Source organism: Pseudonaja textilis, chromosome 13 (genome assembly GCF_049901715.1).
Source record: "Pseudonaja textilis isolate UNSWEBS1 chromosome 13, rPseTex1.2, whole genome shotgun sequence".
NCBI classification, from domain to species: Eukaryota; Metazoa; Chordata; class Lepidosauria; order Squamata; family Elapidae; genus Pseudonaja; species Pseudonaja textilis.
The window spans coordinates 15,743,832-15,858,085 of NC_142002.1; the positions used below are offsets into that span (position 1 = coordinate 15,743,832).

At 45.4% G+C, this 114,254-nt stretch overlaps 5 protein-coding genes and 2 non-coding genes across 11 annotated transcripts; 5 read left to right on the forward strand and 2 right to left on the reverse strand.

The window, feature by feature from the left end:
- Positions 1-2,885: 2,885 nt before the first annotated feature.
- Positions 2,886-24,834, forward strand: CPEB1 (cytoplasmic polyadenylation element binding protein 1). Of its 4 annotated transcripts, none has more exons than XM_026709699.2 (11): positions 2,886-3,027; positions 3,293-3,484; positions 14,443-14,660; positions 15,501-15,747; positions 15,857-15,970; positions 16,950-17,054; positions 18,485-18,621; positions 20,065-20,263; positions 21,732-21,826; positions 22,811-22,891; positions 23,334-24,834. In XM_026709699.2, exons 1-11 carry the CDS (start codon positions 2,946-2,948, stop codon positions 23,442-23,444), a joined length of 1,581 nt encoding a protein of 526 aa, XP_026565484.2. In that variant the 5' UTR covers positions 2,886-2,945; the 3' UTR covers positions 23,445-24,834. The 4 variants fall into 4 exon arrangements, with proteins under 4 accessions (XP_026565484.2, XP_087797587.1, XP_087797586.1 ...); XM_087941461.1 differs by having other exon boundaries at positions 15,827-15,970; positions 16,950-17,039; positions 23,334-24,237; XM_087941460.1 differs by having other exon boundaries at positions 15,827-15,970; positions 23,334-24,236.
- Positions 24,835-29,400: 4,566 nt separating this feature from the next.
- Positions 29,401-35,934, forward strand: RPS17 (ribosomal protein S17). The gene is made up of 5 exons (XM_026709784.2): positions 29,401-29,494; positions 31,746-31,897; positions 32,329-32,434; positions 35,092-35,157; positions 35,807-35,934. The coding sequence occupies exons 1-5, from the start codon at positions 29,492-29,494 to the stop codon at positions 35,885-35,887; spliced, it is 408 nt and encodes a 135-aa protein (XP_026565569.1). The 5' UTR covers positions 29,401-29,491; the 3' UTR covers positions 35,888-35,934.
- LOC113442416 (small nucleolar RNA SNORA71) lies at positions 31,978-32,108 on the forward strand. Its single transcript, XR_003374971.1, has one exon. It is a non-coding gene; the product is annotated as a small nucleolar RNA SNORA71 (small nucleolar RNA).
- On the forward strand, positions 33,555-33,689 carry LOC113442417 (small nucleolar RNA SNORA71). Its single transcript, XR_003374972.2, has one exon. It is a non-coding gene; the product is annotated as a small nucleolar RNA SNORA71 (small nucleolar RNA).
- A 1,702-nt stretch (positions 35,935-37,636) lies between the features above and the next one.
- Positions 37,637-41,834, reverse strand: LOC113442245 (uncharacterized). The gene is made up of 3 exons (XM_087941462.1): positions 41,749-41,834; positions 39,912-40,028; positions 37,637-39,035 (listed from the first exon to the last, which is right to left on the reverse strand). The coding sequence occupies exons 2-3, from the start codon at positions 39,943-39,945 to the stop codon at positions 37,930-37,932; spliced, it is 1,140 nt and encodes a 379-aa protein (XP_087797588.1). The 5' UTR covers positions 39,946-40,028; positions 41,749-41,834; the 3' UTR covers positions 37,637-37,929.
- A 92-nt stretch (positions 41,835-41,926) lies between these two features.
- LOC113442303 (protein FAM200C-like) lies at positions 41,927-51,315 on the forward strand. Of its 2 annotated transcripts, none has more exons than XM_087941464.1 (7): positions 41,927-42,136; positions 44,352-44,924; positions 45,739-45,853; positions 46,286-46,368; positions 48,008-48,134; positions 48,249-48,449; positions 49,219-51,315. In XM_087941464.1, the coding sequence occupies exons 2-7, from the start codon at positions 44,544-44,546 to the stop codon at positions 51,060-51,062; spliced, it is 2,751 nt and encodes a 916-aa protein (XP_087797590.1). In that variant the 5' UTR covers positions 41,927-42,136; positions 44,352-44,543; the 3' UTR covers positions 51,063-51,315. The 2 variants fall into 2 exon arrangements, with proteins under 2 accessions (XP_087797590.1, XP_087797589.1); XM_087941463.1 differs by lacking the exon at positions 41,927-42,136 and adding an exon at positions 42,247-42,464.
- Positions 51,316-59,617: 8,302 nt separating this feature from the next.
- Positions 59,618-91,312, reverse strand: RBPMS2 (RNA binding protein, mRNA processing factor 2). Its single transcript, XM_087941465.1, has 8 exons — positions 90,680-91,312; positions 73,995-74,072; positions 72,695-72,733; positions 71,615-71,677; positions 70,215-70,365; positions 68,627-68,775; positions 61,184-61,251; positions 59,618-60,979 (listed from the first exon to the last, which is right to left on the reverse strand). Exons 1-7 carry the CDS (start codon positions 90,731-90,733, stop codon positions 61,189-61,191), a joined length of 597 nt encoding a protein of 198 aa, XP_087797591.1. The 5' UTR covers positions 90,734-91,312; the 3' UTR covers positions 59,618-60,979; positions 61,184-61,188.
- Between the last annotated feature and the right edge of the window lie 22,942 nt (positions 91,313-114,254).

Here is a 114,254-nt window from a genome sequence, read left to right on the forward strand (position 1 = left end):
TCCTCAACTTACAACAATTCATTGAGGGTCTGTCCGAAGTTACAGCAGCACTGATAACAGGGACTTACAGCCGTTTTTCACACTTAACAATCCTGGCGGGATCCCCCAGGGTCCATGGTGGGCCTAAGTTGAGGACTTACCTATCTCCCACGAGATACCCTGCAATTTCTTCCCTAGAGATAACAGTGTTCGAGCCCCACCAGAGTCTCCCTCTTAATTTCCGCAGAGGCTACCCACACAAACATATCTTAGCAACCGTGAGGTTCCTTAATGAGAAAGCTGATATTAGGAAGCTTGCTCCGTGCTCTCAGTTTTCTTGTGATTAAAAACTTGCATGGATTTTGCTTTTGTGTGGAATGGAAGCAGGAAAGAGGCCACGAATGACAGGGAGCCCTGGAGTTAAAACAATAGTTCATTTAGTGACCGTTCAAAGTTTAACAATGGCACTGGAAGGAAAAAAAAAAGGAAATTGGGAGCGTTTTTCAAACTTGGCAAGCATTGCAAGCCATCCCCAGGGTCACCGTGATCAAAATCCAGGCATTTGGCAAATGACTCGTATTTATGACGGTGGCAGCATCCTCAGATCACGTGATCGATCCCCCTTTGTGACTACCTGACAAACAGAGTCAATGGGGGAATATTCCATATTCACTTAACAACCAGATGACTAATTTAATCGCAGTGATTCACTTAACCATGTCAAGGAATCATAAAATGGGGCAAAATTCCCTTAGCAAATGCCTCGCTTAGCAACATACATTTTTGGCTCAATTGCGGTCGTAAGTCGAGACTTCCCCCTTGAAGTACTGGCCCATCCAGTATTCTTCTCAGTATTCATCCTATTATTAGGACGAGATTTGCTCCTGTCCAGTAAAAAGGAAACATTGCTTGGCCACTTTATGATTGAACCCCTGATACATCTTTTAAAAATCTAAAATGGAAATCTGGTTCAAATGTCATCGCTGGGAATAATTCCTGCCAAGTTATGCTGGAGGGAATTGCATGACTAAACATTTTGCTATATTTTCCCTAATCTAATACACCCTTTCTGTTCCTGTTAAGCATCAGCTGTTTTCACTTAGAAGAAGCTCCCACAAACCATCAGCCACAATGGGAGAATGGCTGGAAAAGATGATAGAACTGGCCGAGATGGCAAAAGTGATTTCTGTAATCCGAGAAATGATTATGTTGCTGATAGGAAGCCCCCATTAATAAGTCTTCCTTACTCCAGCTAGCAAAATAATGTTATCTTCACATCTAGCTAGTCTTTTATCCTCCCACTTTAATTCTTTCTGGCTCAGACAGAATGGGCTAGATTTATACAACATCATACCAGCAAAGCACATGGTGACTTTGTATAATGCAGAGGTCCCCAAATTAGCCAACTTTAAGACTTGTGGACTTCAACTCCCAGAATTCTGGCTGAGGAATTCTGGGAGTTGAAGTCCACAAGTCTTAAAAGTTGCCAAGTTTGGAGACCTCTGGTATAATGCATGAAGCCAGCTTATATTTTAGTCATCGATTTCAAAGTGATAAACAGCCTAAATTAACATTTTAATTGCAACTTTAAAAAAAAGAGAGTCGAAACTTAAGCTTTGCAACTTTAGCTAAGGGATGAGAATATCATTGGGATAATAGCAGAAGTTTTCTTTTATTTTCTATTTGCATAATCAGAAGTGCTAATAGAAAAATTTGCAGAAAAAAAATATTTAGCAAAGTTTGCATAAAGCAAGCCACCTTTGCAAGGATAACAAACTATGTTAGTTTAAAGATTTAAGGCCAAAACTTCGCTCGCTTTCTAAAGGCAAGAAGATCTATTTGGCATTAATGGTTGTGACAGCTAAGAACTAAGCCCTGAGTCAACCCGTCTTCTCCACTGAGGCATCCTAGGTTTTAAGCAGTATTTACTTACCTAAAATCCGAAAGTTAGATAACTGATAATCACGGACTTGCCCTTATTTGCAATACGCTGACTTTCACATCCTGCTAGTTTTGCATTGGCTGTTCCTTTGCATCCTAAAAATGTAAACTAATCCTGGAAGGAGATTTTCTTGAGACCAGGCCCAGACCTGGGAAAACAAGTCCGTTTACTTAGCAGGCCCAGAGGATGGCACAAGAACTTGGTCTAGGTGCGATAAGGATGCTGTAGAAAGAAGGAAAATGGAGTTTGCAGTGGAGATAACCTCCCCGTGGCCCAGTTCCCACCCCATCTCTGCATTATGCTGGAATTGGGAAAATATAACGCTGCCTTTTTCCCCCCCTTATAAACATGTTTTGGTTGAAGTCACAAGCAGAGAGCGATGAAGCCTCCGTAAGAAACCTGTGACTACGGCTGTTGGAGGAAGAAAAGATGTTTTAGGGTGCCGGATGCCTCCTTTTTATGACCCTCTATATTGGGCATTGCGCTCTTTTCAAGTCCGTAGGCAAATTTCTAGCTGAGTCTCCCCCGCCCGCCCCCCTTTTTAAAGGCTACCCATAGTCATAAACGATGCAGAGAGACAGCGAACCCGATTGCCAAGTTTAAAGCAAAGAGATGATGCTAGCAGAATTGTGAAGCTTTGCATTTTTCCCTGCCTTGGAGGGCTGGTGCCAGCAGCTGGAAGCTTTCCGGGGGTGGGAGATTTGGGGGGGGGGTAGGATGGGCGGGGCCAGAAGGAAGCACCAAGCGGACAGTGTGATCTCTCTTGCGCTCTCTTGCGCTCTCTCTCTTGCTCTCTCTCTCTGCCTCCCTCCCTCTCCTCTCTCTCTGTGGCTGCCACTCAGCTACAGTGGTTGCTGGAGGGTTGGCTGACTGTAGCCACCTCCCTGCATTGCTGCTAGCTAAACCCCGGCTCGTCTCGTGTCTGTCTCTCTCTTGCTCGCTCTCTGTCTCTCTCTGCTGTAAGAGAGACGTTCCTGGGGCTGGCTGGTGGCGGCTGCACCTCCTGCATGCTGCCTAGACTCCCATGGGCAGGTTTGCTCTCCACCTCTCTCCTCTAAGCGAAGATGTGCCTGTGTTGCATGGCCGAGTGACGTCTATGGCACACGGTAAGCATCAGCAGTTTGATCACATGCTGGGCCAGTCAGTAGTGCAGGCGGGATAGGAAGGTGGAAGGTAGAGGCAGCTCTGTTTACAGGCCATATGGTACTTTCAGTCCGGCTGGATGCGAGAAGTCGCTGCCTACGGAAGCATCCCCTAAACGCTGCGAGATCGGACCGGGTGGGGAACTCACCAACACCTGTGCGGGTCCGGTGTGGCTTTTCATTGTGTGTGTGTGTGTGTGTGTGTGTCCCCTCTTTCCTGTTTGAGCAGAGTTTCCAGACTCCGAGGGAGCAGGGGCCGCAAGCAGGATGCTCTTCCCCGCTTCTGTCCAGGAGTCTCCGCGTGGTTTGCCCGACACCAGCGACCTGTGCCTTGGATTGCAGTCTCTCAGCCTGCCAGGGTGGGATAGGCCGTGGAGCACCCAGGACACAGATGCTGCAGCCCAGTCAAGCACGCAGTCTGGTAAGGGAATCTGCTGACGCACAGCAACAGTTGCTGGATTGCCTTTTGCAGCCCTGTCACTGGTCTTGGTGAAAGATCAGATCCCTGGTCCTTCCTTCCTTCCTTCCTTCCCTCCCTCCCTCCCTCCCTCCCTCCCTTCCTTCCTAACCCACCCATATGCAGTCACAACTTTCCAAGTTTGAAGCACTACAGAGAATATGTGGGTTAATATTTGGAAGCAAGTTTTTTTTTCCAACCACATTTTTGGGGATGGTGCTGCTGCAGGCACATGGGTGGTATGCAGACTGTTGTGACGGAGTCGATGGAAATGGGTTGGCGTTTATTTACCCAGTCCTGAACTCCCCAGTGATTCCAGGCTGATTTTAGACTGGTTACTCCTGTAGTAAGAGTAGTGTTGTGTGTGTTCAGACGGTGGGGATATTTTCAGTTGCTTACTGGATGCTCCAGAGCCAAACATTAAAGGGATGAGTGACAATGCTTCTTTAGATCTGGGGTTAGGACTCTTCCTTTTGTGTGCTGTTTTGTTTATTATTTTTTTTATGTACTCGTACTTTTAATCTTTGAGAAGATTGTGCTCAATTTTTCCTTAAACCTAAGCTGCCCCTAAAATATGGAACGCTTATACCTGTTCCATACAGGATTAACTTCCCACATTTGCTAATGTGATGTTTCAAGAAGAGGCAACCTTCTTGGTCAAAAGGACTAGGTACCTATTGTAGTGAAGGAGTGTGTTGTGCATTAATACCAGATTTTCCAGGATCCATGATAAAGGTTTGGAACCTATAGTCTCATGGAGGACCTCTCCACATATACATTGGTAGGCTTTTTAATGGCTAGGTCATTACAAGCCCTTATGGCATCCACCTACGAATCCAACTAGGTTTTGAGTGGCTTTGGAGGGGCTAATTAAAACAAACCCCTCTTAGATTGCTGAAGCTTCTTGGTATCCATCTGTTGTGACTGGAGTTAAGTTTGTCCATCCATTGTAACTGGACTTAAGATCCAACTCTTTAATGCTGCCATAGTCTTCCTGCAGCTTTGCAAGGCCATCAAGGATTACATATACGGACAGCTCAAAAGCCAGCAGGGAATAACCACACCTCATTGTACTTCCTTGTTGCCATTGCTGGCATTAGCCGTCTGGCATTGGCAAATTAAACTGGAGCCTTTCATCAGATGGCCTCAGGTTGTGGCTGGTGAGGCTCTGAATGACAGTGGCCGGTCTGTGGAAGGCTTTATATAATAGGGCTGTTCTTGGCATCTCCCGGTTGTTTCAGAAGTCTTAGCCTCCCAGTTGTAATCTTTAACTCCTTGTCTTGCTGTAGGGTACGCTCTTCCTTCAGACATTTTGAGGTGGGGCAAAACTGGAACTTGCCAACCGTGGGAAGGTATAAAACAATAGAGAGGTGGTTTTTTGAGAGGCCCTGCAGAAAAAAAGTTAGCGGTCAGCAGGATCAAAATGGGATCCTTAACACCATGTCCCATGTAGGTCGAAGAGTTCTTACAGTAGGAAATGGGGGAAAAAACAACTCCTTAATAGCATGTAGACAGCACTGAAGGGTTTTTCCAAGAAGAGGAAAAATTCCCAACCCTGTCTGGAGGAAATTCAAAATAATTTTCTCAGGTTTCCTGTAAGCTTCAGTGCTGGGTGAGCAGGACTTGCGATTTATCCAATTGTCATTTTTGTCTTTGAAGGGAACTTGCTCTGACATCAAATGGACAAATTCCACAGTTCCGGCTGATGGAAAAATAAATTTTATTTACTGGTTTAAAGGCGTTCATTGTCTGAGGAGACTGTGCTCCAGAGGCATGCTTGCGCTGCAAAAATAGTTGAATGTTCTCTTTCTGTTCCTTTGGCATTTGAATTCTATTATTCCAGCACCATGGCGTGATCTGTATAGTGACCCTGATACTAAATATACTTCCGTGTGAAGAATTATTGGGCACAGGGAATTAATTAACCCTTCGCTGCCCCCATTTTTTAGCTCAACCCAACGCTTAACATCCTACCCGCTTTAAGAGAAACTGGGCAGACAATTGGGTTAGGAGTAGCACCAGATTTTCTGTTCTATGCTCTTTAAAAAGTCTGGTAGCAAACTCAGAAGCTGAGTTTATATTTGTTTGTTCAACTTTATGCTGCATTGTAAGACTGCAGCTTTTGTAGAAACCTCACCCTGATAAGAAAAAAGTAGGGCTCAGGCATCAAAAAGTCCCTGGACAGGATCTGGGAACGAGAGATGTCCAATTCCAAATCTAAATTTTACACTTGGGAATTAGTAGCGAGCTTGTATGGAGTGTGCCAGGTTCTAATTCTGTGTCGATCTGTTTATTTTCCTTCTCCAGCCCCACCCCCATGCAATGACTTTGCAACGGGGTGGGGATGCAGATGCAATATTTAAGGGGGCGGGCGTGGAAACTATCATCCACGGGGAAGAGAGGTTCCTGTGTATTATTGGGCAGAGGGAGAATTCTCTCGGAGAAGGTCGCTCTTCTGTCCAGAAGTCTAGGATGCTGTGTCTGGAGCTAGATTTGAGCAGGCAGCTTCCTTGCTGGGTTTTGATGCAGCAGCTGGCAGAGTGTCTGGCACGAGAACTGCAGCATTGCCTGGGTTTGCCGAGATCCCAGCCCATGGGGGGTAGGGACGACCGCCCTTGCCAAGGAGGGAAAGCAGCATCTTCCGACTCTGGGCAGTTCGGAAGCTTCGACAATGACTCAGCTGTACCCAGGCTGGAGGGATCTGGCTGGCGAGTGCAAAAAGTTTTGCAGCCGGGTTAAAAATACGATTGCTGATTTGCACTCTTGGAGCTCTTGGGCTTTTGACTTGGGATGTGCTTGGAATCCAGACAGGCTGTTGTGACTCTTCTAAATCCGAATGCCTCTCTTGGGTGGGGCTAGCAGGGATTTAAAGATGGAGTTTGAAAGGGGGTTTAAATCTGGGCCTATGTAGACTTGCTGTTTCTCTTGAAAGCCAGTGTTGTGAAAGGGCGCTGGCAGATATCCTGTGGCAGACTGGCAAAGGAGCCCCCTCCCCTGTAAGGCTCTGCAGGAAAGGTGCTCAGAGCGGGCAGCCTGGCACCCACCTGCCAGGGGAGGCTGGCAACCTCCGGAGCCATTTGCATATGCCTCCGACCCTGTCTGGGGGAAATTCAAAATAATTTTGCCATTGGCTGCAGAAGGTCAAAGGCGGAGACTGATGGAGCAGATTAAAAGCCCCTCCCCTTTGGACTAGTAATGAAGGCACCTGGCTATTGGCAGGGTGATGGTGAGTTCTAGTTCTGCTTTAGGCATGAAATCCAGCTGGGTGCCTTTGGGCCAGTCCCCCTCTCTCTCTGTCAAACCCACCTCGCAGGGTTGTTGTGGGGAAAATAGGAGGGAAGGAGCATTCGATACGTTATCCCTCTTTTGAGTTACTTATAAAAATAATAAATAAATGCAGGATGTAAATAAACAAACATCGTCTCCTGGTTTTACTGCGTTGGAAATGATTGCAGGTTGGGCTGTCCACTTCCCACTTCAACGGCTTCTTAAGGATACGGCAAACAATTTGTTCCCAATTTTGTGTTTTCAGTCGGTCTCCTCTGCCCCGTAGCAATCTCGTCTCCAGCCAGAAATGTTTAGACAGAAATAATTTCAGATAGAACCACTCTCCTGAGTCAACATATCATAGACGTTTGAAAGCAGACACTCCTATTTTTGGGGGGAGTATATGTTGTTATATTTTTATACAGATACTCCTTGACTCCTGATTTCACTTTGGATTGGAATTGGGGTCTCTTAAGTGATGAATTTGTTAAACAAGTCATCATATCACTGGACCTGGCTGTACAGTCATTAGGTGACTCTTGATTCTGCCATTGACCTTAACTTGTTAAAAGCTGGCTGGGCTGGCCTCAAATGGTGATCCAGTAATCCCAGGACACTGCAGCCATTATAAATACAGGCCGGTTGCCAAGTGCTCAAATTTTGATCCCGTGGCCCTGGGGATAACTGCAACTGTCGAAAGGATAAGGACCTCAGGTGAAAAAAGCCATACTTTTCAGTGCCATTTTCAAATGGTTGCTAGATTGTAAGTCAAGAACTAACCTGTAGTTGGTATGTGTATGTGTATATCTATCTATCTATCTATCTATCTATCTATCTATCTATCTATCTATCTATCTATCTATCTATCTATAATAGATAGATAGATAGATAGATAGATAGATAGATAGATAGATAGATATAGCCACTTTCTCCTCCTCTTTTCTATTTTATACGTACAAAAATATTAGATGCAGAATTTATCACTAAATAAAATAAGGAGTCCTTTATTTGTAATATACTGTTTGAGCAAGTTGGAAATCCAATCCAGGCTCGTAAATATGCATCGGTGCCAGTCCAAAATTGTGAACCATGCTAATGTGGCATTATTCGCAGAGTTACATTCTTTTCCCAAACTGTCAATTTAGTGGAGGGTTGCATCCCTTTTGAACCTAGGGATGGGATAGATATAGGACAGGCTTTTTTTAAAACAACAACAACAACTTCTACCTCCTCACTGAGAGACTGAGAGAGACAGCAATTCTCATCTCTGTCAGAACGATTGTTTTTAATTTACTACTTGATTCTGGCATTTCTATGCTGCCTTTTCAAAGCCACATCTCTCCCAAAGTGACCTCTGGTGAAGACAAAAAACATTTTGAGTGCTCCTCCGCTTAAAATAATCATTTGCTTCCTAGTAAGGGGAAACCCCCTTTTTCCCCCTCTTTTTTCTTTTTTTGCAATCTGTAGTTCAAAGTACAATGCTCTTGCAAAGGGTGAGGTCCGGGGAGATTAATTCTTATCAGCGGGGATCCCTTCAAGTTTGCTACTTGGGTTAAGAGACTTGGAAAAACCAATGCAGTTTGTGAATTTCTGCAGTTGGTTACCCTACAGGGAGTTACGTTTTCCATTTTCTCCTCCTTTCGACTGCCAGATTTACTCCACGGAGGAGATTTCAGGAGAAGAGCTGAGTCACGAGTGTTAATATATGGGCCATTGGCCTTGGGAGTGGCAGACAGACAAAGCAACAGGAATAAATCAGACGATAAAAAGACCTGCTTAATTTTATTCCTGGGAGAGGCTGTTCCAGGGTGAACATACTGAAGTGATAACTCTTGAGACCTCTTCCTGTAATACCGTCTTTGGAAAATCTCCGTTTAAGAGGATTGCTTTGTGTTCCCTTGCAGGTTCATTCTGAAGGATGCCCTGAGTGTTTTCTTAAAAAGATTGATTTAAGGGGTCTTCCAAAAACTCCGGCCGTTTAAGGGCTTAACTCCTGGTTGATCTTTGCTTTGTGTGTGGCTGGTCTTCCAGGATATGAAACTGTTTGCTTTCTGCACCGAGAAATAATTGTTGTTGAATTAATTGCAAGCCGCACTTTGCCCTTGGAGACAAAGAAAACTTTCTTAGGATGCCTTTAGAGTGGAGATGGAAGGAATGAAAGGAAGTTAATTTCAAAGCTGTCAGAGAGTTTGCTATGTTGACACAGGGATAGACGCCACCTTGCAAGACTTCCCTATCGCTCAGTCCAGTAGAAAGTTCTTTTTTTAACCTGTCTGGGTTTGTTTAGCTCTTCTGTGGCTGGTCATTTGTGCTATAGATGCTTGATAGGGGCTTCATCACTGGAGGTTTTTAAGACTATTGAGCAAGGGGATTGGACTAGAAAACCTCCAAGGGCCCTTCCAGTTTTATTCTGATGGAGGTTGCTGATTTCTTCGAGAACCTTTGATTTCAGACTGACTGTAGAGAGTTGTGAATGCAATAAGAAGAATCGGGAAAGACTGTTTCCCTAGGATCAGCATCAAGTACTTCCCTTCTGGAATAAATCAACTGCTTATATTAGAGATGCTGTGTTGGGCACTGGCATTCGAGTGATCCTTTCCTGAAGTCTACACAACTCAACTCGGAAAGTCCTGATGCAAAATGTAGTTGGATGCTGCAGAATTCAAAGAATTGGGGTTGTGGAATTCTGGGAAAACAAATTTGTATTCTTGGTATCTTTTTTGCAGTAGGATCACACACACACACACCCCAACACACACCAACCATGGTAACAGGAAAAAATAGCCACATTTATATTGGAAAAGATGAGAGTAATTTTAATCTGGAGTGTAAGGTACAGGGTTTGCAAAGAAGGGCAGTTAGAGTGCTATTTCATTTCACCCCCTGCAACGGTTTAGATGCACATTTTAAATTTTCTGATTTAAAAAGCATTAGATTGCTTTTTTATTACCTTGTGGTTTTAAGAGTATAGTTCTTTTTTACAGACTTATCCTTTTTATTATTTTGTTATTGCCAAGTGTCCTGGGAATGTAGAAGGGCACTGTAAAATATTACTGTGCAACCAACATGATGGTGAATTTCTGTTCCTAAAACCTAATTTGCCTTTTTAAAAAACCTTTTTTGATACTTTGGGTGTGTTTTGCTGTTTTTCTTTTGCAACCAGCAAGTACAGTTTTACAATTAATTCAACAAAAAAAATAAATAAATCTACGTTTGTTAAGATAACAACACACAAGGGGCGAGGGATCACTGGAAGGATCATATTTCTTTGCAGTCCTCTGGTCATTAGCACTCTCCCTGAGACCTTGAGGTCACTTGGAGGTTTATTTGTGCCTTCAAGGTCCCTTGAATCGCAACAAATGGGCGTGGATCCTTCTTGGAACTGCTGACTCTGTTGTAGACTGGAAATTGGGTGGTATCTTATCCCTTGCTTCTGTGGATCCCTCTTTCATACCCGCTGTCCTCCCTGGCTGCATCCATTCAATGCTATAAGGCAGGGGTCTCCAAACTTGGCAACTGTGGACTAAAAAAAGGGGGGCAGATTTAGCTTCTGGATTTATTTTGAAAACATGATTATAAAAGCTACAGGGCCTCTCTTAGTGAAGGCGTTGCACATTTCCATTGTCACAGCAAATCAGAGAGGGATGTCTATAGAAATTCTCCATCATCCAGGTCATGGTTGTCCCAAAGGGGCTTTTTCAAAAGGCAACTGGGCTTTTCTTTGTTTTGTTTTTTTCATTGAAGACGTTTTGCTTCTCATCCAAGAAGCTTCTTCAGTTCAGTGTCAGAATTCTGGGAATTGAAGTCCACAGGTCTTAAAGTCACCAAGACTGGACATCTCTGATCTAAATTATGACACACAAGTTATGTTGCCCAAGAAAATGTTTCAATCGTGGTCAAAAATCTATCCCGGGCAGTTAAAACAAGGGTCTTCCAACTTGCAACTTTAAGACACGTGGACTTCAATTCCCAGAGTTCTCCAGCCTGCATGGAATTCTGGGAGTTGAAGTCCACAAGTCTTAAAGGTTGCCAAGTTTGGAGACCTCTGATACAAGGTCTCCTTATATAAGGACTATAAAAGCACCAAGGACTCCTGTTGTGAGCAGGGGGTTGGACTAGAAGACCTCCAAGGTCCCTCCCAGGTCAAGGATTCTACCTTTCCCTGGATGTAGCCTGCAGTTTCTTTAGCTTTCGATCTTAAAGCGCAGCATGTTTCATTAACATCTAAAAATAAACAAACTGCTAATATAGCAGTTGCACAGTAACTTGTCTCCGAAGAATTATTTATCCAAGCCCCTCAGGCGCACAGTGTTCCAGCAATCTTTGCACATCTCCTGGGATTCCTGGTGTTTACAGTTGGCTTTCTCTGACCTCAAATACCTGAAAGGGAAATATATATATTGAAAGTTATTCCCTGGGGTCAATTCAGATTTGTTTGCCACCGTGATCTTAGGCGGCTTCAGAAGTCGGGCAGTTACGAAATAACAGGTCGTCTTCGACCATAATTGAGCACCAGATCTTCGTTGCTAAGCGAAATATTTGTTCAGTGAATTTTGCCTCGTTTCACGACCTTTGGTGCCACCGTTGTAAAGTGAATCGTGGCAGTTGTTAAGCTGGTTAACCCAGTTGTTCAGTGAATCTGGCTTCCCAGTTGGCTTGGCTTGTTTGGAAGTCACAAAAGGGGATCGCATGACACCCGGGAACATTGCAACCGTCATAAATACCAGTCGGTGGCCAATTGTCTGAATGTGGACCCTGGGAATCCTGCAGAGATCATCATTGTGAAAAGCGGTCATAAATCACTTTTTTCCCCCAGTGCCGTTGTAACTTCGAACGCTCACGAAATGAACCGCTGTAAGTTGAAGACTTAACCTGAGCCTGAAATCAATTCTCATAGCGATGGCTTAAGAAGAACTCAACCGCTGACATCCTTAATCCGTGCTTTGATTCCACAATAAATAAGAAAATATGGCCTTGTTTTTACTGCATGTTGTGTCAAACAGCTTCTGGTCAGCTTGGATGTTTGTCATCTGTTCTCAGCCAAGATCCAAGTTCTTCAGCTGGGTGTTTATGAAGAGGGTCTCAAATACGAGAAACGCCCGTCGGAAATCTTGAGGGCTAGAAACTTGTCTTTTTTTAAAAAAAACAAAAAGGTCAGATTTAAACCCTGTGACTCTGTAGAACAGGGTGGCGTCTCCTCTCTTCTTTAAGCCCAGCAGGGTGCAAATAATTTTGTGTATTATTTGTGCCCTGGAGTCTTTTGTGTGTGTTGTGTCAATGCAACACGGCTGTGTCAACCTTTTTGTTAGAGAAACGGGGATGGGAAATGCCAGCCTCTGTGTGTGTGTGTTCTCTCAAGCAAAGCTGCACAAGCGGGCTGTGATACACAGCCTTTGGTGTATGTCTGGTGATTGGTCCATGTGATTGTAGAAAAGGCAGTGGTGTGTAGGAGGGAATGTGTGAGGTTGTTGTTTTTTTCTCCAAGAGTGGGAGGGCCGGCTGTAAAAGAGATTTTATCCATCCGCTTCCAAGGATTTTTTAAGCTGAAGTCGAATAATTCAGGATGGCGGCTTGCGTGTTACAGTGTTACGGGTGACTTTGCTGAAACCAGTGGTTTGCAATAACTAGGTTTAGACTAACAAGTGAGGAAATGTAAGATACCAGTGACAGGCCAGACAGGGTGGTGGATGGATATCCTGGGGTTATTAAGACACGTACAGATATTCCTCAACTAGAACGCCACTTATCTGAAATAGTATAGATTCTCCAGTTTGGGCAGGAGGCTGGACTAGAAGACCTCTAAAGTCCCTTCCAGCTCCTATTCCTATTCTTATTCCTTATTCTCTACTCTATTCTTATTCCCTATTCTATTCTACTCTACTCTTATTCCTTATTCTATTCTATTCTGTTCTATTCTGTTCTATATTCTCTATTCTATTCTATTTCTATTTATTTCTACTTCTATTCTATTTTAATTAATTCTATTCTATCCCATCCCCTATTCTGTTCTGTTCTGTTCTATTCTATTCTATTCTATTCTATTCTATTCTGTTCTATTCTATTCTGCTCTTATTCCTTATTCTTTTTACTGTATTCTTCCCTATTCTATTCTACTCTACTCTTATTCCTTATTCTATTCTGTTCTGTTCTATATTCTCTTCTCTACTCTATTCTATTCTATTTCTATTTATTTCTACTTCTATTCTATTTTAATTAATTCTATTCTATCCCATCCCCTGTTCTATTCTATTCTATTCTATTCTATTCTATTCTATTCTATTCTATTCTATTCTATTCTGCTCTTATTCCTTATTCTCTACTCTATTCTTCCCTATTCTATTCTACTCCGCTCTTATTCCTTGTTCTATTCTTATTCCTTATTCTCTGTTCTATTCTATATTTCTATATTTTCTATTTCTATTCTATCGACTACCACAGTTGAGCCAAATATTTCCATTGCGGAGCAAGGCAGTTGTAAAATCAGTTCTGCCCCATTTTATGACATTTTTTTTGCCACTGTTGCTAAGCAAATCACCGCAGTTTTGCTAAGCGAATCATCAGTCGCTAAGCGATCCTGGCTTCCCCCATTGATGGAAGTCAGCCAGGAAGGATGCAAATAGCGATCACGTGATCGCGGAACAGGGCATCCGTCATAAATACCTGTCAGGTGCCTGGGTTTTGATCATGTGACCTTGGAGATGCAGCAACAGTCACAAGAATGAAAAACGGCCTTACGTCGCTTTTTCAGTGTCATAACTGAACGGCCGTTAAACAAAGACTTATAAAGTGAAGGATTTCTTGCATACCCGCATTTGCATTTTTAGCATTTTGAGAACCGGCTTAGAGGGCCGATGAAATTCAACTAGCCAAAATGGAGGCAAATTGAAGGAGATGAAAAATGAAGAGTTTTTTTTTTTTTTTAACTTCTCCAAGAATGGCGATGGGCCTGTGAATTTGTTTAGAGGGAAGACACCTGCCCTGCTGACTGGGGAATTCTGGGAGTTGAAGTCCAGATGTCTGAAAGCTGCCAAGGTTTGAAAATTAAATATTGGCAGTCCCAAAGGTGTTTGTTTGTTTGTTTGTTTGTTTGTTTTTTCAAGAGGCAACTGGACTTTCTGGTTTTTCTTTGAAGGCATTTCGCTTCTCATCCAAGAAGCTTCTTCAACTCTGGCTGGATGGTGGGGAATGGAAGATTTCCTCAGATTGACACAGGCAAAAAAAAAACCTCCGAGTGGCCTCAACTGCTCTCTAAAAGAAGGCAAATAACCAGCTGTCTGCAAGGAATATAAATCCTTCCATTCCCCACCATCCAGTCAGAACCGAAGAAGCTTCTTGGATGAGAAGCGAAACGTCTTCGAAGAAAAAGAAGAAAATCCAACTACCTATTAGGAAAAAAACCACCTTTGTGACAGCCATGACCTGGAGGACTGAGAATCTCCCTAGATAAAATATTGGGAGCACTTCTGCTTCCTAGCACTGGTGGATGCAGCCCCCATAATGGATTTATTCCTTTGGATTCTTCTTTCTTCCCCCCCCCTCCCAAAACAACAACAACAACATACACACACAAAAGACAACAGAGTTTGAAGGAAGGCTGACATTAGGTGCCGCTCTAGGAACTCTTCGTTCACCGCCTTTTCTGTCCTCCTTTGCAGTTCTCAACATGCTCAGCCATCCTTTCGGGAAGCCGTCGCTGGGCTTCCTGCCGCTCAATCCCATCGGCTCAGAGCTGAGCGAGAACCTTGCGACTCCCACCTTGAGGGCCTCTCGCTTGGACAGCAGCCGTTCCCTTCTCTATTCTCGTTCCAGCAGCCCCTCCGACTCCGACACCAGTGGATTCAGCTCTGGGTCTGACCACCTTTCAGATCTGATCGTAAGAAAATCGTGGATGTTCTCTTTTTTTTTTCTTTTTCCCCGCGTGGTTTTGGAGATGGGAAGGAAGTTAGAACTTCCCAAGTAGCGCTTAACTGCTTTAATTAATTAAGTGAATGTAAAAAAACTGCATAGGGGCCGCCCAACTCACTCATAGGGACACTTGGGCGGCTTGCAGAAGTAAAAACCCCAAAGGTAAAACCTGACAAACCCCCATCCCTCTGGTGACCACAATCCTACATACCACTCGATGGGCTCCCTATCAAAACCAGGTCTTCAGGCCTTTCCAAAGAGTGGCAAGGTCTTATCTCTGTAGGGATGATGTTCCACAGGTGAGACCATGGAGAAGGTCTGACTTCTTTCTCCCACTAGACGGACCTCCATTCTGGTGGGTTGGATAGATGTAACCCAGAAGGATAGTCCTTTAAATCCAACCTCCAATCCTCTCCAACCTTGGCCACTTTTAAGACTTGTGGACTTCTGGCTGGCTGAGGAACTCTGGGAGTTGAAGTCCACAAGTCTTAAAAGTTGCCAAGGTTGGAGACCCCTTGCTTTAAATAACCTTGACCCCAAGCTGTGTTTTAAAGGTGACAACCAGCATTTCGCATTGGACCTGGAAGTAAGTCAACAATCCGTGTAGTGCCCAAAGGAGAGGTGTCACACATACACATCCAGGCTGCACAAAAACCATGTGAGCCACATGTCACATCTTGGACCCATTGAAGACTGAATGTAGCGGGAATTTAATTATTGCAATGGTGTGAGGCTGGGCGTGTGGTTACCTTTCCAGTATCTTCCCAAATGTGAATTATTAATTTTTTCGCGGTACGTCTTTTGGCAGTCAAGTCTCCGTATCTCACCTCTGCCGTTCCTGCCTGTCGGTGGCATCACCAGGGATTCCTTGAATGGAGCAGGATCTCACCTGGATCAGGAGCAGGCTGCCTTGGCTGCTCTTACCTCCTCCAGCCCAGCCACCTTGTCCAAGCAGTGGCCTAGGGCCCCATCCTGGCCATCCTGGAACATCACTGATTCTCCAGACGATCCCTTCAGCATAGAAAGAGAAGCCAGGCTCCACAAGCAAGCCGCAGGTGAGCCCAACCTGGGCTGTGTGAGGGTAACCAGAGAGGCCAGGTAAGAATTCCACCACTGTCCCATCCCACCTCATAGGTGAAACTTCTTTCTGGCTTTTGTCTTCAGCTATGAACGAAGCAACCTGCACTTGGAGTGGGCAGCTCCCACCTCGAAACTACAAAAACCCCGTTTACTCCTGCAAGGTGTTTTTAGGAGGTGTCCCCTGGGACATCACAGAAGGTGAGTTCCTGATGACTCTTGCACGCCTTTCTTTAAAACAAAAAACCTATTCGGGTGTGGTATCAAAGACATGCAACGATAGTTCTTGACTTTTGGCTTTTCCAAGATGAGGCAGGTACCCAAATGCTTCTCAATGGCCAAGAAGTAGCATTCTCAACATTGAGGTCTCCTGCTGCAGTATTGCAAACCTGGCCATTTTTAAAAAGTGGAGATGCTTTTGTGGGTTTGCATTTAGCAATAGCACTTGGACTTACATACCGCTTCCCAGGGCTTTTACAGCCTTCTCTAAGCGGCTTACAGAGTCAGCCTGTTGCCCGCAACAGTCTGGGTCTTCATTTTACCCACCATGGAAGGCTGAGTCAACCTTGAGCCGGTGAGAATTGAACTCATGGCAGTGGGCAGAGTGAGCCTGCAATATTGCATTCTAACTACTGGGAGAGGGAGGGTGAAAGGAAGGGAAGGAAGGAAGATAGCAATAGCCTTTAGATTACTATACTGCTTCACAGTGTTTTTACAGCCCTCTCTAACCAGTTTACAGAGTCAACCTCTTGCCCCCAACAGTCTGGGTCCTCCTTTTACCCGCCTCTGTAAAGGATAGAAGGCGGAGTCAACCTTGAGCCTGGTGGGATTGGAACTGCCGAATTGCAGGCAGCTGGCAGTCAGCAGAAGTAGCCTGCAGTACTGCACTTTAACCACTGCACCACCGTGGCTCTTTTTAATTAAAAGACCAGTAAGGGTCACCGAACCCTCAGGAGTTAAGATCTTAAAGCAGGGGCCTCCCGACTTTAGGGCTGGAAACGACTAGCACGCCTGGGCGAGCGGAAGCTTTACCTTTGCTTTCCTGTATTAGCTACCCGCCGTCGCTGGGGCAAGGGGGTAGAAGCGGCCTTCCCCTAGCCTACCTCGCGGGCTAGAAGGGGGCAGACGGAGTTCTGTTGGCGTCCCTCCTCTCTTAACCAAGCCCGCCTCTTCTTTGCAGCGGGTCTGATCAGCAGTTTCCGTGTGTTTGGCTCGCTGAGAGTGGAGTGGCCTGGTAAGGATAGCAAGCATCCCCGCTGCCCTCCGAAAGGTAATATGCCTAAAGGTAATATAGACATGGTAGGAATTCTTTTTATCCATGCTTGGTGTAGACCACTGAGGGCTCCTGGGCATGAATGCATGCTGGTGACGGACAAGGACAGCACCCGTGAGTGGGTGGCTGCCTCGTGGTGCACAGGTGCTTCCTTTTCACCCTCTTCTCCACCTTTGCCAGGGGAAAAATGCACACCTGAAGCTATTCAGGGCTGAGGACAGCAGGACTTGGGGGCTGGGAGAGAGGAGCCCCAGGTGCCCTCAACCGTTGTCCCCTTTACATGCATCAGGACCACATTATCCTAGAATCTGGAAGGCTGGAAGGCACCTTGGAGGCTTCCTGGTCCGGCTCCCAAGGACTATACAAGACTGAGCTTGGAGAAGGAAGGAGAGGGTAGTAGGGCTTGTAGAAAAAAGAACCAGGCAGCCCCGAGAAAGAAGTGTGAGGAGGAAACTCAAGTTCCCATGTCTTAATTCCGTTCAGTATAGCAATAACAAGAGTAATAGCATTTATACCGCTTCGCAGCGCTTCACAGGCCTCGCTTAAGCGGTTTACAGAGCACCTTGGAAGGATGGAAGGCTGAGTCAACCTTTGAGCCAGTCAGGATTGAACTCCTGGCAGCGAGCCGAGTTGGCCTGCCTTCTTAACCACTGCGCCACCACAATTCATGGTATAAAATGGGACGGAGAGAAAGAAACTTGGAGAGGCTTTCAGGATTCCATTTTTCTAGTCAAGAATATCCCTGGAATCCTGTTGCTTGACCTTGCTTGCTTTTGGAAGGGTTCTTCACATCCACTTTGAAAGCCTGTTCAAGTTTCCCTCTGTCCTGTCTTGAGCCCTGAACAAAAAAACCCAGGTGCGGTGGTCAATTGCTTTCCCACACTTCTTTCCATCACAGGATCTTTTCAGCAACTCCCTTCTTTACCTGTTCATACCTTCCTTCTACGTTGCTTTGCAAACCCTCCTGTCCAGAGCAGGAATCCCGAGACTATTCCAGACAGATAACCCAATCTTGACTTGAAAACCTCCAGTGATGCATTCTGGGACGGTTCCATTAGGAAATGCTTCTCTTGCTCAAAGAGAACAAATTGCCCTCTGTTTCCTGGGACATAGTATGGTGTATAGATCAGTATTTCTCAACCAACTTTGGCAGGACTAAAACTCACGGTCTTCTGGTTTTTCTACCCTGGTGCCTTAACCACTCGACTAAGTAGAATATGCTTGTTAATATTGTGCTTCCTCCAATTATTGGAAGTGGGAGTTGTTACTGAATATTCCTCAAAGAGTTGAAGTGGTTGGCTCTCTCCGATACAACAAAGCACTTCTTAATATTAATTAATCTTACGATGTTTTGGAAGAGAACACGTGTGTTCTGCCGTCTTTAAGGTCTTAATTCATTCTCTCTCTCTCTCTCTCTCTCTCTCTCTCTCTCTCAACCATAGGTTATGCCTACCTGGTGTTTGAATCTGAGAAGTCTGTACGTGCCTTGCTCCAAAATTGTTCCCGAGATATGCTGAGCCCCAGTGGTCTAAGCGAATACTACTTCAAGATGTCCAGCCGTAGAATGAGGTGCAAGGAGGTGAGTGGAACCGCCTGGCCTCTACTCCAAGGTGCACATGAACTTAGCAGGTTAAAAGTCCATTGCAAAGGTTGCACATGAACACGTCCGCAACAACGCACTATGGCTCGTTCTCATTTAGTGGCTGCCTCATTTAACAACCTTTCACAGTTACAAAAGTGATGAAAAGGTGACTTTACTACCAATCTTCGTACTGGCAGTCCTTGACTTACAACGCTTCATTTTGTTCAAAGTTACAATGGGACTTATGACCTTGGTTTTTTTTTGCACTTAATGACCGCTTGTAGCATCCCTGTGGTCACCTGATTAAAATTCAGGCAATTGGCAACTGGACTGTCCTTACGACAGTTGCACTGTCCCAAGGTCATATAATCCCCGTGTGCAACCTTTTTGAATTCGAATTCTTTATTGTCATTGTACGTATATACACAGTATACATACAACGAAATTCACATAGCACCCAGAGACCAGACTCAACATGCACGCACACATGATAATCCCCAAACACACACACACACACACACACGCCAAAATTCCCTGCCTCCTAAAAACACACCAGCATCCACACAACAGACTAAGTAATGCTGTCCCACAGCTCACTGATGGTGGCCCTTAAATTCATTGTCAAGTGCAATTATAGCTCTGGGATAAAAACTGTTCAGGAAACGTGTGGTACAAATCTTAATTGTTCTGCATCTTCTGCCACAAGGCAGCAGTTCACAAAGATTGTGAGCAGGATGGGAAGAGTCTCTGAGAATGTGGTGCAACTTCCTCAAACAGCGAGGTGTGAAGATGTCGTCCAGGGCTGGTAGCTGGAGCCTGATGATATTCCAGGCAGATTTAAATGATTTTGACAGGCAAAGTCAACGGGGAAACCAGATTTCATTGAACAACTGTGCTACTAACTTAACGACTATTGCAATTTGCTTAACAGCTGCAGGAAGACAAGTCGTAAAATGGGGCAAAACTCATTTAACAGAAATTTTGGGCTCATTTCTGATCGTAAGTTGAGGACTACCTGCAATTATGACATTTGCATGTCTGCAAAGCAGAGGGGGAAGTTGAAGTGAAATTATGAAATCCTGAGCTTCACTTTGTTGCATGCATTAAACATGGAACTCTGCCTCTTGCAAGTATTCTTTGGTGCTTAAAACCTGGGCAGATACAAGTACTGGTGCCAAGCAGTGTCTGCAGACAAAGAGGCATTGTTTGTGCCCACAGGACTGGTCAAGCCTCAGATGGCATTTATCGGGGTCAAGTCTAGCAGACAACAGGATATTCGGGATTAGTTTTTGCAGCTCAGATGAGGACGGAGTTACAGGGGAAAGATGCTGGCTGGGGAATTCTGGGAATTGAAGTCGAGAGCTACCTCGACGCTTGGCTTAAAGGACAGGGTGGGATTTGTGCAGATGTCTTGAACGGCACTAACCATTGGGCCTGCAGGTGCAAGTGATCCCCTGGGTCTTGGCCGATAGCAACTTCGTGCGCAGCCCAACTCAGAGGCTGGACCCTGGGAAGACGGTCTTCGTGGGAGCCCTTCACGGGATGATGAATGCAGAGGCCCTGGCGGGAATCCTCAACGACCTGTTTGGCGGGGTTGTCTATGCAGGTATTGACACAGACAAGCACAAGTATCCCATTGGTAAGTAAAAGCCGGTCCTCGGGGCCTTCGGTGGGGGTGGCATCTGGGGCTTTGTGGAACACCAGTGGCGTTCCCCACATAGAAAGTCGAGGGAAGAAGAAGTAGAGACTTTGATGGCCTTGATTTCACTGTTGGGCTGTGGTGAGCCACGGGTGGGAGTGAAGGGGCTGTTTAGAGGTCACTTGAACTGAAGCTGGATGAGTTTGCTAAGAACTGTGGTTGCACACTGGTCAGAATGTGGTGTCGCAGGTTAATTCTGCTGATTGCCAGCAGTTCAATCCAGAGTATCTATCTATCTATCTATCTATCTATCTATCTATCTATCTATCTATCTATCTATCTTTTTATTTCTGTCTATTCTCCCTCTGTCTCTATTATCTATAGCAGCTGTGGTTGCACAGTGGTTAGAATATAGTTATTGCAGGCTAATGCTGCTGATTGCCAGCAGTTCAATCCAGAGTTTCTTTCTTTCTTTCTTTCTTTCTTTCTTTCTTTCTTTCTTTCTTTCTTTCTTTCTTTCTTTCTTTCTTTCTTTCTTTCTTTCTTTCTTTCCTTCTTTCCTTCCTTCCTTCCTTCCTTCCTTCCTTCCTTCCTTCCTTCCTTCCTTCCTATCTGTCTGTCTATCTATCTATCTATCTATCTATCTATCTATCTATCTATCTATCTATCTATTTCTGTCTATTCTCTCTCTGTCTCTGTCTCTATTATCTATATCAGCTGTGGTCGCGCAGTGGTTAGAATATAGTATTGCAGGCTAATTTTGTTGATTACCAGTAGTTCGATCCTGACCGGCTCAAGGTTGGCTCAGCCTTCCATCCTTCCGAGGTCGATAAAATGAGGACCCAGATTGTTGGGGGTGATAGGCTGACTCTGTAAACCGAGTGCTGTAAAGCATTATGTAGCAGTATGTAAGTCTGTGCTATCGCTATTTTCTAGTTGATCTTTGCCAATTCTTGGCAACTGGGAAGAATTAAAAACTGGTTTTCCTCCCCTGCCTCCAGTACATGTTGCACTGGACATTTTGAATGTTATTAAAAATGGAAAAAAATCTGTTTTCAGTTCAGGTTGACTTGGCAATATTTTTACCTATATATCTGTTGTCTTCCTGAATTAATCCTTGGTTATTAAGATCAAAATGTATTTCAACAGGACCAAAAAGAGCCAGCTGAGAAGTGTGAAATTTTATTAATGTTCAAGTTCCAATCTAAATCTTAATCTCAGAGGTGCAATAAGGACATTTCGTACAGAAATAAGCAACGGTTCAGGTTCCTGAAACAAACATTTTTTTTGTACTGCCATTCTGTCCAATCTGGGTTGAGACCGATACTGCTCAGAATAATCCCACTCTTCCTTCTCTCGCCCCAGTAGGGTAGACCGTGTAGTAAGTCACGTGCATGCTTGACTCATAAAGCTTTGTTATTGATCTGGTGCTCAGTCTTATTGTACTGATCAACTGACTTATTTGCAGGGTCTGGACGTGTCACCTTTAACAACCAGCGTAGCTATCTGAAAGCAGTCAGTGCTGCATTTGTGGAGATCAAAACAACGAAGTTTACAAAAAAGGTATTGAGCCTCCAAGTCATACGCTTCGTAGTGCAGGGACACCCACATTTGCATCTTGGCAGGTCCCTCTGTAAAGCCAAGAGTAGAGATTCTGGTTGGAATAAAAGATGTATTGGTTTAGTTTCTATAAGCCGCCCTCCTCAAACAAGAGACACTCCTGGTGTTGAAACCAAACAATTACAAACAGTTACAAAATTAATGCAAGATACACGGAGACTGGGGGTACTAAAACTTGTCAGACTTTGCATTCCCCAAGTACCAAGAGAAACACTCAGCAACAAGAATGCACGATCTACTCTGAATGTTTCATAGGGAGTTCTGGGCGAAGGGACCATTTGTAGTTTTCCCCTTGGGGCAATTTTGCAGATAATTTCCCAAAGCAGCAGTGAAGCATCCTTTATTTTGTTGAATTAACCAACCGGGAGGAGCACACGGGCCGGTCCTGGAGGCTGAGGAAGGCTCAGACGAGGACTCTGAGCTGGCAGTTGTCAGCTGCCTCCGGAGTTAGACAGCAGTGAGGTGGGGTAGCAGCTGGAGGTGGATCCCAGCCTGCGCATCGCTGCCAAAAGAAAAGAACAATTACGAACTAAGGGTCGTCATGGAAGTAAAGCCACAGGTGGACGGTGAATGGCCCCTCCCATAGGGATTAAAAGAGGAGGGGGCTTTTGCAGGAAACAATTTGTTCACTGCATCAGTGTCTTGTCTGTGCCTCTCAGAGACTCTGCTGAGTCCTTCCTTGTCAGCACTGTGTTTGGAAATACTTCCTTGGCAGCTCCCCAAGCTAGAATAAGGTCTGTGGTCCTTATTACACCCTAGAAAGACTGTTTGCCAGGCCTTTGGTTGAAAGCGAATGCAAGAAATTCACCTTTGTTTTAATAAAAGGGGCTTTCAGGGACAAAGAGTCTGCTTAGTGCTTTTTGGAGAAGCCTCGTAGGTCAGAACACTTACACCCAAAGGGATGAATTTCATTTTCTCTCTCTACAGGTTCAGATTGATCCGTATCTAGAAGATGCCATGTGTCAGATTTGCGGATCTCAGCCAGGTCCTTTCTTCTGTAGAGATCAGGTATTCGCTCCTATTTTCATCCTTGGTCTGAAAATCTGGTGAGAGGTGTCCCTTTGTATTGTTGTTCTGCTACAGCAGGGGTAGGGAAACTTGGCTCTTTTATCACTTATGGACTTCAACTCCCAGAATTCCTAAGTGAGTCATGAAAGGTTCCCCATCCCTGGCCTAGTGGTTTTTCAGTTGTGGGGAAAATCAATTTTTGGCTCGAATGGGACTGTTTAATATTATATATGTCCTACATTTGTATATTAAACAGTCCCATTCAAGTCAAAAATTGATTCCCACCACAACTGAAAAACCACTAGGCCAGGGAGGGGGAACATATATTGTAAGCGCGTTGTATTAAAGAGTCTGGCCTGTTATCTGCTTTCAGCATAAAGAGTAGGACTTTAGTTACAAGGTGGCTTACCGACCTTCTCGTGATCTTCTCGGTCCCACCTAGATGTGCTTCAAATACTTCTGTCGCGCTTGCTGGCACTTGAAGCATTCCATGGAAATCCTACACCACCACCGTCCATTGATGCGTAACCAGAAGAACCGTGACGCCAGCTAGAGCAGCGCCGGCGAGCTGCTCCGGCTCTTCCCTTGACTTAGAGGAGAGAGAGCCCACCGATCCTAGTTGGTGCCACACCCAGGCTGAGGGAGATGCCCGTCGGAAGGACTAACGGGGAAACCTTTGCCTTCACATTTGCACTTGCTGGTCTTTCTTTGTTTCTGCACTAATGCACAGTGAAGTTCTCTCTCTTTTTTTTTTTTTTTTTTTGGTCGGGGGTTTGTTTGAGGGGTTTTTTTTTTGAGAGGGGAGGCCCCCTCAAAACAATTCTGCAGTTCCCAGACTTTGGTTCCTTGCTTGCTGAGGGGAAGCAGCAAGGGGACCATAGGTTGAGAAGGTATTGAACGCAGATGCCTTCAGATTTCTTATTTATCAAGGGCCCTTTTTTACATTTCTTGCAATACTGATGGTGGAATGCATAATAATGCAGTTCTCATTGGCTCCAGTTTGTTTGCAGTTGCCATACAGTGCCTTTCCATTCGTTTAACCTTCCCTCCCTCTCTCCTTTCCTCCCCTTCCCTTCCCCATCTGAACGGAATAAACTGGATGTTCAGCTGGTGTTTTTTACTGTAACAACAAGGAGACTGTTCTTCTTCACTTGAAACCAAAATCATATTTCATATTTTATGCGCCAGGATTTTTACCAGTTCCTTTTTACACTCTTGAAAATGGTTTTTAAGCCGTTTGAGACGAGATTTTTTTCTTTCCTGGCAGCTTTTAACATCCTTGCAACTTATTTCTGGGAGCTGTTAGTTTAAAAAAAAAAAAAATAGAAGAAAAAAATAATAATAATTCCCAGTTGTGAATAGCAGTATTTGCAACCCAAGAAAGGAGGACAGGATAATTTGGATTTTGAAACCGGACCGGATAAATGGATCTTTGATCTGCTGTATATAGTTCGTTGCACTTTTAAGTTGCACTTCTAAAAGGGGGCTTGACAAAAGGTTTTTAATCACAAAAGTCACAAAGGCTTCAATTTTCTTTCCTTTTTAATATCTGAGCAGAGGTAAGGGCTGCGCTGGGTCGGGCCAGCAAAGGTTTTACAAGGACCCCTTTTCTGTTTTAGAGGGACGGGAGGCCCCCTCCGGAGCAGTGGGAGCAGCCCCACTGATTGCGCTGGGAATTGAAGTTTAGATTTTGTTTCATTTTGGGTCTTTTTCCCCCCGTCTCTTGGAAAGCTGTGTGCCAAAGAACGAATGTTCTAAGTTCTCCCTTTTTCCTGCTGAGCTCATGTTGCATATTCCAGCTGCTCTTTGTGGGGTTGTTGTGAAGCAGTATGTGAAGTCTACCTCATTGTAGCATATGCGGGCGAGACTGCATTCTCCTACAATTGTGTGGAGTAAGCTGTGATGTAGTTCTTGGCACATAATAAAAACACGTTGCAGCAGAACCTCGGGCTTGTGGTGTGTGTTTTTTTTCCAGAGTTGGGGGCTGAAAAACGGGGGAATCTGAAGGTTGCCGTCTTGTGTACAGATTATCCTCAATTGACGACTGTAATCGAACCCCAAATCTCTGTTGCTGAGACACAAAAAAGGTGCCTTTTCAGGAAGCAACTGGATTTTCTCATTTTTTTCTTTTTCTTTTGAAGACATTTCACTTCTCATCCAAGAAACTTCTTCAGCTCCAACTGGATGGCGGGGAATGAAAGGATTTATGTTCCTGGCAGACAGCTGGTCATTTGCATCCTTTTAGAGGGTTGTGGAGGCTACTTGGAGATTTATCTGTGTTCTCAGGATTACCAGCAAATGACCAGCTGTATAGACAGTATAGAGAGGGAAAGAAATGCTGGATTGCTAAAGGCACAGGTCTGCCAAAGATTCCAAACTTGGTTTGTTGAAATACCATAAAATATAGGGAGTTTACTGTCACCCTTGCCTTGCTGGTACAAACAAAACACACAAGTCAAAATGCATACACACACCAGTTGTATCATCCAATTACTCTAGAATAGAGAAAACTCTATTCGGACACAATTGGGAATGGGTCCTGTTTTCTGTGGGATCGTTTCATTTAAAAGCAGATGGCAGTGGTGAAAGGAACCAGGTGGGCCTTTGGGGGAGATAAATTTAGAGCTAAAAAGGAAAGAACTTTACAAGCAGGCAGCTGAGTTTGCCCACAGCGGAATGCGGATATCTCGGACTGGAATGGAGTTACCTGAAGAGGTGAGTGTCTGGCACGCTCCACTCAAACATCTGCAGAGGAACCTTGTATAATTTTGCTTGTGGTGAAAATCAAATTGCAATAACAGTTCTCGAAGCAGAATTAGGTTAAGAAATATGAAATATAAATTAATTTCCACATCCAACCCTCTTGGCTTCTCTTACTATCTTTGTCCTGTCTGTTTAGCCACAATTAGAATTCCCATTTCTAAGCAAGGCGATTTAAGTGAAGCTCGTCCCATTTTACGACCCCTTTTGCCCTGATTGGTAAGCAAATCACGTCATTAAGCAAATCCGGCTTCCCCTGAATGCTTTTGTCAAACCAATGGGGAAGTTTGCAAATTGCAATCACGTGACTCCAGGGCTCTGCAATTGTCTTAAATGTCAGTTGCCAAGCACCCAAATCTTGACACGACTAGGAATTGTAAGTGCAAAGACTGGTTGTAAGTAACTTTTTCTGTGTTGTTGTAACTGGTCATTAAACACATGGTTGGAAGTTGACTAGCTGTATTAAGGCAGATGTCTGTTTTTCAGATTTTTTTTTCAACATGGTTTGAAAAGGAATAGAATAGAACAAGAGAATAGAAGTTGGAAGGAACCTTGGAGGTTTTCTAGTCCAACCTGCTTAGGCAGCAAACCCTATACCATTCCAGACAAATGATTCTCTTAAAAACTTAGTGTTGGAACATCCACAACTTGTGGAGACAAGTTATTCCACTGATCGTTCTGTCAGGAAAAGTCACTGTGTGAGTTGGGCAGCCAAATAAATTTGTTTAATAAAACCAAATCATCTGGTGGCAAAAAAAGTGTCCTCGTTAGTACGCCTAAACCTTTCTCAGAAGGCCATGCAAACTCAAATGGCAGCTTTTTTTAAAAAAAATGCAATTATCTATTTTTGAAGAGGTATCGCTATATTTCCATCAGAAGAACAGGTAAGTCATGGATGAAATCACCTAACACCAGAATCCCACGATAAGGAACCTAGAGATAATTCCAATGGAAATAGTATGGAGGTTATGAGTGCCCAAATCGGGGGTCTCCAACCTTGGCGACTTGTGGACTTCAACTCCCAGAATTCCTCAGCCAGCTTTGCTTTGCTGGCTGTGGAATTCTGGGAGTTGAAGTCCACAAATGGCCAAGGTTGGAGACCCCTGGCCTAAACCATATTCCAAGGATCCAGGGATTTTCCCAGAAGGGTTATTTTCTTTGAGACTTTCCCTGATCCAGTTCAGGACGTTTTGTCAAGAGAGCTGTGAAAACCTGGCTCTGGACCAGGGTGTTAGGAAAGCCCTTGTGTTTACTAATTACATATAGGCCTTGGCCTAAGACCACAGTTGAGCCTAAAATATCTTGTTGACTTTCGTTGTGAATTTTGCCCCATTGTATGACTTTTCTTGGCTGTTAAGTGAATCACTGCAGTTAATCAGTAACCCAAGTTGTTAAGTGGACCATGGGGATGTTGGAAAGGTCATCACCGAAAAACTATCAAGTCACATTTTTCAGGGCTGTTGTAACTGGTCAGCAAACGAACTGTTTGTAAGTTGATTACTTGCATTAATATTTTTCATGCTTGTAAGCTGCCCAAAGTGGTGTATAAATCTGTGGCCATAAACAAACAAAAAATCAAAATTATAAGTAAATAATCGGTTCACCCATTATTTCAACATTCCAATTAGAGCATTTAATGCACCTTTCAAATTTGAATGAACTAAATACAGTCTATATATATTTGGCTTCATAGCTAAACAGAACAGCCTATAGCCTGTGCATAAAAATGATCTGGGTGTTTAGACTTCACTTGCGATAATAGTTTGAAAGCACCCCCAGGGGAATATCTTTTATTTCTGTGGCATCGGTATATATCTTTTTCTCAGACCAAATTGCTGTCCTCTTGATGCAGTTCGATCGATACATTCGCTCAGCCTTTGGTTAAGATCAAATGTCGAGAGCAGGGCAGCGTTTATTGTGTTGACACACAGGCAAGGCTAATGCAATTGGCTGTAATTGTGTTTTTTTTCAGTCTGAACACGAGTTGCATTGTCACTTCTTGGCTGTGGGAAATCCTGTTCATTTCAAGACTTCCATAACTGCATAACTTTCACAGCTTTGCAGAAATGTCAGTTTAAAAAAAATGAGCTCTTCATAGATTTCACATAATATTAAAGTCTCATTTTCTTCCTGCAAATTTATTTATCAATCAAATTTATATAGTGGCCCATCTCCCCCTCAACGGGGACTCTGGATGGTGCACAACAATAAATAAAACAGTTGATATAAAACAAGTAAAAACCTTTAAAATCACAATAATTCATTTTCTTTCCTGAGCTCAATGGGAAAAAATGTAGAAGAAATTATTTTTATAGATTTAAATCTCTCCTATCTGTTTTGTTCTTCCATTAAAGAAAAGGCTGTCACAGGGAAAACACATTATAAATTATTTGGGGAAGGAACTCCAATATTGAGGGGAAAATATTTTTTAAAAAATGAGTTGAAGAACTGAACCAGACATAATTTTAAAAAAGCAGGATACATTTTCTTTAGTAACCCAACACAGTCATATTTCTGGACTGTTGTCGCACTTGGATATTCTATTTTTACTACCAATAATCGTGTTAAGTTTTTCTTGTCTAAAACTTCTTCACCATGAAAATATATCTTACATACAGATGAAAGAAGATTCTATCTGACATATATATAATTGATGATTTGCTAAATGTTTTTGTATAGTTTCTCCACAAATTTCTTTCCAGATCCTATGCATTTCTGGAATGGCGCTGGAAATTTGGCATCCCACTTAGAACTTGACTTATTTGAAGCTTATCAGTAGATTGTTTAGTAAGGCTGTTAATATTAATTCATTTTTAATGATGAATTTTTTAGTATTATGTAGCCCATAAACTCCCGTGTTAAACTGTAGAAAAAGCATTGCACAGCCTCATTATTCCTCCACTTTCACCCCTCCGAAAAAGGAGAATGTTGCTACATTCCTTATCCTGAGCTCATAAAATATTGTGTTTCTGCACTGAAATCTTCCATCAAGGGACACCAGGATGAACATGGTTGGGTTTTATGCCCACACTGGCGATATTCCTTGGAAAACAATAAGGTAAGATAACCCTTTTATTTTACTTATTCTTTTATCTGTCTTTCCTTTCAGGAAGCATTCTCTGCCCCTTTCCTGAATTCCAGAAGCCCGTCAGTGCTGCCATTCTATCCAAAAATCAAAATAACAGCGAAAAGTTTATCTATTACTTTTACTATCCTTCCTTTCACCCATCTCCTCCCACTTATGACTGTATGACCATAACCTTGTTGCTGTACCCTAACAGTTTTTACTGACCATTTCCTAGTATGATTTGATTGCTTATTGTACCCTATGGCTATCATTCAGTGTTGTACCTGATGATTCTTGACTCTTGACAAATGTATCTTTTCTTTTATGGACACTGAGATCATTTGCACCAAGACAAATTCCTTGTGTGTCCAACCACACTTGGCCAATAAAGAATTCTATTCTATTCTATTCTATTCTATTCTATTCTATTCTACTCTACTCTACTCTACTCTATTCTCTATTCTCTATTCCAGAGGTCTCTAAACTTGGCAACTTTAAGACAAGTCTTAAACTTGCCAAGTTTGGGGCTCGCTGCTCTGTTCTATTCTATTCTATTCTATTCTATTCTATTCTATTCTATTCTATTCTATATTCTATTATTTAAAAAAAAAAACTCATTGGACTCGGTGCTTGTGCAGCGGTCCTCCAGGCCGCCAGGGGCCGCCACCAGAAGCGCGATTCCGCCTCGCTCGCTCGCTTTGCTCTCCCAGACCGACCTTTCTAGTTCCTTTCCCAAGATCCTTTGCTCCCTTTTCCGACCGGGAGCTGCTAAGATGGTGAGCGAGGGGACGGAGCAATCCGGGGCCATCCGCGGCGGTGGCGGCGCTGGGAGGGAAATGCGGGGCGCCCGGGGGAGGCGTCGGTAGGCCTGTCGGTAGAATCGTCCCGAACGGGCGGCCTGGCCTGTTCCATGGGGATGAGGAGGGTGCCCCATGTTTTTTTCCCCCCCCGCCGCAGTAATGGCTGCGGTCGTGCAGGCTGCGGGGGAATAGCTAGGCCGGACGGGCTCTGGGGGCTTTAAGGGGGTCCGATCTGGGACTGTGAGGGGCGGGGGTCTTCCCCCCGTTTGGGGGGAGGAAAAGAGGCATGCGCAGTAGCGCGCCTACCGTCCCTATCCTCCTCTTCCCATTTATTCGTACTCATCATTTATTACTTATACCCGTTTAATACTCCTATGTTTATATGTTATGTTCCTACTTATACTTGTTTTCTCATACATGCTTGACAAACTAAACTAAATAAAAATAAAATGGTTTGGGGCCCTCCTGCCTTATCCACCCCCCCCCTTTGCTACCTGGCAGGCAGAGATCCAACAGGTAGAGAGATTTCCTTCCCATCGAACTGAGGATGGCCGGCTAGCTCTGAATCTTTGCCGTGGGATATTCACCTGCAGGGTGAAACGGTAAATTGGAATGAGAGTCGAGCTGGAGGGGGCCTTGGAGGTCTTCTAGTCCAACCCCCCCCCCCTTAGTCAAGCAGGAAACCCTGTAACATTTCAAATAGACTGGCTGTCCAGTCTCTTCTTAAAAACCTCCAGTGATCAATCAGAATAGAGCTGGAAAGCACCTTGGAGGTCTTCTAGTCCACCCCACCTCCCTGCTCAAATAAGAGACTTAAGCCGCTTAAGACAAGTGACTTTCCAGTCTTTTCTTAAAAACCTCTAGTAAGGAAGCACATACAGTGTCTGAAGGCAAACTATTATACTGGTTAATTAATAATCCTTCGATGGTTTTGGGACTTAACACACCTGCCTTTTTCTCGCCTGGCTTGCCACTGTGTGTGAATGGTAATGCCAGGTTGCCTAACTCTTGTTTATACGGCTTGGGGGGTAAAAGCAGAATTTTTAACTTGTTTCTTGCTCAACTTTCCCTGCCATACACTTTGGGATCAGGTGTTGTATTCAGCCTTAAAAACTAGTTTGTAGCCAAAAACAATCCAATCCTATCGCGATTTAGTGCAACATGTGAACTCCGTCATCAGGTACAGGTGGGATTCAAAACCATAAACACTTAGAAAAATTTAAAACGATTGTCCCATTTAATAACTTAAATAATACAGCCAAAAGATGAACAGGTAGATGCAAGCATTTCGTATTGGCTCATCAGGACTTTAGACTTTTTTTTTTTCTAAAAATTAGTTTACTTTCTTGTCATTGCACCTCATACAACGAAATCAAACACCATCTTCAGTGCACATCATGACCATGAAAATAAACACAAACAGGCATCCTTCACACTCCACACATTGAATTGAAAACCCCCGACACCGCACCAACACTGCACTATACAGCAGAATTCAAAAGAGCTCCTGCCCTGGGATAGAAGCTGTTTTTCAGCCTATTTGTCCTTGTTTTTATTATCCTGTACCGTCTGCCAGATGGTAATAGTTCAAAAAAAAAGGGGGGTTCCCAGGATGAGGTGGATCTTTGAGGATGTTTTGAACTTTCTTAAGGCAGCGGGAGCTCTAAAGCTCTTCCAAAGAGGGGAGAGGGCAACCAATCTTCTGAGCAATACGTTAACCCTCTGGAGTGCTGTCCTATCTGCCCCTGTGCAATTGGCAAACCCTACAGAGGTGTAGTAAGTTGAGATACTCTCTATGGTGCAGCGGTAGAAGGTCACCGGCAGTTTTTCATTCTGTTGTTGTTTTCTGAGAAGTTTCAGGTAGTCTAATCTCTGCTGGGCCCTTTTGACCAGGACTGCAATATGGGCACTCCAAGTCAGTTCCTCTTTTAGGGTAACACCCAGAAACTTCAAACTGGCCCCTTGCTCCACTCGGTCTCCGTTGATAAGCAAGGGCTGAAAATTACAGGCTTTCTTAGGAAAGAAACTATATTCCAGCTTGTCATCCACAAAAGCAGAAATTCTGAGGTTTTTTACTCCCAAGTACGTACTTTTCAACAGAGATGCAGCTTAGAGATCACTGGTTTGGTCGTCTCTGGTTTTCAAATTTCTCAGGGGTTTGCAAAATTCGAAAGTCTTTATTCATTCCTTGAGTTGCTGATGTATTTGTCTCTTTGCCTCCCCTTAGGGACGCGTCCGTACCAAGACGGTGAAAAAAGCGGCACGGGTGATCATTGAAAAATACTACACTCGCCTTGGAAATGACTTCCACACAAACAAGCGCGTGTGTGAGGAGATCGCCATCATCCCTAGCAAGAAACTGCGGAACAAAATCGCTGGGTAGGAATCGTTGCCGGTGGGGCTTCGTGCAGAGTTCTCACACGCGGTCATTCGAAATCTGGATTCTGCTCCTTGGCAGAACCTGCATCGAAAGTGATTTTGGTCTTATTTGTGGCCTGGTCATTGATAGTGCAGGAAAAACATCCTTGAGAGCATTTCCCGTGTTTGGAGGATTCCTTTATTTCCTACCAAACCCTGAGCTTTTCAGACATTACTGAAAACGGTGTAGTTTGAACAGATGTATGATAACTTTGTTCCAGTTTGGCATTTCCCTGTACTTTTAAACTTTTAAGGCTAAGCTTTGTTGAGTCAGTTCAGTCAGTTACTGAGATTTTTGCTTGAATGCCTGATTGTTTGTAGTGGGTAGGGAATCACAGTGAAATATACTAACACACACACACCCCCGGCCGCCCCCCCGTTCTTCTCCACAGGTATGTCACCCATCTGATGAAGCGCATTCAAAGAGGGCCAGTCAGAGGTATCTCTATCAAACTACAAGAAGAGGAAAGAGAAAGGAGGGATAACTATGTCCCCGAGGTAAGTTTTATGTCTCGGATGAGTTTCATAGAGGTTTCATGTCTTAAATCAGGGGTGTCCAACCTTGGCAACTTTAAGACTTGTGGACTTCAACTCCTGGCTGAGGAATTCTGGGAGTTGAAGTCCACAAGTCTTAAAGTTGCCAAGGTTGAACACCCCTGTCTTAAATTTAAAAAAAGCATTTCGGGCCTAGTCAATTTTGCATGGCAAGAAAAGCCTTTCTGAAATATGTGAAGTCATCTTAACAAAACGTAGTTCCTGGGTTGTCTGTAATCTTTCCTGATAAAACTTTTTTTTTCTGGTCCATAAATTGGGATTCAAATCATTACTGCGAATGAATAAAACCTATGGTGGATTTAGGAGTAACACGTTCAGTTTAGGATCAGTCCGGGCTCAGAATCACTCAGCTGACTTGAAGCCATACTTTTCTTGCCATCTGTAATGTTCAAGGAGTGAATTTAAATCCGGGGGTCCCCAAACTTGGCCACTTTTAAGACTTGTGGACCTCAATTCCCTGTGCTGGCTGGAGAATTCTGTGAGTTGAAGTCTACAAGTCTTAAAGTGGCCAAGTTTGGGGACTCCTGATTTAAAGCGTCAGAAGAACGCGATATGAACCAAGTCAGTTTTAGGAACTTGTTCTCGCAGGAGTGTTAACTGTGGTTGCCTGTGTGAATGGGGCCTAGCATTAGGTCAGGGAATACAGATACTTAATGGCAGCTTGTTTAGTGACCATTCAAAGTTAACACCAGCATGCCAAAGGGACGTTTATCACTTTTTTAACACACTTACGACCGTCACACCATCCCCGTGGTTATGTGATCAAAATTTCAGCCACTTGGCAACTGACTCCTGTTTACGACGGTTGCAGCATCCCGGGGTCACTCGATTCCCTTTTGTGACCTTCTGACAAGCAAAGTCAACAGGGAAACCAGATTCATAGGACCACCGTGTCGCTAACCTAGCTGCGGTGATTCACTTAACGGTGGCAAGAAAGGTTGTAAAATGTGGCAAAACTCACTGAGCAGAAATTTGAGGCTCCGTCGTGGTTTCAAGTCGAGAATGCAGAGGTTGGGGGGGTGTTTGTCCTGCCTGTCTCCCTCCTGGAGGGAAGATGAACTGAGCCTGCATTGGAAAGGGAGGCCTTCACCTGTGGCCTTTGTCATCGATAGTGCAGGCAGAGAGGATGCCTGGAAGCATTTCCCATGTTTGTGGAGTCTCTTGCCCGTGTCCTTCGAACACTTGAGCTTTCCGGACAGTTTTCATTTAGCCTGATAGCCCCCGATACTTCCTTCATACTTGGTTTTGGAGGTCATAGTTTTGATTGCTGTTTTCCTCATTAACGTTAAGGGCATTCTTGCTGTACTATATTCTGTTGTGTTCCAAAACAATCCACTTGTCTTTCTGCGTGGCTTATCTCTTGACAGAAAGACATGTAAAATATTGTTCTTGATTTCTTTCTGTTCTGATGATCTACAAAGTAGCTCTGGAAGGACCCTGACTTTTTAAAGCTGTAGTTGTTTAGCCCTATAGAAAAATAGCTAAGCTGGGTAAAATTTCTCTGGTTTTGTTAAGATTAAAATTATGATAATGAACAAAAATGACAGGAAGTAAAAACCCCACAAAATGTATAATAATTCAGATCAATACATAATTTTATTTTTCAATAAAATAATTTTTAAAGAGTAAAGTTAGGAGGTATTTTCTGGTGCCCAGAAGATATTTTGGATTACTTATCTACTTGAATACATCCATTTTGGATTACTTATCTACTTGAATACAGTGCTGTCCTCATACAATTCCTTGGATATATTTAGGAAATGGTCTAACTGAAATGTCTATTTTTTTATCTGGAAGCTTGTTTTTTTTTTCTTTTGTTGTTCCTGAGTGACTAAAAGTTGGAGGTCATTTTTTTCCCCCTGTAATAATATTTAAGTGGGAGAAGAGCCATAATGCTTTCTGTTTGCAACCTAGTTTGGCAAATGTGGGCAGAAAACTTCCTTTTGAGCATGAGGGGAAATGTTTTGCATGATCTCCGAGACCTCAAATTTCAGTCAGTAGTGGAAAGGCTATTCTATTAAGTTTCTACATTTGGGGCTCCAGAATTATTAAAAAGTATTTGCAGTTACTACCTATTTTGTCCTTAAAGCTTTACTGGTTAGAATATCTGAGAATAAAGGATACACCAAATGAATATATAATCTTATTGAGGATCGGTTTGTGTTTGATGCCCAGTGCTTCGCTCTGTAACAGTAGTTTTTATGGAGAATATATTTATTCTGGTGTATGTGTGTCAGCCTTCCTCAACAAGTTTCCCTCTTCCAAAAGTTTTAGGATTAGGAGCCGATCATTCCTGTCCATCAGGACTGTTGGCACCAAACTGACGTTCCTGGACATGCTCTCCAGAATATCTGGGGGGTAATAGGTTAGGGAAGGCTGTAAACATGCCACAATTGTATCTGCATAGAGTTTTGGTTGAGTTCTGCTTTAACTCCTTTTCTTGCTCATATTTCTCGAAGCATCTTGCTGACAATCTCAGGCTGCCTGCAGGAAGGGGGTTTATGATAAATGTATACATCACACGATTGCTGTGTTTTGACTCATAATTCTTGGGCCCCTGTTACCACCAAGCCAATCGGTTCCTTTTTCTTCTTCTTCAGGTCTCTGCCCTGGATCAGGAGATCATTGAAGTGGATCCAGATACCAAGGAAATGTTGAAGTTGCTGGTGAGTAGGGCATTGGGGTGGCTGCCCACAGGATTGCTTTTCTAAAAACCAAGTGGCTGGATTAAGGGTCTGAAAGTTAAGCTAAAATAAAATACCCAGGAGAATCAGTGTGGGTTGGTTAGGGACAACAGGGTGTAAACTGGGAAACTGTGAGTTCTAGTTCTACCTTGGCATGAAGCCAGCTGGGAAACTTCAGGCCAGCTCCTCCCTTGACACTTAGGGAGAAGGAAATGGCAAACCACTTCCGAAAATGTTACCCATAAAACTGCATGAACTTATCCCAGGCAGTCATCAGGAGTTAAGACATGAAGATGCCCTCTGCCCCCATCCTTCCCCCAAAAAATCACCCCACTTGGTAGTAGTTCTGAAAGGTTGGAGGGGGGGGGGCAGGCAGGCAATATTATTATATAGTATCGTGTTTAAAAGCCAGGCAGATTATAGGGGATAAAGCTAACATAACTTGGCAAATCACTAGAATACTTTGGGGAATGCATGATGATTGCAATTTATTTTCGCACACCAAGGAAATTGACCCTCAAAGATCACCCAGCTGGTTTCAAGTAGATAATTTAGCCTGAGTGAAAAGATACTTTTTTCGGCTCTTGCCCCAGGGATCTCCTTAAGTCTTGGCTCTCTCTTCTATTCGCAGGACTTTGGCAGCCTGTCCAACCTGCAGGTCACACAGCCTACCGTAGGGATGAACTTCAAAACTCCAAGAGGCGCCATCTAAAGCCATTTCCGCATTGTCACTTTTACAATAAATATGTAGAAACAACACCTTGACTTGTATCATTTCAAATACCTGTGTCTTCCAGCTAAGTGTTGTACCATAGAGTAAGAATTTGGTTGCATTCCTGTATCTGCTAAGCAGCGTTTGTGTTAACTTTGATTTGTTGATTAAGTCAGTATTGGTTAGATGTAACGCAGCAGGCCCCTACCAAGCGAATCCTATATCCATAGGGTTTTAGAATATGTATCTTGGGGTTCCCCCCAAGCTCTCGGCTGCTTTTTGCATGCTGGCTGAAGAATTCTGGGAATTGAAGTCCACAAATTTTAAATTTGCCACAGGATGGTTTATCAAATGCTTTGCAGAATAAAGACCCCCATTGTCTGTCGCATTCCCATGGCCGAATTTTATAACAAGATTATAAAATTGTAATGATAGAACTCAAATTATTCTTGAGGAACACCCCTGCCAAAGCAAGATGTTTTAGCATTAAAGGCACTCAAGCGGACTGCTTAATGATTTGTTAAACATTTTGCCCCAGTATCAACATCGACCTGACCATTCTTTTTTCGGCTCCTTTCTGAGGATAGGAATAACCCTTGATGGGACTCATAATAATCTGGCACTCTGCCTGTGCTCCATGATTTTCAGAGGTCATGGAGAAGTGCCCAGCCTCTCAGAAACATGTGCCCATATCTCAACAGACAATTCCCACAGACAAGCTGTCAAACGTCTACCTAGACACATGCTATGTTTCTCACATAATAAGGCCGGGCCTTATTTTTTTTGAGCCCGAAAAAACGGCTAGGCCATCTGTAATTCCCTCCCCTTGCATCCTCATCCAGAGCGCCCCGCGGGCAGCCTCACCATCAGCTGCTCCTAACGGGTGATCATGGTGAAGCGCAGAGAGCTCCCTACCCCCACCAAGCACCTTTCCTGCAGACCCAAGACCTTTGGCATCTGCCACTGTTGCTTTCCCTTCTGCCCATTCCGCCACCACGTTTGGAGCTGCCCCTTCCGTGTTTGGAGCTGCCGCCGCCGTTTGGAGCACCACTGCCACGTTTAGAGCTGTCGCTTCTGCGTTTGGAGCACTGCCACTGTTTGGAGCACCACTGCCATTTGGAGCACCACCGCCACTACAAACACAGCGGCAGCTCCAAACACAGAAGCGGCAGCTCCAAACACAGAAGCGGCAGCTCAAACGTGGTGGAATGGGCAGAAGGGAAAGCGGCAGGTGCCAAAGGTCTTGGGTCTGCAGCAAAGGTGTTTGGTGGGAGTAGGGAGCTCTCTGCGCTTCGCCATGATCACCCGTTAGGAGCGGCTGGTGGCGAGGAACTGCCCGCGGGGCGCTCCTAACGCCAAGTCCCCCCACCCTTCCCCCCATTTTGCATGTTTTAAACTAGGCCTAAATTTGGGGGGGGGAGGGGCTTAATTTCATTTCATGCCTAGAAAACATGCTGGGTCTTCCTATTGGGGGAGGCCGTAGTGTTGGAGAAACACGGTAGTTCTTAAGATCAAAGTAACCTCTCTCTGGTCCTATACTAGAACTTTCTGACTTGGCTTCCTCCAGATGTGCAGGTTTTATTTTCCGGAATTCTGTGCGGTGGCCCTGCATCCCGGAAACTGCCCATTAAGGCGATGAGTTTCTCATGCGACCCCACCGCAGCCATCTACTCATCCGAGAGGAAAGCCGTGACATGGGGATAACAGTTGAATACTCCAAAGACAGAATTAGCAAGTTTCAGCATCTACCTGAGGAGCAAAGGACAACTAAAGATTTAATTTGTCCCCTTGTATAACAATTCAGCACTAAAGTTACGCAAAGTTTTAATCCGGCTTCAACATTTACAGAACGAAAGTAAAGGAGACGTAGAAGCCAGCCACTAAAACATCCGGACAAAGGAGATGAAAAGGAAGTATTTTTTTAAAAAAAAATCCTAGTTCCAGAACATTAATGTGCTCCATTTGGTCCGCTACAAATTAACCTCGTTCCACACATTCAAAGGACTTGTTGGGGTGTTTGGGTTCCTCAATGAGATCTGCCTTCAGACGTAGCCAGAGGAAGGATTCACACGGTGGGTCCTCTGATGAGCGTTGAGGTGTGTGCTTCTCCGGAAGCTCTTCCCACACTGCGAGCAGGTATACGGCTTCTCCCCCGTGTGTGTCCTCTGATGGGAAGTGAGGCTGGAGCTGACCCGGAAGCACTTTCCACACGCCGTGCACTGGTAGGGTTTCTCCCCCGTGTGAATCCTCTGGTGAGTGTTGAGATCCGAGCTCCGTCGGAAGCTCATCTGGCAATCCAGGCACTTGTAAGGCTTCTCCCCCGTGTGGATCCTTTGGTGGTATGTGAGGCTGGTGCTCAGGCAGAAGCTGATCCCGCACTCCAAGCACTTGTAGGGCTTCTCCCCCGTGTGCGTCCTTTGGTGGTACGTGAGGTTGGTGCTCACGCAAAAGCTCTTCCCGCACTCCAGGCACTTGTAGGGTTTCTCCCCCGTGTGGATGCGCTGGTGGGAGGTGAGGCTCGTGCTCACGCGGAAACTCTTCCCGCACTCCAGGCACTTGTAGGGTTTCTCCCCCGTGTGGATGCGCTGGTGAGAGATGAGGCTCGTGCTCAGGCTGAAGCCGATGCCACATTCCAAGCACTTGTAGGGCTTCTCCCCGCGATGCGTCCTTTGATGGTAAGCCATGCTGGTGCTGGAAGTGTAGCTCTTCCCACACTCGGAGCACGTATAGGGTTTCTCCCCCGTGTGGCTCCTCTGGTGACAGGTGAGGCTGGTCATCGCATCAAAGCTCTTGCTACACTGGGCGCATTTATAGGGCTTCTCCTGCGTGTGCATCCGTCGATGGGCGCTGAGGTGTGCGTTCAAACTGAAAGTCCTTCCACACTTCTCGCATTTAAACGGCTGCTCCTTGACGTAGCTGGTGCAGTGAGCGATGAGGTTGGAGTCCGAATGGAAACTTTTCTGGCGCTGAAGGAAGGTATTCTTTTCATTCGCTTTGTTTTTCCCCACACGGGCAAACTGACCAGGGTGATTTTGGGCCAGAGAGGGAGAAGTTTTCCTTCTGTGAGGCTCCCTTTTTTCATCTCCCTTCTTTTCTGTGTCCAAAACACACGGTTCTGCTTTATTCTCCATCTCTGAACGGCTAGCTTCTGTAACGAAAACAGGAAAATTGTATTTTAAATTTGTCTTACCATCTGAGCTTTCCACTGTTTTGTCTTTTTTATTTCGAAGACGAGGGGTCATTATTCTGTAATAATTCCACCATCAGAATAACTATAAGATGTCACACAGTCAATCTTTCGAGTTTTTATATTTTGGCAGGCAAATTTTACAGTATCCTCTATTTTTTTACTCTTACTACAAATAATGGAGCTAGCTATTCCTCATTGTAGTATCATGTCAGAGTGTTTATAGCTTGGCTACTATTTGTGAGACAGCCCAGGAACAAAACACAGGACACAGAGGCTTTGTTTTTTAACAGTGATTTATATACAAGACTACTATATACATACATACATACACACGGTAGGCAAATACCAGACAAGCAAGCAATCTTCAACTCTACATGAGAACTACAGTGGAGATAGAAGGTGAGAGAAACCCTCACATGGCCTCCCTTATATAGACAGCTTCTTAAAGCGGCAGCACCCTGACTCATCCTCAGTACAGCAGCTGATCAGCTATTAAATTTTCATTACTTTAACATATCATTTCTGGCCAATTCAGCAATGTCAGAAAAAGTGCTTCTTAAATCCCAATTTCTAGGATTTCATGATACTTCTTACTGTTTCTTAAGGGTTTAATAATCTAACATTGATAAATCACTGCATTGTGCTTTTAATCTTTGGGGTGACTTTCAATTACTGTAACCGATGACTGCAGAATTGCATTAATCGGAAAAACAAACGTTTTAATTAGCCATGCCACATAATCTTTTGATACACCAAAAGAAAAAATACAAAGTCATGAAGCAGATTGTGCAAAGCATTCTGATTCTTAAAACCTCAGAAAACGGGGAAACTTACCAATAGGGCTCATAACCCCAAAGTTCTCTTCCATAACTAGACTGTCAGGAACTCTGCTCAAGATTCAGCAAAATCCACATCTCTGCAACGCACAACTTTTTCAAAAGACAGGTGACTCTAAAAAAGAAAAAAGGAAGTTGCTCACCAGCTTTACATACAAAATACGCATCCGTATAAACATATGAAACTTTTTTTTTTTAAGAATAGAATTCTTTATTGACCAGGTGTGATTGGACACACAAGGAATTTGTCTTGGTGCAAATGCTCTCAGTGGACATAAGAGAAGAGATACATTTGTCAAGAGTGAAGAATCATCAGGTCCAACACTTAATGATAGTCATAGGGTACAATAAGAATAGAATAGAATAGAATAGAATAGAATAGAATAGAATAGAATAGAATAGAATAGAATAGAATAGAATAGAATAGAATAGAATTCTTTATTGGCCAAGTGTGATTGGACACACAAGGAATTTGTCTTGGTGCAAATGCTCTCAGTGTCCATAAAAGATATATAAAAGGAAAGATCTTCGGGAAAAACACCAGTTTCTCTTCTGTATGATTTAAAGCAGGCGTCTCCAAGTTTGGCAACTTTAAGACTTGTGGAAAGTCTTAAATTTGGCTGAGGAATTCTGGAAGTCCACAAGTCTTAGGAGTTGCCAAGCTTGGAGACCCCCGGTTTAAGCCCTGGAGGAGAGAGCAACCTTGGCCCCTTTGAAGACTTGTGGACTTCAACTCCCAGAATTCCCCAGCCAAGCCATCCAGGCAAGGGAATTCTGGAAGTCCACAGGTCTTAAAAGGAGCCAAGATTATGCCTAGTTTAAACCTCCGTGGACCACATTCTTCAGAATTGCTATGCAAAGTGGAGACTGGGGGGTGGGTGGGTTTGCAGGCTTTTCTGGCCATGTTTCAAGGCCAAGCGCACCCCACTCTCCCATGCATACCAACCAAGAACATTATTATTTTTAATTATTGTTATTTTATTTAAAATACATCCATCTTCTATTTAACGGAGTGTCGTCTGGATACAAATATCTTGTGCTCTAACAATTATATTTTACAACAACATATTCATTAGTTTAATAATATTCTCTATTCTTATCCTATTGGTATACAAGTTATTTCCTTTTTTTAAAAAATAATTTTTTATTAATTTTCCAAATTTTTTAAAAAAGCCTAAAACAAAACTTTATACATTGTTATCAACATCAATACATCTTTTGCATTTCCTCACATTATTCAGTATATGTATTTACTTATAAAAGACAGAGAAGATTCAATTTATTATAGGGCCTGATATGCGTGGTTTAGAAATAAAAAATAAAATAAAATAAAACGGCAATTAGGAAAAGAATGAGGAAATATGTAAATATACCATGGAGAAGATTGAGATGTAAGGATAAAAGATATTGATTTATAGTAAGAGTAAGATGTAATGGTAAAGGAAAAAGTTATTTCCATTACTATAGCATTCCTCTTCTTAACGTATTCAATTCTATTAAGGTATTTTTCTGTATTCCACTGGCCTAATTAATCAGTTCTAGCTTTCCTATTTTTGACTCTAGCCATGGATAAAAGAATCCTCACATCTGATAATGTTCAGTTTGTTCCTGCTCTTTCATTGCAAGTGTTAATCTGTTCATTTACTTGCAAGACCCGTTATTTTTCCTTGGAAAGAATTACGGGGCTGAGCTGAAAAGCCCCTTCCCCGCAAGGGCTGCAGCCTGGGGGTCTCCTCTACTTTCTGGGCCGCCTTCCTAGCTCGCCCCTGCAGCCCCAGGCCGCCCTTCTCCCCCCCACCCCACCCCCCAGCCCCCCCCAAAACCCCGGGGCTCACCAGCTGCAAGTCCCAGCATGCAGAAGCGGCCGCGCAGGCGCCTTTCCCACCCACCCCCAAGCCATCTTCTGGGAGGAGCCTGCTTCCTAGAGAGGCCTCTCTCTTTCTCCTTCCTGTTTCCTTTTTCCTTTCCTTTCCTCTCTAGGAAATCAACCGTCGTTGGTTTTAACCCATTGGCGGCCCTGCCGCAGCCCAGCCTCGCTCGCGCTTTCGAGGCGAGGCGCCTCCCTGCAGCAGGGATGGCGGCGGGTGGGGGGCTTTTTATTGCCCCCCCGTGAGAAGCAAAAGATGCACCTGAGGGCGGGGAGTGGGGGTGGGCGTCCGTTGCAACTTTGCACGTCTTTGCACTTTCCACGCATCGACCACGCCCGCCCAGCGGTGCCCAGATGTTTGTATCCTGGGCCGCTTTGCAAAAAAAAAACGGGGGTGGAGGGTGGGGGGTGCATCCTCTTCGTGGCTTTGCAAGGGTCAAATGAAACGAGCCGCCTTCCTAGAGAGGAAGCAAACTGGGGCGGGAAGGCGGAGGGACGGTGTGGCGGGGGGGCGGGGGTCCTTGCCTTGCAAGCGATCCTCCCCGCCCAGGGCTCTTCCTGCTCCGCCTTTTCCAACCGGGGGGGGGGGGGGGGGAGGTGGGGAAAAAGGGGGAGTGGCCTTTTTCGCCCCCTGCTCGGAGCTTTGCATTGCGAGACCCCTTTGGGGGTGGGAGAGAGAATTGGGTGAGTTTCCAGCTTTGCAGAGAGGTTGGGGGGCGGTGTCTCCCAGCGCTGCAGAGACGGTGGGTGGTGGGGTTCCCCTCCCCCGGGAAGGGAGATGCCCAGGCTCGAACTTAACCTTCCCTCCCTCCCCTTTACAAAGAAGCAAAACAAGAAGGGCAGGGCGGGGTCTGCTGGTGGGGAGGGGGCTTCGTCCTGCTGTCCTGCTTCCTTCCTTCTGCAGAGCCAAAAGAGGGAGGGGTAGGTCAGCATCCAGGTATTGTTCGACCAGAGAGAGAGAGAGAGAGAGAGAACAATGAAGGCAGGTAGGGCAGCCCTTCTCTTTCCCCTGGAGCGTAAGGGGGCGGGCGCCCCCTTGAAGGGGGCGTCCCCTTGCAACCCCCGTGCCATTCCCCCTCTCTCTTGTGCATGGGGTGGGTGGGGTCTTGAAGGAGCAAATGTCCCGTGGAAGGAACCCAAGAGGATGTCTGTTTTGTATGGGGTGCTGACGGATGGGAGTTGGGCTGGCGTTCGTTTTTTGCAGCTCTTCTCTTGGATCCCGCAGAGAACTACAGGTAGTCCTCGACGTACGGCCGCAATCGAGTCCCAAAATTCCTGTCGCTAAGCGAGACAGTTGTTAAGTGAGCTTTGCCCCCATTGGATGGCTATTCTTGTCGCCATTGTTAAGTGAATCGTTGCGTGGATTTAGTAACAGTTGTTAAGTGAACCTGGCCATTGGAGGTCGCAAAAAGTGATCACAGGACCCCGGGACACCGCAACCACCATAAATTGCCAAACCTCCAAATTTTGATCAGGTGACCGCGAGAATATTTGTAAGTGTGAAAAAGGGTCATAAAGTCACTTTTCCCAGTGCCATTGTACTGGAACAGTCGCTAAGTCACATCATCTTTTAATGGCCCCCATAATCCCTTGCCAGGTGGAGTCTGGGCAACTGAATGGAGCTAGCGGAGTATTTACTGGCCGGATGCCCTCCCTGTTGCCAATGAGGAGTTTTGTTCTGCAGATATATTTTCATTGTGCAAATATCTGCCTCTACCTGGGATCGAACTCCCAGCCTCCTGACTGTGAGGCGAGAGCTCCACCTCTAGGCCACCACACCACTCCAGGAACGGTCACTAAATGAGTGTTTGTAAATGGAATGTAATCTTGTTGTAGAGGAAAAAGGGGATTGCAGTCACTCTGTGAAGGCAGATGGGAAGTTGTGTGGTTTTGGACTAAGGCTACGTCTCCCCGCTAAAACCGGATCACATTTTTGGAGGATGCTGGCTGGGGAATTCTGGGAGTTGAAGTCCGCAAGTCTTAAGAGTTGCCAAGAGTAGAACCATCTCGTTTTTACAGGATAAAACGGTTGAGAGTTTGCCTTGTTGTCTCGCACTGCTGAGGGCCCCTTTACTCCACCCTCCAAAATCCTTGGGAAAGAGTACTGTGTGACGTACCTAATAAATAAACGGAGAGATCAAAAATTTGATGTCCAAAAGGGAGGCTCATTCAGCAGGATTCCAGCAATCGCTCTAATTAAATCATGATTCTTGAGCCAAACTTCAAAAAACTTCAAAGGATTCATTAGAGGCGACATCCTGGCACTGCGCTGCACGCAGCGAACTCTGGCGTACATAATTTACTCTCCTCCCTGGGGGGGTCTCCTAAACCAGATTCTCCAATTGAGCACCTTCACGGACTGGGTGTCATCTTTCATGCTGTCCAATTTAATATATTTGAGGGCAAAAACTGGTATTTTAGTTGCAATCTTTTAAAGATAAGAGTTGGAATTGCTCTTCCAGATGTCCTTCCTAACCCCCTCCCCCCCCCTTTTTTAATGGCAACTACTAAAACAGGCATAGGAATGTTTTATGAATTGACACATGGATTTCCCTCTGGTTCCTTTGATAGCTACCCAACCTTGGCTGGGAAAATGCTTTCCCTCCCGGAAGAAGAACCAACTTTGCAATGACACTCCATGGTCTTGACTTTACAGAACGTGTGGTAGCCCTTATCAGTCAGAGCCATCATTGTCCCTGGTGACTGTAATTGGCATCCTAGCAAGGTCATCTGTCCTGTCGGGGGCCAAAAAACATCTCAAGGATGGATGAGCAAAACGCAGCTGGTCCAGAAGCGGGAAGGGACCCTGAGACCATCAAGTCGGGGAGCAGTGGAGAAAACTGGGGGCTTCGCCCGGAAGTCCATCGTCAGTGTTTCCGGCAGGTCCACTACCAGGATGCCAAGGGGCCTCGGGAGGTCTGTAAGAAGCTCCACGACCTCTGCCATCTGTGGCTCAGGCCAGAGCAACACACCAAGAACCAGATTTTGGACCTGCTCATCCTGGAGCAATTCTTGGCTGTCATTCCCCCGGAGATGCAGAAGTGGGTCCGGGAATGCGGAGCAGAGACCAGTTCCCAAGCTGTAGCCCTGGCGGAAATTTTCCTCTTGACCCAGGCTGAAGACAAGAAACAAGAAGAACAGCAGGTAAAAACCTTTGGTCCTGATCAGGGGTGGGATTCAGGTGTTGTTGTTTTTTACTACTGGTTCTGTGAGCGTGGCGTGGCAGGCGTGGCGTGGCAGGGGAAGGATACTGCAAAATCTCCATTCCTTCCCTGCCCCACTAACCTGATTTCCAGCCCCGTTCTCCTGTGCAGGACAACCAAAGGAGACCCAGCCGATCAGCTGGGACTCGATGGGAGGCAGAGAATAGATGGGGTTGGATGGTTCTCCAAACTAACTCAAAGTTTCCGCTACCTGTTCTCCAAAACCTGGTCAGAACCTGCTGAAGACCACCTGTGGCCCTGATCCAAGGGGCCTCCTTCTCAGTTGCTGAGAACGTTCTGGTTCTCTTTTCCACGTGGGTACATGTGATGGGTGTCAGCTTTGGAAGCCATATTGAGATCCGATGCTCCCGCACTGCCACATCTCTAGCCTGGGAAAGCGGGAGGGGGGAATTTATGGGAGTATATCTAGTTTAGACATAATAACATTCTTTTTCTGATTCAAGGTCAGGTGGTGTTGCGCCTAAGTGAGAGGAAGTCTCAACTTGGGAGGGACGGTGATTGGGCCATGTGATGTGATTGATAGGTGCAGGGGGTGGATTTTTTTGTAGTTTTTACTTATTGTAAGGAAGCCCGGAACTTTCAGATTCGGGATTTCCCCAGATGTGCCAGTTTAACTATCCAAATAAAAACGGAACTTTTGAGAAGTTATTGGGCGGAATGGAAGGTTGCTGGAACGCTGACAGTGGGGTTCCTAACCATGTCACACACACACACCCCTTTGTTCTATGTTTCAGTACACAGAATCGGGGCCCAACTTTCCCGAGCCCTTCAAGACTTCCTCAGATGCCCGACAGAGCGCTCTGCGAAGGTGGATGAAACACGAAGGGGATGCAACCTCCATCCTACAAGGTGAGGACAGACAGGTGGCTCAGCCTGAAGGTGGGCAGGTAGTCCTCACATGACAACCACAACTGAGCCTGACGTTTACGTTGCAGAGTGGAAACGTGCGTTGAGTTTGTCCCCATTTTGACGAGTTTTCTTGCGTGGTTGTTAGGCAAAGCCCCCCCGCCCTCCCTTTGTTAAGTGAGCGACACGGTTGTTAAGGGAGCCTGGCTCTGACGTTGCTTTGTCAGAAAGTGATCCAGGGACACTACAACCGTCATAAAGACGAGCCCGTTGCCAAGCATCCAAGTTTTGATCACGTGACCCTAGGGATGCTGCATCGGTCATAAGTGTGAATAACGGTCATCAGTCACTTCGTTTTCAGTGCCGTTCGAACGGTTACTAAATGAACTGCTTTGTGAGTCAAGGACTGCCTGGGTCACCTTTGGTTTCTTCCAGGGCATGAAATGATGTCGGTGATACGTGCCCAGTCAACCTCTCTTTGTGGCGGAGGAGACATAACAAGCACACAACAGACTCAGGTAGGGGAAAGTGTGGTGGCTGTTGCGGAGGTGGGGAGAGAGAATTGCAGGTTGATCGCCCCCATTTTTCGCTTAGCCTTCCCGCCAGTGGATTCAAAAATTTTTTTTACTACTGTTTGTGTGGACGTGGTTTGGTGGGAGTGGCAGGGGAAGGTTACTGCAAAATCCCCGTTCCCTCCCCACCCCCCTAACCTACTTTCCAGCTCCGTTCTCCTGCGCAGGGCAACCAAGGAAGACCCAGCTGATCAGCTGTGGGCGTGGCTTGGTGGGCGTGGTGTTCTGTGGGCGTGGCTGCGTAGCTTGGTAGGCGTGGCAGGGTGAAGGTTACTGCAAAATCCCTATTCCCTCCCCACCCCACTAACCTGCTTTCCAGCTCCGTTCTCCTGCGCAGGGCAACCAAGGAAGACCCAGCTGATCGGCTGTGGGCGTGGCTTGGTGGGCGTGGTGTTCTGTGGGCGTGGCTGCGTAGCTTGGTAGGCGTGGCAGGGGAAGGTTACTGCAAAATCCCCATTCCCTCCCCACCCCACTAACCTGCTTTCCAGCTCCGTTCTCCCTTGGCAGGGCAACCAAGGAAGACCCAGCTGATCAGCTGGGACTCAGTGGGAGGCGGAGAAGAGATGGGGGCGGGGCCAGTCAGAGGTGGAGGTTTTGCCGGTTCTCCGAACTACTCAAAATTTCTGCTATCGGTTCTGCAGAACCGATCCAAACCTGCTGAATATCACCTCTGCTCCCCACCTTTGAATCTACCTGTGCAAGATTCTGCTAATGCAGCCCTACCGTATAGTAGAATTAATTCATGTGGTTGTGTTTCCTTGTCTGGTTTACTTGGGAAGGCTAACGTGTAAGTCTGAAATCTCCCACAGTCACCTTTAACAGTCTGATATACTAACTGGACACCCATGCTTCGCTACGAAACTATGTGATTGGGCTTAGTTTTTGGGAAGGAAAATAAGGGGGTGGGTGGGAATTCTGCCTCTGCCTACCAGGATCCATCGGTATTCATCTGGTTAGCATCCTGTCAGTATGTGAGAGAGTTGAGGGCTGTTTGTAAAGTGAAACAGTATTTGCTGTGTGAGCAAGGAGACAGCAAGGAGCCTGGGCGTGGCTTAGCTCAACTGTTCTGTACTAAAGCTGCTTAGTGCTGTGAAACTAAGACTGAAACTGAAACTCCTCTCTCCTGCTTGTGTTTTGCATTTGGAAGAGATTTCTTTTCAGGTGGGAGTAGAACTCCTTAGCATCAGAGCGTCTTAATAATAATATAGGAAATACTAATGCTCTGATGGTCATTTCAAAAAATCCTTTCATAATGAGCACCTAGAAGCCAAGAGGAACATAGGTGCCAAATTTCAAGTTTGTAGGCTTTACGGTCCTGGAGATTTTGTGATGATGCTTGAGTGGTATTTCGCTTTTATAGGTATAGATTAGAGAAGGTGCTTTTTCCGTTTTTTCCTTTGCCCCTTAAGCAGTTGAGGGCTCCTTCTCCTATTATCTGATCATTCCCTGGGTAGCATCTCTTCCCCTCGTTCCTCCACGTCATTCCCACAAACCAATACAGGATCCTAATCACGATTCCACCCCAATGGTGAACTAGCCATTGAATTTTGCTATAGTGACTCAACTTCCTATTAATCTTTTTCAGGGCACAGTGGTGACAGAGGATGTAGCTGTTCAGGTCACCGAGAAGGAAGGGATCCTGCCAGACCCTGGCCAGAAAGTTTTCCGCAAGCAAGCCGTGGAGCAAGACCGTGGACTAATGGCTGCCTTTGGTGAGCTCCTCTCTTCCTAACAAGACAATCCTGAACACAGCGTGCGTTAACGGGATTGGGTTAGTGCCTCTGTTTCCCCAAAGAGCTTTTACTAGGTTCCTGTGTTCACTGCAGAAGCTGATAAGTGGGCGGCCGAGAGAAAAGGAGGCCCATCCTTGGGGCTGCCAGAAGGAGACGGCATTAAAAAGAGGGAGAAGCAGAGGAGAAAATCAGTACCAAATCGGAAAAGGATGATGGAACTGAACGAGTGCTCCGCTTCGCAGAGCAGCAACTTCCATCAAAATGCAGTCCAAGAAAAAATAGAGAAGATGAATAGTAAGTGCCGAATGCTGGGTCACTGCTTATTTAGCAATAGCACTTACAGACTCATATACCGCTTCACAGTGCTTTCCAGCCCTCTCTTAAGTGGTTTGCAGAGTCAGCCTGTTGCCCCCAACAATCCGGGTCCTCATTTTACCCACCTCGGAAGGACGGAAGGCTGAGTCAACCTTGAGCCAGTCAGAATCGAACTCCTGGAGTGAGCAGTGAGTTAGCCTGCAGTCCTGCATTCTAACCACTGCACCACCGCAGTGCTGGTGTTCAAATCTGGTGTGAAGAAGATGTTTACAATTCTTTGGGTAGAAAGTATATATATATGTTTAGCGTGTGGAAGGAGTTCTCTTCAATGTCCTGGTTTTGCTGAGCATGGAATGCCATTAATGAGTGATGGGGAAGGGAGGGGCTGAAAGGCAAGATGGCAGCTGTGTTTAGGTCCCAAGAACGACACCTGGAGTCCCTTCTGAGTAGTTTCTTTATTGCTGTTTGCCGACAGACAGAATCTTGCCAGACTAAAGCAGATTATAGCTGCATAACTAGAGATATATCTTGCGAATTGCTAGGGAGGGGCTCTTTTAGCCTTCTTCCTGCTCCCAGGCATTCCAACCTCTGCTTGATTTCTGGGAGGAAGCCCCTCCCTCCTGGGAATCCAGACTACACTCCATCACACCACCTGCTCAGGGAGTATAATTAAAAAAAACTTTTAAAAATGTCTTTGCTGACGAGCAGACGCTGAACTACCGTGATTTATTTCTCGTCTTCTTTCTAGTTGCAAAAATAAGCGAGCCAGCCAGTAAAAGACAAAGGACGTATCTGTTCCATAAAGAATGGGAGGAACGGTACTGCTTCATGGACGTGAACGGCAAATCAGTGTGCTTAATTTGCTCGTCCACGGTCGCGGTGGCAAAGAAGCACAACGTCCAGCGGCACTTTGAGAGAAACCACGGCACCTTCGCCAAAAACTACCCCCTGGACTCCGAGCTGCGCAAAATGAAAGTGAAAGAGATGAAGTCCAAATTTGCCTCCCAGCTGACCGTTTATACCAAGCCCGTGGTCCACTCCAAGAACACCACCATCGCCTCTTTCAAAATTGCCAGCTTGCTGGTTAAAAGAAACAAGCCCTTTGAGGACGGGGAGCTGCTGAAAGAGGTGTTCCTGACGGCCGCCGACTCGATCTTCGAAGGCTTCTCCAATAAGAAAGAGATCCTGACCGCGATACAAAAGCTCCAGTTGTCCGGCAACACCGTTTCTCGCAGAATCCAATCCATCTCGAACGATTTGGAGTACCAGCTGCAAAGTGACCTGCAGAAGTGCCTCTGGTTCTCCCTGCAGCTGGACGAGTCCACCGATATAACCGACACATCCCAGCTGGCCATGATCGTGAGGCTCGTCTTCAGCGATCTGGCAGTAAAGGAAGAGCTGCTCAAAATCCTCTCCTTGAAAGGGAAAACGAGGGGTGAGGATATCTTCCTGACGTTCAGAAACTACGCCACCGAAACCAACCTGCCTCTTCACAAGCTTTCTTCCATCACGACCGACGGGGCACCAGCCATGGTGGGCAGCCTGGACGGGTTCATTGCCCACTGCCAGAAGGACGAGGCTTTTCCCAAGTTCATTTCGTATCACTGCATTATCCACCAAGAGGCACTGTGTGCCAAAGTCCTGCAGTTCAAACACGTCATGGACGTGGTTACAAAAATCATAAACTCCATCCGCGGCGTCTCTTTGCAACATCGGCTCTTTAAAGCCCTCCTGAAGGATGTGGACACGGAGTACGGAGACCTGATCCTGCACACGGAGGTCAGGTGGCTCAGCAAAGGCAAGATCCTGGCCAGGTTTTTAACCCTGAGGGATGAAATAAAGGCGTTTTTAAAAACCAAAGATCAGTATGTGGAACAGCTGGATGATCGGTTTTGGCTGGTGGATTTAGCGTTCCTCGCGGACTTGATGCAAGAGCTCAACAGTTTGAATATTGAGCTGCACCGAAATGAGAAGCATCTCTCCGGGATGATCTCTTCCGTCCACGCCTTCAAAGGCAAACTGAGGTTGTGGAAGTCGCACCTGCAGGTGAAGTCCCTCCTTCCCTTCCCTTCCATGAAGCTAGTGGTCGGGGACAGCGACTTCAACAACGCGCCCTTCGTGAGTTACCTCGAGACTTTAGAGGAACAATTCCATGCCCGCTTCCAGCAATTCACCAGCATCGAGCCGGTGGTGTCCTTCTTTGAAAACCCCTTCAGCCCGATTGATGTCGCGGAGACGGCCGCGGCCATCGGGGAACTGTGCCAGGCCTTGGTGGAAGAGGTCGAGATGGAGATAGTGGGCCTTCAGAACGACATCATTCTGAAGTCCAACGCGAGTCATGCCAACTTTTGGAACCTAGTGGACGCCCAAAAATTCCCTCTGTTAAGGAAGACGGTCGCAAAGATCAAGTCGTACTTTGGGTCCACTTACCAGTGTGAGTCCGTCTTCTCGACGAGGAGATTTATCAAGTCAAAGAACAGAACACGGATGACGGACAAGCACCTGGACGACTGTTTGCGAGTGGCCATCTCTTCCTACACTCCCAATTACAACCGGCTGGCTGACGGCATGCAGTGCCAAGCCTCCCACTAATACGGAGCCGTGCTGTGAGACTTAGGCAACATGCGGCTGTTTTGCGCTAATCAGTAGCTTGTGCAGAGCAGGCTTCATGTTGCCAACTTTTCTATTTTCTATTCTGTGTTCCATCAAACGGTAGAGACACTAGGCTGAAATGTATTCCGATTTATTTGTACTGTGAATATAATTATGTACCGGTAGTCTAGGAATAATGTTGAGTTCTACACCTACCTGCCCTTTCTACTATGCAAATAAATACTCTTTTGATATGTGGAATCATCTGTTACCAACATTGGGGTGTGATGGTCATTTATGTACAGGGATAACATTGGAGGTGTAAAGTGGGGTACGTCGCATACAGACACTGCCTTGAGCGTCCCAAGTTCCCATCAGAAAAGTAACAGCTTTATTGCCTATTTGTTCACCCCTCTTCTTCACGATTGATGGCAAGGCGCCGAGCCGAAGCTGGTGGATGTGATAGCTGTATTGAACACTTGCCTTTTAAAACTAATATCTCTAAGAGTTTTAATATCTTGTGCCTCTCAGCAAAGGAACTTTGCTATTCTCAACAACTGAGATACCAGATTTTAAGGGCCACAGGTTGTCTGTCATGGCATAAAACATGGAAAATACAGCTTTAATAAGCAACATGAAACCTTTTATGTAAGATTCGTGTGTGAAAACGTAGAATAGGAACAAATCACTTGTTGCATAATGCATATCTCAGTTGTTTATTCAGATATTTGAAGGAGTGAAACTTACTGATATTTCTCAGACAACTGTGTTAATTTGTGGTTAGAAAAATCCAGAGGAGGCTAAAGGTCTGTGAAGGTTTTCAGTCATCCAGATCACAATTGTCCCCAAAAATTGTCCCTTGTTTTTTCTTTTGAAGACATTTCACTTCTCATCGAAGAAGCTTCTTCCGTTCAGCTTCTTAGATGAGAAGCGAAACATCTTTAAGGAAAAACAAAATCCAATTGCCTTTTGAAAAAGGCACCTTTGGAACAAGAGGAGTCCAGAGGCACTTTTTCTGACTGATTTTTGTTTAATGAAACTTAATCAAAAATCTTATGAAAGGCCAGATCATAAGCATTTTATATCTGCGGTGAATGTCCATAAAAGGTATGTATATAAACGCTGTGCAGCACAACTAGTATGATTTAAGTGCTGAGATATTAAGTGTGATATGGGATTTATATAGAGGCTGCACCAATGTTTTCCCAGGCTAGTGCCAGCCAGTCAGTTCTCCGAAGATGATGATCGTTGTTTCACATGAAGACCAGGAGATAAGGAGTCATTTGACAAAGAATAACCATATTCAGAATCTCTCATAAAGTACAATACAAGTCTATGTTAGATGGATAATTTCTTATGACCCCTCCATTAGTGAAAACTCTTTGATTTGTGTGTCTTGTCTTCCAAATAGAAGCGAGGCATCTGATGACAAGAGTGATAAAAGATGTTTGGTAAATTGTGCCAAACTGATACGTGTCTTGGCAAAGCCAACAACAAACATCTCAACAAAGGTGAGGGCTTGTGTTTATTTTCTACAAACAATAATTAGCATTAAACGTTTCCAGAAGAGAATTGAGATGTTTGGAGAATAGGTTTATTCCTAAAGAGTTGTAGCAGCTTCCTACCAAGATGAGCACAAAATGTTGAGGTGGGCTCAAAACACAAGACCGCCACTCTGCCATGAAAAGACCCAAAGTCGTCATGTGATCCCAAACCAAATACAAATTGTCCCTTTATGAATGAAGCTCGTCCCCCCTTTTACACCTGTTGCACAAAAGCAGGACTTGGTTTCTGGTGAGGAAAATGGCAGACTTCGATGTCTCCAAAGGAGCTGGCTGGGGAATTCTGGGAGTTGAAGTCCACACTTCTGAAAATGTGTCTCAAAGATACACGGACTTCAATTCCCATTCTGGCTGGGGAATTCTGGGAGTTGAAGTCCACACTTCTGAAAATGTGTCTCAAAGATACACGGACTTCAATTCCCATTCTGGCTGGGGAATTCTGGGAGTTGAAATCCACCCATCTCCGTGTTGCAGAGAGGAAGGAGCTCAAGATGTCCTTCATTCATGCCATGCACCTGATATTCTTCATTGAAAAATTGGGCCCATTTAATGCCAGGTCTCATCCACTTCCCAAAGAAAGGAAATATATACCTCTAGATGGCACCACAGCCAAGCTTAGAATTTTGTTCCAAAAACCAGTTTATAGAGATAGAAAAGTAGAAAAAGATGGCTCAGCCTCCTGAAGTTTACTTGTCCAAATCTATGTGGGGCGTCTTGGACTTGTGCGTGAATCCTTAAGAGCTTCTGCCAGTAATCTGTGTTGAAAGATGGATGATTTTGCTTGTGAGACAAAGCAAATGATTGTGAGGAATGGATGAACACAGCAGACCATGGTTTTCTGAGGCTGGAAACTAGAGTTAGCTTCTCTTAAGCAATTGTAGCCTGGGGTCACATAGGCCTGGTTTGTGCGACATACAAAAAAACATTTTAAGTATTTGGTTTGATTTTGGTTCAGTGTTGTGCTACTCCAACCAGCCGTGGTCTAGTTGAACAAACCATGGCTTGGTGAGATTAAAGAGAAACGTCCTAGCTTTCATTGATGCTACCTGTTCTTTCTAGACATAACCAGAGCTAAAATATAACATAGGAATGAGGAAACTGTACCTATCTGGTGCCAAATTGCAATTTCAGCTGGATAATGCCAGGGAACATGTCAGAAAACGACTGGGGTGACATGGCATATATTCCAGTATTTGAGGGGCTGCCACAAAGAAGAGGGCGTCAACTTATTGTCCAAAGCTCCAGAAGGCAAGACAAAAAGCAATGGGTGGAAACTGATCAAAGAGAGAAGCAACCAGGAATTAAGATGAAACTTCCTAACAGTGAGGACAATTAACGGGGTGGAACAGAAGTTGCCTCCAGACATTGTGGCTTCTCAATCACTGGAGGTTTTTAAGAGGAGACTGGGCAGTCACCTGTCTGAAATAGTATAGGGTCTCCTACTTGAGCAGGGGGTTGGACTAGAAGACCTCCAAGGGTCCCTTCCCACTCTTCTGATTGATTGAGTTGCAAGACCCCACCTGGAAAATAGCAGGTTCCGGCTGATAGTATAGATTTCAGTATAACCCATTGCCCAATCTAGTTATTCTTGTCTTGTACGACGCTGGCTATAATATCCAAATTCAGGATAGGATTTGTTCATTTTTTGGCCTGCTCTATGTGCACCTGGCGATAAATTCAGAAGGAAAAGTGCATCTTTCCTAGGACAGCTACTGCTGCTATGACCTACTTTGAGAAAGTGGGATGCGTATGCAGCACACATATGCAAGTACTCTATGCAAGCACAGGGGCTCTGAATTATTTATGGTCGGTCCGTGTTAATGCAGGATTAAAAGAATCTCCTCTATAATTCAAAGAGCATAGTGGTCCCACACTTGACTCTAGTGCCCCTTGGGGGCCATTTATGCCTAGGTGAGCAGAACTGCAGAACATGGCTGGTTTGACAAGGCAGCGAGGTGGGAATGGCTCAGCCAAAATCAATGTGGTGCCTAAACAGGCACCAAGGAAGAAGCAGATCCGCAGGCATTGAAAAGTGGTGGATTGGGAGCAGGAAGGGGATGTTCTAAAGCAGAGGTGGCCAACCTTGGCAACTTTTAAGATTTGTGGCCAGTAATGGCGCCTTCAGGATCTCTGGACTTCAATTCCCAGAATTCCCCAGGCAGCATGCCTGGGGAATCCTGGGAATTGAAGTCCACAGGTCTTACAGTTGCCAAGGTTGGACACCCTGGTTCTAAAGAGAAGAAACAAGAGCTTAATGACAAAACTTGAGCTTTACATACAAAAAGGATTTCCAGTTAAGACGATTAGATAGCAAGTGATAACTACTCATGCAAGGTGGGTCAATGGTTGCCTCTTATTTGGGAAAGGATTGAAAATTACAAGGTGACTGTCAGAATGCTCAGATAATAAAGGGCTGGAAAAATATTCTTCTCAAGAAGAAACCTGCTTATTAATTAGTGTAGATGTCAATATGCAAAACAGACCAGTAACACAGTTAAGAAAATGTGTGTGAAAATGTTCCTCAAGAAAAGCAACTCAAAGTTGAATTGACTTCTTTAGAATCTTTTCTTCACCGTCATGGTGGAACCATAATCTTTGTGTTGTCATTCTTTTTATGGTTGTTCCTACTTCTACACATCCCTTGGCTCAACACACTAAACTGCCATGGAGTTTGGGTTGGATTTTGTGAGCCGTAGTGTGTGCGCGACTCAGTCACTCTGACCATAAATGCAGTGGATAAACGTTAAAAGCTGTTATCCCTTGAGGATTTCTTCTGATTCCAACATCTCTTCAAGGTCATGAAACCCTAGATCAGGGGTAGTCAACCTTTTTATACCTACTGCCCACTTTTGTATCTTTGTTAATCGTAAAATTTTCTCTAACCGCCCACCGGTTCCACAGTAATGGTGATTTATAAAGTAGGAGACAAAACCCCTACCGCCCACCATGAAAGCTGGAATGCCCACTAGTGGGCAGTAGGGACCAGGTCGACTACCACTGCCCTAGATGATGACATAGTCTTTTTTGTTGATATATAGACTTAGGATCTCTTCTTCCCATTGAAGAGTTTTGAAAAATAGCTCAAGCTTTTGCTTCCAACGGCTGCTTTAGAACAATGTTTTGCTCTGTTTTCTCTCTTGTTCTTGCAGTCAACACCCAAAAGTTTGGCTCTGCAACCAAACAGGACCGACACAGACTTCGACGGATAATTAGAACTGCAGAAAAAACAATTACTATTAACCTGCCTTCCACTGAGGACCTGTATACTGCATGAGTCAAAAAGAGGGCTGTGAAAATATTTACAGACCCCCTCACATCCTGGACATAAATTGTTTCAACTTCTACCCTTAAAACGCTATAGAGCACCGCACACCAGAACTAGACACAAGGAGAGTTTTTACCTAAACACCATCACTCCATTAAACAACTAATTCCCACAACATTGTCAAACTACTTAGTACTTAGTAAGTCTACTTAGTAAGACTATGTATTACTATTATTCTTCTCATCCTTCCTATTACCTATCTCTTCCCACTTATGACTATAACCATGTTGCTTGTATCTTTACAATTTATATTGTTTTGTTTCCTAGTATGATTTGATTTCTTATTTAGTATCCTATGACTATCACTAAGTGCTGTATCTTATGATTCTTGATGAATGTATTTTATTTTTCCTTTATGTACACTGAGAGCATATGCACCGGAGACAAATTCCTTGTGTGTCCAATCACACTTGGCCAATAAAGAGTTATTCTACTCTACTCTACTCTACTCTACTCTACTCTACTCTACTCTACTCTACTCTACTCTACTCTACTCTACTCTACTAGGAGAAGCAGTTGGAGGCCCCCCACTTCAAAGACTGAATTTAGTGCGGCAGGAATTCCCTTCTAAAGCAAGCTTATGGTCCCTTCTTCCACACGAAGTTACAGGAACAAGTTAGTGAGAGTAGCTTTGTGCCCTGCGTGGCTCCGACAAGTACAGAAGGACACCCATGCAAGACTTAGCATGTCCTCTGGAATGGGTGCCACTTTAAATTTGGGGAAACCACCTTCATTTAGAACTTGGGGAAGCCATTCCATGTTCCACGGACAGCCTCCAGGCTAGCCTCTAGCTCTTGATAAGTTCACACACTTGGGGCCTGATGACATGAAAACCCAAATTAACCGTTGTGGTTTACCATGTGGAAATGCAGCTACGACAGATAAGGAGAGCACAAACTATAAAAACATAACAGAATCTAAATCCAGCTGAAAAGGAGAGCAGCATTTGAAAACTCAACACAAGATCCGTGGCCTTTAAACCGTCCTATATGTTTGTGAAGAGATAACTCTTTGGTAGGAGTTTTTTGACACTAAATTGTGGCTGCTATTGAGGATGGCACCAGAGTTCTGTTGGGCTTGTTTCCTCATTATTTTGATTGAGTTAATTTTACAGGCAAGTCCTCAGCTTACAATGTCGTTTAGCGACCAAAGTTACAACCAATCTCCCTCGAGCTACCCATGACCTGGTTATGAAGTTACGGTGGCTGAATACCATCCCGTGGTCATGTGTGATCACATTTTGGGTGCCTGGCAACCTGGCTCACCTTCACAGGTGTTTGTTTCCTGTGGTCATGTGACTTCAATTTTCTATTTTGTTTTTGGTCAGTTTCCAGCTTGTACTTCCCGTTTCCAGGAAAAAAAAAATGCCCATTGAGGAAAATGGATCTACTTAACTATCACCAAAAAACCCACAACCTGTTGCAACTTGAAATCCAGTCACGTGAGGCCGTAATTCCAGGCTCAGTTCCTGTTGTAAGTTGAAGATGACCCAAATTGCTTTTTTTTTTAAATCGGAGTGCAGATAGACAAGAATTAAAATGATTATGCAAGTCTATAAACGTAATTTTTTGTTACATTCATTTCCTTCCCTGTTTACTGCAAACTTCCCTATGGCAGCACACGCAACCTCTGTTCAAATCTAGGAAGGTCCTTGAATACAGCAATAAAGCAGCTTCCTCTGCAGCCATGAAAATGCCGGTTGGCTGAGCAATTGTTTCAACTTGACTAAAAGTTATCATTTATTCATCAAGCATTGCTTGCTTGGGATGACTACAGTCCAAGTTGCCTGCTTAATGGAGCAGCTGCCTCCATACAGTCCAACTCCCAGCAGACACAGAGGGAAGACAATTTACTGTATATCAGGGCAAAATATTCTGGAAACTAGGAAAGAAACAACAGGCCAACTTTTTTTAAAAAAAAAGTCACACTAAACGGGGGGAAAATAGAAGGGGCCAAATCATTATAACCTGGCAAAAAAATAGAAAAGAATATCACCCATTATATTAAGCCATATTTTACGGAGTCCTACATTTTGTTTAAATCTTAGGTAATGCTGATGTTGGTTTGTAGAACGGAAGTCTCGTGAGAGCCCTTAATGAGAGTTTGTGAATTTTTTTCAACGCTTTTTTCAGGTATACAGGTAATCCTTGATCCCAACAGTTTGTTTAGCGGCCATTCAAAGTTACAACAGCACTGACAAAAGTGACTTGTGACCCTTTCTCACAGTTTACGGACCTTTGTGGAATCTCTATAATCATGTGATCAAAATTCAGACACTTGACAACTGACTCGTATTTATGACAGTGGCAGTGTTCCTCAATGAGGAAGCCAGTTTCACTTAACAACCGAGTTACTAACTTATCAACTGCAGGGATTCACTTAACAATGGTGGCACAAAAGGTTGTAAAATGGGGCAAAACTCAACGTCTCCCTTAAGAGAAATTTTGAGCTCCACTGTGATGGCTGATTAGCTCATCCCCGCTGAAATGTTTAGCCTTCAGAGAACTGCAAAGTGCTGAAGATAGAACTTACCTTTGCCCAATGGAGATAGTTTTTTTTAATGTTTGATACCTGATTTTTTTTTTAATTTGGTAGGAACAGATGTGGCTTATCTGACATGAAGAGTACCATGGGATGTGGCACCTCCACTGATGATTTTGTGGACGCTAACAACTTGAAATTTGATTATATGCTTTTAGTTTACTTTACTTTATTGTCATTGCACCTCGTACTACGAACTTAAATGCCATCTTCAATGTAAAGGTTCCCCTTGCACATAGGTGCTTGTTGTTTCTGGCTCTAGGGGGCGGTGCTTATCTCTGTTACAAAACCAAAGAGCCAGCACTGTCCGAAGACGTCTCCATGGTCATGTGGCTGGCATGACGAAACGCCAAAGGCACATGGAACGCTGTTACCTTCCCACCAAAATGGTCTCTATTTTTCTACTTGCATTTTTACGTGCTTTCGAACTGCTAGGTTGGCAGAAGCTGGGACAAGTAAGGGGAGCTCCCTCCGTTACACGGCGCTAGGGATTTGAACTGCCGAACTGCTGACCTTTCTGATTGACAAGCTCAGCAACTTAGCCATTGAGCCACCACATCCCTTTAATCTTCAGTGTACATTATAACTATAAAAATAAAACACATGCACACATCCTTCACATTCTTTTTGAGGGACAATGGCTATTCTCGAAATCTCTTTCCTAATTTTACTAGTAAATGTCTTTCGTTGGAGAACTACTTTCCATGAGACTTTTGGTAGGTCTTTAAAACCAGTGCGGTGTAGTGGTTAAGGCTAGGAGTAAGGAAACCCACGTTGAGATCCACCGTTAGATGAGTGATTTGTGGCTATCCATTGTGTCTCAGCTTAATCGATTTCTCAGGCAAGTCAAGACTTAGAAAGAGGGGATCTAAAATCAATAAATAAACAACATTCTATTTCTAACATCAATATTTATCCAAATGTTCTGAGACTTTGCATTCAGCACTTTGGTGGTATTGGATCACATACAGATTTATCATCTCCAAGAGGGCAAATTTTAAAGATGGGTTGAAGATGCACGTTCAACCGTAGACCAATGCACCCTCTTCCCTCAACCTCATTTTCCCAGGTAAGTGCAAAGAATGAAAAAAAAAACCTTCCACGCATCAAAGAATCTACCAACACACCACTGAGTACAATTCATATATTATCCAGTTTCACATTCTCAAAGGATATAGCAACTTATTCAACAATCTTGATACAAGCGAGACAGCCATGGTTTCAAGGTAATACTTAAAGGACTTTCAAATACCAAGCAATAAAATATCAACAACAAAAAATATGTGCAATTTCTCGTTACTATGCCTGACTGAATCAGTTACAGGAAAAAAAAGTCTTTCTCTTCAAGCTTTTAACTAAACATTAAATTCATCTTACAGATTACAGTTATTTTTTTTTTTACTCTTTAATAATTAATTGCACAAAAACCACACAAAATCTTTGCATGATGCATAAATATTTCCTTATTACACATGGTACAAAAATACTCCTACATCTTTGTTCGGTATTCCCATAAGGATTGCTGATTTGGCAAGACTGGATTCTTTCCAATCCGAAGGATGCGGAAGGAAAAGGTGAAATATTTTACAGCTGTTCTACAGATAGAGGTTTGACAGAAAAACATCAATACACACTCACAAAAAACCACCCCAATAACCCTGACTTAAATTGGGGAAGGGCAAAATGAACCGGAAACCCAGTGCACCGTACTTTGGAGAAGAAAATTTTTAATTTCAAATTCTAGTCAAGGCTGAACAGGGAAAGATACCCTGGAGGAGGAGGAGGAAGAGGAGGAGGAGGAGGAGAGAGAGAGAGAGAAGACAGAGAGGGTTTGTTTGTTTTTTTTCAAAAGCCAAATCTTGACAGAAGCAAGATGAAAAAAAAAGTTTAGTGATCGATAGTTAGTCCAAGATCTACAGCTATGGTTACACAAATGCTAGACCCAAAAACGAATTCTGCACACTCAACACACCCACCAAGTTAAATTGTTTTAAAGTCATGCCAGAAAACATGCAAAACTGAATTGTCTTTTTTGCTTTCCTTCAGCAAAACTGCATACACAAGGTTCTGGATAAGAAAAGTTTGGATATTGCACTGTACGCAGCTAGGCCGCACTGCGTGCCAGCATCCCAGCTGGGAACATACGTACACGTACACGCACCGCCCACACCAAAGCAGGTGTATCAACAAGGTTGAGTTTCTCCTGAAAGGACTCAAAAGGTAAGCAGGAGGAGGAACTCAGCAACAGGAGGGGGTGGGTGGGAGTTGGGAGAAGGGGAAGAGACGGAGGAGTTTGACGTTCACAGTTTTGGAGGGGGAAATCCATAGCTTCATTCATAAGACGGCCAAGTGACGTTCGGCACTTTTGATGGTGTCCGGGGGCGGGGGGAGGGGGAAAGGCCGGGACAAGAGGCTTCCGAAGATTCCTTCGTCCTTCATGCATCAGTCCATGGAGAGACAAGAGGGGAAAATGTGGACCAAAAGCAGCTCTTGGAAAAAGCAAGAGAACATATTATGAAGGCTAACTCCAGACGTCTTTCATCGTAGCCCCACCGGCATGCATCGAGTACCCATTTCCCAGGCCGTTTTCTAGCCAGAGGGCACTCACCTTCCACTGGCTGAAAAGAACCCCACTAGAGAAGCTCCTGTCTTCTCCACCCCACGCAGGACTCCTAGGGTAACCTGATACTCACTAAAACTAACAGAATTGCCGGGACTTCCATCCTTGTTGGGTAGCGTCAGAAGGAGGGTACCAGCGCATCTAGGAGAGAATGATAAAGAGTGTGTGATGTGGGACGAGTAAGATGGTCAACCAAGAGTAGGCAGAAACCCTCTGCCTAGGATGCATTTGTCCCCCAGGCTTAATGGTGCTCAAGATTCTCCAAAAAAGAACTATCAACCCGTGGCTTATATTGCTTTCGTAGTAGCAAGAATTCTTTCTGACTGCAGAAGCTGTCATTGTCCCTAACCTCATAATGAATTTCTTCACATCTCAAAGGGTAGACTAGCTATAAATAAGGGGAATATTTCTGAGGGCCTTGAAATCACCTTTGAGGCAATTCCAAAGTTGAAAACAGGGCAGCTGTAACATACCAAGTCATCCACAGCCACTCAAGGTTGTCTAGTCCAGGGGCCTCCAACCTTGGCCACTTTAAGACTTGTGGACTTCAACTCCCAGCAAAGCTGGCTGAGAAACTCTGGGAGTTGAGGTCCACAAGTCTTAAAGTGGCCAAGGTTGGAGACCCCTGGCCTAATCTTCTACTCCCCTTATTACATCCAACTCATACACTTATCACCACATCATTCCACATGTAGGCTGTTCAAGTACATAGCTTACCAACTCTTTTTCTGCACCTTCTCCTAGCTTTAAGCACGCTAGGCCTAAATCCCACCCATTCTTCATAAACCCATCTGCAGGAAAATTACACCTGGTGAAAGACAGCCAGGTAATAAAAAAACAAATGCAGCAGGATCACCAGTGTAGCAAGGAAGAATTTAGTTTTTTTTTTAAGTGGTCCTTAAGAAGGAACCAGCAAATGTGATTTGGCAGGCCCCTTCCATGTCACTTGGGCTTAAGTAAGAGCCTTCTCAGGTAAATTCAGCTTTTCAGGAGTCACAACCAAATGAGATTCATTGTAAGGCTACAATAAAAGAATCTCACAGGTCTGAAAGTACAAATCTCCCATTGTCTCCTTTACAAACTGAGAAACTAGGGGGAGTGTCTCCTCCGTCTCTTTCTCCACCCGTTTTCCAGTTGAGGGCTAAGCTGTCTCTTCTCAGAATGTTCCTTAGGCAGCATTTCACCTGTCTCTCAAAGTGTTCTTAAATTCTCTTCCAGACACAAAGAAAAGGTAATTAAAAAAGAAAAATTCCTTATGATCATATCCTTGAATCTCCTTTTCTCCCAATTCTTTGCACTACTTTGCTATGACTTGAGTTATTTTTTCTTTGGGTGAACATCGTTCAAACATCTGTATCAGTGCTTCCCTGCTAGTAAATGCTCCCTTGTTCACAGCTGTTCTTTATTTTTCCTCTAGCTTATCAGTTCGTAATCATGCGGTTGCTGGCCTTTGCATTTTTCTGAGATTTATGGGCCTCTGGGGAGTAAAAATTAACAGGTATCATAGAATGGCTACAATGACAACTCTTTTCTTCTGCTCTCTTGCTTGAGCCCAGCTAACGTGGTTTGCTCAATAACACAATATTCGTCTCACAGCTGCGAGGTCTTTGCAGGCTGCCTATTTGAATGCATTGCTTCCTACAGGAAGATCAAAGCATCCCCCCACTGGCTGTCTGGACAATGTTCAAAGAGCTCCAAGCCCATCAGTTTCCAAGCAACTGGTCCCATCCTTAACTTGTTCCACTGTGTAAAAAAACGTCTTCCTAAAGTTCAACCAAAGTCTATTTTGCTGGAACAAAAATCTTTTTGATCTAATGGCTCTTTATGGAAGGACCTTCAGAGTTTTGGAATCAGTGCTCCTGTCCTTATTCTACATTTGGGTGAAAAGTGCCAATTAGAAGCTTTAACAGATTAACAGAGTTGGAAGGGACCTTGGAGGTCATCTAGTCCAACCCCCCCCAAGCAGGAGACCCTACACCGTTTCTGACAAATGGCAGCCAGTCTCTTCTTGAAAGCCTCCAGGGATGAAGCTCCCACAATTTTTGTTTTCCTTCCCCCAACTTGGATTCCTTTCCCCAATGCCTTTCTCTGACCAGAGGATTATCCAGAACCAGAGATTAGAAGAGGAACTGGATTCCAACCAATCCACTCTACGAAAATAACTCATCATTCATTAGGACAGAGGTCTCCAAACTTGGTAACTTTAAGACTTGTGCAACTTTTACGACTTGTGGAGTTTGGGGACCCCTGCGTTAGGACAAAAGCACTATTCCAACATCCCAAGTCTGTTTTGTAAGAATTTGGGGGCTCTAGCCCTTGTGAATTACATTACATTTACTTCCATTTTTAATCCAGTTCTTACTGAATTAGAAGGGAGCACTGTAAGTCAGCGAGGACTGGAGTTTAGGGAAATGGCATATTCTCAACTTGTTTTTAAATAGCTCTTCGTAGTTGTCAAAACACAACCCTAAATGAACTTTTAGTTTGAGCAAATAACTCATATAGGAACTTTTATAATTTCTATTGCAAACTGCCAGGAAGATCGTAGCCACCCACGCTCTCGTTCTTCTAAAAAAAAGGAGACGTCATTAATCAGTTTGTGATCGATACTTGGTACTTTTCAAGGGCTCCTTTTTGGATCCTGAGAAGCACCTTCTGGTTCAAAGGTCCAGGAACTTTCATGAGAATCTGCTGGTCTCATTTTTCACCCATTTGCCAATCTCTTTTTTTTCCCGATCATCCAACAATCCTGCAAAGCTGAGGAGTGATCCATTCGACAGCCATCAACATGTTACGGTTTCATATCGGCTCCTCCCAGCTGTAGCTTAAAAGCACTTCCCAGATTCCTAAATCCATCTCCCCCGCACATCTGGAATCAGTTGTGGCTCCGGCAGCTGCATGAGAGAAGGGTCTGTCCTGGCCAATCGGTACGCTGCTCTGGAGTGCTCTGGTGGCGTTCACACGAAGCACCTGAGAACACAACTGTCTCTGTAGATTCTCATTCATCCAAGTCGTGGTTGTCCCGTAGGTGCTGTGTTTTTTCTTGAAGACGTTTCGCTTCTTGTCCAAGAAGCTTCTTCGGTTCTGACCGAATGTAAGGATTTAGTCATTCAGTCAGAACTGAAGAAGCTTCTTGGACGAGAAGTGAAACAACTTCAAAGGAAAAACAAAGGAAGTCCAGTTGCCTCTTGAAAAAAGCACCTTTGGGACCTGAAATGCCTTCAAAGCAGCTGCCCTGATGCCAGCCCGCTTCCTGCAATGAAGCTTCTCCCCAACAACTTTTAAATACACACGATAATTCAATAATTGAACCCACCGTGCAATGCTTTTTCAGTTCATTTCTTACCTCTGCACACCCGTAATCAGTTCCAAAACAGAAAGCATCTTGTTTTAAGACACCTATCTCTGGCCCTGCCTTAAGAAGAGGCATTCCCCTCCAAGGTGAGAGAGGCCGCCTCACCTTAAGGCCGACGACGTTTGCCAATTTCACTACAGAAGTAAAATTCTGCTGCTTAGTCAGGCCACTCTCGGATTTAAATATTGTCACCGACGGCCCCTTCCAATCGTGACTTCTTCCACGGTCTCTTAATAGACACATTGACCCAGGCCGTTTGCATTTCCTTTTTCCAGTATCATCATGTCAACCACGTCAGAATTTTACTCGTTTTGGGGGGAGGAGGGGGAGAAAGAAAGAGAGGGAGGGAGGGAGGGGAAAGAGTGTGAAAGGAGATTGTTTTTTTCCAGATTCCAGCCAAGGGAGGGGTTTTTTCCCCTTCCCTGGCGGAGTCCATAGCGTGACTGATATGTGCCAGTTGACTGTGTGGTGGGGGGAAAAAATTAAATTCGTTCTGTGCTGCTGTTGCTGCTACTACTACTACTACATCATCACCCCTCCCTTCCCCAGCAGGTGAGTGTGGTGAGTGAAACAAGGTGGTCGGGAGGCACTCCCACCCACCCCTCTTAATACCACCAGGTGACAGGAAGCCTCCTCAGGTGGTTCCTCTCCTCCCCCAGGTGGGATAAACCCATCGGTGCTCCGAGGGGAGCCCAAGAAGTGCCATGCTGTGGTGCCCGTATCGTATGCGCCAAGTTGGCCAGAGGTGGGTTAGAGAAATGCCTGGGTTGTTGTTTGCTGTTGTTTTTTCATGTCGCTTGGGCTTTTGGGGTGGGTGAATAGCGTGGAGGCCCATGCATTGGGTTGCTAAGGAACAGATGGGGGCAAAACCAAAATAAAGCTTGCAGAAAGTTGGAAGGAAAAAAAAAAAGAGAAAGAAAAGAACAAAACAACCCACTGTGCCCCAAATGGCAGAGATATATGCTTTTTGTCTTACCAGCCTGTTCCTGACGGGCCCATCTGGAAAGGCCTCTGGGAATGAACTAGTCCACTCTAGCAAGGGTTAGTCAGGACTACTGAGGTCCCAGGGCCAGCTCTGAGCTCCAGGGCTAGCCTGCGTAGGCATCCTGGCTGCAGGTCACTGAAGATATCAAAGGAGGGGTCATTTCAACCAATAACTAGCCATCGTGGAGGGGGCAAGAGGCTTGGTTGGTGGGGAGGAGAGGCCAGGGGGTCGAGGGCATTTCTTGGGTGAGGTCAGGGGTGGAGGAACCGGCCCTGAGAGGCAACAGAAGTTATGAGTTTTTGGTGTCCATTATTAGAACAAGGTTCAAGGAATCTCTCCATTCTTGAAGTTTCTCTCCCTTAGGAACCTGTGGACCTTCCTTGCTTGGACACTTCTCAGATCATTGAAACTGGGGTGTTTATTTTCAATAAGAGGAAAAGCATCACTACTGTAGATGGTCTAACTAGCTGAACCTCCTTTGAAGATGCTTGTTCTTCACCAATCTGCTGTCCTTCAGATGCGTCACCCTTCAATTCCCGTCATCCTTAGCCAGTCTCTTCCCATTCTAAACATCTGGAAGCTACCAGAGACTAGGAAAGATTATAGCCCATTGTGTGTTCAACCCATCCACGGGGCGACTCATACATTATACTGAGTCATAGCATGGCCTGTTCTGGGCTGGTAGTATTTGTGAACATAATCACCAAGCTTTTTCAGGTGAGTTAAAATAAATCATGGCTTAGTGAGTTCAGCCACGGGTTGGTTAGGTTTACTATGGAGCAATTAAAAAATACACAATAATTGAAAGATCAGGAGGTCAACACATCTATAGATATGACGGCTGGGTCAAATCATAGGAGTGTGATCTCAATAAAGGATCACTTAGGATCTTCAAGGAAATGGATGACCAAGGGTTTGCACCCAATAATTATCCATTTCATTTCCTTGGACTATGACCCATAAATAACCTTCCCATTGACTATGCCAAGCAACAATGAAACCGAAGACCTCAATTGATTAAAAAGTAGGCCAAGGGGTTAACCCAACATCCCCGCTATGCTCCTGTCAAAAAATCGAGAAAACAATTCTTCCATTATTTCATGAAGACACCAGAATTTCGGCCCGCGTGGTGGGCGGAGCTCTGAGTTGCCTGTTGCTTAGTAAGAAGAGTGAAGTAATGTTTAACTCAAAAGGCTTTTATGAGTAACACATTCGTTTGCTTTAAAGGACAAACCTGCAGACTTCAGCCTGGAGAAACCTCCTTTCTGAGGGGGCAGGGAAGAAATAATCGCAGCCCTGTGTTCCAAATTGTCCAAATTACGAGAAACACGGGACCTGATGGTCTTTCACCGGCACGGCATTTTTCCGAGGCCAAATCTTTAAATTTTGCAGTGCAAAGCTCATCCTTTGCAACTCATATGTTTAGCCCGAGAGTTACTATAAACTCTACATCATTTCTGTAGGAGTGTTCTGCCTTCTCTAAACAGCGGGCCAGGGAGATGTACACATATAAAAGTGAGCATGGAGATACTTGTCAGAAATGATGTATGTCCAGTGTTCCTTTGTTAAGGGAATGGAAGCAAGATCGTTCTTCAAACTCTTTTGAAAAAGTAGAACTTTTTTTTTTAAAAAAAGCTCCTTTCCCATCTTTTATCTCTGTGTGTGTTTTTTTTAAGACTCTAATCCTAAAACAAGGTTTGCTTGTTATGGCATCCATGTACTTTTACATACACCCACACGGAGCTTAGGGAGTCTTTTTGAAGTGAAGCTTCTAATAAAAAAAATTTGCAATCAGGAAATGAATGTGGATTTACTAAAATTCCCCTTAAGGGATAACTCTGACTCCATGGAATCAGAGAGAGAGAGAGAGAGAGAGAGAGAGAGAGAGAGAGAGAGAGAAGGAGAGAGAGAGAGAGAAATCATCTGTAAAAACTGTTATTTATTCCCTCCTTTGGACCTGGTGCATTTTATCTATTTTACCCTTGTTTGTATACATTCTTATGGCGTAGCCACCATGCTAAACTAGGTTCTTCCTTCCTTAAACCGTCTGCAGAGCAATCTATCCTCAATTTCTCTGACAGAGGAGAAAGGCGTCAGGCCCTACAAGAACAGATGTTCTTGTACTGGCAGCAAAACCAAAATTAACAGTAGTTTAACGGCTTTTGGAGGGAAGTTCAAGCTGACTTCATACCCTTCTTTGCCAGATTGAAAGAGGCCTTGTTCTCAACAGGGAGCGCCTCGGATCGGACAGTATCCAGAAATGGAACATGACCATCTCCTTCTTACCCACCTCTCCAACTGGGGGTCACCTTCTTGACTTCTCTTCCTTTGAACTGGAGGCGGTCAATTCTTTTCATTGCCCTTCCCCCCCACCCCTCCCCCACCAAGAGATAAAATAGGCATTTCCCACCAAGGGCTCTTTGGAATGGGATCAAAACACTCGATCTGAGAAATGGAAAGAAGTCTGCTTTACGAGAGGCCGAGTCAAGCCCTCCGTCCTGCTGCAATGGGACAGTCCATTTTGAGCTCGTGTCCTTTTAGCGCAGGGCTCTTCAAACTTGGCAGCTTTAAGACTTGTGGACTTCAACTCCCAGAATTCCTCCTCCGGCTCAGGAATAATGGGCGTTGAAGTCCACAAGTCTTAAAACTTGCCAAGTTTGGAGAGTGTTGTTTTCGCGCTTGGATCCCTTGGAAGCAGGGATGTCCAACCTTGGCAACCCTTAAGACCTGTGGACTTCCAACTTCCAGAATTCCCTAGCCAGGATAGCATAAGGGGTGGGTGGGGAATTCTGGGAGTTGAAGTCTGCAATGGGTGGGGAATTCTGGGAGTTGAAGTCTGCAAGTCTTAAAAAGTTGCCAGGGTTGGACATCCCTGCCTTGGGAGGTCTGCTTAATTAATCTCCTCAAACAAATCTGCTTGAGAATCAGAGGAGGAATGGCAGCCCACTGTTTTTCCTCAAATTTAAGGCAGATTTGGAGGACAGAAGCTTTTTCCCCGAGGATGCAGACAGGGAAGAATCTCTCGGCTATCAACTCTCCGCCCACTCACTGAGATTCTCCATCCTGGGAAGAAATCTATGCCCAAAATAAAGTTTTGAAGCAGAGATGTTCTGCCCCTTGCAAGAGGAGGCTCCACACCCAAAAGGGGCAGGGAAAATGTTCCACTGTGAACTCACCTGAGCATGAAGAGCAGCGGCAGCAGCGGCGGCAGCCGGATAGGTGAAAGCTGCATGTGGAATGGCCGGAGTAAGCTCCGTGGTATACAGGGGGTAGGGAGCCCACGCCTCTGGAGATGCTGGAATCAGGGCAGCTCCAGTCAGATCATCTAGAAGAGGAGACGGAGCGGCAGGTCAGCAAATCCACCCACCGGGGAGGAGGAAAGCACGGAGCCTCTTACGGCACACAGGGGAAGGCTGATGGGGAGAGGAAAGACAACCTCAAGAGTTGGGCGAGGAAGTTTTTGAGCCTAGCGCCACATTTTTGAGGCGCTATCTTGGTCTTTTGAGAGCTACAGGAAGTTTAGCTTGTGATGTCAACCCAAAAGCATTAACTCTCTTTGGGCAGAACGATAGCATTTGGCAACATTTGGAAATGTGGTAGAGTACTTACAGATTGTCCGATTGATGGAAAGAAACGAAAAATTAATGGATTCATGCAAACATCTTCAAAAGCCCATCCCAGACTCAAATGTCCTTGACCCAATTCTGCAGGAAGGGTCTCCCATCAAACTCTGCTTAGCACCACCCTGTAAGGCTAGCTCAGGTCAAGAAGATGCTGTCCAGAGAGCTCATCCAAGAGCTATCCTAAACCTCCCACAAGGTAGACATTTAAGATCTCAGGAAATGGCCCGTTTCTTTGTTGCCTGGGGGCTATGCTTAATGTTTCTGTAAGAGTCTGTCCTCCTGAACAGCATGAGGACACCACAAGAGTCAGGATTCCAGGGCTTGGTTTGTTTTTTTGAATTAACACCACTCTGTCACTGATTTCCAGCAATTGTGTTCCAAGAAAGCTTTGGTAGCCAGTAGTCACAGTCAAAAGATTGGAGAATACCCAGTAGCCACATCCTAGGGATTGAGGAAGAGCATGCCACCCAGGGGCTCAAGATTGCTCCCACTTGCACTAACCACAGAAACTGAATTTAGGGGTGTCTTGTGCATGCAAAAAAAAAAAAGCAAAAACATCACAGTGGGATGCAAAGGTGCTTTTTCAAAAGGCCACTGGACTTTCTTGGGGTTTTTTTTTCCCCTTGAAAAGGTTTCACTTAGTTCACTTTACTTTATTTGTCATGGCACCTCGTACAATGAAATCAACCACCATCTTCAGTGCACATCATGACCATGAAAATAAACACGAACACACATCCTTCACCCTCCACACATTGAACCAAAACCCCCAACACCGCACCAATACTACACTACACAGTAGAATTCAGAAGAGCTACTACCCTGGGATAGAAGCTGTTTTTCAGCCTATTTGTCACTTCTCATCTAAGAAGCTTCTTCAGTTCTTACTGAACGGTCAGAACGCAGTCAGAACTGTAGAAGCTTCTTGGAGGGGAAGCAAAATATTTTCAGGGGGAAAAAAACAACAACCCCAAGAAGGTCTAGTTGCCTTTTGAAAAAGCATCTTTGGGACAAAGGGTTGACTTGAGAATCTCCATAGTGGGACACACTAGGAATGTGCACACCTCCCCAGAGACCCCCCCACCCCACCCCAACCCCTCCCCCCACTTCTTGCTTATGGACTCCCCCACCCGCTCCTCACAAGGATCTCGTGCAATGAAGTGTGCGCCTAGGGCAGGGTGAAGGTTGGTGGGGTTTGGTGTGGCCATCAGCTTGCTCTTTGCCATCTTGGTGTTTGCCTTAGCAAACTCTAACCGCAGCGTCTGGGGATTCTCTGGGTCGAAGCGGATCCCCTGCAGGACAGAAGGGCAGAAGGGTTACGAGAGCAGGAAGAAACCGCATTTGCTCATCCAGAAACCGACTGACTTGAAGACCGAAGCGCATATAAGTGTGCACACGCCCTACCTACGGAAGACCCAAACTTCCGTTAAGCTACTTCCTAAACTTGCATTTCCCTGAAACAAATCCCACCTAATATAACTCTTTTAAAAATGTATATGGATATATACTGGTGAATGATTAAAGGAATAACAGTATAAGCAATTAAAATAAACAGCAACAGAATCGTTGCTGGCAAAGCCTGGATGAAATCGGTTCTTTTTTAGAAAGGCTCAGAATTCATTTTTATTCTTTTTTTTTCTTAAAAAAATTGTTAAGGCTCCGGACACCTATTCTGTACCCTTCCGCTCCCGAAAAGCAAAAACCCAGACCCAACCACTTGAATGCATCTGCTGTGGTTAAAATATTTAAATTATATGGGGCTCACCCTCCACCTTCCACACTGCCTGCCCATTTCAACTTAGGGACACAAATACGCTTATGGGGAAGCTACCTTGCCTTCCAGGTACAGGGCAATTAAGATGTATTTATTATTTATTAAATTTGTTTGCCACCCATCTTGTTACACACCTCCCCTTGTACCATCCGTTTAATTAATAATATTCACGTGAAAAGCTGCAGTGTGTTTACAATCTCTGGGGTGATTTATTATCCCTGCTGCAACAAATTCCATCTTATGTTAAGCCCATCTTAATTTTCCTGTAATGCATTGTTCTTCAACCTTGGTAGCTTTTAGATGTATGGACTTCAGCTCCCAGAATTCCCCATGGTTGTCTGGAGCACGCCATGACATGGCTGGTTAGAGAATTATGGGAGCTGGTCCATATATCTCACCAAGGACTTATATTACACTTCTGTAACAGATGCCAATTTATTGAAATCATTTAGCACGCTGCCTTGCCATCTTTTTAGATTAGGAGTAAATGGAAATAGTATAACCTTCCTATTTACTCCTATCTGACTTTGGTAGTCAATGTGAGTAGTTCTGGCCAGTCCTTATCAGTTCTTATCGTCCTGTGTTTATGACACACATCCATTAAGTAGCAGGAAAGAGATATTTTCCCTATCACTCAGGGTTACTAAGACATGAGCAGAAAACATACGTGGTAGCTTTGCCTTCTGTGCTGAACTGGGGCCAAGCAATTAACCAAGTTCTGAATTACAGTTTGTGAGCACCAACGCAACAAGAGTGTTAATACTTACATTCAAAGCATTCTTTGCAGCTTCTGCACCAGAACGGCTGTCGAAAGTAACAAACCCTACTGGCTGGAAAGACAAATACTTTGAGCTACATGCATGTACATAATCCCGACCAGATTGCAGAAACAAAACAAAGGATAGTGAAGCTTTATCTCCTATAAAGCCCACCAAGAGTACCTCTGTGGAATACTTATAGCCATTCATCTCTGGAGAAGCCCCCTAAATGTTCTGGAGCACCAGATATATTTGTTCATTTCCAACTTGTGTCCATTTCAGCCAAGTGATGCTCCTTACAGCAGCCACCTCATGCTATTTTCCCCCAGGAAGGAGAAACGGACCTTTAACCTGTGGCCCATCTGGCTAAATGATGAAGTATCATCATTTGTATAGGTAGCCTTTCCCAGATAGGGACCTCCAGAACAGGTGAGCATTATTGAAATGGAACTACACATCTGGGTAGCACTAATAGCAATGGCGTTGAGAGTTATATACAGCTTCACAGTGCTTTTCAGCCCTCTCTAAGCGGTTTACAGGGTCAGCCTCTTGCCCCCAACAATCTGGGTCCTCGTTTTACTGAAGGCCGAGTCAACCTTGAACCATTCAGGGTCGAACTCCTGGCAATGGGCAGAGTTAGCCTGCAATGCTGCACTCTAACCACTGGGCCACCACCAAGTTGGTCAGGCTTGTTCTAGAACAACATGAAGTAACCTTCACCAGAAGCCCAGGTAGATGGGCTGTTTTGCTAGCAAATAGAACATTTCTTCTAGGACCCAAACACAGCTGGCTCCCTCACTGCTGAGGACATAACCTAGGATCGTTTCCCAAGCTTGGCCATTTCCAGAGGCGTAGACTTCAACTCCCAAAACTCCACAGCCGGCACAGCCATTGATGAGAATTCTGGAAGTTGAAGTCTACCTGTCTGGAGGTTGCCAAGGTGTTTGGACAGGTGCTTTGCATTGCTTAATTGAAGCATCAGCTACAATCCTGCCAGGTTCCTTTCCCTCAGGAATTAGGAGGTGAACTGGTGCTTGATTTAAGATGCACTGAGTGGCTGCCAGGATGGGAGTGAAGGAGAGGCATTACCTGTTTGGATGTTAGTTTGATGAGTGATCCTTCATAACCCTAGAAAGAGGAATCAGTAAATTTGTTATATCAGTTCTCTTGGAAAGGAAGCAGAATAGCAATGAGATCTGAGCAACAAAAATCTCTGGTGGACCTGAGGAACAAGTTAAACTAAGATGCAGTTACTCTACTGACAGTATTCCCCACTGCCACACATACACACACATTTGTCAACTATTGTGTTTTGCTAGTTGTAATACAATTGTGGGGTGCTCTCTGAGCTTGTGGCCTTCTTGCAGACATTTCATTACCCAACTAGGTAACAGCATCAAATATCTGCAAGGCAAGAACCAAGGATCAAGGATTCCACAGTTCAGCCTGAGCTACGTGTATTTCCTGCTATTGTAACGCAATTTTCAGGCAAAATTCCCAGACAGAACACTCCTTAATCAATACACTAAAGAAAATAGAGTCACAGGAAATGGCTGCTTTCGACGGAATCAGACCGGTGGGTGGATTTGATTCTGTGTCCATTATGCCAGGGATGGAAAGCAAGGAACTCCAGATATTGGAAACTAGAACGTCCAACAGGTTTCATTGTTCCTCTGTGATGCTCTCTGGGATTGTTGTGAGTTGTACTTCAAGGAGGTCATAATCTGGATTCTAGCAGATTATGGAACCAGGATAGGCTGGGGGACTTTCTCTTGTCTTACAGAAGCTTAATGTATATTTGGGGCTTTAGTAAGCAAAGACAACAGCATGGAAGTAGCCCCAAGGCCGGAATACTGAACTTTGTGGAAACCTGGGACAAATCTTTTTCAGCCTTCTTGGTGATGTCTAGCGAGACAGCTCAGAACCTTCGACTTAACAACTATTCGTTTAGTGGCTGAAGTTAAAAGCAATGAAAAAAAATGACTTGCGACAATTTTTCACACAACCATTGCAGCATTCCCAGGGTCACGTGATCAAAATTCAGATGTTTGGCAACCAATAACTCACAGTTATGATGGTTGCAGTGCCTTGGGCTTGTACGGTCTCCTTTTGTGACCTCCTGACAAGCAAACTCAACGGGGAAGCTGGATTCACTTAAGGACTGGGTTACTAATTTAAGAACCGCAGTGGTTCACTTAACCACTGTGGCAAGAAAGATCGTAAAATGGGGCAAAGCTCACTTAACAACTCTCTTGCTTAGCAGCAGAAAATTTGGGCTCAATTATGGTCGTAAGTCATGGACTTCCTGCATGTTGGGAAGATGCCCTGCCATTGAACAAGAGGGCTCCCCCAGTTAGACTCAGACATTTGTTTTTTAATTCCTTCTCACCTTAAATGGTCGGAAAAGGAGGTACAGTTCTCGGGGTTTGATGTCCACCGGAAGGCCACTCACAAAAAGTGTCCGTACCTAGGAGAGACAAGAAAACGATATATCTCAACAGAGTTCGAAATCATTGGACCTCATAGTTACCATATGGTATTTACGAGAGTTGAGGTTCTTCACAGAGGTGGTCTTCAGCTGGTACTGACAGGTTCTGGAGAACCAGTAGTGGAAATTTTGAGTAGTTTGGAGAACCGGCAAATACCCCCTCTGACTGGCCCCGCCAACCCCATCTCTTCTCTGCCTCCCATTGAGTCCCAGCTGATCGGCTGGGTCTTCTTTGGTTGCCCTGGACAGGAGAGTGGAGCTGGAAAGCAGGTTAGTGGGGTGGGAGTGGGGAATGGGGATTCCGCAGTATCCTTCCCCTGCCATGCCCACCGAGCCACCCCCACCGAGCCACGCCCACAGAACTGGTAATAAAAATGTTTGAATCCCACCACTGGTCCTTCAGGTATGAGACCACGTGATCTGACGAATGCAGAAACAGGACAAATTCGGGGAAGGGTCTTCTCCACCCACGTGGAAACAAGTGTTTTTTATTTGAGTCACATGAAATTGAATCCCATCTGACTCAGGGTCAAGCTACACAATGTTAGATAGGTAACAAATGTGTTTTTTTGTTTTAATTACGCACCAAAATGACTCGTTTTCCTTGAGACAGAAGCAGAGAAGGCAATTTTCATCTCAGCCCATCCCCGGTAGCAAAAATGATCTCCCAACCCCCACAGGTAGCTTTAAGAGGTATAAAATCTCCCACCGGTACCAATAAAAGCTTTTCTAACTGCAATATGGATGGCTATTTAAGGCAAACCACACCTGGAGAAAGAACCAAATCTCAATCTTGACAAAAAGTTTTTCTTCTTTACGTAGATAGGGATTTTAAAAACCAACTCCCCACATTTAAAATAATCTGATACCGGGGCGCCTTGCAAAATCAAGGGGTCTACTGAACGGATGCCCAGAGATTTGATCTCCTTGCCTACTGGGAGTTTAAAGGTTGCAAGGAGTAGGTGGGCTCAATCATTACTCCTTGGGGAATTCTGGGAGCTGAAGTTGCCACGGTTGAGAAACACGGTGACAGTCTTACGCCAATTATGGACAGAGGGATTCTGAAATTTTAGCTCGGAAAGCAAAGCAGGCGCTCAGCCTTTGATGTAGAATCTAGACCAGGGGTCTCCAACCTTGGCAACTTTAAGGCTTGTGGACTTCAACTCCCAGAATTCTGGGAGTCTAGACAGTGCCTTTGCTTCTGTAAGAAGAGGTTTTCTGGTACCACATTTCCAGTTTTAAGAATGAACAATTCAGCACAAAGGGACATTTCTTGCTGCTACATCCTGCTTTCCAGATGAAATGCCCTCTTATCAGGTTCTTCGCAATAAGGATGTTTGGCCAGAGATATTCTTAATGGGCAACCTTGGCTATTTTGCTTCTGCTAACCTACTCTCAGCTGAGCGCAACCAACAGTATCTTGAAATTAAACATGAGCCCTTTTTTTAAAACAACAACAATCATACACTGCTAATGTTATTCTTTTTTGAAGACTGTTAATTCTACCACAGCAACTATTTCTTGATTAAGATTATATTACACGTCAAACTTGTTTGGAAATTGCAAAGGCTTCTTGTTTAGATTTTATGCAAGATTTTGCAAATGTTGACACTTTCTGAAATGCTTCCGAGCATCTGTAATTCTCAGTTTAAGTTTTGGGCATGCGTCTTCATGCAGCAGCTTTTTAATTGCTGCACAATTAAAAATGACTGTTCTTCGGAACATTATTTGATGTCCAACTGCAATTTCTGACGAAGCTGGGTATAATTCTCATAGCGATATTCACTCTTCCACAGGCTGAGATTTTTGACGCCGTCCCCTGTGGTGCGTTGTTCTAAGAACTAGCTTTGTTTCTACCTAGCCCTTGAAATCTAAATAGCAACACTTGGACCACACATTGTTCACATGGCTTTACTCAGAGGAGATGACAATCTTTTGGCCTGCTGGACAATCTGACGCAATCTTTGCTTCTAAGAATGCAGTCAGTTGATCGGTTTTGCTGCATTGAGAAAAGAGGCACATCTAAACAATTTGCAAATTCAGCTCGCCTCTCCTATAGACCAGCTTGTTTTCTGAACCAAGTAAGTCCATATAACACACGCACAAATATGGGATCCAAAAGAACATGGAAGCAGAATATTGGAGAGGCAAAAACAAATAGCAGAAATATCTTAAGGACGTGCTCTTGATAGGGTGACAATTTTGACTGAAATGTGATGGCTATAGGTCCACCTAACAAACAAGCCAGAGTTCTCTAAAATGTGGCTTGCTCAATGTCTTCCTAGCTTCAATTCACATAACAGGATGTCTCAACTTATGGATATCTTAGGATTGCAGCTGCTTAACCAGAGCCCCGGCAGCCTCAGAATCTGGAAAGCAGTAAATTCAGCCCTCCATCTGGGGCTTGATTGGGGTAGAACATGAGTGTTCCTCAAACATGCCTGCTCTGGATGCAGCTAGGAGCCTGCTGTTGATGCTCTCCCAAGCTTTGTCTCATGTCCTGAGACACAATGCAGCTGGAACCACTTGACGAGAGGCAGATGGAATGCTGAACTGCACCCGTCAACTTTAAATATCTAGACTTATAAGGCCCTGCGCGGTATCAAAACATACCCAGAGCTTGCAAAACAAAGTTGTGGGAAGGAAAACACTTGGGACCTTAAAAAAGAGGTTAGCCGTTAATGCCATGTTTTAAAATGATTGTCCCTAGAGATCAACCGCTGAACGAAGTCCCCTCTTTATGGAGGGTTCATCTAAGCTGTGGGGGGAAATCAGAATAAGTTCTCTTATAATTTGAGAAAGGTTGAAAGATTTGGAATGTGTTGATTAGATAACTTCTAAACATTTAAGAAGGGCTGGATAGCCAACTGTCAAAGATAATTTAACTGGTTTTCCTGCATGCTGAAGAGTTTGGCTCAATGTTCCTTGAAGCCCTTTACAACTTCATAACTTTCTGATTATATTAGAGATAGCTGCTGACAAACTAAACCGTTTCTATATCATTTAACAGTGTTAGTGGCTGCTGTGTGTCTCCAAAAAGTCTGTGAATCAGCGTAAAAGGGCCATAGCTTAATAAGAAAGCACCTCTTTCACATACTAATTTCAGAACTGGTTGATGGCCTGTGGAACGAGTTGCCTCCAACCCCGAAGGTTTTAAAGAAGAGATTGGACAACCATTTGTCTAAAGTGGTATAGGGATCCCTGCCCGAGCAAGGGGTTGGACTAGAAGACCTCCAAACTCCCTTCCAACTCTGTTACTCTTTTAAGCACAAAGGGTTTGCAATGTAATCTAAGCAAGGTTTAAATGTAGTCCATCAAATATAACACGAGAGGTATTATTACACGTGATGAACCCCAATTGCCTTCTCTGAAAGTTGAAGAACAGAAACAAGGGAGATGCTTGAACCTAAACAAACAAGTTGAATTATCGTTAAGGAATCCCGATCTGTTTTGTGTGGGTTTCAATCCAGAAGAAAGTTGGGTTTATCCTGGTAGGTTTCAGTACTGGGACTTACTTTCTCTCGAAACCGAGCATTTAAATTCCCAGTCACTGATAATATCTATTAATAATATTGATCAAGGCCTATGCAGTTCAGTGCTTTTGTGCTGGGTTATATCCTTTCCTGTTTTCAGGGTGAGGACCAAACCCAGGTACAAAGCAGCTTCCAGGTGGGGTATCCATATCAGTTTCCCTTTCCAAGATGCAAGCAGTTAATGAAGCAAGCAAAACAAGCAAGCCTTGCTTCCTGGCTTACAACACCCCAATCTTTTTGAGCAGTTAAGCACAAGTTATACCTTAACACATTTCAGCAAAGAGAGGCTGAATAGAGCCACATCTCCAGCAGGGTGGAGAATCCTTCACTAAACAGGGGTATTTTCCAGCTTAGAACCCCAAGCCTGGAAGGACTGCAGTTGTGAGAGTAGAACCATCACTCACTATACCTGACTAGACAATAGCTAAAGACAAGAGTAACGGCTTCAAAATTTTTCAACCTGCTAAACCTTCCTTCTCTTGCAAGAAACAGGACAATTTTAACATCCGCATCTAGCACATCATATATACAGAATAACGAAGTTGGAAAGGACTTTCTAGATCATCTAGTCCAACCTCTCACTGAAACAGGAGATCCAACACCAAGGGTCTTCAAACTTGGCAAGTTTAAGACTTGTGGACTTCAACTCCCAGAATTCCTGAGCTAACATGGCTGGAGGAGGAATTCTGGGAGTTGAAGTCCACAAGTCTTAAAGCTGTCAAGTTTGAAGACCCCTGGAATAGATAAAGAGAGGTAGAATAGATAAAGAGAGATAGAATAGAGAGAGAGGATAGACAGCTAGAATAGATAGATAAAGAGGGGTAGAATAGATAGAAAGAGATATAGAATAGAGTAAAGTAGAGTAGAGTAGAGTAGAAAAGAATAGAATAGAATAGAATAGAAAGAAAGAAAGAAAGAAAGAAAGAAAGAAAGAAAGAAAGAAAGAAAGAAAGAAAGAAGAAAAGAAAAGAAAAGAAAAGAAAAGAAAAGAAAAGAAAAGAAAAGAAAAGAAAAGAAAGAAATAGAGCAAGGGTCTTCAAACTTGGCAAGTTTAAGACTTGTGGACTTCAACTTCCAGAATTCCCAAGCTAACGTGATTGGAGGAGAAATTCTAGGAGTTGAAGTCCACAAGTCTTAAAGCTGTCAAGTTTGAAAACCCCTGGAATAGATAAAGACAGTTAGAATAGAGAGAGGATAGACAGCTAGAATAGATAGATAAAGAGGGGTAGAATAGATATATAGAATAGAATAGAATAGAATAGAATAGAATAGAATAGAATAGAATAGAATAGAATAGAAAGAAAGAAAGAAAGAAAGAAAGAAAGAAAGAAAGAAAGAAAGAAAGAAAGAAAGAAAGAATAGAGCAAGGGTCTTCAAACTTGGCAAGTTTAAAACTTGTGGACTTCAACTCCCAGAATTCCTGAGCTAACATAACTGGAGGAGGAATTCTAGAAGTTGAAGTCAACAAGTCTTAAAGCTGTCGAGTTTGAAGACCCCTGGAATAGATAAAGAGAGGTAGAATAGATAAAGAGAGATAGAATAGAGAGAGAGAGAGGATAGACAGCTAGAATAGACAGATAAAGAGGGGTAGAATAGATAGAAAGAGGAATAGAATAGAATAGAATAGAATAGAATAGAATAGAATAGAATAGAATAGAATAGAATAGAATAGAATAGAATAGGAGCAAGGGTCTTCAACTCCCAGAATTCCTGAGCTAACATGACTGGAGGAGGAATTCTAGGAGTTGAAGTCCACAAGTCTTAAAGCTGTCAAGTGTGAAGGCCCCTGCCCAACACCATTTCTGAGAGATGGCAGTCCAGTCTCTTCTTGAAAGCTTCCAGGGATGAAGCTTCCACAACTTCTGGAGGCAACTTCTGCTCCATTGGTTGATGGTTCTCACTGTCAGAAAATTTCTCTTTATTTCTCCTTATGCCTCAGGCACTTGGAAAATTAACTCTGGATTCATGTCATATTATAAACCATAAAGCAAAGCTGACACTGACTTGATGGTCACAATCATCTACTTGTTCTATACGGTGCTTTCCTTGAAGACTGCATGGAACCTTCTGCTTAATAAGATCAGCATCCATGCCATACCAGATTTATGGGCTCAATTCAAGAGGCTGGCTGCTCCCTCTACAGCTATATGTGGCTCTGGGTATCTTAGGGACCCCTGATCGTTGAGAATTTCTGCCTGCCCGACCTGGACGAGCAGGAGGTATGTTAGGAGCCCACCCAACATTAGGGAATTGTCTTAAAGTAACTCCCTTCCTCTGGAACAGTTGGTAACTAGGCTGTGAGTTCAATTTAAAAGATATTTTAATATAGCACACCCACAGCATCAGACGTGGTCTTCAGCCAGTTCTGACCAGTTCTGGAGAACCGGTAGGAGAAATTTTGAGTAGTTCAGAGAATCAGCAAATACCACCTCTGACCGGCCCCACCCCCATCTATTCTCCGCCTCCCATTGAGTCCCAGCTGATTGGCTGGGTCTTCTTTTGTTGCCCTGCAAAGGAGAACGGAGCTGGAAAGCAGGTTAGTGGGGTGGGGAGGGAATGAGGATATTGCAGTAACCCTCCCCTGCCACACCCACCAAGCCACGCCCACAGAACCGGTAGAAAAAAATTTGAATCCCACCACTGCACAGCATTATTGAAATACTCCAAAATCACAGGATGGAACAAGTTGCAGGTTAACATCAAGTTTCTCTGCTTCTTTTTATTTCTTCATATGATGATACATTTCAGTCACTGCTTTGTTAAACAACCCTGTATCAGTTGAAAATTCCCATATGTCCAAACATATATTCATTCATGTTGTCCTTTATAAAACTGATAAAAACCTGGCCATACTAGTGTAAATATTTCCTACCGTTGTTTTTTTTTTAAACCATGTGGGTTTTATCAGAGACCCTGTCAAGCAGAGTAAACAAATCTCACCATATCAGCTTTCACGAAAAAAAAATGATCCAGATGTTTCCATTAGTGAGTCGTGATTGACTTGGCTGTTAAGAGCAGATCACCAATAAGCTTCTTGCTTTATAACCACGTATTCTTTCAACAGAACATAGGCAATAAATAAGCCAAAGTTGGTGAAGAATTCACTCTTTTGATTATGTTTGTTAAAGACCTCCCTCAAACTTTTGAGGCTTTATGACCCCCCCAATGATAAAAAAATAATCTCTTTTATTACTTCTCCAACATCTTGTAGAAGAGTTATACACTGCAGGGGATATCCTTACAGTTCTTGAATGGCTATAAGATCTTCAGCTATAATTCTTGAAGTGGAGAAGAACTTACAAGGGTTGCCAAAATGCATCGTCCAATTGCTTATCTAAATTTGGTTCCCCCCCCCAAAAAAAATATTTCATGCTTAGGATCCAATCTGGGTCGGTCACTGGGCCCAGTGGTTTTGTCTTCCAAGCTTTCAGATTTGTGCTAGAGCCCACACACACAACAGCACACACACGCTGCTAGAGGATGGGGACTTCTGCACAAGTCTGAAAGCTCGGAAGGCAAAATCTCTGGTCCCAGTGATTGACCCAGATTGAATCCTGCAACCAGTGGTGGGACTTAAATATTTTTTCTACCGGTTCTGTGGGTGTGGCTTGGTGGGTGTGGCAAGGGAAGGTTACTGCAAAATCTCCATTTCCTCCCCACCCCACTAACCTGCTTTCCAGCTCTGTTTTCTTGTGCAGGGCAACCAAAGAAGACCCAGCCAACCAGCTGGAACTCGGGAGGAGGAGAATAGACGGGGGCGGGGCTAGTCAGAGGCGGGATTTGCCGGTTCTCCGAACTACTCAAAATTTCCGCTAGCGGTTCTCCAGAACTGGTCAGAACCGGCTGAATATCTCCTCTGCTTGCAACATTATCCCGGGACACGTATATTCGCCTTCATTTACATTTCATGCTTAATGCAGGGAAACCTGGACTGATTTCAGACAAATAGGAGTAAAATTTCTATATAATATCTTTGGGTTGTGCAAAAATAATAATTCAGTCCTAAATATCGGGCCACAAGTAGTTGACAAGTTACATTACCCTCTTTGTAAAAACGACTTTGTGTTTTGTACTTTTAAGTCAGTGTGGACTCCTGGGAACAGCCTGGACAAGTTTTTGCAGTTTTCTGGTCAATATTTTTGGAATTCTTGCTAGAGTGTAGAGAAAGGGACTGGTCCAAGGTCTCACCAGCTGGTTTTGCACCTAAGGTGGGACTAGAACTCACAGTCTGCAATTTCTAGTGTAGTGCCTTGAAGTATTGCAGCAAACCAACCCTCAAAAATTAGTTTTACTGCAGACCAAAAAGGTCACATTATTTCACAGTCCAATTGTCACTTTATCCCCTCTTTTGCTATGCTACTGTGTCTCTGTTAAGAAGTCCCTTACTCTGCATAGAACCTTCCTTTTCACAATTTCAGGTGTGGTCTCCAAACCTGATTACATGTAAGTTTGTTCCTAGAAAGGGTAGGTAAAAATGGCCAGTATAGGTATCTAATACTACTTCTACATCAGGATCATAATCTAAGTAAATGTATCTTTGCTAGATATCTTTTGGTGTTAGGTAAGGCTAGGAAATTTGCAAGCGCTAAAGGATGCATCTGGGGAAACACAGACCTTCATGGGCACCACGCTGGCAAACACAGCAGTAAAGATGCTAATGACACAATGGAGTCTGCTCGAAAAAAGCAGATTGGGATCCCCTCCTTTCTAGCAGCTGCTTTCAGAAGGTTCCCTGCCTATTAGCATAGGATGCCCTTAACGTACCAAGCAAGTTAGAAGGACCGCTTCAGAAATGCTGGAATTGCACCAGACACTTTGCCAACTGAAGGCAGTGGGGAGAGCACGATGCCCATTTTAGCTGCTGCCTTCTCCATACATGGTCATCCTCAGTAGATCAGCCGAGAGGGAACCCAAGAGAAGATTAAATAGCTGCTTGTTTTTGCCTCGCTCCAAATCGCACTCTAGCTGGGCAAGATACTCAAGTTCTCTGAGATATCTAGCTGCCACTCCTACTGTCAGATGTCATTTTTAGCACAGATTAAACTTACACGTCTGTTCAGAACGACATCTCAGCCTAGCCAATGGGACTTTTATTGCTGCGTTGTCACCCAGAGCAGGGGTCTCCAACCTTGGCCACTTTAAGACTTGTGGACTTCAACTCCCAGAATTCCTCAGCCAGCAAAGCTTGAAGACTTGTGGCCTTCAACTCCCAGAATTCCCCAGGCAGCCATTGGTCACGCCCACTCCTTGCCTTTCTTCCATAGATCTGGATCAGGGGTCTCCAACCTTGGCCACTTTAAGACTTGTGGACTTCAACTCCCAGAATTCCTCAGCCAGCTTTGACCCTGAGCATTTACCTTCACCAGGCTAAACCCCTACAGAGAAGGTCCCAAAACTTTGTAGTTTGGAGCCACCTAATTTGAGGGAAGATATTATCAATGAATTTTACTTATACAAGCAAGCTTACATTAGAAGCTAGACAATAACTTATATTTCTAGCTCCCTTTAATTTATGCATCAGCAATAAGATACTAACAGGCAGGTCTATAATACAGCAGCCTAGCAAAATGCTAGCTTCTGTGATCGTATTCTCTGGGTGTGAAATACAGAGTGAACACATCTGGAGCCAAGAATATCCATTAAATCAGATCACTAAAACCATTCTCTCCAACCTGGGCACCATTCAAATATGTGGGCTTGAGTTCTCCAAAATAACCATGTTGGGACCTGAAGTGCAAGCATCTGCACGAACAAGACCAGGGTTCCGACTTTTATCCTAGTATTAGCCACATTTAGCTTCAAAGTTTAGATAAGAGTAGCCAAAGGGCACATCTGCTGAGACTTTCAATTTAAGACCGTTCTATTCCTCCTATCTTTCTCTCCAGTCTTCTCAACCATTCTTAACCAAGATGGTCCTATTATAAAGCTGAATTTAAACCTTTGGAGGGATGTTCCTCTTGTTGCAAAGTTTGACCTTCCAAGTTGACAATTCCAAGTAGGTCCAAGGGCACCTCTGTTATACTTCCTTCACCAACTTGAAGGAGCAACGGTTAATCCGGTTAATGTTTTACCCTCAAGCTTCGTCCACTATCACTAAGACAAAGCAACAATAGGAGTGAACCCTGTCTTGCAAAGATTACCACCCTCATTTTTCATGACAAGAGAGCCGTTAACAGATGCAGTTACCATCGAAATAAGAGTGGAACAATACAAGATTTTAAACAAGCTGGCTTGATCAATACAAATGCCTCTATTCTTTTCAACATCTGCATTTAAATCAAAGCTAAAACTCAACTCTTCCTATGCTGGCTGTGAAAGGCCTCCTTTGACCCAAGGAATCTCATACACTAGAAAAGTGGGGTATATAACTGTGCCAAGCCATAATGCAGTTTGCTGGGTTTTCATTTAGCGTACTACAGGGTTATGAGGATGCAAAAAAGCACGGTCTGAGGCCCACCAACTTTCTCTTTGCAGATCCAGAGATCTTCAGTAGCCAGGAACAAGTACTCAGACCCCATTTTGGACATGGGGGAGGCTCAGGAGCAAATTGGATGCCATGCCTTGAAGATGGGATCCCTGCTTAAAATGCCTGAAGATCTTTCTCATCAAATGTGGTTCTCCTGACCACGTCAAAAGATGACTGCTTCAAGCTGAAGGAAACTGCAACCGACTGGTTTATGATGTAGCATGATTCAATTAACTAGTTAAGTAGCTAACTAGCATGGCACATCTTAGCAGCAGCCATTTGATGCCGATTCAATAAACCATGGTTTAGTGTGAACATAGGTTTGGAATCAGGCAAATGTATGTACAGCACATCTTTGAAAATAAAGTTTTTTTCTTTACTCTGTACTCTAGGTTTTTAGCAGCCTGACCAAACATATTAGCTGAATTAAGGTGCATACTTTTTTGTATTACACTATCAAGGCTTCCTTGCTTTTTATGCAGAAATAAATTTTGGCTTCAGTGAGTTGTCCTCATCTCTTCAAAAGGCTACGAAAACCTTTTATCTCCCAAAAAAGCTAAGAGCAAAAAAAAAAGTTACTGATTTTTTACGGAAGACCCAAGTATACCCATTGCCGCCCCCTCAAAAGGGGTGAATCCACTCACAAGGGCTACTACTAATACATGAATCACATCCTTCAGGCCAACAGTCCATCTGAACTGCTGTAGTAACAAGAACAGGGTGGCTTGGGGGGAGTGTCTGAAATAGAAACTTAAAAAGAATAAATAGAAGTTTAAAAAGCTGATTTGCTGGAGCTCCAACAGACCACTGCCATTGCTACCTAAGTCACCCCAAAGAATTCTGGACCTGAATTGCCCAATTTGCTCAACAGCTATAAAGGAAAGGACTATAGTAACTGTTGTTGATGTGCACTAAGGCTGCAGATATTGACTGTGTATCTTCACACGGCTGACCTAAAAGCTAGCCAGTCTGTGGTTTTCCAGATGTTGGGACTCCAACCCTCCCCTTTTCATGACTACACTGTCTGGGACTCACACCCCACATAATCCAATTAGACCTAGGAAGCCTCAGGTTCCCCAATGTTGAATTTTTGAACTGAAAGTTGAATGAATGGCCTCTGTTAACACCCAATATTGGTCGCAGTTCATGAGCTTGGTCTGATGTGATGTTTCCCAAGTGTGGACTTCAACTCCCAGAGTTTTCCAGCCAGTGTGCAGTTGAAGTCCACATATCTTAAAATTGCTGAGGTTGGGAAACAGTGGTCTAATGTCCCAAAGGTGCTTTTTTTTCAGGAGGCAATGGGACTTTCTTGTTTTTTCTTTGAAGACGTTTCATTTAGCTTCTCATCCAAGAAGCTTCTTCAACTCTGACTGGATGGTGGGGAATGGAAGGATTTACACTCCTTGCAGACAGCTGGTCATTTGCATCCTTTTAGAGTCCTTGAGGCCACTTGGAGGCCATCTGTGTCCTCAGGGTCCACCTGAGTAGTGCCTGCATCTCAAACTGAAGCGCAAATGGTTCCTGTAGTCTGCAATCTTTCTGGAAATCCATTCATACTCCCGGCACCATTCGAAGGAAGAGAAGCCAAACATCTTCAAAGAAAATCAAGAAAGCCCCGTTGCCTTTTGAAAAAGCATCTTTGAAACAAGCATGACTTGGATGACTGAGAATCTCCATAGACATTGGTCTAATGCAATTTGTTTGTGCAAAAGCAAGCAACGATAAAGGCATCCATTAGTAGCACCTAAGATAAGCAATGGGGAGATATTTATTGCATTGCTCTTAAATCGTTGCAAACCAATCTTTCTACGGGGAAAATTTGCTGGTGGTGAAACAAACCAAGTTTACATATACTCAGAGACAAGATTTGTACAAGTAACTTGATCGTGGTTCATTGAACAAAAACCCAACTGGTTGGGTTCATACAATGCACCAAGCTAAAACCCAATAAAATATATGTTATTAGAATCTTGAACTTAACTATAATATTTACCCTCCAGCAGAATATAAGAGAATCATCCCAGCCAAGCAGATTGTGTTTTTGCAGCTGTTAATGATTTAAATATTGAACAAGGGGTGCCACTTGTTAACCCAAAGGCTGTATCAGGCTGAAAACAACATATCTAGGGGCTGAATTCCAAAATGGGATACAGTGCCCAATTTTAAGTTTCAAGGTTTTCAAAGGATGTACCTTAAAGGATCCATTTGATGAGTCATGCAAAATCAGTCAAATGTTTTGATCCTATCTACTCTGGTAGGTCTGAAGGCTGCAGCATCTAGTGGTAGTGAGGTCCCAGGCAGTCTTCAATTTTTATCCCCAGGACAGAATTGGGATGCTCAATTAAACCTGTCCCTAGATAAATAATTCTGCATTCTTAAGAATGCAGCCTGGCCTACACTTCACCTGTTCCGAACTAGCCACGTAGAAGCTGATGCCACGAATCTCATTCTGCAGCATGGGTCTCCAAGCTTGGCACCTTTAAGACTTGTGAATTTCAACTCCCAGAATTCCCTAAATTCTGGGAATTGAAGTCCACAAGTCTTAAAGGTGCCAAGCTTGGAGACCCCCGTTTTACAGCCAGCTAAATAGATACAACCCAATATCCATGTGAGAATATACTTTCTTGCAGTGAGGTTACCTCCTTTCCAACCCCCTCGGGAACTGTTCTGCTGTCAATTTCTATAACTTCCTGGGATAATGGAAAAAAAACATTTAATCGGCCAAGTTACTTGGAAAGATATAAATAACACACAGGGCAACTGCAGGACACCAAGAATGTGCTCTTTGGTCAATAAACTTTTAATGGTCAAGTTTGGTAATCTGCACCCCTTGGAAAAGGTGCTGGTTAGATATTGGGAGGGGCTGTGCCAAACCAGATAAGCCCAAATTGTCCTTGATTTGAAGTTAATCACACAGGCCGAGCGCTGGAACCCTGGAAGGCTACAGAGCGTGTCTTTATTCCCCCTTGTAACTAAGGGCTCTGCTCTTCGTCTCTGTGAGATGTAAACACATTTGCTGCAGCCATATATAGAGAGAAACCGAGCTTGTCTATTTAGACAAGAAACTTCCTACCTTGGCTGGATTCACAGAGTTTGCTAAGCCACAAAGTGGTTGGGTGTCATACATAGCGCTAAAGCATTGTACGTGTTTATTTTTTAAAAAACCTGCTATTATGATTTGTCACTCATTGTTTGGTTTAGGGTGTTAAACAGTGACTAAACAAGCTATGGTTTATAAGGATGTTCAACACTTACCCTTGAGAATTGCCAACCCACAAATAAGGGTATTTTATTTGGGGGCTCCAATAAGCCATGATTAAACAGATAGCAACTGGGTACATGACATCAAAAGGACCCATTTAATCAATCTTTAGTATAGCCATTCTAAATAGGTTGGACTCCCGTTCCCATAACCCTCAGCCAATACGATATAATACTACAAGTGGCAACTCAAATGGACATACATGGAGAGGATCACTTGGAGGTATCTTAACAGAGTTTTGAACTCCTCCTTCCTGGAATCATGTAACTGAAGATGAAGGCAAACATAGACAATGAAGAAGATTGGTTGGGGTTGTGGCCCAACCACACTGGGAGGGACAGTCACTATCTCCTTGTGTCCGATCTTATCTGATGCTTGTGTTTAGTACAAAGATAAACATTCTTCCTCACCCCTTATCGAGATTTGGAGAAAGCTCTCCAAATCTCGAGTGATGTTGTGATTAGTGTGTTGGATCTGGAACAAGGAGTCCCTGATTCAACTCAACTCAGAATTGCTATGGAGGCAGGAAGAAGGAATCTATATAAGGCCAAGGGTCCCCAACCTTGGCAACTTCACAATTGGTGGACTTCAACTCCCAGAATTTCTCAGCCAGCATGGATAGGCTAAAGCTTGGAGCTGCAGCATGGCTGGCTAAGGAATTCTGGGAGTTGAAATCATAAAATTGCCAAGGGCGGAAACCCCTGATGTGGGCCAACTTGAGCTCCTAGAAGCTAGCAAGAATCTCCCAGATGACCTTCAACCCCGTTAGCCTTTTTGTAATCTGGGTGTCCCTCCCAGTCTTTTGGGTTAGCTAGAAGGTTAGGTGAGCCCTGCTGATGACAAAGCTTTTTATTCTATTATTTTATTTTAACCAGAGTGTCATACTTCTAGCGTGGCTTTAATCTTGCAGGTTCAATCCTAGTGATCTTCCAATAGGACTAAAAAAAACTAGCTTGAAATTCTGAAGAACTGTTGCCATCCCTAGACACAAATGTGATCTCACTTGTGTTCCTTTTTCATTTGTCTTCTTTCAGTGTTTCTTTAAGGGAAATGTCTTAACTATTCACAGCAACTATCAAAAGGATTAGAACGGCCCACCGAGAGATTATCCTTATCTTGCAGCCAAAGGGAAAACCGTCTGCTTTTATTATTGCAAATGGAAACATATTGTTAAACCTTTTAGTAACAATTTGTGAATGTGCCTCCTGTAGGGGAATTTATTTAAGAACAGTTTTTTTTCCCCACTCCCCAAGAAAGCTTGCTTTATCTTTTCTCTCTTCTTCAAAAAAGCACGCAAGGAAGCCTCTCTTGGAAACCGGCTCTCTTAACATGTCAGGATTATTTACCCAAATGCTATTAATTTTCCACTTGCAGATTATGGAAATGGAATCTCATGGAAATGATATAAGTCCCCAGAATCTCCCCGAAATTAAAACATAGCTAAATGAGCTGAATGCACTTCCGGATAGTCTATGCTGAATGAGTTCTTTTCTCTGACTGCCCGGACAAAGAAATACGCCAGCAAACTGGCACTTATGCCAGTGCTGCCCTTACATGCAAATGAATTGTCTAAATTAAATGCAGCATTGACATTACACAGACCACAAGCCAAAGTTCAGGTAGCATTCTACCAGCACTAAAAACAAAACAAAGCCTTCAAGCGGAAACTGAAAGTTATTTAGAACATCTGTACATCCAAACAGGAAGATTCATGGAGTGACTGCAGGATATTTAATGTGGGTTTAAATAAGTAGCTTGCAGATAGATTGTTTTTTGGCCTGTTGACTGACAGACAGACAGACAGACAGACAGACAGACAGACAGGAGGAACTGTTTCTTCCTCCTGGCATAAACCCACAAAAGAAAGGCATCAGAAATAGTCTGAACAAAAGACACACAGTAGCCAAGCCTCGGAACTCTTTCTTCATAAAACAGCAGCGCAAATATCACCTTCTAGTATATCACAGCAGTTAAAAGCAAGTTTCGGGTGTGATATGACGTACTACCGACCCCTACACATCCCACCTATACGGCTACATCAGAAAATGGTACTTTTAAGAGCATTTTTCATACATCGTAAGAGTGCAAGGACCCCGCCAAGCATTCCCAGAAGTTAATTCCATTACGGCAATACGCCTGGTAGGAATTCACCATCCGTTAAAGAATTGGATCAAAATTGTTGCCATTTTGCACCAGCAAAGCCCCGTGCCTGTTTTTCAGACGGTTGGGAAAGAACCGAAGGATGCGTTTTTTCCAAAACAGAGGTCAGCTCAGTCTTAAGAACAGGCGCTATTTTTCATTTAAGAACCAATTGGTAATGATAAGCTATGTTTTGACCAGGTTTAGCAACATCCCAGCATCCATGGAGCGAAAGCAAACAACTCCAGCCTTCTTTGTAGAAGGAGGTGGCCAATACAATTTAAATTACATATTTCATACAAGAGAGATGTTGGAGGGAGAGAGGGAAAAAAACAAACCCAGCAATCCACCATCACTCCGAAGCTGGTCTAAGCAGCCACAAGGGTTAGTCAACTTCTCTAGTTAAGTCGCTTCCATCGCTGACCCGATTCTGATATTTTTCCAGGGCTGCCTTTCAATTGTGGTTTTATATATAAGAAAAACACATCCAGCTTTCCAAAAAGTAGGAACTGGCAACCATTATCGTTTTCCCCAATCACCACCTCCAACAACCCCAGAAACAAGAGCCCAGAAATATCCCTCCACCGAAATGTAGCTTTTTGGGGAAGGGCAATGCTGGTTTGGAGAGGGCAGAAGAAGGGGACAAAACCTGCGAAGAAGGTGGGGGGGCACGTCTGAAGAAAGAAACCTCCCCTTTGGGGAGCCCAAAGCCATCCTCAGAGGGTGCCATGCAGAGGTTGGGGGAGAAGAAACATCTGGAGGGCAAAGCCCAGCCTCCATATTGGCCGCTTCCACTTACCTCCCCAAGCCCCCTTCTCCAGGGAAGGGAGGAAAATAGCCCCAAAGGGGCACTTTGGGGGGCAGGCAGGGTGGGGGGGAGAAGGAATCCAAAGCAGCCCAAAAGGGGCAGGAGGGGGGCAGACATGGCTGGGAGGGGGGAATCCTGAGGAAAACAGCCCCAAAGCGGCTCCTGGGAGAAGGGGGCAGGCAGGGTGGGGGTGGGGTGAAGAAATCCAAACAGCCCAAAAGGGGAGTTGGGGTGGGGGGGAAAAGGGCAGGTAGGGGGCACCCAGAGGTCTCTATCCGAGTCCAGCCTCTCCCCTCTCGGACTATATGGAGGACCCCAGGCAGGCCAAGCGCCCAGACCGGCCGTCGGGGCCCCTGCAAGTCCCTTCCCCGCTTTTACCTCCTCCTCGAGGCTGCTGCTGCTGTGCTCGCTCTCCTTGGCCAGGTTGCTCATGGTGGGTGCGGAAGGGCAGCCGGGCGGCCCGGGGCGCGGGAAAGGGGGGGGGGGGAGGGAGTTGAGGCTCGCGGGCGTCGCTCCGAGGGGGCCGCTTCGCCTGGCCGTCAGCGGCGGCTTCTTCTTCTCCTCCTTCTCCTTCTCCTTCTTCTTCCCCTCCGGGCTGGCGGGCTTCCTGAGGCGAGCGGCGGGGCTTGTGCCGGACGGGGGCGGCTGCCGCTGCTGCTGCTGCTGCTGCTGCTGCCGGCGCCGCGGGGCGAGGCGAGGCGAGGTGAGGCAGGTGGCGGGGCTGCAGCGGGGGGAGGCGGCGGGGTGGAGGGTGGTGGTGCTGGCCGAGCTGCGGGGGGCCCCCGAGGTGCGCGCGAGTGCGGTGCAGGTGGGGCGGGGCCCGAGCGCGCCTTATTGGACGCGCCCCGGGCTCGCGGCCAGCTGGGCGACGCGGCCGGCCAATGAGCGGCCGAGGGGCCAACGAGCTGCAGCTGCTGCCGGGGCCCCCGCCAGCACACACACACACACACACGCTCCCCTCACACACACACACACACACACACACACACACGAACAGAACCGCGCAGATGTGCGCGCGCCCAGGCTGGGCTCTGGGGTGGGGCCGAGGCGGCAGGGGGCGGGGGGCGGGGCCCCTCTCGCCCGTCTCCAGGGGAACCCGCCAGCCAATCCCGGCCTCCTCCTGGCCAAAACTCCCCCACCCTCCCCCCTCCACCGGCCCTCGACGGTCCCTCGCACGCGCGCGCATCTTCCCCCCCCCCCCCTCCCGCCCTCCGCGGAAACTTTTAAAACTTTCATGAACTTCCCTTAAAGGGCTCGCGCGCTTTTCTGGCCCGCCTCGCGCTCGGCCCACGGCCACGCCGTCCCGGAGGTGGGGTCGGGGGTGGAGAGGGAGAGGGAGGAAGGGAACCGGGCCGGGGAAAGAGAAGTTGATTCACACATACACACGTGGTTGTGTGTATGTGTGTGTTCTCGTTTGGCAAGGTAGCCAAGGGACCCCTTTGTGGGGGGAGGCGGCGGGGAGGGAAAGGAGACAGGAAAGTCCTGGTTTGGGCACTGGGGGGGGTGGGGTGCGTGGAGGGCGAGGGTCTTTTCTCCCCCCCCCAGGTGGAAAGGATGAAATCGTGTATTCTCACGACATGCCCAAACCGCGACCCCCGTTTTGAGCCGGGTTGGCCGCGTGGGAATGCGACCCCCTGGCTGGGTTGGGTCAAGGAATGGGGCAAACCCAGAGATCTGGGGAAACGCAACCGGGAGGGGGGGGGAGGAAGGCATCGTGGGAACGCGGCCCTCGGAGAGATGGAAGATGCCCCCAACCCCCAACCCCGTTTTCCGTTCCTGCATTCCTAATAATTGTTTGGGGGCTTTGGATTATAGGTGGATTAAAAATAAATAGGTGAATTATTACGCGTTATACGTGGTTTTTTTATAAAAAGAAAGAAACGAGCCTCGGAAAAAGAAACAAAAACCAGCTTGCGATCGGGAAAGGAAATGCAATATATTTCGTTAGGAATTCGCTTTGTTTAAGCCGACATTCCTCCCTGCCTGCCTTGAAATGCGCTGAATCTCTTTAAAGGGGCCCAACTTGCTTGTTTCCGTTACGAAAATCACGTCCCCTCGGCGGCCTTCTCGGACCCCGAAACTCGGCTTTGCTCCTTCTTCCATCCCACTCCGGGTTCTTCCTCGGATCTGGCTTCGATTCCCGTGGCTTCCGTGAAGGATCCGCATCTTTTACCTGGCCGCAATAAAATCCTCCGCCGTGTACACTTCTTGCCGAATTTTTTTTTTTTTCCTCCCCGATTTCCCTGGTGAAATCCTACGGCCCTGGGCTTTCCTCGTGGTGTCCCATCCAGGCTGTAACCAACTCTGGTTTCTCTTGTCCAGATAATCTGCTCGCAAGATTGCAGCCTTCATTCGATTTTATTCCGTCTCCTTTTTCTATAGGGATGCCACCGTCGGAGCGGGAAAAACAACACGCGTCTTCTGGCAAAGGCGGTTGATTGTTGAAGGTCGGGTTCACACAACCCAGGGTTGTTTGGTTTCCACCGTAGGTTATGGCGAGACTAACCCAATTTGCAGTTTGTAAAATTGCAAGTTTGAGGCTTAGGACGTGGGGCGAAGTCTGCCAGTTGTGGCTGAACTGTAACTTTGGGGCGAATGTTTCCTTGCGGGTCTAATCCCACTTGGCCAAATAGAGTGTTCAATTCAATTCATTTCAGTTCTGGAAGTCGAGCACGTAACGAACCCCGGTTTATATCGGGGGAGCTGGAGAATGGGGCGCCAGGAGCAACGATGAGGCAACGGAGGAGGAATTCCGGGTACCAGAAAAAGGATCAAAGGCTGGCCTTCCTTTGGAGCTTCAACGAAGGGATCGTTTCCCCAAAACGGGGTGTGTGTGTGTGTGTGTGTGTATGTGCCAAGAGGCAACTGGACTTTCTGGTTTTTCTTTGAAGACGTTTCTCTTCTCATGCAAGAAGCTTCTTCAGCTCCGACCTGATGATGGTTGGGAAACGGAAAGATAACCAGTTAACTCTTTCGCAGTCTAGATTATTTGCTCAGAATCTAATTGTAAAGTATCTTTGTAGGGAGATTTCCTGGGCAAACAACCTTTGGTTATAAGATCCTTCCAGTCAGAGGCGGAAGAAGCTTCTTGGATAAGAAGGGAAACGTCTTCCAAGAAAAACCATGAAGTCCAGTCGCCTCTTGGGAAAGAGAAAAAGAAACACCTTTGGGACAACCGTGGCGGATGTGACTGAGAATCTCCGCAGACGTTTCCCCAAGTGGGAGACGCCAAATCCGTTTAGGCGACCCGCCAACGAGCCGAGAGGGCATTGCGGGTATTTAAAACTGCGAGTGGGAGCGAGTCTGCACGTGGGAACGCTTCTCCGTGCGAAAGCCGACCCGCCGCGTTGCAAGAAAACCCAAAGGGCTCTCCTGCCTCTAAAAGCTCGGGCAATTTGGGAGAGGGTATCGTTTGCCCCCCTTCCTCCCGCTGTCTATAACCCTGTTGCCCCCCTCAGGTGGGGGGGAATGGGGGGGGGGGCGCTGCCTTTTCGCAATTCCGGGCGAACAATTCTTCTTTATAGTTAATTCCGGGGTGGAAGTGGGAGGCGTCCTTGTGGGAAGGGAAAAGCCTCTCTGCACATGCTCAGGGGCACGGTGGCCCTGGCAGAGTGCGGGGGGGGAAAAAAACCTGATCGGAAGACAAGCGGCGCCTTTGCCAAGCCAGAGCTCGCCTGCCCCAGGATTGGGGGGGGCGTGTTGTAGGGAAAAACCCCGATTTTCTTGGAAAGGGGAGACTGTTATTTTGCACCTGGGTTTTGGGGGTTTGCAAAGAATTCGGGGGCGACCAGGCGGTCCCGATACACACGTTCTCTGGGAGCCCAAGGTCTTGGTTAAGCTTTCGCGTGTGTCCAGGAGACCCTCAGATTTCCTTATTTACGATGGTTGTTTTTTTAATACAGGAAAAAAAAGGGGGTCCAAATGTATCCGCTCGGTTCTTTAGCCCGCATTTTTCGTCGATCGGACCTGTTTTATCTCGGAAAGGCAACCAGGCGAAAGCGAAGCGGAAGATCGAGGGGTGTTAAAAGCTCCCTTCGCTCTTCGGAGCAGAGAAAACGACGAGAGAAATCTCTCTTTCGGCCGCCTCTCTTTTCAGGCATGGAGGTAGCGGAGAGAATGTCTCTCTGTATCTCGACCCTTGGAAGGAAGGAAGGAAGGAAGGAAGGAAGGAAGGAAGGAAGGAAGGAAGGAAGGAAGGAAGGAAGGAAGGAAGGAAGGAAGGAAGGAAGGAAGGAAGGAGAAGGAGAGAGATGGATGAAAATAAGGAACAGAGATTAGAAGAAGGAGGTAGAAGGAAGGAAGGAAGGAGGGAGGCAGAAGGAAGGAAGGAAGGAAGGAAGGAAGGAAGGAAGGAAGGAAGGAAGGAGAGAGATGGATGGAAAGAAGGAATAGAGATTAGGAGAAGGAGGAGATGGGAAGGAGAAGGAAGGAAGGAAAAGGGGCAGGAAGGAAGGAAGGAAGGAAGGAAGGAAGGAAGGGAAGGAAGGAAGGAAGGAAGGAGAGAGAGGCAGGAAGGAGAGGGATGGATGGATGTAAAGAAGGAATAGAGATTAGGAGGAGGAGATGGGAAGGAGAAGGAAGGAAGGAAAAGGGGCGGAAGGAAGGAAGGAAGGAGAGAGGCAGGAAGGAGAGGGATGGATGGATGGAAAAAAGGAATAGAGATTAGAAGGACGAGGGAGGGAACTGTGAAGGAGAAGGAAAGAAGGAATCTCAGCCCGACTATCTGCGTTCTGAAGGTCCCCCTTCTCCGACCCCGTGTAAGGAGCCTCACGTGAAGGCAACCGGCAGGACAAAGGCGGCTCTTCTCCCAGCCAAATTGTAGCTGTGGGCGCCACCAGGGCTCCTTTTCTTAACATTCGGAGTTACATTCGATTAGCTCTTGCGTTCCCACCTACAGCAAGCCCAAGGAACACACCTACTCTCCTCCTTTTCCTCTTCCTCCTTCTCCCTCGGTTGCTAAAGGACATTTTCTCCGGATGCAAGAGATGATTTTGTGGAGAAAACAAAAGGCCTCATCATATCTTCCTCCAACCTGCCAGTGTGGGTGACAAGTCAGGGTGCTGGGAATTCTGGAGGCTGCCAATCCTGTAAAAATTGTTCCTGGGGGGGGGGGGGGATCTGATTTCATCGATCCCTTTGCAAAAAAGCAACGGATTCATCCGGTGTGGCTGTTAAGGTGCCTGGAAACCAGGAGACTGTGAGTTCTCGTCCCGCCTTAGGCAGGAAAGTCAGCTGGGTGCCTGAGCATCTTCTCAGCACACTCACGAGGTTGTTGTGGCAAAAAAAATAGGAAGGAGAAATTTTATGTGCGTTTGCAGGATTTACAACAACAACAAAAATTTACAAAGAAAAAAAAACTATCCTAAAAGGGATCGGTGGGATAGACTGCCCTACTACACCTCCCTTGATTAAGCACATTTAATTCATTCAATTTAATTTTGCGGGGGTGGGGGGGAAGTCAGGTACTTCCCCTGGAGTTCAAGTAGCAGCTGTCATTTAGGCTAAAATCAAAAGGGATCAGCTAACGACTGTTTAAAGCCAGGGCTGTTCTTAATAACCAGTAACTCTTTCACAGTCTAGATTATTTCCCAAGAATCGGGTTGTAAAGTATCCGTATAGGCAGATTCCTGGCAAACAACCGTTGCTTATAAGAATTGTTTGGCGATAAGCTTCATATCTAATCTGTACAATTTGCATTTCATAATAAAGGGAAAAAACGCATTTCATCTGTTAAAACATCCTCTAAGGATTCCTCGGGTTTCAGTCTCTCCTTCCTCCGTGCTTCTGAGTAGCTAGGGCAATTTGTAGCTCCTCACCTTAAGACAGACTGGGAAAAATTTCTGCTTTATTCTCTCCAGCCGAACAAGTCCTACTCTGGGGCGAGAAGGAGAAGGAAGTTCTCACCGAAAGTTTTTGAGTGGGAGTGGTGACGGTGAAAATCCCTTTACATTTTTCCCATCAGGAAATTTTTTGTTTTGTTTTTTTCTCACAGGAAATCTTATAACTAGAATGTCTGGGAATGAAGGGATTTTCAACAGCCGGAAAAGACCAATATAAGATACCGGAAACTTAACTTGGAAGTAGATCATGCCCTTATAACAAATGGATTAATTTCTATACCGCCCATCTCCCTTACCAAGCGATCTCCTGCGAAGAAGATTTTTGAAACGAACCAGATTCCTTGTGGTTTAGCAGGGGAGGAGATATAAATAGTAAGTAAGAGATTAGTAAATGAATTGAAGTCCACTCAATCCAGGATGACCTCATGAAGTCATTGTGGGGCTCGATGGGGTTTTCTTGGCAACTGGAAGAAAGGGGGCTTTTCCTCTTCTTTCTGGATTTCCCACTCCTTCTCCCCACCATTTATTTTGATCAACAATCTGGGATTTCTTATTGTCTCTCAGCACAGCCAGAATTCCTTCTACTTACAAGGCTTAAGGCTATTATTTTTGACACTGGCAGGTACAGGTTCAGAGGAGGTGTTATTTCACACACACACACACCCGCCCCTTCTCTCTCCCTTCCAGCTTTATGGAGAGATGTAGGGAAGGAAGCCCAGGATCTCTGCATGCAAACCACTTGGGCTACTGGCAAGGCACATATTCGGGACGTAAAAGCAGCTCAACCGAGTAAAATCCCAAACAGGCTGGATGGAAGTTTCTGATCAGCCGCTGAGAATCTTTGCTAGTCGAAGGCCGGTGAGGAGGTGAGGGGGGGAGTTTTGGGTCGGCTTGCAATAATTAAGTCTGAGTGAATAATGAACAAATAAGTAGATAAAAAGATGCTTTGAAAAACGATGCGCGCAAGAGGAAAAACAAGAGGAAAAACCTGCAATCTTTGCCTCGTTTACAAAAGCAGCATCAACCCATGAGCTGAGGGTTTTCTGGGGGCGTGGGGGGCAAGACTAGGCTTCCAGCGGCCAGATTTTAGCTCAGAGCTGGAGACGCCCCATTGACTCTCTAACACTGATTTACGGATAATCAGAGTTGGAAGGGACCTTGTAGGTCATCTAGTCCAACCCCCCGCCCAAGTGGGAGACCCTACACCATTTCTGACAAATGGCAGTCCAGTCTCTTCCCAAAAGCCTCCAGGGATGAAGCTCCCACAAAAGTATAGTTTGATTAGATTAACAGAGTTGGAAGGGACCTTGTAGGTCATCTAGTCCAACCCCCCACCCAAGTGGGAGACCCTACACCATTTCTGACAAATGGCAGTCCAGTCTCTTCCCAAAAGCCTCCAGGGATGAAGTTCCCACAAAACTATAGTTTGATTAGATTAACAGAGTTGGAAGGGACCTTGTAGGTCATCTAGTCCAACCCCCTGCCCAAGCGGGAGACCCTACACCATTTCTGACAAATGGCAGTCCAATCTCTTCTTGAAAGTCTCAAGTGATGGCGCTGGCTCTCTAAATGTTGCTGGCTCTCCAGTCAAGGATGCTGAACATCTCCGGTAATATCACAATACTAACTAGAGCATACAAAACATTTGCTAGACCAATACTTGAATAAAGCTCATCAGTGTGGAACCCACATTACGTATCTGATATTAATAAAGTTGAGAAAGTCCAGAAATATTTCACGAGAAGAGTTCTCCACTCCTCTACTCGTTGCAGAATATCTTATGCCACCAGACTCGAAATTCTAGACCTAGAAAACCCACAACTACGCTGCCTTCAGTCCGATCTAAGTATAGCATATAAAATCATACATTGCAATGTCCTACCTGTCAATGAATACTTCAGCTTCAACCACAACAATACAAGAGCACACAATAGATAGAAACTCAAGGTAAACTGCACCAAATTCAATTGCAGGAAATATGACTTCAGCCACAGAGTGGTCAATGTCTGGAATACTCTACCTGACTCTGTGGTTTCTTCCCCAAACCCCAAAAACTTTAACCTTAGACTGTCTACTATTGACCTCACCCCCTTCCTAAGAGGTCTGTAGGGGGCGTGCATAAGCGTACCAACGTGCCTACCGTCCCTGTCCTATTGATTTTTTTTTTATATATCAATTTCATGTATCCATAACTATGTTTATACTTATACCTGTTTTCTAATAATCGCTTGACAAATAAATCAATCAATCTGGAGTGTCAGCCCCTTGCAAGATGCAGGAAGTCCTTGACTTACGCCAACACAACTGGGAATCAGAATTTCCCAGTTGCAAGGCGAGGCAGGGGTTCAATGAGTCACGTTCATTTTTTACAATTGTTTTTGCCATGGTCGTTAAGAGAATCACCGTAGTTGCTAAGCAAACCACATGGTCGTTAAGCAGATCTGGTTTTCCCCCTCTCCCCCCCCACCCCATTGACTTGGCTTGTCCAAAGCCAGCTGGGAACGTCAACAAAGGACAATCATGTGACCCCAGGATGGTTACAACCATTGCAAATACGTGCTGGTTATACCAAGCGCTAGAATTTTGATGACATGAGGATGCTCTGATGGTCGCAAGTGTGAGGACAGGCCATAAGTCACGTTTTTAGTGCCTCTGCAACTTCAAATGGGCACTAAATTATAAGGTGAGGGCTATCTGCAATCTAGGTCAGTGGTCGCCAACCGGTGGGCTGGAGACCACTGGTGGTCCGTGAGAAAATTTGGGTGGTCCACAGAGAAATGTCACCCCTGAAGCAACTAATCCAGGCTGCGCAGGAACACAAGGCTTGCGTTGCTTGCCTTGTGAACAACACGAGGTAGTAAGGGGAGGGGGGAAAGGATGGAGGGGGGGAACTTGCCCCACGCACCCCACGCGCCTGGCCTGGCCACCAAGATGCTTCTTTCTGCTTTCTTCTTCTGCTTTTGGCTGCACGCAAGGAAAGCAGCAAAGGTCTTTCTTTCTCTCCCCCAAACTCCGCCAGAAATGAGTCTTTGGGACCCTGCAAGGCCTCCTGCTCCAAGAAGTTGCGTCGGCTCGACAAGTCGCACAACGTGGCAAGGGAATTCTGGGAGTTGAAGTCCACAAGTTTTCAAGTGAGCCAGTTGGGAGCCCTCTGGTGTAGAGTCTCCCGCTTGGGGCGAGGGGGTTGATCTAGATGACCTCCAAGGTCCCTTCCAACTCTATCAATAACCTGTTTAAGGTTGCAAGAGTGTCCAGTCGCCCCACAAACTGGGACACTTTCTCAGGGCCCCTTTAAAGCTCCTTCTCAGAAGAGAAAGCAGCCTCCAGGAAAGCGGATGTCCACCTCGGAAACTCAAGCCGCCTCTATAAATGGCACCCCGGGGCTGTGCTTGGTCACGGCCGCTGCGCCGCTGCATTCTTTCCCGCCCAGGGACTGCTGCTTATTTATGGCAGCCACCTGATAAGGGCAAAGCCACTTGATCACAAAGCCGCTTTGTTGTGACAGCGTGAAGCTGACGGTCTCCAGATCCACCCTCTCCCACAAAAGCCAACGAAGCCAGCGCTTTGGGCCTCCCTCCGTCTTTGCTTTGCGGGCGCCTCGTTTAAAGGTGACACTCCCTCCATTTCACAAATTCGGCCACTTAGCCCCATACAGTGAGTCCTCGACGTATGACCACAACTAAGTCCAGCCTTTCTGTTGTTAAGTGAGATATTTGTTCGGGGAGTTTTGTCCCATTTTACAACCTTTCTTGCCACAGTGGTTAAGTGAATCATTCATCATCTTCTTTTTTTAATGACAACCCCACCCCCCAATAATCCCTTGACGGGTGGAGTCTGGGCAACGGAATGGAGCTGAGTGTTTACTGGCTGGTTGCCCTTCCTGTCGCCAATGCGGAGTTTTCTTCCAGCAGATGTATACTCGGTGTGCCCAGAGCCTCTACCTGGGATCGAACTCCCAGCCTCCTGATTGTGAGGCAAGAGTTCCACTTCTAGGCCACCGCATCACTCCGGATAAGTGAATCATTGCAACTGGTAATTTAGTTAACACGGTTGTGCGAATGCATCAAGCTTCCCCGTGGACTTTGGGTTTTCAAATGGTCGCAAAATGGGATCTAGTGACCTTGGGAACACAACAGTGGTCGTAAGTCTGAGCCACTGGCCGAGCCTCGGGATTTTGATCATGGGATCTGTGGGGATGCTGCAAAGGTCGTAAGTGTGAAAAATGGCCGTAAGTCACTTTTTCGGTGCTGTCCTAACTTTGAACAGTCACTAAAGGAACGGTTGTAAGTTGAGGACGACCCAAAGCAGAATAATAAGAGTTGGAGGGGACCTTGGAGGTCACAGGCAGAATTCAACAGGTGGTGCTTTTCCCAGCATCGAGATATAGAACAGCCTTAGGGGAGAAGTCACCCTCCTTTCTTTCTTTCTTTCTTTCTTTCTTTCTTTCTTTCTTTCTTTCTTTCTTTCTTTCTTTCTTTCTTTTTTCTTTCTTTCTTTTCTTTTCTTTCTTTTCTTTCTTCCTTCCTTCTTCCTTGCCTCCCTCCCTTTCTTTCTTTCTTTCTTTCTTTCTTTCTTTCTTTCTTTCTTTCTTTCTTTCTTTCTTTCTTTCTTCTTTCTTTCTTTTTCTTCCTTCTTTCCTTCCCTCCCTCTCTTTCTTTCTTTCTTTCTTTCTTTCTTTTCTTTTCTTTTTCTTCCTTCTTTCCTTCCCTCCCTCCTTTCTTTCTTTCTTTCTTTCTTTCTTTCTTTCTTTCTTTCTTCTCTTCTTTCTTTCTTTCTTTCTTTCCTTCCTTCCTTCCTTCCTTCCTTCCTCCCTCCCTCCCTCCCTCCCTCCCTCCCTCCCTCCCTCTCCGTGTGCCATCATCTCCTCTTTTTCGCACAAAGTTCTGGAAGACCCTGGCAGGCTATCACCTGATTTATAGACTTCTGCCTTGTCTGTTTGTTCCCAGCAAGTTATTTTAAAAAAGGCAGCGCGGAGACGGGCTGAGTGTTTGGAGCAAGATTTGCCTTAAATAGTCAAGGCAAGCGGGAGAAGCCTGAGAGGAAGGAGGGGAGTCGGCCAAGGGGGGGCTACACACCCACCGGCTCCCTCCTAGGTTGGGAAGAGAGTTAATCCCGTTTAACCCTTTAGGGTTAGGCTGGGAGGACTGCAGGCCCTTTGGCTTATTGCACGGATCACACGTAGGGCCTTACAGATGCATTTGACTTCAATTCTGGCAGCCAGGTAGCTTCCTACTCCAGACACGGCCCTGGACCTTGGGAGCTCGATTCACACAACCTTCGAAGTGATGGAATGAGCCCAAGGCCTGGAGTCCCCCACAAGGCACAAGAAATGAACAAGCCAACCGTGTCTGGTTTTGTAGTGAGAGATCCCACCGTCCCGCAAAGATTTACGACGGGCCTCCTCTTCCAAGTTGGAACGGGGATCCCCCCCTCACGTGGTTCTGCCCTGCCAAGGAGACAGAGCTCGGCTGCCCTGGAAGTGAACTACCACCGTGTAAAGGCCAAGTCGAAAATTAGAGCAAGATTCTAGTCCTCGTGATTTGAATAGGAACAGAGGAAGTTACTAACCATAGAATCGTAGGGCTGGAAGGCACCTATGGAGGTCTTATTTCACTGATTAATTGATTAATTAATCCTTAGGTCTGTATCCAGATTTGCTTCAACTCAAGTGCTTTTCAACCTCAGCAACTTCAAGACGTGTGGACTTCAACTCCCAGAATTCCCCAGCCAGCTCGCTGGTTGGAGTTCTGGGAATTGGAGTCCACACGTCTTAAAAGTTGCTATAAAGTTGAGAGGAACACCAAGATTAAGTCAACCTTGTTCCCACAGGACAGACAGAAATTCTCCTGGGTTTTGCAATCCTCCCTCCTTCCCTCCCTCTCTTATTTCTTCTTCCTCCCTTCCTGTTTCCCCTTCCTCCTTTCTTCCCTATTTCTTCTCTATTTCTCCTTTCTTCCTTCCTCCCTCCCTCCCATTTTCTTCTCTGTTTCTCCTTCCTTCCTCCCTCCCTTCCCCATTTCTTCTTCCTCCCTCCTTCCCTCTTCCTTCCCTCTTCCTTCCCTCTTCCCACTTCTTTCTTCCTTCCTTCCTCTTCTTCTTCCTTCCTTCCTCCTCCTTTTCCTTCCTTCCTTCCTTCCTTCCTTCCTTCCTTCCTTCCTTCCTTCCTTCCTTCCTTCCTTCCTTCCTTCCTTCCTTCCTTCCTTCCTTCCTGGGATGCTCAAGGATGCTGCTGGACCCTTCTCCCAATACAAAACTTACTCTGTCCCATCGCATCGCTCCTTCTCTCTCTCCCCCCAAACCCCTCACCAACAGAAAATCTTCGGGCACCTGAAAAAAAAATCTTCGGTGGACAATTCAGCCATTTCTTTCTTTCATGATTTAGCCTTTTATCTGACTTGAGCAGCTTTTCCTGCCAGGGTTGGCCATCTGAGGAATATTCCCGAGATTCTACTTGCGTGCAAAACCAGCGAAGGAAACCAGGTGAGGAGAGCATTATTGTCAAAACTGGTCAGTGGCTGCAGACGGTGATTTTGCTGAGAGCATCTGTACCTTTAAGGTTGCCCAGAGGGCAATTTTCCTTTTTATGCAACCTCAATTTTTCCATTGCAGGGACCCCCAGTGAAACACAGGGAGAGATTTCATCCCCCCGCCCCCCAAATGTTCCTTCCTTTTACAAAAATAAACAAGGGGCCCGTTGCCATTTTGGGAGGGCTGTTTTCCCCTGAAAAGAAGCCAAAAATTCAAGCCTCCAAAATCGGGCAGAGTTTCCCAAGCAAGCCGGACGCTGGATTCCCACGTTGCCCTGAGCTGCGGTTAAGTTAACCAGGTTTAGGGGGCTCAGCAACAATTTCCTCGCCTTGCTTAACGTACCAAACCGGCAACAGATCATGCTGTAGCTTCTGAGCAAGCTGGCTGGGGAATTCTGGGAGTTGAAGTCCGCCAGGCTTAAAGTTGCCATGGTTGGAGACCCTTGGACTAGATGATGCATTCACAGACTTGACTGAGTCATGTCACAGGTGTGACATAGTGTGATGTACAAGTAGGGTTAGTGAATGAACCAGGGTTTGTTTTAGGTAGTAAGTTCCAGTGAAAGTCTGTGTGGATTTTCCTTGCAAGTGTGACTCAGTGTGACGTATCAGAGGAACCAAAAGCTTTGGCCTGTTTATTGAATGGAGGAGGAGGAGGGAGAAGGAAGAAAAAGAGGAAGGGGAAGGAGGAGGAAGAGCAGAGGTGGGTGTGACCAGATCTGGAGAACCGGTAGCGGAAATTTTGAGTAGTTTGGAGAACTGGCAAATCCCACTTCTATTCTCTACCTCCCATTGAGTCCCAGCTGATCGGCTGGGTTTTCTTGGGTTGCCCTGCACAGGAGATCAGAGCTGGAAAGCAGGTTAGTGGGGGTGAGGGATGGGGATTTTACAGTAGCCTTCCCCTGCCACGCCCACCAAGCCACGCCCACAACCATCAAGCCACGCCCACAGAACTGGTAGTTTAAAAAAAATGAATCCCACCACTGAGGAAGAGGATAAAGGAAGAGGAGGAGGGAGAGGAGGAGATGGAGAAGGAGAAGAGGAAGAGAAGAGAAGGAGTCTGGAGGAGAGATGAGGATGAGGAAGAGAAGGAGGAAGAGAAGAAAGGATGACAAGATAGAGGAGGAGGAAGAGAAGGAAAAAGAGAAGAAAGGATGGTGATGAGATGGAGGAGGAGGAAAAGAAGGAAGAAGAGAAGGAAGGATGATGAGATGGAGGAGGAAGAGAAGGAAGAAGAGAAGAAAGGATGATGATGAGATGGAGGAGGAGGAAAAGAAGGAAGAAGAGGAGGAAGGATGACGATGAGATGGAGGAGGAAGAGGAAGGAGGAAGAAGAGGAAAAAGAAAAGGAAGAGGAGTCTGGAGGAGGGATGAGGAAGAGAAGGAGGAAGAGAAGAAAGGATGACAAGATGGAAGAGGAAGAGAAGGAAGAAGGATGATGATGAGATGGAGGAGGAGCGGGAAGAGAAGGAAGAAGAGGAGGAGGAGGAGGAGGTGGAGTCGGAAGAGAAGGAGGAGGAGAAATAGACTGATCTATAAACGTATTCATCTATTTAACCGAGAGGACCTCAACTGGGTTTCCAAATACAGATGTGCTGTAGGGATTGGTGCCTTGGGGGGGGAGGGGGCTCTCCCAGCTGTGGCCCCTCACACCTGGGCGGCTTCATCCTCAGGGAACCCACTCAAGCTGCCTCCCGGCCTGACGAGGGAGCCAGGAAGGGGCCCAGCTTCCCAGCCTTCCCCTTGGGGCGCCCAAAAGCGGAGCTTTTTGCGGTTGATGCTCCCTGGAGGAAGGTGGGTGGGAGAGATAAAGACGCGGGCAGGGCCCCTCACTTCCGTAAAAGGCTTGGCCTGTCACATCATCCAGGCCTGGCTTGTCTCAGCGCCCTCCCCCTCCCTCCCCTCATCTGGGCTGGTGACTCTGGCTCCCTTGTCCCTCCCCACGGGGCTTATTCAGGGGGGAAGGGGGTGGCCGTGGGGAGGGAACAAGACCCGACAAGGGTAGCCAAGGTGGCGGCGGCGGTGGCTGCTTCCCACCGGCTCCGCCTAAACGGTTGTGTGATTTTTTTTCGGGAGAGCCAAAGTGGAGCCGAAACCGCCTGCTGGGAAACGTCTGGGAACCGGCTTAGCTCAGCTGTGCTCCCTGCCTCCGCCCTGCCCACCTGCCTCCACCTTCCGTAGCCCGCCTGCTTTCCAGAGAGGGGCCTCCATCTCCCAGAATGCTCAGTGAGCCTCAGGTAGGCAGGGAATTCTGGGACTTGGAGGCTGAGCTAGGGAGCCCCACCCACCCTCCAGAGCAAGGATCTATCTCCAAGCGTGGCAGCTCTAAAGGCTTGTGGACTTCAACTCCCAGAATTTCCTCAGCTGGTGATCTGGTCGAGGAGGAATTCTGGAAGTTGAAGTCCATAAGTCTTTAAAGTTGTCAAGAGATCCCTGCCCTAGAAGCCTCTTACAGAGACGTCTATCCTCCAAAATGATCTTGGTTGCATTTATGCAACCTTCCAAACATGGTTGGTAGCCTCAACCGCTACCCTCCAACCATGGTTGGTACCCTCAGCCACAACCCCCCAACCATGGTTGGTACTCTCAATCACCACCCTCCAACCATGGTTGGTAGCCTGAGCTGCAACCCCCCAACCATGGTTGGTACCTTTAGCCAGCACCTTCAAACCATGGTTGGTAGCCTGAGCCATAACCCTCCAAACATGGTTGGTAGCCTCAACTGCTACCCTCCAACCATGGTTGGTACCCTCAGCCACAACCCTCCAACCATGGTTGGTACTCTCAATCACCACCCTCCAACCATGGTTGGTAGCCTGAGCTGCAACCTTCCAACCATGGTTGGTACCTTTAGCCAGCATCTTCAAACCATGGTTGGTAGCCTGAGCTACAACCCTCCATCCATGGTTGGTAATCTGAACTACAACCCCCCAACCATGGTTGGTACCTTCAGCCAGCACCTTCAAACCATGGTTGGTAGCCTGAGCCATAACCCTCCAAACATGGTTGGTAGCCTCAACTGCTACCCTCCAACCATGGTTGGTACTCTCAATCACCACCCTCCAACCGTGGTTGGTAGCTGAGCTGCAACCCCCAACCATGGTTGGTACCTTTAGCCAGCACCTTCAAACCATGGTTGGTACCCTCAATCACTACCCTCCAACCATGGTTGGTAGCCTGAGCTGCAACCCTCCAACCATGGTTGGCACCCCTCAGCTGCAACCATCTGGGTTCCTCCCCAGGCCTGAGTTGATAATCCTCAGTCCTTGCCATCGCTGGCTTCACACCTCATGCCAGTTGCTGCATTCGGGGTGAATCCCATCCTGGCATGTGTCCAGGAAACGGCCCACAACATCCACCCTCACGGAAGAGAAAGCGGAGCAGGTGCCTGCAGGATTGTGCCGAAGACCCCCCAACTTCTGCAGTTTGGGAGGGTCACTTCTCCCCCCCAACCCCGTCCCCAAAGCAGCAGCTGAGTGGAGTCTCCACCTGCACGCCTGGCTGCAGCCGTCACATTCAATCAATATCTGGCCGCCACAAAGCACTTAGACGGGGCTCCCTCGCCTCACTGAGCAAACGCTGCATTCCTAGAGACTGGAATTTTCTCCAGCTGGTACAGTTAAAGAAACAGAGCTCATCAATGGATATATACATATACCCTAAACCACTATCTATCTATCTACAGTATATGTCTATGCCTACCTATCTACCTACCTATTTACCTACCTATCTACCTATCTATCTATCCATCCATCTATCTATCTATCTATCTATCTATCTATCTATCTATCTATCTATCTATCTATCTATCTATCTATCTATCTATCTATCTATCTATCTATCATCTATCTATCCATCCATCCATCCATCCATCTGTCTATCTCTCTATCCATCTATCTATCTATCTATCTGTCTGTCTGTCTGTCTGTCTGTCTGTCTGTCTGTCTGTCTGTCTGTCTGTCTATCCATCCATCCATCCATCCATCCATCCATCCATCCATCCATCCATCCATCCATCCATCTCTCTACCTGCCTGCCTGCCTGCCTGCCTGCCTGCCTGCCTGCCTTCCTGTCTTTCTATCTATCTATCTATCTATCTATCTATCTATCTATCTATCTATCTATCTATCTATCTATCTATCTATCTATCTATCTATCTATCTATCTATCCATCCATCCATCCATCCATCCATCTCTATATCTGCCTGCCTGCCTGCCTTTCACCTACCTGCGTGGGAGGGGGGGCCTGCGTGCATTGCCTTCTGGTTGGTGGCACGCAAAGTGCAAATTTCGGCACAGGAGCCCCCAAAAGGTTAGCCACCACTTCCCTCTACCATTTCAGACCAACGGCTATCCCGTCTCTTCTTAAAAAAACCTCCACAACTTCTGGTGGCCAGTTGTTCCACCGGTTAATTGTTCCTCACTGTGAGGAGGTTCCTCCTTCATTCCAGGCTGTTTCTCTCCTTGGTCAGTTTCTGTCGTTCCTCGTCTTGCCTTCTGGTGGTTTGGAAAAACAAGCGGACCGCCTCTTCTTCGTGGAAACCCCTCCAGATATTGCAACGCTGCTGTCATGTCCCCTTTAGTCCTTCTTTTCTCTAGAGTAGCCATACCCAAATCTTGCAACTGGGGTGCTAAAGGGCCCCTGGGTGGGGGCCTGGCTTCTCCTCCTTCGGATGAATGGTATGGAAGCAGTGGGAGAACTCTGGTCTTGGGAACCAGAGAGGCTGGATTGGGGGACAGTGTTGTCTTTGAAGGGTGCAGGTTGGTGGTGATGGGCCTATGGAGAGATGGTAGGGGATAGGGAGCGGGCCATTCTTGGGGAACAGAATGATAGTAATTATGTAAAATACGTTAGCTCGGCAGGTGGAGAAGAAGAGATCCTTTTAGCATTTAGAGTAGTGTTTCTCAGCCTTAGGGACGTTAAGACAGGTGGACTTCAACTCCTAGAATTCCCCAGCAAGCTTGATGAAGAAGAGGTCCTTCACCTGGTACTTAGTGTTCCTCAGCCTTAGGGACGTCAAGACGGGTGGACTTCAACTCCTAGAATTCCCCAGCAAGCTTGATGAAGAAGAGGTCCTTCACCTGGTACTTAGTGTTCCTCAGCCTTAGGGACGTTAAGACGGGTGGACTTCAACTCCTAGAATTCCCCAGCAAGCTTGATGAGGAAGAGGTCCTTCACCTGGTACTTAGTGTTTCTCAGCGTTAGGGACGTCAAGATGGGTGGACTTCAACTCCTAGAATTCCCCAGCAAGCTTGATGAAGAAGAGGTCCTTCACCTGGTACTTAGTGTTTCTCAGCCTTAGGGACGTCAAGATGGGTGGACTTCAACTCCTAGAATTCCCCAGCAAGCTTGATGAAGAAGAGGTCCTTCACCTGGTACTTAGTGTTTCTCAGCGTTAGGGACGTCAAGACGGGTGGACTTCAACTCCTAGAATTCCCCAGCAAGCTTGATGAAGAAGAGGTCCTTCACCTGGTACTTAGTGTTCCTCAGCCTTAGGGACGTTAAGACGGGTGGACTTCAACTCCTAGAATTCCCCAGCAAGCTTGATGAAGAAGAGGTCCTTCACCTGGTACTTAGTGTTCCTCAGCCTTAGGGACGCCAAGACGGGTGGACTTCAACTCCTAGAATTCGCCAGCAAGCTTGATGAAGAAGAGGTCCTTCACCTGGTACTTAGTGTTCCTCAGCCTTAGGGACGTTAAGACGGGTGGACTTCAACTCCTAGAATTCCCCAGCAAGCTTGATGAAGAAGAGGTCCTTCACCTGGTACTTAGTGTTCCTCAGCCTTAGGGACGTCAAGACGGGTGGACTTCAACTCCTAGAATTCCCCAGCAAGCTTGATGAAGAAGAGGTCCTTCACCTGGTACTTAGTGTTCCTCAGCCTTAGGGACGTCAAGACAGGTGGACTTCAACTCCTAGAATTCGCCAGCAAGCTTGATGAGGAAGAGGTCCTTCACCTGGTACTTAGTGTTCCTCAGCCTTAGGGACGTCAAGACAGGTGGACTTCAACTCCTAGAATTCCCCAGCAAGCTTGAAGAAGAGGTCCTTCACCTAGTACTGGTTGGGGAATTCTGGGAGTTGAAGTCCACCCATCTTAAAGTCCCCCACGGTTGCAAAACACTGATTTGAAAAGACACCCCACCTCTGCCCAATGCATCTGTTTGGAGCTCAAGGCTTCCTTCTTCCCCGGCTAAGGCACGCCACAGCAAGCCATGCAGAGTGGTCGGTGTCTGCAAGCTACCAAGGGACACCCATAAAATATTGAGCAATGTCTCCACTCTGCGCAAGTTGAGATGATGGTAGCTGACGCAGTGTGCAAAGGAGGCAGAAGTGGGGGGGTGGGGGGGGTGGGGAGAGAAGGATGCCAAGGTTTGCCGCTGTGCTGTTCTTCCAGAGAGAAATCCTCTAAACTGGGGGTCTCCAACCTTGGCAACCGTTAAGACTTGTGGACTTCAACTCCCAGAATTCATCCGCCAGTGAAGCGAATTCTGGGAGTTGTGGAAGCCCACAAGTCTTAAAAGTTGCCAAGGTTGGAGACCCCTGCTCTGAACCAGCTCTTGGACTTGGAAGGGTCGGCATGACATGGTGGAACCGTGATCCAGCCATGGAGAAGGAAGAGTGGGCTGAAGGAAGGATGGCGTCTGGAACCAAGGAGTGTCCTACAAATGCAAGCCATCTGGACAGGCCATTGAGGTGTTGGCCAACACGGGCAATGCATCCTCTACTGGGCCTGAGAACAGCATGGTGGGCAAGGGATCCATACGGTGAGGTTCTCCAGAACATCTCCAGAAGTTGGTCGCAGCTTTGTTGCTCACTTATTCAGGGACTGCCCCAGTTGTCCTCTCTAAAACGTAATGTAGGAAGAGGGTTAAACCAAATGGATAAAAAAATTGTCTCAGCGGTTACTGCCCAGGGTACCAACTGGGGAAGATGTCAACGGTTGGGTGATGGGATTCTACCACCGCCACTCCTTCTTGCGCCTGTTGTGGGAAGGGACCACCTCTTCCTAAGAGTAGAGTTGGTCCTAGAAGTAGTGTGAAAAGTATAAATATTGCTAAAACGATAACAATTTTCTTGGACAATCTTCTTCATAGCTGACTGAAGGCCCACCATGTTTGAAGAGGCAGAAGAGTCCGGTCAACTGTTGATGGGTTTGCTCTGTCCGCTCTTGGTGACTTCTCGGGATTGTTCTTTCTTTAACCTTCTGAGTCTAAAAGCTGAATTCTGAATTCCCGAAATCATGCAGGGGGATGGGAGAATAAACCACAGTGAGAAGGGCTTGGGTTAAACATGGTTTACTATAATACCTGCACTTGGCTGGGGCAACACAGCACATTAGATCCCAAACTCAGCTTTCCTGCCAGGTCAGAATGATGACAGCAAAGGCTATTAGACAGTTAAAAAAACAAACTTATTCCTGCTCTTTTAGACAGAAATGCCATTGAACCCAAATTGGTCTACTTTTTTTATTCACAATAAAATCCAGTCGGTTTTACACTGCAGAGCTACAAAGTCAAGCATCTTAATTTGAAAATGGGTTCCATTGAAGAAAAAAAAATGGTGCATTTGCCTCCAAGTAAACCTGCTTACGCTTGATTCACAGAAATGCAACACAAATTCCTGATATTTAGAATGGGGAGGTTGGTTGAGGAACGGAGACTTTCAGGAGCTTTAAGAAGAAACAAGACAAGACGCTCAATTGTTAAATATGCACACCCCAAATGTAAAGTGCAATAATACAGTCTGTGAAACTTTCTGAGATATTGTCAATCAGAACTTTTACAGGATTAAATACCATTTTGATTTACTGCTTCTTTTTTAACAATGCTGCTTCAACTTTCCAGTCCTTAGTGGGACCTCACAATTTCCTGGTGGTCTCCTCTCCAAGTATGAACAAGGCCCTATATTAATGTTTTTGTTTCTAAATAATGCAAGACGAGTCAATGCGGTCGCTAGTTGTTATGCTTTAGAGGAGGGTCACCAACCTTTTGGCCCTCCTGGACCACCAAACTCATAATTTTAAATCCCGCAGACCAGAGACCCTGGGAAAATTCCCAAAAAACTCTACAGGAAAATTCCCCACCCCATATTCCTACCAATCGATCATTCTTTATTTGGGATCGCAGGATATCATCTCCAGCTCTGTTCTCAGAGGGAGAAAGAGAGAGAGAGAGAGAGAGAAACTTTAGGCTTTATGCAAGGAAAGCAGCAGAAGCAGCAAAAATCTTTCTTTCTCTCCTCCAAGCTCCACCAGAAATGAGTCTTTCTGACACTCGTCACGCTGACGCAGCCTCTTGAAGCAGGAGGCCTTGCAGGGTCCCAAAGACTCATTTCTGGCGGAGTTTGGGGGAGAGAAAGAAAGGCTTTCCTTGCATGCAGCCAAAAGCAGAAGAAAGAAGCGGAAAGAAGCAGCCTGGTGGCCAGGCGCGTGGGGCAAGTTCCCCTCCTCCACCCTTTCCCCCTCCCCTCACTACCTGGTGTTGTTTGCAATGCAAGCCTTGTGTTCCCGTGGACCATGTGGGCAGCCTGGGTTAATTGTTTTCGGGGGGTTCTTTGGGGGTGACATTTCTCTTCTTCTGACCACCAAAATGTTCTTGTGGATCACCAGTGGTCCCCGCCCACTGGTTGGCGACCACTGCTTTAGAGCAGGCCTAAGGGAACAATTGCTAGGTTCAAGTGAGGCACGGAGGCCAAAGTCACATTTGATTAAAGTTGCCTTTCCCCAACTTGGGGGCCTCCAGATGTGCTGGACCCCAGCTGCCCCGCTGGCTGAGACGTAGTCGGCAATCCCATCACAATCGGAAGTCATGAGGTTTGATAGATGCATCTAAAAGGAGGAAGGATTGAAAGGAGCAGTGGAAAAGGGAGGGGGCTCTAAATGAGAGAGCATCCATCCTTTTGGAGGGGAGAGAATTGTGCGATCTTCAGCAACAGAATGGTAAGGCACAAAGGACTTGCTTTTCATTTCAGTCCTTCAATTCCAGCTGCAAATTCTATCCTCTCTCTCTCTCTCTCTCTCTCTCTCTCTTTCTCCTTTTAAAGGCTATACTGCCACCTGCTGGTTGAGGAGGCTAAAGGCCGCCCAGCCAGCATCCCGTCTAAAATTAGGCATCTCAGCATCGCAATTCTGACTTCCTTCATAGAAACCCACAACGTTTTCTCAGATGAGTGCTCGTTTCATCTGGCGGTGGAGTAAAATCAAATATCAGATCTGGTCAGGAACGTCATTGGCTGAATCAATGGAAGGATGCCAATTTTTTTGCTTTGTTGAATAAACTTGCTCTATCCTCAGCACCTACAATTAAGGTGTTTGTTGGGTGACGATTTGTGTGTTATTGTATGTTAGCAGATTTATGGGAAAAGCTTAAAGTTAATGATGTTAACGTACTACTGGACTGTAAAGGTAATCCCCCCTTTAGCAACGGCCTGGTTCAGCAGTTCTTTGTAGCTACAACGCCGATGAAAAAGTAATTTTTGCGATCTGTCCTGGGCCTTTCTCAAAATTCCACGCCTGAGCACAAGGTAAGGTGATTAAGCCACGTTTGCAGTTGTGCCTCAGTCTCAACCGCCATATGATCTAGCGGTATTTACTTTTGATTTAATGCAGAGTTGCACCACTCCTGTTAGCTCAAGGACTGTACAAGATTCCCAGAGTAGATTCTGAAAGTTTGCCAGATCCATTTCCTTTCCCTCCCCATTCAGAGGCTGCAAAGGGGAGGTTGGGAGGCCCTGTGCAGTGCAGTGCAGTGCAGTGCAGTGCGTGGGCTGTATTTTCCACACTCCTGGCTTCGCGGAGTTTGCACAGCAGATTCGTATCTGTGTCTGGCTTCAGCATCGGCTGCCAAAGAGACTATTGGTTAGTTTCCCCCAGCCGACTAAAGTTACTACAGAATCCTATGGATTCATGTGGACATAAGCTGAGTTTTAATTTGGCAGTGTTGGAAGAATTATCCTTCTGGGTTCAGTTCCAAGTGGGGGGAAAAAGACACTGGAAAACATGGGGGCCGTTTGGAAAGATGGTTTAATGGTGGACAGGACCACATGGCTTGGAGTTCCAAAGTGAAAAGGATGATCACGTGCTTCAAGATGTTGTGTGAAGGAAAAGAAGGGCCAAGATGCTGAGAGACCCTTAGTTTTATACTCTCCGTTGGGATTTGAACTTGAGCTTGTATTCTGATTGGTTGTCAGACTCCCATGGGGCCACACAGGGGCAACTGTGTAGTCTGTCCCGAGTCATAAGCTTGGTTGAGCCTTGCTGGATGATGATGTAATGAAAGGGCTTTGGGCAATTCCTATTATGGCTCTACCTGGAGTAGATCTTTGTTATGTAAAATAGACTGTCTTAGGCCAGAGTAATGGCCCATTAGCAAAGGTGGGTGGGGGGGCTGAGTTTCTGCTCCTGAGGTGAGTTTCTGCTTCTGAATTTCTACTCTTTTTAGGGGAAATATTCTGCCTTTTTAATATTTCCTAGGATATTTCATTCTTTCTAGGAGAGGAGTGGGTGCTAACTGCCTACAGCAGAAAGCAGGTGTGTCCTCAGAATGACAAGGTGGTTGAAGTGATTGGCTTTGCTTTTAAAAAAAATATACACTGCACAAAGGATTTATCCAAATGCCTATCAGTTTAGATTAGCATCAAGTATTAATAGGGCTAGACAGCAGTTGAATTCAACCCCCCGCCCCGCCCGAGTTTGATAAGGCATTCACACATACAGCATACCTGCATGATTAGGGCTATGAGAACCATAGTTTATTCAACTCACCCAGGGTCCAGAGTTTTTATGGAACCATAAACAACAGACACAGGATGGGTCATACAGCATTGTACTCTTAAACTACTATTCTTCTTCTGCTGCTCAGTCCTGTCCAATTCTTGCAGATTGCCTGGACAGAGTTTTCTGGTCAAGACGTTTCGGAAGTGATTTACCATGGTCTCCTTCCTAGGGCTGAATGTGACTGGCTGGTCCAAGGATACCCAGCTGGCTTTGGGTCTAAGGCAGGACTAGAACTCATAGCCTACAAGTCTCTAGCCTAATATTTTAACCACTACACCAAACTGGCTCTGTCTAAAGCAGAAGTCTTCAGACTTGACAGCTTTAAGACTTGTGGACTTCAACTCCCAGAATTCCTCCTCCAGTCGTGTTAGCTCAGGAATTCTGGGAGTTGAAGTCCACAAGTCTTAAACTTGCCAAGATAGATAGATAGATAGATAGATATAGATAGATCTATTCTATCCTATCTCTTTCTATCTAGTCTACCTTTCTCTATCTATCTATCTATCTATCTATCTATCTATCTATCTATCTATCTATCTATCTATCTATCTATCTATCTATCTATCCTCTATCTCTCTCCTAGCTTTCTTTCTTTCTTTATCTATTCTACCTCTCTTTATCTATTCCAGGGGTTTTCAAACTTGACAGCTTTAAGACTTGTGACTTCAACTCCCAGAATTCCTCCTCCAGTCGTGTTAGCTCAGGAATTCTGGGAGTTGAAGTCCACAAGTCTTAAACTTGCCAAGATAGATAGATAGATAGATAGATATAGATAGATCTATTCTATCCTATCTCTTTCTATCTAGTCTACCTT

What these genes read in the sequence shown, in the direction of transcription:
- CPEB1 (XM_087941460.1), top strand. Translation starts at nt 2,946, where the DNA reads ATGGGCAGGTTTGCTCTCCACCTCTCTCCTCTAAGCGAAGATGTGCCT. An exon ending in AGTGACGTCTATGGCACACG is followed by an intron (nt 3,028 to 3,292) that starts GTAAGCATCAGC and finishes CTGTTTGAGCAG; the next exon opens with AGTTTCCAGACTCCGAGGGA. An exon ending in CAAGCACAAGTATCCCATTG is followed by an intron (nt 20,264 to 21,731) that starts GTAAGTAAAAGC and finishes ACTTATTTGCAG; the next exon opens with GGTCTGGACGTGTCACCTTT.
- RPS17 (XM_026709784.2), top strand. An exon ending in GGGATAACTATGTCCCCGAG is followed by an intron (nt 32,435 to 35,091) that starts GTAAGTTTTATG and finishes CTTCTTCTTCAG; the next exon opens with GTCTCTGCCCTGGATCAGGA. An exon ending in AGGAAATGTTGAAGTTGCTG is followed by an intron (nt 35,158 to 35,806) that starts GTGAGTAGGGCA and finishes TTCTATTCGCAG; the next exon opens with GACTTTGGCAGCCTGTCCAA.
- LOC113442245 (XM_087941462.1), bottom strand. Translation starts at nt 39,945, where the DNA reads ATGGAAGAGAACTTTGGGGTTATGAGCCCTATTG. An exon ending in TGGGGTTATGAGCCCTATTG is followed by an intron (nt 39,036 to 39,911) that starts GTAAGTTTCCCC and finishes TTTTCGTTACAG; the next exon opens with AAGCTAGCCGTTCAGAGATG.
- LOC113442303 (XM_087941464.1), top strand. Translation starts at nt 44,544, where the DNA reads ATGGATGAGCAAAACGCAGCTGGTCCAGAAGCGGGAAGGGACCCTGAG. An exon ending in AGAAACAAGAAGAACAGCAG is followed by an intron (nt 44,925 to 45,738) that starts GTAAAAACCTTT and finishes TCTATGTTTCAG; the next exon opens with TACACAGAATCGGGGCCCAA. An exon ending in AAAAATAGAGAAGATGAATA is followed by an intron (nt 48,450 to 49,218) that starts GTAAGTGCCGAA and finishes TCTTCTTTCTAG; the next exon opens with TTGCAAAAATAAGCGAGCCA.
- RBPMS2 (XM_087941465.1), bottom strand. Translation starts at nt 90,733, where the DNA reads ATGAGCAACCTGGCCAAGGAGAGCGAGCACAGCAGCAGCAGCCTCGAG. An exon ending in TCAAACTAACATCCAAACAG is followed by an intron (nt 71,678 to 72,694) that starts GTAATGCCTCTC and finishes TTGTCTTTCCAG; the next exon opens with CCAGTAGGGTTTGTTACTTT. An exon ending in CTGCAAAGAATGCTTTGAAT is followed by an intron (nt 70,366 to 71,614) that starts GTAAGTATTAAC and finishes TCTGTCCTGCAG; the next exon opens with GGGATCCGCTTCGACCCAGA.